General features: G+C 61.0%; 18 protein-coding genes across 28 annotated transcripts; 7 read left to right on the top strand and 11 right to left on the bottom strand.

Annotated features, from left to right (window-relative positions):
- Nucleotides 1-1,715: 1,715 nt before the first annotated feature.
- On the bottom strand, nt 1,716-7,608 carry PSME3 (proteasome activator subunit 3). The gene is made up of 11 exons (XM_058857914.1): nt 7,508-7,608; nt 7,009-7,041; nt 6,649-6,711; nt 6,105-6,209; nt 5,771-5,819; nt 5,071-5,183; nt 4,511-4,579; nt 4,231-4,298; nt 4,024-4,078; nt 3,713-3,799; nt 1,716-3,270 (listed from the first exon to the last, which is right to left on the bottom strand). The coding sequence occupies exons 1-11, from the start codon at nt 7,547-7,549 to the stop codon at nt 3,190-3,192; spliced, it is 765 nt and encodes a 254-aa protein (XP_058713897.1). The 5' UTR covers nt 7,550-7,608; the 3' UTR covers nt 1,716-3,189.
- Nucleotides 7,548-11,818, top strand: BECN1 (beclin 1). Of its 2 annotated transcripts, none has more exons than XM_058857897.1 (11): nt 7,548-7,905; nt 8,022-8,089; nt 8,157-8,215; nt 8,584-8,674; nt 8,930-9,066; nt 9,227-9,421; nt 9,628-9,774; nt 10,252-10,401; nt 10,490-10,550; nt 11,001-11,143; nt 11,431-11,818. In XM_058857897.1, exons 1-11 carry the CDS (start codon nt 7,548-7,550, stop codon nt 11,597-11,599), a joined length of 1,578 nt encoding a protein of 525 aa, XP_058713880.1. In that variant the 3' UTR covers nt 11,600-11,818. The 2 variants fall into 2 exon arrangements, with proteins under 2 accessions (XP_058713880.1, XP_058713881.1); XM_058857898.1 differs by having other exon boundaries at nt 7,624-7,939.
- CNTD1 (cyclin N-terminal domain containing 1) lies at nt 11,735-15,927 on the bottom strand. 3 transcript variants are annotated; one of them, XM_058857910.1, is made up of 7 exons: nt 15,531-15,927; nt 15,369-15,444; nt 14,980-15,190; nt 14,363-14,525; nt 13,781-13,925; nt 13,310-13,406; nt 11,735-12,941 (listed from the first exon to the last, which is right to left on the bottom strand). In XM_058857910.1, exons 1-7 carry the CDS (start codon nt 15,700-15,702, stop codon nt 12,780-12,782), a joined length of 1,026 nt encoding a protein of 341 aa, XP_058713893.1. In that variant the 5' UTR covers nt 15,703-15,927; the 3' UTR covers nt 11,735-12,779. The 3 variants fall into 3 exon arrangements, with proteins under 3 accessions (XP_058713893.1, XP_058713895.1, XP_058713894.1); XM_058857912.1 differs by having other exon boundaries at nt 13,345-13,406; XM_058857911.1 differs by having other exon boundaries at nt 14,980-15,151.
- A 720-nt stretch (nt 15,928-16,647) lies between these two features.
- On the top strand, nt 16,648-17,340 carry LOC131588885 (cytochrome c oxidase assembly factor 3 homolog, mitochondrial). Its single transcript, XM_058857927.1, has 2 exons — nt 16,648-16,905; nt 16,986-17,340. The coding sequence occupies exons 1-2, from the start codon at nt 16,665-16,667 to the stop codon at nt 17,096-17,098; spliced, it is 354 nt and encodes a 117-aa protein (XP_058713910.1). The 5' UTR covers nt 16,648-16,664; the 3' UTR covers nt 17,099-17,340.
- A 135-nt stretch (nt 17,341-17,475) lies between these two features.
- WNK4 (WNK lysine deficient protein kinase 4) lies at nt 17,476-29,491 on the bottom strand. 2 transcript variants are annotated; one of them, XM_058857876.1, is made up of 20 exons: nt 28,895-29,491; nt 23,676-23,848; nt 23,275-23,495; nt 23,037-23,194; nt 22,423-22,511; nt 22,129-22,348; nt 21,722-22,052; nt 21,431-21,561; nt 21,293-21,360; nt 21,062-21,203; nt 20,864-20,980; nt 20,635-20,790; nt 20,300-20,357; nt 20,026-20,160; nt 19,330-19,892; nt 19,011-19,107; nt 18,481-18,907; nt 18,168-18,370; nt 17,965-18,062; nt 17,476-17,887 (listed from the first exon to the last, which is right to left on the bottom strand). In XM_058857876.1, the coding sequence occupies exons 1-20, from the start codon at nt 29,342-29,344 to the stop codon at nt 17,885-17,887; spliced, it is 3,840 nt and encodes a 1,279-aa protein (XP_058713859.1). In that variant the 5' UTR covers nt 29,345-29,491; the 3' UTR covers nt 17,476-17,884. The 2 variants fall into 2 exon arrangements, with proteins under 2 accessions (XP_058713859.1, XP_058713858.1); XM_058857875.1 differs by having other exon boundaries at nt 17,476-17,884.
- A 4,627-nt stretch (nt 29,492-34,118) lies between these two features.
- VPS25 (vacuolar protein sorting 25 homolog) lies at nt 34,119-36,864 on the bottom strand. Its single transcript, XM_058857924.1, has 6 exons — nt 36,736-36,864; nt 36,466-36,611; nt 36,318-36,371; nt 35,843-35,931; nt 35,254-35,329; nt 34,119-34,761 (listed from the first exon to the last, which is right to left on the bottom strand). The coding sequence occupies exons 1-6, from the start codon at nt 36,780-36,782 to the stop codon at nt 34,649-34,651; spliced, it is 525 nt and encodes a 174-aa protein (XP_058713907.1). The 5' UTR covers nt 36,783-36,864; the 3' UTR covers nt 34,119-34,648.
- Nucleotides 36,865-37,190: 326 nt separating this feature from the next.
- Nucleotides 37,191-39,951, bottom strand: RAMP2 (receptor activity modifying protein 2). Its single transcript, XM_058857816.1, has 5 exons — nt 39,683-39,951; nt 39,385-39,535; nt 38,216-38,335; nt 37,724-37,826; nt 37,191-37,593 (listed from the first exon to the last, which is right to left on the bottom strand). Exons 2-5 carry the CDS (start codon nt 39,443-39,445, stop codon nt 37,338-37,340), a joined length of 540 nt encoding a protein of 179 aa, XP_058713799.1. The 5' UTR covers nt 39,446-39,535; nt 39,683-39,951; the 3' UTR covers nt 37,191-37,337.
- Nucleotides 39,952-43,517: 3,566 nt separating this feature from the next.
- On the top strand, nt 43,518-55,885 carry EZH1 (enhancer of zeste 1 polycomb repressive complex 2 subunit). Its single transcript, XM_058857817.1, has 20 exons — nt 43,518-43,584; nt 44,087-44,207; nt 44,556-44,684; nt 44,969-45,088; nt 45,595-45,715; nt 46,395-46,568; nt 47,442-47,544; nt 47,810-47,973; nt 48,745-48,836; nt 49,403-49,577; nt 50,010-50,206; nt 50,626-50,717; nt 51,251-51,291; nt 51,710-51,835; nt 52,345-52,523; nt 53,016-53,111; nt 53,459-53,540; nt 53,672-53,752; nt 54,316-54,400; nt 54,510-55,885. Exons 1-20 carry the CDS (start codon nt 43,574-43,576, stop codon nt 54,568-54,570), a joined length of 2,250 nt encoding a protein of 749 aa, XP_058713800.1. The 5' UTR covers nt 43,518-43,573; the 3' UTR covers nt 54,571-55,885.
- Nucleotides 55,886-56,149: 264 nt separating this feature from the next.
- CNTNAP1 (contactin associated protein 1) lies at nt 56,150-64,700 on the bottom strand. The gene is made up of 24 exons (XM_058857815.1): nt 64,484-64,700; nt 63,325-63,426; nt 62,958-63,151; nt 62,710-62,857; nt 62,324-62,527; nt 62,072-62,256; nt 61,841-61,984; nt 61,247-61,508; nt 61,019-61,168; nt 60,780-60,951; nt 60,597-60,703; nt 60,373-60,492; nt 60,033-60,236; nt 59,797-59,953; nt 59,526-59,653; nt 59,244-59,411; nt 58,949-59,167; nt 58,632-58,871; nt 58,320-58,556; nt 58,017-58,144; nt 57,813-57,906; nt 57,462-57,695; nt 57,292-57,339; nt 56,150-57,210 (listed from the first exon to the last, which is right to left on the bottom strand). Exons 1-24 carry the CDS (start codon nt 64,560-64,562, stop codon nt 57,020-57,022), a joined length of 3,915 nt encoding a protein of 1,304 aa, XP_058713798.1. The 5' UTR covers nt 64,563-64,700; the 3' UTR covers nt 56,150-57,019.
- A 750-nt stretch (nt 64,701-65,450) lies between these two features.
- CCR10 (C-C motif chemokine receptor 10) lies at nt 65,451-68,827 on the top strand. The gene has a single exon (XM_058858012.1). The coding sequence runs from the start codon at nt 67,754-67,756 to the stop codon at nt 68,804-68,806; it is 1,053 nt and encodes a 350-aa protein (XP_058713995.1). The 5' UTR covers nt 65,451-67,753; the 3' UTR covers nt 68,807-68,827.
- Nucleotides 68,828-70,899: 2,072 nt separating this feature from the next.
- On the top strand, nt 70,900-77,916 carry PLEKHH3 (pleckstrin homology, MyTH4 and FERM domain containing H3). 3 transcript variants are annotated; one of them, XM_058858055.1, is made up of 13 exons: nt 70,901-71,168; nt 73,097-73,152; nt 73,809-73,897; nt 74,012-74,206; nt 74,374-74,531; nt 74,690-74,813; nt 75,011-75,308; nt 75,406-75,613; nt 75,844-75,980; nt 76,096-76,216; nt 76,291-76,740; nt 76,813-77,004; nt 77,085-77,916. In XM_058858055.1, exons 1-13 carry the CDS (start codon nt 71,016-71,018, stop codon nt 77,265-77,267), a joined length of 2,364 nt encoding a protein of 787 aa, XP_058714038.1. In that variant the 5' UTR covers nt 70,901-71,015; the 3' UTR covers nt 77,268-77,916. The 3 variants fall into 3 exon arrangements, with proteins under 3 accessions (XP_058714037.1, XP_058714038.1, XP_058714036.1); XM_058858054.1 differs by having other exon boundaries at nt 70,900-71,168; nt 75,844-75,971; nt 76,291-77,004; XM_058858053.1 differs by having other exon boundaries at nt 76,291-77,004.
- An 867-nt stretch (nt 77,917-78,783) lies between these two features.
- On the bottom strand, nt 78,784-85,646 carry TUBG1 (tubulin gamma 1). The gene is made up of 11 exons (XM_058858192.1): nt 85,482-85,646; nt 85,156-85,268; nt 84,517-84,684; nt 84,177-84,245; nt 83,295-83,374; nt 82,592-82,718; nt 81,822-81,908; nt 81,462-81,611; nt 80,103-80,255; nt 79,673-79,834; nt 78,784-79,456 (listed from the first exon to the last, which is right to left on the bottom strand). Exons 1-11 carry the CDS (start codon nt 85,528-85,530, stop codon nt 79,259-79,261), a joined length of 1,356 nt encoding a protein of 451 aa, XP_058714175.1. The 5' UTR covers nt 85,531-85,646; the 3' UTR covers nt 78,784-79,258.
- A 63-nt stretch (nt 85,647-85,709) lies between these two features.
- On the top strand, nt 85,710-93,325 carry RETREG3 (reticulophagy regulator family member 3). The gene is made up of 9 exons (XM_058858193.1): nt 85,710-86,025; nt 86,530-86,636; nt 87,786-87,816; nt 88,875-89,001; nt 89,697-89,781; nt 90,183-90,320; nt 90,780-90,859; nt 91,207-91,339; nt 91,794-93,325. Exons 1-9 carry the CDS (start codon nt 85,832-85,834, stop codon nt 92,225-92,227), a joined length of 1,329 nt encoding a protein of 442 aa, XP_058714176.1. The 5' UTR covers nt 85,710-85,831; the 3' UTR covers nt 92,228-93,325.
- A 133-nt stretch (nt 93,326-93,458) lies between these two features.
- Nucleotides 93,459-95,338, top strand: PSMC3IP (PSMC3 interacting protein). Of its 2 annotated transcripts, XM_058858200.1 has the most exons (8): nt 93,459-93,738; nt 93,819-93,925; nt 93,991-94,080; nt 94,155-94,266; nt 94,350-94,495; nt 94,607-94,660; nt 94,740-94,799; nt 94,870-95,338. In XM_058858200.1, the coding sequence occupies exons 1-8, from the start codon at nt 93,708-93,710 to the stop codon at nt 94,927-94,929; spliced, it is 660 nt and encodes a 219-aa protein (XP_058714183.1). In that variant the 5' UTR covers nt 93,459-93,707; the 3' UTR covers nt 94,930-95,338. The 2 variants fall into 2 exon arrangements, with proteins under 2 accessions (XP_058714183.1, XP_058714182.1); XM_058858199.1 differs by having other exon boundaries at nt 94,740-95,338.
- A 1,203-nt stretch (nt 95,339-96,541) lies between these two features.
- MLX (MAX dimerization protein MLX) lies at nt 96,542-99,227 on the bottom strand. 4 transcript variants are annotated; one of them, XM_058858196.1, is made up of 8 exons: nt 98,886-99,219; nt 98,629-98,665; nt 98,404-98,493; nt 97,871-97,977; nt 97,563-97,662; nt 97,204-97,303; nt 96,793-96,994; nt 96,542-96,680 (listed from the first exon to the last, which is right to left on the bottom strand). In XM_058858196.1, exons 1-8 carry the CDS (start codon nt 99,018-99,020, stop codon nt 96,624-96,626), a joined length of 828 nt encoding a protein of 275 aa, XP_058714179.1. In that variant the 5' UTR covers nt 99,021-99,219; the 3' UTR covers nt 96,542-96,623. The 4 variants fall into 4 exon arrangements, with proteins under 4 accessions (XP_058714179.1, XP_058714181.1, XP_058714178.1 ...); XM_058858198.1 differs by having other exon boundaries at nt 98,976-99,217; XM_058858195.1 differs by lacking the exons at nt 98,404-98,493; nt 98,629-98,665 and adding an exon at nt 98,271-98,403 and having other exon boundaries at nt 98,886-99,227.
- An 11-nt stretch (nt 99,228-99,238) lies between these two features.
- COASY (Coenzyme A synthase) lies at nt 99,239-103,266 on the bottom strand. The gene is made up of 9 exons (XM_058858191.1): nt 102,629-103,266; nt 102,092-102,306; nt 101,815-101,946; nt 101,427-101,616; nt 101,012-101,076; nt 100,166-100,250; nt 99,948-100,045; nt 99,712-99,858; nt 99,239-99,486 (listed from the first exon to the last, which is right to left on the bottom strand). The coding sequence occupies exons 1-9, from the start codon at nt 103,242-103,244 to the stop codon at nt 99,430-99,432; spliced, it is 1,605 nt and encodes a 534-aa protein (XP_058714174.1). The 5' UTR covers nt 103,245-103,266; the 3' UTR covers nt 99,239-99,429.
- Nucleotides 103,267-103,368: 102 nt separating this feature from the next.
- HSD17B1 (hydroxysteroid 17-beta dehydrogenase 1) lies at nt 103,369-105,284 on the bottom strand. Its single transcript, XM_058858194.1, is given in 7 exon segments — nt 103,369-103,670; nt 103,742-103,925; nt 104,026-104,119; nt 104,195-104,374; nt 104,629-104,814; nt 104,817-104,909; nt 104,912-105,284. Coding segments are annotated over 7 exon segments (1,086 nt in total). The 5' UTR covers nt 105,090-105,284; the 3' UTR covers nt 103,369-103,499.
- A 161-nt stretch (nt 105,285-105,445) lies between these two features.
- NAGLU (N-acetyl-alpha-glucosaminidase) lies at nt 105,446-109,518 on the bottom strand. Its single transcript, XM_058858190.1, has 6 exons — nt 108,700-109,518; nt 108,447-108,594; nt 108,173-108,319; nt 107,914-107,999; nt 107,543-107,799; nt 105,446-107,329 (listed from the first exon to the last, which is right to left on the bottom strand). The coding sequence occupies exons 1-6, from the start codon at nt 109,107-109,109 to the stop codon at nt 106,113-106,115; spliced, it is 2,265 nt and encodes a 754-aa protein (XP_058714173.1). The 5' UTR covers nt 109,110-109,518; the 3' UTR covers nt 105,446-106,112.
- Nucleotides 109,519-110,352: the final 834 nt, after the last annotated feature.

Genomic DNA, 110,352 nt, shown 5'->3' with positions numbered 1-110,352 from the left:
ATATTTGCTAAATTGCCCACATTCCCCAAACAAAGCAGGGGAGATGGGACTGCTGGGTTTTTACGCACACAGAAAGGTAGAGGTGGCAAAAAATAGCATCTGAAATTTACTGAAACCCAACCCAGACAGGTTTTAGCTTGGGGAAACTTGGAGACGGCAACAGCGACAGCTGGGGAAAGGGCACAGTAGGAAAACCTCTGCCAACACTCCCAACACCAGCAAGGCTTGAGCAAGCCCCAAACCAGAGCTCAGGCTTTAGAAAGCTCCCAATGCCTCACCTCACTGGGTCAGCTTATGCAAAGCACACCAGTGGAGCCTGCCTGACCCTTCCTCCATTCCAGCTGTGCTGCTGGCAGTGCCTGTGGCTGCTCACAGCTGCTGAGCCATTGTTCTCCTCCCCTGCACTTCCACTGGGATGTCTCAAGGACTGGTGAAGCAGAACCATGAGTGCACGCTATGACTGCTCCCAGACTCACTGGAATCACAGACAACAAACCCTCCCCTGCTCCCACGGATGAACCCCAGCACCTGCCAAGACAATTGTGCTGGATGCTCCATCCTTCCATGGGAGTGCTGGCACTGGACTCCTGGGAATTCAGGTTTTTTGACTGTGGTGAGGAGGAGCCCCTCATGCTGCACCACACCAAGTCCTGCCAGCAAGCCCTTCCTCTGGGCTCTGCTCCAGCTGCCTTGGCCCTGAGATCTGTTTGCAGCTCAGTGCCCCCGCCCTGCACGGGTCAGGCACCTGCAGGGCTTTCCCACACTGCAGGAACTCTCCTGCACAAGCGGCTGCTCCCGTTCCCGGGCAGCCGGAGGTGCCACAGCCGGGAGCCCCGGTCTGCAGGAGCTGCTCCCAGGGCCAGCCTCAAACTCTGCTGAGCAGCAGCATGACCAGGGCAGGCACAACCCCAAACAGGCACCGAGCCCTGGACTGGGGGCTGGCTCAGAGGGGCTGCAGCCCTGCAGCTGGGGGCAGGACGCTCAGGAAAGCCTCAAGTGCCCCTTGAGAGGCCTCTGTGGCCCAGGATGGAGGGAAGGCAGGAAGAGGATGATCCCCAGAAGAGCAGAGGCCACTGGCTGGGGACAGCAGGGTGGCTGGGGACAGCAGGGTGGCTGGGGACAGCAGGGTGGCTGCCTCTCCTTGGGTACCACACACAGGGAGCAGGCAGGAGCAAGAGACTCTGTGCCCCACAGGGACAGCAGGTGCTGCATCCAGGACAGCCCAGAGACACCTGCCTGGCAGAGAAACCCTGGAGCAACTGCAGGCTCAGAGAAACACCATGCAACGTCCCCACATCTGTCTGAACTGGGACAGCCCAAGTCCCACACTGAGCTGAGGTGGGACAGATCCCATCACACCCAAGCCCATGAGCAAAATCATGCCCAATGTGAGGCATACTGAACAGAAACAACCTACACAGCAGACTAGTTTATAACATAGCCAAAAAGAGAAATGAGGAGAATGAAAGTAAGGACCAACTGAATGTGAGGAAGGCAGAACCAGAACTGGACACTAAAACTGCATGGCCTAAGAGCCCAGCATCACACACAGGGGGCTGCCTTGAAAGAATTCCAAGTACCTTATTTTAATTTCTTGACATGGTAAAAGTTTACATACGTTCATCTCGCAACGAAAGCTGAACAAATTAAAAGGAATCAATACAAAGAAACACAAGGGGAAGTGCTGCTCCCAGACAGCAGCTCAACGCAGTTGGTTTGTTACTGAATATTTATTAGCGGGAAGACTAAGAGTTGACTTACTACAAACAACAACAGAAGAGTCTATAGCAAGGGCCAGCAGCCCGCCACACTCTGGGCAAATCCCTGGGAAACCAGCAAGAGACAACATGGCTCTTAGATGTGGAAGCAGAGAAAAAAAAAAAACTGAAAACAAAGTAAAAAAAATAAGGGAAGAGAGTCCATTTCATTTGTCACTGTTGTTACAATGAGATTAACACAACTCTTAAGGCTACTGCACAATAAGAATATACAGGTGTAACAGCGAGACCTGGGAAACAGCGAGGTTCCTGAAACAAATGATTTAATGTTCCCTGATTAGGGGACTTAAGTAGAAATACTATAAATAAGAAAATTTTGAAGCCTGCAGCGTTATGGGCCCACTTGCCACACACAAAAACTGACGCAATACAACCAGTCATTTCCAAAGGGGTTTGTAATGGACCACGAAATGTTCTGGCAGCTTGGAGGAGTCACGAGGCACAGAGTGTGCCCTTTGCAGGGGAAAGACTGCAAGGTCTGCAAGGTACCAGGTGGGTATCAGCCACCCTCACCGTCAAGCACCAGCTGTGGCAGCCAGCCTGCTCTGCCGAGGCACCAGGGAGCACTGCCAGGGACAAGGGGACTCAGTCTGATCACATGCAGAGATATTTTAGGAGTTTAGCATCAGATCTCCAGCCCCTCCCTTCCCTCAGCCCAGGCAAAAGCAACCCATGCTGAAGGGGCAACTGGGACGTATGTGAAAGAACATTGGTTTTAGCCAAGAAAGTGGCTCTAGTCAAATGGCAGAAGCCACCTGAGCTCATGACAGCCAGGACAGCACCAGCTCCAGTTCCAAGCATTTGCCTCATGCTCTGCACTGATCCAGACAGAAGTGGTGAGGCAGAGACCTGTGTGGCAGGCTCTGCTGAGCCAGGAGAGAGCCAGAAAGGGAGTGCAGATGGCTCAGTGGCACCAGAGCACAGCTGCCAAGGGGCAGGGTCCCTGGTCAGTGCAGAGCTGGTGGCAGAGGGGCCTGGCCACAGCCAGCAGTGGGGAGAGAGCTTCCCTGCTGTGGCACTGCTGGGCCTGCCCTCGTGCTGGGCTGTTTGCCCTGTTCCAGAGACCCCAGTGCAGCCACCAGACAAGAGATGGGACAGGACAAGGGCTTGGTCTATAGTGTTGTTCCCACTCATGTAGGAAGCAAGGCATGAAGGAATGTCCCTGCCTGGCTGCAGCAGCCTCTGGGGCATCCAGTGCAGCATGGCCTCTACTACCAGTGACTAGAGGAAGAGGGAGAGCTCCTGAGACCTGAACAAAACCAATCACAAAACTAGGCAAGAATTTCTTTAGAGTTTAACTAAGAATGCAATACTATTTCCAGCCAGTTTCCCATCTCGATAGTCACGTAACAAACCAAGGCAATGACGGTCTTTAGTTGACTGAACAGTTCTCAAGTTCAAACGTTGACACTTAATAGAGGGTCTCAGCATTGCTGCTCCGAGGCCTCTTGATCTTCTCAATGTTTTTAAGGATCATGTCATGCAAAGTGACCTGCAAAAGGGAAGAACAAGACTAAGACAGGAAGCCATCCAGCTTTCACCATAAGCACTGCTTACCACAGCAGCACCACTGCCCTTGCAAGCACACACCTGGTTAAGGTAAGGGCTTCCTTCAGCCAGACCTTACAGAAGCCAGTATATGTAATACCAAAAACATTTATTCAAAAACCCTAGGACTGGCTTGTGCTGTAAGAAGAGCTTAGGATCAGATTCCTACAAAGGGGGCACATATATTTTGGAGTAGGACCCTGTGAACACCGCTGGAAACATCTGCATCTCTAGGAGATGGTGGAGAAGCAACAGTTGGCTCATCTGGCTGAAGCCAAAGCGGGAAGCAGGCAGCAGGAGTGCTCAGGGGGAAAGGAGCAGCAGCAGGATCACAAGGGCCCTCCTGCTGCACGAGGAGCCAGTGTGAGCTCTGTGTTTTCACTTACATATTGATTTCTCAGCTCTGAAATGATGAGGCGCAGACTAATGTACTCCTTCTCGTCGATCTCCGTCACGGTGCGGCGATAATCCTCCTGCCGGGAGCAGACGCGGCTCAGCGGCCGAGCTCAGCCCAGCCTCCCACACTCTGCCCTCCACAGAGGAGCCCCACACCTCCAGCTTGCTGCCCTCAACCCTTGTACGATCCCCCCTCTTCCCTCAGGACCCTCATCTCAGAAAGGACAGTGACAAAGCAGCTCAAAGAGTCCCAGGAAGCAGCAGTGTAACCACGTCAATCTCCATGTCCCCGCTGACTTACCACATGAGGGTACTTGGCTATTTTGGACACCAACTTTGCCCTTGTGATATAGTATCTGGCAGGAAAAGAGAGATTAAAGCTCAGACAAACAGCACCAGGATTATTTTCAGGTCCAAGCTGCCCTGTAACAACAGCTGGGGGACCTTTCCCAAACACACTCCTTTTCCCAGGAGATCCCAGAAAAGAAGTCTCTTCTTGCATCCCTACCTAGAAATCTGGTCCAGGTAAGACGCTGCCTCACTCTCCACAGTCCGAAGCTCAGCAACTGTTTCTTCCTGCAGGGAAGACAAGGAAGCCATTAGCTCCAGCAGGCTGCAGCTGGCTTTCAGGGCTCGGGAAGCACTGTCTCAGCAGCACCACATCAAGCTCAGGCCTGGGTTTTAAAACCTAATCTAACCCCAGGACTGCAGCTGCTGGACACCATGAACTGGAAGATTCAGAGGAATCCCAAAGATACAAGTCCCTGGACCACCAAGCAGTGCCTTACCTGAATAGAAACACCAAAATTGTTCCCATCCTCTATCCTGGGAATGAGAAGCTGCACCCACATTTTGACCTGCAGTGGAGAGATCACGACACTGACCAATGCCAACACCTGCACAATGACTTCTCTCAGGAACGTCAGCAAAAGCCTCCCAGGACCCTGTGTTCGTCACACAGCTCGTGGTAACCTGCTGCAGGTCCCTCATGCACCTATAACACTCCCAAGACCATTTCCCATGGCTGGGATGCCATGAAAGCCAGCACAGGCCCAGCCTCCCATGGGAAGCTCTCCTCACCATGCCACAGGAGCTCTCGTTGGGAGTCTGTGCCTGTGCAAAAGATGGGCAAAGCAAAGCCTCATGAGGCCTGGTGACAGACATCCTTCTCCTTCAGGTGAACAACAGAGCTCCCCAAGGGTTTCACCTGCCTCCCAGCCCCTGTCAGATAGAACAAAGCCCTGCTTTTCCTCATCCACAGCACAGAGGGACCTGCTCCTTTCACAGCTCCACCTCTCCAGGAGTAAAACCACCCTGCTGCCTCCCCTCACTCCAGGCTCACACCCACCGTATTGCACTTCTCAATGAGCAGCCTGATTTCTGGTTTCACTTTCTCAATGATGTCCACCAGCTGCTGGTTGCTCTTCAGCATCCCATTGGGCATCACAAACACTTTGGTACCTGTGGCAGAGACAAAGCCCCAGCGTCAGCGACTCGCAGGGACGGCCACAGCAGGGTCGGACCGAGGGGCCACCTGAGCCTCACTCATCTCCCACCAAGGCCACAAAGGCACTGAGCCAGGCTGTGGCCACCTGTAGGGAAGGGGAAACGGGACAGCAGTGACCACAAGGGAAGGAAAAGAGAAAACACAGAGCAGGATGAGACTGAAGAGCTCGAGGATGCTGAGCACAAAGGGTTTTCCTGGGTGCACACGTACAAGAAGTTTCTGTCTCAGCTTAATCCAAAGCCTGGAATCTTCTTCCAGACAAAGAGAGGAACTGCACAGAGCCACCAGAGTTCAGCTGCCTCTGTCAGCAGGCCAAGATCCAGCAAAGTACTACTTATGTCTATCAGAGACCTACTAATTAGGCTTCTAAGAGCTGGAACCTGACTCCTCCACATCAAAACATCTGTAGGTCAGGCTCTGGCCTGCATGAGCAGCAGCTGCTGTCAGGGCAGGGCAAGTGGGGCTCACAATTTGCATCCCCAAGGCTCAGTGCAGCAGTTCAGGGGACAGGCAGCAACACAAGGAACTCGGGGATTCTTACCCTGAAAGGTCTCTTCGTGGTCTTCCAGCTTCCTCTTTTTCATATTTGGCTAAAATATACAAAATGTTTTACTCACAAACTAGTCGTAAGCTGTAAAAGCGTTGCAAAGGACAAAAAGGAAAGCTTAAGGGCCCTGCCATGTTCCTGGTTTCTAAGCACTCTTCCTCAATGCCCAGGAAGGACTGCAGAGCAGTGTTACCTCCAGCAGACTTTCCAGGCTTGAGAGGTCAATCTCCAAAATCTCTGTTATTAAATAAGAATATCCTACCCCAGCACAGAGCAAACCATGCAGTTTTAACAGAAGCTGGGATCACAGCCAAGAGAGTAACCTTACCCCATCCAGTCCATCGTGGCTGTTGGTGAGAAGAATTGGGTCAGGCACTGGGAGGTTCATGTCCGAATGGATCTGAGTAAGATCATGAATATTCAGGATGGGTTCCTGCAAAACAAAGCAGATTTGTTATTTTATTGTGAACTAATAAATTCTGCCATCCCAAACACAATGAGAAGACAAAAGATTCAGGCATCCCCCTTGTCCAACTGTAAAATTAGGATGAATGACAATAAAAGGTCTGGCAATAGGCTGTGACCCCCCCACCCAGGAGTGCCAGGCCATGGTCAGGGGTGTCACTGTCACCCAGCGCTGCCAGGGACAGCCCACTGTGGAGAAAAAGAAATGTGAGAGATCACACAACACTGCAAAAGGCAGCACCCCTCCAGAGCAAACAGCACTGCAGTGCATGTGAGCACCCAGCTGCTGCCTTGTGTCCCTGCAACGAGGTAAAGTGCACAGAAAAGACCCCTGAGGAGACCTGCCACACCACTTCCAACATGGAGCTGAAAATGGAAAAGGATACAGAGCACAAGGCACACCCTACCTTAAGGAATCCATCGAGTTCTAACAGCTTCTTTGGAAAAAAATTTGCTACGAGGTCTTCAGCCTAAGAAAGAAAAAACAAACAGTGATGTGAAAGGCCACACAGCTCCTGCCAGCAGGTAACAACACCAGGGAAATATCTGTGCGTAAGCAGGAAATGAAGAGAAGGGAAGCTCTTCCTGCTGCCAAAACCAAACAAAGCCCAGGTGAGAAGAGAGCCACGAGGCTCAGGATCCTCACTGCAGTGGGTGAATGATGCCCTGGGTGCTGCTAAGCTTCCAGGGCAGGTTTAACCCACAATGGAGTTTGTCAGAAAGATACGAACAAAACCCCTCTTTCCTGCACGGGCTGTGACACTCACCTCACTCGTGATGCGCTCCCTGAAGGAGTCAACCTAGAGAACGAAACGGGGACAGGTCAGGGTCGCTCTCGAGCAGCGGGGCCCGGGAGGCCGCGCACCGACCCGCCCAGCACGGGAACCGGGAGGAGCCCGCGGACACCGAGCGGGAGCTGCCCGGGGAGCTGCAAACCGCGCAGCTCCCGCCGGGCTGGAAACACCACCGGGCGGCCCCGGGCAGCGGCCGCGCTCTGCCGGGCACGGTGAGCCCGGCCCCGGCCGCATCCCCGCCCGCCTGGGGTGGAGACACCGCGGGCTCCTCGGGGCGGGCGGGCCGCGCTCGGGGGCCAGGGTGGACCGGCCGGGAGGCACCGTGGGGCGGCCCCAAGCCCGCCCCGCCCCGGCGCCAGCAGAGCTCAGCGCGGGCCGGCGGGGCGGAGGCGGCAGCAGAGCCGAGCAGAGCCCAGCAGAGCCCAGCCGGGCCGGGCCGGGCGGGGCGGGCCAAGCAGCGGAGCGGGCGCACCTTGAGCTTCACCTCCGGGTCCACCTTGAGCAGCGAGGCCATGGCGGGTCCGGTCTGGGGGCCGCTCCGCTTCCCCGGGCCCACACCGGAAGTGACCTCACGCCGCGCGCCCGCCAATGCCGCGCGCGCCCGCCGCCCGCGTGACGCTCCCCGCGCGCAGGCGCCGCCGGGTCCTGGCCGCTCAGCGCCGCCCGGGGCGGCCGCACGGAAAATGGCGCGGGCGGCCCGCGCAGCCCTGCCAGGACCGCGCCCCAGCTGCGTCACGTCCGGCGCGCGGCGATGGCGGGGCGCGCGCGGGCGGCGCGATGGAGGGAGCGCGGGCGGGCGGCGGCACCGCGCACGTCAGCTTCGTGTGCCAGCGCTGCTGCCAGCCGCTCAAGCTCGACACCTCCTTCAAGGTCCTTGACCGCCTCACCATCCAGGAGCTCACCGGTACCGCGGCGCGCTGGGCTGGCGGGCCGGGGCAGGGGCCCGGGCCTAGGCCTGGGCCCGGCTGACGCCTTCTCTCCCACAGCCCCCCTGGTGACCGCCGCCCCTGCCAGGCCCGGGGACCTGCACGAAGAGGAGAGCGCTCTGACCGAGGTACGGCGGGGCCGGGCGCGGCGGCGGCTCCCCCGGGCCCTCCGGTAACGATGCTTCTCGCCTCCAGGAAGCCTTTGTGGAGAACCGGCAGGATGGCGTGTCCCGGAGGTTCATCCCGCCAGCCAGGTACTGCACTCCCGGCAGGCCCGGCCCGGCTCCGAGCCTGGCCTCTCCCTCCGGGCAGCTTGAGCCGACGCTGCGGCCGTGCCTGAGAAAGCCTCCCCGTGGAGGGGCTCACACTGAATAGCTCCCGTCACCTCCCAGAGTGTCCCCGGCAGGAGCCCCGGGGCCCCCGGGCTCCCTGTCAGCCTGAACACAAGTGCACGGTCCTTGGGGCACTGCTCCTCTGCTGGGGGTCACCACAAACCTGACAGAGCCCCCAAAATGGGTTGCCCCTGCTCTCCCTTTCCTCTGACCCAGCCCCAGGTTATGGTTGGTGCTGGAGTTGCCTCCCCTCAGCGCCCAGCACTCATCTCAGTAACATTCTCTCCAAGAATGATGTCAACAGAAAGTGCCAACAGTTTCACGCTGATCGGAGAGGCCTCGGATGGTGGCACGATGGAAAACCTCAGCCGGAGACTGAAGGCAAGTGGCCACGAGCTGGTAACTCAGATCCTTGGGAACACAGCATCAGCTCTTCCTGATGCCATCCAAAACTAAACTGCAAAGTTTCCCTTAGCATTTGCCTTCCAGGGGCTTGGTTGGTGAGTAGTTGAGCAGAGATAGATTATTTTAATCAATATTTGACCTGCAAAGAAGACTTTTGCTAGCTGAAGCTGCTGAAAACCAGCAGGCAGCTGCCTGTGGTTTCACCTGCACTAATGTGAGCCCTTCCTCCAGGTCACTGGCGACCTCTTTGACATCATGTCTGGGCAGACGGATGTGGATCACCCCCTGTGTGAGGAGTGCACTGACACTCTGCTGGACCAGCTGGACACACAGCTCAACATCACGGAGAATGAGTGCCAGAACTACAAGTGAGTGATCCAGAAATGACCCAAGACAGAGCTGCTGTAGCTTGAGGCACCATGAGCGTGGAGAGCTCAGGGTTGACAGGAGGTGCAGGGGCTGCCAAGGAACTGACAGTGCAGGGCTTACCAGGATATCTGTGTTGGTAATCCTGTTGCTCTCCTTCAGGAGATGTCTGGAGATACTGGAACAGATGAACGAGGATGATAAAGAGAAGCTGCAGACAGAGCTGAAGGAACTGGCACTGGAGGAAGAGCAGCTGATTCAGGAGCTGGAGGATGTTGAGAAGAACCGCAAGATTGTGGCTGAGGACTTTGAGAGAGTCAGGGCAGAAGCGGAGCGGCTGGAGCAGGAGGAGGCTCAGTGAGTGAACTGCACCTGCAGCTTGTGGCAGGGGTTGGAGGCAACAGATAAATGAAGTTGTAACATGAGAATCTTGTAAATGTGCCCAAATGCCAGTGGCTCGCTCTCTGCAGAAGGAAAGGTGGCGAGACCAAACTGGCCCACAGGGTTGTCACTCTGATGTAGAAGCCAGCACTCAGCACTTCTTGTCTTGCTTTTGCTCAAAGGTATCAGAAGGAATACTGTGAGTTCAAGAGGCAACAGCTGGAGCTGGATGATGAGCTGAAAAGTGTGGACAACCAAATGCGCTATGCCCAGATGCAGTTGGATAAATTAAAGAAAACCAACGTCTTCAATGCAACCTTTCACATCTGGTAATGTAGACACTGGAATATTATATCCATGTTCATGGCATCTGCAGTGTGAGCCTGTTAAGTCACTGCTTTTGACAGGAAAGGTGCAAGCCAGCTCACAGTTAGCTCACAGCAAAGCAGTGAATGCCACTTCCCAGGAGTGGCAGCTGAGTAAGGTGTGCCAGGCTGTGGGACTGGGAAATGACTCCTTCACCAATCCCAGTAACACTTTGGGAACTCCTCTGCCAGCCAGCAGTGACACTGGCATTAGGGTTTACAGAGCAGGCAGTGTAGAGAGGCTGGCTAGGGATTTTTGTTGTGTTTTTATGACAAAAAGAGAACAAGTGTTAGGTATTTACATACATTAGTTAAGAATAGGCACAAACCCTCTGTGTGGCACTGTGTGTGCTGTGCTGTTGGGACATGGCCCCTATTTGGTTATCAGGCCAGGAGCTTTTCCCAGCCTAGCACACTTATTTATAATTCTCCTTATCACAGGCACAGCGGGCAGTTTGGCACAATAAATAACTTCAGGCTTGGCCGTCTCCCCAGCGTTCCTGTGGAATGGAACGAGATCAACGCTGCCTGGGGGCAGACTGTGCTGCTGCTGCATGCCCTGGCCAACAAAATGGGCCTGAAGTTTCAGAGGTATGTGCAGTACCACACACAGTTCATTTGTGACCCCCAGGAAGACAGGCAGACTCAGGGGATTGTGAATTCTGTCTCCTTCTTTCAGATACCGTCTTGTCCCCTTTGGCAACCACTCCTATTTGGAATCCCTTACTGACAAATCCAAGGTAAGAGATCCCATACAAACAATGGGACATTGACCTTGAGTGACAGAGCCCTGGTCACAGTGGGGATGCAAGAAACAAAACTTGGTCTCTGTGAATGTGGAGTCTGGGAAAGCTGACTGCCCCAGCATGGTAACATCTCACTCCACATCCTGTATGAGGCCACTGGTGCTGCCTGCCAGCAGTGTTAAAAGTGTCAGAACTGTTGAATGACACACCTGGCCAGAGGCAGAGGCCTGCTTTGGGGTGATTGGCAGGTAGATGGATTGATTTGGGATTGGTGGAAGTCAGGAATGTAGGCCTGCACATGGTAGCCACAGTCACACTTGCTCTGTGCCACAAGCCATTCCTCAGCATCCCATGACAAATTTAAGCCTCATGTGAGGTTAAAAAGCTGCAGTGACCATATCAAAAACACGTGCTTGGGGTGCCTGATGCAAATCTCTCTTCCAGGAGCTTCCCCTGTACTGCTCTGGAGGCTTGAGGTTCTTCTGGGACAATAAGTTTGATCATGCCATGGTGGCATTCCTGGACTGTGTGCAGCAGTTTAAAGAGGAAGTGGAAAAAGGTGAAACCCGGTTTTGTTTGCCTTACAGGTGAGTGCTGCCACAAAACTCTGAAATTCAGCCCTTTATGCTCCCCCTAGAACTGCTTGCTGTTTCAGTCCTGACTTTCAGAAATCATCTGGAATTCTTTATGATGTGTGTTTGCTAATTTCATTGAAACTTGAAGTCAGCCCCATGGGTGGAGTCCTGAGACTTGCTAAAGTCCTTTTAAAAACAGCACAGCATTCTTGTCAGATTTAAAATTTACTGCTTGATGTCATACTGAGATTAAATGTCTGCAGTAGGAGTGCACTAATTAAAGCTTGTGTGTGATACAGGATGGATGTGGAGAAAGGAAAGATTGAAGACACAGGTGGCAGCGGTGGCTCTTACTCAATTAAAACACAATTTAACTCTGAAGAGCAATGGACAAAAGCACTAAAATTCATGTTAACTAACCTGAAATGGGGCCTTGCCTGGGTCTCATCCCAATTCTATAACAAGTAGCTGTTGTCAGAACTTGGCCTAGCAGCTGTGGAGTGTCTGCATTGTGTTGGAGAAAAGCAAATTAAGATGTCTCTTAATATTAACCAGTACAAAATGTTTACAATACCAAAAATCCACAAGACACTTTAATAAAAATACCATTATTACATGTAGTTTATAGAAAAGCAATATGCAAAGTTGTATCATCGAGCTGAACAGAATAAAACCAACTATTAAATGTATTCTACACTCTTATTTTTGGGGTTTGTGGCCATGCACGTAAATCATTGTCAAATTCAGAACACCCATCAGTTTGATGCTGCTCTGTTACAGCTCATGGAAGGCTGGAAAAGCAGAATGTTACAAACATGGGGAATGATGTGGGAAAACTGCCAGAGCTCTGCCTGGTCATTAAAGAGCACTACAGTTTGAAATAAAGTATTTTCTAAGTCATATTATCACTTCTTTTTGTTACTGAACTTGACAAGTGTATAACAACATTACAGCACTGTCATCCCTCCTGCAGCCTGTTCCTGCACAGGGCTGCAGTGAGGGAACAGTGAAATATTCCACACTCCAGGTGTTTCCAGCCAGCAGTGCCTCCCACAGCACAAAGCTCTGGCACTCAGGACACACAGGCTGGGCACTGCTGTGGTGACAGGCACAGCACTGGCCCCAGTGTCCTCATCACAGCGCTGGTCACTGCTGGCTGTGGGAGGGCAGGAGCAAACAGGCTCCAGGTGCTGGCACAGAGGGGACAATCAGGCAGCTGAGACAGGGGTTTATAAAAGCAGCAAGAGGAGACAGTGCAGCCCCATTTGTAATGCAGGTGTGAGAGCTGGTGCCAGCAATCCCTGTCCCAGCTGAGAACCAGGCATGGCAGCACTTCTCAAACACAACTACTCCGAGAGGTCTCTTTGGTCAAAGGAAAGTTAGATTCAAAACTTAAAAGATGCAGCTCTTACAATAAAGCTTTTAGGGCATTTTTGAACACTGTGGTGCTGTTGGGTCTCTCTCCAGAGCATGGGTGTGATGCCTAGCAGGACGAGCCTTGCTAATTAACACGTGACTGATGGGCTGTTCCAGAATTCAGGTAACCCTGAGCCGTGCTGGGTGCCTGGGCAGTGTCACAGGGGAGGTTCTGTTGTCAGCAGTGTGACAGTTCCTGCTCTGGGCCAGTGACTGGATGGACAGGGTGGTTCTATGTCTGAGGCAGAATTCTGTCCTCAGCAGATTTGGTTCCACAGTTCCTACGGTGCTGCTCAGGTGTGGTGCTGCCCACTATGCGCTTCACCACGGCGTAGGAGAACTCCAGGATACTTTGTGAAGTAATGCCAGTGATGCAGTTTAAATGCTCCACAACCTGGAAAAAAGAAAAGATACAGCACCTAAAGACTGTGAGTTTACAGATTGACAAGAGTGACTGCTCCATGGACACATTTCACAGGGAGTTGTCCCATGAGATGGCTCCTCTGCCTGCCAGTGAAACATTGTCTGTGGGGTTTTGTTCTGGCTGTGAAGCACTGAAGGCAAGGACGCTCACCAGTGCCACGCTGCACACAGAACTGCCCCATGCCCTCAGCTCTGACACAAGCCCACATGCTTCCTGCTAAAAAGACAGGTGTCCCCTCCCTCATGCCACTCCCAGTGCAGCCCCATTTGCTGTGCTGAAACAGATAAACCACCTTGGCATTGTTCCCGTAGAGCCAACGCCTTCAGCAGCGACTGTACCTGATCCCAGTGCCTGAGGCTCAGGATGAACACACCTGTGCTGATGACTCCAACAGCCAGGAGCATGAAATCTTCCTTCACTGTTAAAAACTTGGCTCTGCAGAAGGAAAAGCATGTTCAGGTGTAAAATGCTGTCTCGCAGTTCAAAAGCACCTGCTGCTGCAGTTGCCAATGCCCAGGACATGTTGGCTTGTTCAGGCCAACCAAAGCCCAACACCAGAAGCTGGAACTGACAGTGCAAGGCTGGGTTTTAATCAAGTGAAAAGCTTTCCATGCCTGTGAAGCAGCTGTGGGAAAGCATGTTGCTTTGAACTGGTGTATTCAGAAACGATGAATACCCCTCAAATTAGTTTTTTTTTTAAAACATGCCCCTAAAATGGCATAATGAGAGTTATGCTGCTATTTATTAGCTTTTTTAAGGGTTTTAATTTCAAAGGGTTATTTGAAGTCATTGTCAGGTAAGGCCCTTACATCTGCAGCTCGCTTGGTGTGGAGTTGTCGATGGCAATCTTCAGCAGAGTGTCGTAGATGGTCTCCCTGGTCAGGTAGCAGAAGTCCAGCAGCTGCACACACAGCTGGTGTAAGGGCTTGGCAGGAAGCAAGCAGCCATTGTATCCTGCCAGAGATCACACCATCAGTCCCACATTTTGGGTCACTAAACTGAATTGGGAGTGTTAGGTACTGCAAGGGAGAGAGAATTCTGAGGACAGCTGCCCTGTCTGAATGCCACAGGGTCCCTCGGCCTCAATATAACTTCACTCTGAAATTCAGGCCATCAGACTTGGGCCAAGAAAATGGTAGAAATTATTGTAGAAAATGGCACCAGGTTTGGGGGCCTTAAACTTAATCTTTTACTGAATGAGTCATGACTGGCTGTCCAACAACATTAATCACTTTCTACAAAGGACAAAATTCTCATCTAGAAAGTGAAGCCCTGGACAATCTGAACAGTTCCACGTGCAAAAATCTGTAATATGAGACATTTTGGTTCAGACCAGCAACAGCTCTATGACCCTAATAAAAATCTTCCTTCCCATTCTGTCTGTCTGATACCTAGAACCTCCAGAAGCAATTCCACGTAGGCCAAGGGAGTTGACACATTGATCTGGTAGTGCAGAGTGTTTAAAACAGCAAGCTCCGACTCCAGCAATTCCTGTTTAGTGTAGGAGTATTTTAAGGATTGCAGAAATTTTAAAGCTGTGTCACTGGTCACTCTCTGAAGAGGAAAAAGAGACAAAATGTCTTCTAGGCAATAAGGCTCTTGGTGGGAACAAAGTGATCCATTACCTCTCTCCTCCTGCCAAGCACCAGGGCTGCCACTCACCCGCCTGTCCTTTGAGCTGGCATGGGAAATCCAGCTCTGACCTTTCCTACAGCTTTCCTCGACTCAATAAACCATCCCCAGGCAGGTGTGAACCCCTGTGGACACACAATTTTTGACAACCACAGGCCAAGATTTTCCTGCACTTTTTTTTTTCACCCAGAACTGGGAACATTTCCCAGGAAATTGTTACTGGATGAGCAGCAACCTCCCTGCCCTAAAGGGAATATCGTGTCCTTGGCATTTTATTATCACTACTGTCTTTCAAAGAGGAAATCTATTTTTAAGAGATTAATACACTGCAGATTTAACCACGCTCCTAAAGCAAGGGCAGGCTGAGCAGGCTTACACTGTAGTGCAGAGAGAGTTTGCTGGCGAGCTGAACACACGACACGAGTCGCAGGACAAAGGTGTTGACAATCTGATCCCTGACAGAGCTCCAGCTGCTCTTCTGGCCCTGGCCACGGCCTTTAGCGTTCCCTCTGTCACCACACATCTGTTCTACTTGCTTGATCATAAACCTACAAAACCCATAATTGCTCAGAGAATGGTTCTGTCTGCTGAGAAAAAGGAAGAAAGGAACTAATAATTCGGGTTAAATGAATGAAGAGACAAAGCTCTCAACACCCACATTTGTCACGTGTGGTTTGGGTGAGTGGGACAGAGTGGGACAGGGCACGGGCAGTATAACCCCATCAGAGAATGGGAAATGTGCTCAGTGTTTAGGACTCTTACTACCTTTCAAGTAACTCCACTGCCTGGTACCGTGTTGAGTGGTTCAAGTGCCATTTTTCAGACAAAAGGAATATAAACTCTGCAAAGAGCACAGCACTCATTTCAGTCTCCCGAAGCTCACTGTACAGCTGTCAGCTGCCCCGGGAGCTGCTGCAGCTGTCTCACCTACGATCCGTGTCTCTTTGAAGCACCCAGCCTGCTCTGGCAACTCGCTCAGGTACTGCTCATTCTCCGTGGCCAAGTGGATCAGCGTGTCCTCGATAATTTCAGGAGCAACTCCACTGAACACGGGGCCTGAGTCACGGCGCCGGGGTTCCAATGGCACCGGAGACCCCATTTAACGGCTCCGGGCCGAAGCCGTAATGACAATGATTTCACCGGCCCCACGGGGAGAGAGCAGGACAGGGCTCCGGCACCTCCTCCCGGCAGCGCCGGCTCCCGGCTGCTCCGAGACAGCGCTGGGACGGGACCGGACGGGACGGGACGGAACGGGACCGGACAGCTCCTGGGTGCGGGCGCGCTCGAGGAGGGGCCCGGGGGGTCCGGGGAGGGCCCGGGGAGTTCGGGGAGGGCCCGGGGGTTCGGGCAGGGTCCGGGGGATTTGCGCAGGGCCCGGGGGTTCGGGGGGGGGTTCGGGCAGGGCCCGGGGAGGGCCCGGGGGGTTCGGGGAGGGCCCGGGGGGTTCGGGCAGGGCCCGGGGGTTCGGGGAGGGCCCGGGGGGTTCGGGCAGGGCCCGGGGGGGTTCGGGCAGGGCCCGGGGGTTCGGGGGGGGGTTCGGGCAGGGTCCGGGGGTTCGGGCAGGGCCCGGGGGTTCGGGGGGGATTCGGGCAGGGCCCAGGGGATTTGCGCAGGGCCCGGGGGGGTTCGGGGAGGGCCCGGGGGTTCGGGCAGGGTCCGGGGATTCGGGCAGGGCCCGGGGGGTTCGGGCAGGGCCCGGGGGGTCCGGGCAGGGCCCGGGGGTTCGGGCAGGGCCCGGGGGATTTGCGCAGGGCCCGGGGGTTCGGGGGGGGGGTTCGGGCAGGGCCCGGGGGTTCGGGCAGGGTCCGGGCAGGGCCCGGGGGGGTTCGGGCAGGGCCCGGGGGTTCGGGGGGGGGTTCGGGCAGGGCCCGGGGTTTCGGGCAGGGCCCGGGCCCGGCTCAGGCCCCGCTCCGGGGCAGCGCCTCAGCGCCGTCCCAGTCACGTGACCCCTCTCCTCCAATCAGCAGGCGCCGGTACCGCTACCGGCACGCGCTGGGCCTCAGCCAACCACTCGACGCCGCGCGCCGCTCGGGCCCTCCGATTGGCCGGCGCCCCCGCCGGATGTTGCGTCATACGGCCGCGCGGAGCCGGCGGGGGAAGATGGCGGCGCCGGGGCAGCCGGGGGAGGCGGCGGCGTTCGCGCGGCGCATCGACCCGGCCCGGGAGCCGGGGCTCAGCCCCGAGCAGCGCCGCCTCATGGCGCAGGTGGAGTACGCCCAGCGCCAGCGCGTCCTGCAGCGCCGGCTCCGCAGCCGCAACGTGCTGCTGGCGCTCGGCATCGGCGCGGTGACATTCGGCATCTGTATCCTCCGGGACCGGGGCACGGTGGGGCCGGGGGGCTCCGGGGCCGCGCCCGCAGCTTTTCCTTAACTCCCCCCGCAGACGGTTACACCTTCTACTCGGTGTCGCAGGAGAAGTTTCTGGACGAGCTGGAGCAGGAGGCGGAGGCGGCGCGGGCCCGGGCCCGGGCGCGGGCCGAGGGCGCCGCAAGCTGAGCGGGGAGCGCCCGGCCCGGCCCGGCCCGTGACCGAGCTCCGCCCTCGGCAGACAGCACGGGCCTCGAGGAAGATGCGTCTGAGTGGTTCGGGCCTGCCCCGTGCTCTGCTTTGGGCAGGAGAAGGCGGCGGGGGCTCCCCGCAGGCAGGGCAGCCCCGCGGGCAGAGCCGTGCCCATGGGAAGGACAGGGGCGTTCGGGTGCCACCGCTCCTCACAATAAATCCTCTCACTGGACACCGTGTCAGCGCCCACTGTCACACATCTCTCGGGCTGAGGATCCCGCCCTGCTGAGGGGGAGGTTTCTGTTTTGTTCTTTATTGTCACACAGCGAGGCGAGCAGCCGCGCGTCCTGCCCGACAGACACACACACACACAGTTTGTATTCAATCCGTGTTTATGAAAACTCTTTCCCAACACCAGTTCATAACAAAGGGCTCCTGGTGCTGCGGCAGGCGGGGCCGCGGGGAGCTGAAGCCGATCCGCAGGGTGGGAGGGCTCTGCTGCAGGGCTGAGCTGCAGGCAGGGCTGCGACAGGCAGGGCGGGCTCAGCTCCCTACAGCCACCAAGGATGGATGGAGACACCTCGCACGTGTCCAGCGAAAGGGCTGGGGACAGGGGCAGACACCTGTGGGACAGCTCTGCACCAGGCCAAGCCCGCGGCGTCCCTGCTGCTGCGGGCTCCAGCCGGGGGGAGTCCGGGCTCCGGGAGCCGCGGGGGCTCTGCCCGCCCCGGGGCAGCAGGCACTTGGATGAGGTAGTTCATGGCATCACTCTTGGCCAGCCGGCTACTGGGGAGAGAAGCAGCCGTGAGCGGAGCGCCGCGGGACCGGCCGGGAGCGCCGTGGGCTCCGCTCCTGTCCCTTACCATGCGCCCCAGGTCGTCGGCGAAGGTGACGCCCTTGCTGAGGCGCTGCTCCTGCGAGCCCGTGCTGCTGCCGCTCAGCGAGTTACGGCGCATGATGCCTGCGGGGACAGCGGCCCTGAGTGAGGCCAGCCCAGCCCGGGGGTCCCTGTCCTGCAGCCCCCGCCCAGCCCGGCTGCCCGGGATGGGGGGAGCGGGGCCGGCACCTGCGGGCTGCGCCAGCTCCAGGCGCTGCAGGCTGTTCCGACGGGAGGGGTTAAAGCTGCCCTTGGAGAGGCGGCGCTGGCGGCTGGACAGCATCGCAGCGGGCGAGACGATGCCCAGCGGCGGCTGCTTCCCCATCCGCAGGTACAGCTCCTCGATCTCCTTCTTCTGGGCGCTCTGCAGCTGCTGCACCTCAGCCAGGTGCCTGCGGAGAACACAGGGCTTGGCAGCGGGGCCTCGGGGAAGGGACAGGGAGCTCCCACCCCGCCTGGGTGGGAAGATCTGTTGCCTCCCAGCTGCGGACCCCCTGCTCACTTCTGGCGCAGGTTCTGCAGCTCCTCCCAGATCTCCTCGTCCTCACTCTCAGTGTCATCGCTGCTCACGTAGGACAAGCTGCGAGAGTAGCTCAGCCACACCTGGCTCAGCATGGCCTGCGGCACATTTTCTGTGCTCTCTTCCCCAGGGCCCTCCCCTGGGTCGCTCCCCACTGGCACCGCAGGCACCGTGCCCCCCTCGGCTGACGCCTCCTCAGCCTTGGGGTCTCTCTCCGCCGCCTCCAGAGGCACATCCGAGTCGCTGCTTGAACTGTGGCTTGTGTCGGGCGCCGTGGGCGGCGGGGAGCCGCTCGCTGCCGGCTCCGTGCCGTGCTGCTCCCCGTCACTGCTGCCCAGCCCCGGAGAGGTCACAGCCAGGTCCTTGGCTGGTACCACCTGGAACCGGCCCAGGACCTGGGGCTTGGCTTCTGCTGGGGACAGGGGCGGCTGGTGGGGTTCAGGGCACACGGGCTGGCCGGGGCGTTGCAGAGCCCTGGCACAGGGCACAGCCTTGGTGCTGCCCCCCTTTACCTTCATTGATGGGTGAGAGCTGGGCCTTGGGCACGCTGGGCGCTGGTGCCTCTGAGATGATCAGAGAGTGGCTGGGCTTGGGGGCACCGGGCAGCACCTGTGGGCACCTGGATACCATCAGCAGCCCCACCCCAGGTCCCGCCACATCTCCTGTCCTCCCCTCTGTGCCCTGGGATCCGCCGCCCACTCAGCCCTCCCTGCACCCCAGTGGCTCCACAAGCCACGAGGCTCCATCCCATCCCAGTGCAGCATCTGCAGCAGCCACCCAGCCTTCCTGACACTGAGCAGCCCTGGACAGCCCCTGGACACCCACACTCACCGTGCTGCCCTCTGGACTCCCAGCTGTGGATGTGCTCAGCAGCTGCAGAGGGCTCCCCACGGCCTCGCTGCCTGTGGGGCACATTGGGGCTGGTGCTAAGGGGAGGGAGGATATGGGCACCCCAGCAGTGGGGACATCAGCTCGCACTGACTCCAGGATCCCACTGCCAGGTGGGACTGGCTTGTCTGTGCTGGTGGGGTCGGGGTAGACGAAGCGTGGGGCACTCAGGACAAGACTCTGTGGCCGTGGCAGCAGCTGTGGGTAGAGGTGCCCACCTGAGCTGGCAATGGAGGAGACAGTGTGGGCCACGGTCATCACTGCCAGGGAGAAGACATTGGCCAGGGACAAGAGGGGGGCAGTGGGGGACAAGGGTGTGCTGGTCACAGGGGGGCTCAGGGGACTGCTGGGCTCACAGGGAACGGGGGATGTGGGGAGAAGCTGGGGGGACAGGAGGGCTTGGGGCAGGGCTGGGGGGACAGGCCCCCCTGGGATCCTCTGGGGAGTCAGTGTTGGTGTCAGTGCTGGTGAAGACGTGAGCCATGAGGGAGTCATCGAGGCTGAGCCTGCAGGGACAGAATCATCAGGAGCAGCCCCTCAGGGCCCTGCCTTACCCCTGGCCAGCAGCTGGAGCCTGGAGCCAGCGAGCAGCTGGCAGCCCCAGAGCAATGGACATGCCTGTCCTGCCAGCACTGGTACCTGTGGGGGACCGGAGTGGCACCGGGGCTGCCGGCGGCTCCACAGGACTGGCCAGGTTGGTCTCTGACGGGGAGCGGCTCAGCAATGGCAGGACGGGGGACTGGACAGAGAGGCTGGGACTGGTGCAGCTCAGGTCTGTGACACAGGGGTGACAGCCAGGCTCAGCCAGGGCAGGACATGTCCTTTGAGACCCTCTGGGCTTGGCTGAGGCCATCGCCTGCCCTGCACGGGGCTTGGGGAGAGGGGAAGGGCCTGCACAGGGGCACTGACGTACCACTGAGTGAGGATGAGGAGGAGATGGAGCGAGAGAGCCCCTGCAGCTGCAGGTCCACCTGTGAGAAGGATGAGCTGAGCCCAGCACTGGGGCAGAGGCCCCAGCCAGGCTGTGCCAAGCCCCCGCTGGGCCCCACCCTGTGGGGACAGGAGCTGGAGACTCTTCTGGGCTGGGAAGCACCTTGACTTGTCACAGGAGCGGGCAAGTGACCACAGGAGGATCCTGCACCCCAGCCCTCCCCCCTGGACTCCCTGGGGCCAGGCAGCATCCCAAGCCATGCTCAGCAGCAGCAGCAGCAGCTTCCCCAGCGCTGGCAGGGCCAGGCTGGCACTCACGGGACTGCCCACAGCACTCTCAGCCTCGGGGCCCTTGGGCAGCTCGGTGCCGCTGCGCCCGTCCTTGCGGAGCAGGGTCTCCACACGGTGGATGATGTCCCGGATGCGGTTGATGAAGCTGTCCCGCTCTGACTTGAGGATGAATTCGTTGTGGACCTGAGGGTGGAGGGGCCGGTCAGCACCCAGCCCAGCCAGGCAGACCCCACCTTCACCCTCACCCTGCTCTCACCATGGCGGCTGCAATTTCCTCCGGGTTGTCCCCATCCAGGTCGAACTTGAAGGTCACCATCTTGTTGTTGTAGGTCTGCAGCTGGCACTCCACCACTCGGTCACTCTTGTCGGAGATCTGTGGGTGGCAGGGCTGGCTCAGCTTGGGAGAACCTGCCTGGCACCTGCCCGGCTCCTGCCCAGCCCCTGTGGCACTCACGTTGGTGATGCGCAGCCTGGACCGGGCTCGGCGCCGCAGCAGCTTCCCCGAGGCTCGCTTGGGCGGCAGCTTGGCGCTCTGCTCGCTGGCCGAGAGCCCCTCACAGCCATCACTCATGCCCGACGCCACATCTGAGGTGTAGCTGCAGGAAACCCCAGCTCTGGAGCATCAGCATGGCCATTCCCAAGTAGCACACTCCCTGCCCAGCCCCTGCCTGACCCCCAGCCTCACCTGTCCACCGAGGAGGAGAAGCCGCTGGCGGGTGGCAGATGCTCAGTGGGCAGCTGCACGGCGATGCTCTGCAGGGAGAGGATGGGGTGAGCCGGTGCTGCAGCTGCCCCGAGCCCCCACCCGTGGGGCCGTGCTCACCGTGGGGAAGCAGCGCACGGGCCGGGTGGGCGGTGGGCTGGTGGGGTCCACTGCAGCAAAGCTGCGATGGGCCAGGTCTGGGGAGTCCAGGAAGCCAGAGGAGCTCAGGTACCCATCCGTCTCACAGTCGGCTGCGGAGGAGTGCTGGCATGAACCGAAGCCGGTCCCTTCCCTGGCTGGGCAGCTGGGAAAGGGCTGTGGTGCTGGGAGAAGCTGACAAAGCCCCTCACCCACCTCCCACCCCAGGTCCCCCCCTGCCCACCCGGCCGTTGCCCCTTGGTGCCTACGCACAGGTGGCCGAGGAGTAGCTGGTGTGCCGGTAGGTAAAGTGCTGGTGCTGGTCAGCTTCAGGCTCCTCAGGCTCCAGGGGGAAGGTGCTGCTGAAGGCAGAGTCCCCAGAGCCAGGGGTGGCCAGGGCAGGCGTGGGGGCACCAGGTGACAGCGGGGACTTGAGCTCCTCCAGCAGCCGCAGGACACCTGGCGGCTGCTCTGGCTCCGCGGGCGATGGCGCGTCCTGAGCGCGCTTCAGCTTCTCCCGCTTGCGCTTGATGGCGACCACACGGTCCCGCACGGCCTTGGCCACCAGCTTGTAGTCGGCCTCACAGACAAAGCCCAGGACCACCTGCACAGGAGGGAGCTCGTCACTTCAGGGTGTAGGGACCCCGCAGCACCCAGGGCTCCCCCATCTCCGTACCCACCATCTCCTGAGCCACCTCCTCTGCCACATCCTTGTAGAGCTCAAAGAGGAACTCGATGGCGTTGTTGTCCTTGTACTTGCCGTGCAGCTTCTTTGTGTCATCCATGCGCAGCCAGAGCTTGAGCCCAGACTTGACCCCATCATCCTCCTCAGCCAGCTCCACATGCACCCCTGTGTCCTCCTGGAAGAAGGAATGCTCCAGCAGGTCCTGGATGGTGTACCTGCAGAGAGCACAGTTCAGCACGGCCTCGGGGCCAGGGGGGACCCTGCCACCCCAGCCCCGCTCTGCTCCCACCTCTCGTTCTTGTCCATGCGGATGCAGCCCTCAATGATCTCCTTCAGCTCGGGCACCTTCACCTTGTAGAAGCTGCTGGGCTTCAGGCCCTGGGGGTAATGAGAGTGAGCACCTCCTGTGCCAACCCTCCACAGCACGGGGCTCCTGGGGCCAGGGAACAACCAGCCCAGGAACAACCAGGGAACAACTCTGCAGCAGTTCCTGTGGCCAGGCCACGTGTGTCTGCATGGGCCAGGATGCCCCAGGGCTCTGAGTTTCCATCCCAACAGGCAGGAGCCGGCTGTGACCGGTCAGGGCAGTTGCAGTGCCCCAGGCCAGGGTGACTGAGCAGACTGCTCCCGTTCCACCCCATTAACGCGCTGGCAGTGGCTGGTGCAGGGCCAGGGATGTGGGATCTGGCCTAGCCATGGCCCCACCGCCACCACCCACAGCTCCAGGGCCTGGCAGAGCAACCCCTCACTGCCCAGACTAACTTCAGCCACTCACACAACCTGCACAGTGACACATTTTGACAGCAGCAAGGCCTGACAGCTCCAGCTGACCATCCCATCACCTTGCCCTGCTTCCCGTGGGATCAGCCAGCAGCATCACCCGCAGCTGGGGCCGCGCCTCACCGAGGTGACCTTGCGGTAGATCTGGGCGGCGTTCTGGCACTCAGAGTAGGGGTACTCCGAGGTGGCCATCTCCAGCATGCACATCCCAAAGGCGTAGACATCCACAGCCTCGTCGTACTTCTCCTCGTACATCTCCGGCGCCATGAACTCGGGGGTGCCTGGAGGCAGCAGTGCAGCTCAGGACCCCGGGGATGCCCATCCCCTGCAGCCCCCACAGCTCCCACCAGCCCAGCCCCACCTATGACACTCTTGGCAAAGGAGGCTCGCTTGAGTGTGGCCAGGCCCAGGTCCCCGATCTTGACTGAGCCCGTGGGGCCCGTGATGAAGATGTTGTCACACTTGAGGTCGCGGTGGATGATGGGGGGTGAGCGAGTGTGCAGGAAATGCAGACCCTTGAGGATCTGCCGGCTCCAGCGCTGCAGCACCTTCAGCTTCATCTCTTTAAAGCGCTTCAAATACCTGCCGGGGACCACCAGGGCTCAGACCTGCGGGGCTCGGACTCGTGCCCCAGCCTTGGCTCCAGCCCACCCTCCTCCCATTGCCGTGCCAAGCCCGCCCAGACTCAGATGAACACACAGGGCAAGCGACAAAGAGCATTTTAGCAGGGACCCTGTTCCCTCCCCCGCACGCCCCAATCACGTTTTCAGGGTGCCGGACGTCATGAGTTCTGTGACCAGCACGATGCAGATCTGGCCTTTGATAGTTGACTTCCAGGAGTCGTAGAAGCGGACGATGTTGGGATGCTGCAGCCCCTTCAGCATCTCCACCTCCTCACTGAACCGCTGCCGTTCCGTCTTTGACAGCTTCCGTGTCTGTGGGAGCCAGGGGGGTGTGAGGAGGGCACGTGGGGTCCTGCCCAGCACAGGGGGGTCCCCTGGCTACAAAAGACCCTCACGTCCCCATCCCCACTCCCGACATACAAGGCAGAGGAGGCTTCTGTGGTCCCAGCACGGAGCCCGGGTCAGACCTGCTGTCCCCCAGCACAGTGGCACACACATGGCCGGGGCCACCCTGGACCGTGGTCCCCCACCAGCCCACCGCTCTGGGAGGCTGCAGGACAGAGGGGGCACCGAGGAATCCACACAGTTCTCACTGCCCCATGCTGGGGCCACATGTCCCCATTCCCCTCGCTCAGCCCCCAGCTGGAGCCCACCACGCTGCCTCAGGACAGGAGCCCACGGGGGCTCTGCAGAAGCCGCTGCCATCCTGCCCTGTGCAGACCCGATGGCCGTGGCTCTTCTGCCCCCACTGGGGCACCATCAGCACTGGGCTCTGCTGGCTGAGTGCTGGGCCAGCCTCAATGAGGCCTTTGTTGGGGAAAGCAGGCGGGGGAGGCTCCAGCCCAGGTTTTTCCATGTTCCTCCTGCTCGAGTTAATTAAAGTGGAAACACAAGCCGAGGGTGCTGACTGCAGCTGGGGCAGGGGCCAGCGGAGGGGCGGCCCCCTCATCCTGCAGGGACACAGCCCCAGGGTGCGGGAAGAGGGGAGCTGGCTGGCCAGAGCTAGAGGAGCCAGGTCCAGCCCCAAGCACGGCAGCTGCGAGAGATCAGCCCTGGGCAGGGGCAGGAGCAGTGACAACTCCACCACAGCCTGGGGTCCTGCAGAGCTCAGCTGCTGCAGAGCCTGGGGGCCTCCAAGCTGGGACCCCTGCCCAGCCCACATTCAGAGGCCAAGGAAACTGGAGCTGCCACAAAGCTCCCACCACCAGTGCTGCCAGAGCTGTGCTCGGCCTCTTGGCCAGTGGCCACCATCCATCAACCCCGTCAGCTTTCGTAATATTTTCATTGCATCACAGGCGGCCCCATGCCTTGGCTGGAGCTGCTCCATAATCCCCCCACATTTAATACATGCTCGGGGACAGCTCAGCCCAGACGAGAACCTGAGCCTGCTGCAGCGGCATGAATGGGACCTTTCATATGGAAGGAGGAAAACAGCACTCGAACCCCTGCACAGGCAGCAGCACACAGCGGCTTCCCCGCCCAGTGCCACCGCCACCATCACCCCTCCAGCCCCCTCCTCCCCACCAAGAGGTGTCCAGAGGCTTCACTGCACCCCACAAACCTGCAAGGGCATGAGGAAGCTGACACGGGCTGTGAACTGGTGGGGAGTCATGAGCGGCCACTGCTCTCCCAGCTCAGCGAGAGTGGAGAGCAGTTGTGCCATGGCCAGTTCCAGGCAGAGTCCCAGCACAAGGCCACCTCTCCCAGAGTGGCTGGAGTAAGGTCTGGGGGAGCCAAGCATGTCCCCCAAGCCTGTGCCAGGGCTGCTGGGCTCACTTGGCATCGCTCCTTCCACATGACCAAAGTGGCAGCAGCTCCTGCTCCTGTGCGTGCCGATCCTCTCCCTGTTGAGTGTGGGCATCAAAGCCCAGCCTGGCTGGAGGAACAGTGGGAAGGGCAGGGCAGACAGGGCTGCCAGCACAGACATGGCACACAGCATGGGCACACCATGTCCTCTCCTAACAGCACCCGCACAGGGTGGAGGAGCACGCCGGGGATGGTGGCATGGGGACCATGAGGAGCTGGGTGGCAATGGTCCAGCCCATCCTGTGAGCCAGGAGCTGGCTGCTGAGGAGCCCAGCACAGCCAACACCAGGAGCTGAGGCCAGAGCAGGAGTCGGGAGGGTGGGACGGAGTGGCCGAGGGAGGCTGTTGCCTCTGCGGCAGGAGGCTGTCCCCAGCTTGGCAGCGCTGGTGCTCAGTGCTCTGCAGCGCTCACAGGGCTCTGCCATCCTGTCCTGCTCCTGCAGCCCTCCAGGGCCCTGGCTCTGCACTGCCACTTCTACTCTGGAGGGGTCATTCAGAGCAACACCGTGCTGGGGCACAGAGCCAGCACTGGAAAGTGCCCGGCGCTCTGGCCCCAGCCGTGTCCACAGGCACAGGGAGGTCCTGGGCACCCGAGAGGAGCCATCTCTGTGTCAGCAGTGGGTGCCAGCACCTCACTGCCCTCCCTGTGGCTCTGTCCTGCCGAGCAGGAGCTTGTGCTCACAGCCATGTGAGTGCACACACAAGGTGCTCTGCAGCCCCAGGGCTGCTGGCTAAGGTTACCTGCCCAACCTGGGCGCCAGAGCCAGGGGAGGCACGGCACTGCCTGCTGCCCTGAATGCTCTTGCCCACCAGGGAACCCCAAGGGGTTCCACAGGAAAATCGTACAGTCAGGTATTTACAGCCCGACCCCACTCTGGGCCTCTGGTTTCCTCCCTGCTTCCTCTTTCCCCACCGCCCGCAGCACCTACGACAGAAATAGTGCCAGGCTAAAGCTGGAAAGCACAAACAGTGGGGCTGTGGAGCTGGGAGGGAGGCACAGACAGACGCTGCGTTCAGGAGAGGGGATGGGGATGGGCAGGTCCCCAGAGGGGGCTCACAGGAAGACAGAAGACAGGCAAAACCAGCCTCACCAGGCTCTGGGCAGGGAAGGACAGGACAAGGACAGTAGGGACAGCTAGGTTTGGGATTGGGATCCATCACAGCAGCTGAACCAGGTTCTCTGGTGCAGAACAGGGCAGGCCTGAGGTTAAGTATTCATTTGGAATTGAAAGGCAATAGAAGGAGAATTGTGAAGTGCACAGGACAAAGCTATTTTTAAAATAGCAGAACCACAACCATTTTTATTTGTGGTTCCAAATCCCGTATTTGTGTCACAGTGTCCAATTCTTTGCATGATTGCTGAAAAAAACAAACTTCTAAATGTCTGCATCTGTGCTCTTAGCCCTTGTGGGACACGGATTTGGATACAAGAGACACTGGATAAAGAGCAGTCAGTGGAATGGAGCCAAACACAGGGTGGGGAGGGGAGAGGGCTGGGGCAGGGGGGTTGCAGGACAGGCATGGGGTGGGAGCAGGGACCTGGCTGCACTCCCGTGGGAGGGTGAAGGCTGAGAGGGATCGGGTCTGCCAGGTCTTCAAACACCATGGGATGCCCACAGGAGGGTCCCTGGCAGGAGCTCAGCCTGGACCCCAGCCTCTCCACAACCACCCCAGGGGACAAGTGAGTGGCTTCTGCCACTCCTGCCTGGCTGGCTCACACCACCAGCAACGGGGCCAGCATGTGCCTGCTGGACTGGGACATGGAAACATTTTGCTTCCCAATTCCTTTTTTCCCTCCTGAGACGGTGTGGGCTCATCCCCTCCAGCACTGCCTGCACACAGGCACAGGGAAGAGCAGGGTGCAGGGAATGAGACATGCTGCCAGCCCTGCTGGGTGCCAGGCCCTAGGGCAGGGGAGATGAGGCACAGCTGTGACATGGGGCTGAGACCCACAGGGAGGGACACGAAGCCACCTGAATGGGAAGCACTGGGGACAGCTGACTCATCCAGAGGAGGTCCTGAGCTCACCAAGCAGCTGTTCCAGTGAGTGGTTGCCACCTGAAGGGACTCAAGAGAGCTCAGGAGCATTTGGACAGAGCTGTGGGGCTTTGTGAAAGCAGGAGAACTGAGCTGGCTCTGAACTGAGCTCTCAACAACTGAAGCAATTGTGTAACCCAGTGGGGTGGGGGGCAAATCTTCACCTTCCTCACTCAGAGGCCATAGTCAGCCCCTCTGGAAACCACCTGCCAGTCTCTCAGGATCTCTTCTTGCTCTGCTGGGCTGCAGCCACCCCAAGGACCCAGCCCAGGCAGCTACCTGCAACTGCACTGAGCTTTTAGGAACAAGACAACAAACTCGCAAGACACGTTTTTCTGTGTCAACAAGGACTTGGACCTTCCCACCACAGCAGCCATCCCAGGGTTAGGAGCCTGTGGGAGACTTTGGACCTCACCAAAGCCCCTCCCCAGGGGCTCCAAGAATAAAAGGTAGTCCCACAGCACAGATCTCCCTGGGCACCTCCATGGACGAGATCAGGCTCATCAAAAGCACTTGAGTGGGCAAAGGCATTGTGGAAGCAACACTATCACCACTGCTCTCAGCATCCTGCTGTCAGGCTGCACGACAGCCAAGGAGATGGAGGAGTGTGGCAGCAGAGAGGAGACGGGGGCGCTCCTCAGAGACCTGGAAGCACAGGTCCAGCTGCAGGCTGAGAGCCCCTGGCAGCATCACGGAAACCACACGCAGGTGACCACGTACACCACTTCAGCCAAGGTCAAGCAGGCAGAGAGCACCAAGGTCGTGCTGTACCCTGCTCCCAGCACACAGCCAGCCCCAGCTCGCTGCAGGCACATGCCCCAGAGCGCACCAAGGGCTCTTGGAGCAAACTGTGGAGGCAGTTCCAGTGCGAGCACAGGCAGGCATGCAGAGAGGGCACTGCTGCCCTCGCTGTCCTCCTGGAGGGAAAGCTGCGAGCTGGTAGCATCAGAAAGGCAGTGGGATGCTCTGCCCCAAATCCACCTGTAAAGTGCCAGAGCAGGGACTGGCATCAAGAACATGGGCACCCTGGCACACTCCATAGAGCAGGCAGCAAGAAAGCAAATGGAAAACAGCACGTGATGAGCAGGAGGGCCAGGAACGGCGGCACTAAGCAGGAGTCTGGATCCGGGCCAGCAGACCCACGAGGCACCGAGGCACTGGCAGTGATGGGCACAGTGCAAGGCAGCGAGGGGAGCCCGCACCCACCTGCAGGTCCCTGCCCTGCCCTTCTGCTGTGGCCCGACTGCAGCGGGGCACCACAGTCACTGGCAGAAGCGGAGGCTCCAGGGTGCCTGCCCTCACCGGCACAGGCTCCAGCCCGGGGAGGTGCCCCGTGGGTCCCGCACAGCACCCAGACAGACAGAAGTGGGCAGCAAGGTCAGGGCCGGGGAGGGCTGCACACGCCAGGGAAACTGGACAGAAGAGGGTCCAGGAGCCTCTCTGGAGCCCCTTGCCCCGGGGCAGGGATCTGCGGGTGCGGGCAGGCAGGGGCGGAGGCGCTGGCAGGGGCCGTACCTGCAGCTCGCACCAGGCCACCTCCACGGTGGTCTCCGTGTCCAGCCCCTTGTAGACGGTCTTGAAGGAGCCGCGGCCGATCTCGATGTCGAACTTGAGGAACCGGCCGTCGGGGGAGGTGGCGACCGCCCGCGTCTCCACCTCCTCGCTCTCCGTCTCCTCGGGTTCCCGGAGCTCCACAGCGGCCGCCGGCGGCGGCGACCCCCCGCGGGCTCCGTCCGGTGCCGGGTACCCCAGCAGCTCCAGCTCGGCCGAGCTCCGCCGGTTGAAGCGGGAGGAAGCACGTCGGGAATCGCGCCCCGAGGGCCGCCGGCTGCGGCTACGGTGAGGGGTCCGTCCGGTGAGCCCTGGACCCGGCTCCGGCTCCGGCTGCGGCGCGGAGCCGCTGTCCGCCCGCTCCGCCTCGGGGTGGGACATGGCTCCGGCAGCGGCGGGCTCGGCCGCCAGCATCGGCTCCAGCCCGCTCGGAGCGGCCGCTCCCGTGCAGCTCCGTACCCGTTGCCTCCGCCACCCCGCAACCGGGAGCGACCGCCGAGACCCGGTCCGGCACCGGCCCCGGCACCGCCGCCACCGCCCCGCCCGGCGGCACCGCCCCCGCCCCGCCCGGGCCCGCCCCCGTGCGACCGCCGCCCCCCGCCCGCGCTGCGCCACCGGCCCCGCACCGGGCCGGGGCACCGGGACCGCACCGACACCGCACCGGGCCGGGGCACCGGGACCGCACCGACACAGCACCGGCCCCGCACCGGGCAGGGGCACGGCACCGACACCGCACCGGCCCCGCACCGGGCCGGGGCACCGGAACCGACACCGCACCGGCACCACGCCGACACCGCACCGGGCAGGGGCACCGACACCCACCGGGCAGCGACCCCGGCCCCGGGACGCTGCAGCTGCAGACAAGGGCTGCGAGCAGCGGGCGAGCTCCCGACCAGCCCGGGACGCCGGGATGTCCCCTCCCAGCCGGGGGTCAGCGCCTGGCGCCCACCCGGAGCCGCTCCTTGCCGTCCCTTCCCCGCAGGACAGCCCCTTCCTTGCCGCCGCCCCCGCGGGGCTCCGGGGCTGCTGTGACTAACGCAGCCGGAGCAGGGACAGAGGAACGTCCCTGCTTTAAACATTTCCTCGGAGTTTCTGACTCGGGTCCCGGAGCAGCGTGTCCTGGAGCAGCCGAGTCCCACTGCCGGGACGCGAGTTCCCCCTCACGCTGCCCCAGTGCTCGGGTTCACTACGGTCCGAAATCCTGAAATTAGGGTCACGCAAATAGGAAGAGTCGAAGGTGTGTGTCAGCCCCGCGGGAGCCAACAGCCGGACAAGAGCGTGTTGTCTCTCCAGGCTGAAGGAGAAGGTTGTTCTGCCGGTGAGGCTGTTTACACAAAACACAAAGCAATTGAGGCCACCGCTAATTTCTTTTCCCTGAGGTCAGATTGTTTCTACTCAACGATACCGGAAACATTAAGGAGTGGATCGACAAGGGAACACAGTCACGGTCTCCTAAACGCCAGCCTGGCACCCGCAGGGTGACTGGGGCTGTTGACCTGCAGCTGTGGCCACGTCCCGCACGGCTGCTCCCCACAAATCCCTGCTGGCAACAGGGAGGGACAAGCATTTAATGAAACGCTCCTGTCCAACCTGTGTCAAACTGCTGGTCTCTGCTTTGCTACCTCCACCCGACCCAGCTCCTCCTGCCCAAAGCTTCCTCTCCAGCAGCAGAGGAGCCAGGTCCCTCCTTCCCAACCAGGAGTTTGGCCGATGGAGTACTGCCGAGAGCTGCTCAAGCAGTCATGGCTGGTGAGCAGGGAGCAGCAGGCACATCCCACTCAGCTCTGCACTGCTTGGAGCATGTGAGGGGCACGGTCCCAGGTGAGCAAGCAGTGCTGGCAGAACACCACGTCCAGCACCAGCCCCTGCAGAGCTCTGCCTGCCCATGGCCACCCGAGCCAAAAGGCCAAGGCTGGCACAGGTGCAGTGCTTGCACTGGCCCTGCCATGGGTGACCCTTGGGTTGTGAGATGCAACATGGTTTGACTCTGTTAATCAACGCTCTTTGTTCAGGTGAGCCTTGCCCAGAACCTGCCCGCTCCTCAGCATTGCCACAAAGGGGGAATGCTGCCCAAGGCCCTGTAGGTTGACTCTGTGGCTGCCCCCATACAGGGGTCCCTACCAGGGCTCATGCACTGCCCAGGCTCAGGAACGCAGCCCAGGCTGGCAGGGAGCCCCAGGTATCCAACAAGAGACACAGCCAGGTAGGGATCTCAGCTTGGTTCCTGGCAGGCTCATGTCTCCTTATCAAGGGTTTCCATCGTGAAATGAGATGCCTTGGAAAATCCCAGAGGAGCAGGGGAGTATCCCAGTCCAGTGAGGCCCCTGCAGACAGGAGAGGAAATTAGGGGTGAAGTTTGCTGTAGCTGCTGCCCTCCCACACCTCCCTTGTGAGTGGTCTGAGAAATTCCCTAAATGATCCCACAAATGCCACTCCACAGCAGAACTTGGCAGGGGGGAGGCAGCTCAGGCAGGGGAACAGGTCCTCTCCCGACCTGGCCAGGAACACCAATCTACAGCCAGCTTGGCCTGAAACCAGAAGGCTCCTGTTCCACAATCAGGCGCCCACTGCAGCTCCCCAGCACTATCAGGGTGACATTTCTGGGCTGCAGGTGCCAGTGCCTGCCTTCGCTTTGAGGAACCGCCACAATCAGAGAACATAACCCATTTCTCGCCTGCATTTGGCTGCCAGAAAGAGTACAGAGGACTGTGCAATCACTCTCCTCAGAATTAGATCATGAATCAAAGCCCTGCTCAGCTCCAGGCTCCACCAAGCCCTGCCAGGAATTGTCTGTTCTGATCCCAGAGCTTGGGGCAGGATCACAGAGGGGCCAGGGTGGGTCTGGATGAAGGGGATGCACTGCTGGGGCTGCACAGCACAGGGTGCCTGTCCCAGGAGTGCTCCAGAGACACCCAGGGCTTGTTTTACTGTTGGCTTCACCACCCATGAAACCTTCTGTGTCTCTCACCCTAACTCACAGGAGTTCAGGGAGGTGGAGATGGCACCCAAACCTCAGCTGTGGCTGCAACCCTGGGCAGATCACTGCAGAGGATTTCCTCAGCCTGGAGGCACAGATGGGACCTGCCTGCACGTTCATCCCAACATATCAAGTTATCAAACTGAAACAGTTCTTGCTCCTGAGCAGCTGCACTAAAATAAAACCTCTCTTGGAATCTTTCCTCCTTGACCAGTGGGATCCGAGTGTGCCCAGCCTGATAGTGCCTTATCTTGGCCCCAGCCCCTCTGAGCTCTGCCTCGCCCTGGCCAGCGAGCCCTAATCACCACGGCCAGACGTGGCAAGGGCCTCTGAGGGGCCACAGGAGGAGTGGGTTGTGCCAGCTGCTCCCCCCACCCAAAACCACCCTGAGCCACCTCCTCCAGCGAGCCCCTCCCCAGGGCTGTGTGGCTGGGCTGGACAGCACCTCCACAGAGGGACATCTGCTCCCTCCAGGGCGGCAGCACCAGCCAGCAGCAGCTGCTCTGCTCCCAGGACTCATGGCACAGCCTCAGCAGTGACATCTCAGCCTCAGCAGTGACACCTCTCTGCAGCAGCACTGCCCAGCCCAGGGAAGCTGGTCCCACAGGGTCCCCACAGGTACAGCTGGATGTGGCCTCTGGTAACCAGCCCAGAGGGTGTGGAAAAGGAATTTTACACAATGTCCACTCTGCAGAGGGGACGTACTCTTCCTCCTCCTCCTTCTCCCCCCCCTCACTGAGTAAGCAACTAAATAGGAAGCTGAAAAAGAGAAGGGAATTGCTGCCAGGAGTGCCTTGGAATGAAAAGCTGGTTTTAGGCTTATCTAATGTCACATCAGCCATTTCCTAAGAAGGGAGCAAATTTAATTAAGAACACAGACTCCCTCAAGGACAGCCAGGTTACATACGGCACTCCTAGCCTGGAACACGGTGCTGGGAGGTCGGCATCGTGCACACAGACAGCAAGAACAGACACTCCAGGCCGGCTGCTGAAGGCTCATTGTTTGGGATCAAATGCAGACACCTTCAGGCACAGCACCCTGGCTCTCTGCAGGGGAACAGGAGCAGCAGGGCAGGCAGAGCAACCACAGAGGGAAGGGAAAATGCAGGTGGCATGGGGAGGAAAGCTGAGGCAGATCTTGGACATGGAAACAAACCCAGGGCAGACACTGGGAGCACATAAATCCTACACACAGACTTTGGTGGCTGCAGACATAGAGGGATGATCCCTGATCAAGCAGAGACTGTGCCAGCTGTGGGGACAGATGCACTGCAGAGCTCGTGGGACATGCCATGGCACAGCCTTTGAGCTGGCTTTGCTCAGCACTGTCAGTGCACAGCAGGACCATGACAGAGCTTGTAGGGATGGTGGTCCTCAGAAAAGAGCCCACACTAGCCCATTGTGCCAGTGACTCATCAGAAGCACTGCTGTGCCTGGCATGGAGAGGAAGCCTGGGCTCCAGCACAGTTCCAGAGCAATGTGCCCACACCAGGGCAGCACATCCCATCGAGTTCAGGTCAATGGGCTCCTGCTACAAAACAAATTTTTACATTTCACAGCCCCTAGACTCCAGCATCTCGCTGCCATCAGCTGTCAGGAGCAGGTGAGCCAGTGCTGGGCTGTCCCCGAGGGCAGGGAACGCCAGACAGGGGCAGACAGTGGCAGCCTGTGGGGTGCAAGTGTCATCTGCTCTGCTGGACCCCCAGACTGACCACACTGACCTGACCTGAGGTCACTCCAGCACTGCTCCCAAGCTCTGCCAGTGCCATGCACACAACAATCAGGGCAAGGTGATCCTGTCCCAGCACAGCCATCTGCTTCCCCAGGACTGACAGGGTCAGCAACTGCACCTGGGCCACGGTTTCTGACAAGGTGAGGACTTTGTTATCAGCACTGAGAGCCTAAAGCTGAGTCATCCCTCTCCCAGCCACAGTGGTACAGAGCTTACCCATCACCTCTGCACAAGCCCAGGGGCTTCCAGCAGGCTGCACATGCAAATTTAAAGTAAATGTTATCCTGAGGAGGGCAGTGAGTGTCCCCACAGGCCACAACTCTGTCAAGTGGAAAAATGCACTTGTGCTGCTGCTTCCCACCCTGGAACCACTGCATTTCCCTGGGGCAGCGAGGAAATATGACTGAAGGGCAGAAATGTGGTACACTGCTCAGTTTTGCTTCTGATGGAAAAATAAAGAGAGATGAAAATAGCCAGGCTGCTCTATAAATACATCTCATTTTAATCACCTGAAATTAGTTCCCTGGCTTCCCCCAGCCTGCTTGGCAGCAAGTGCATTTCCTTATGCCACTGAGGGCTTCCACAGTGTGGCAATAATGGCCAGTCCCCAGCTCCTGCCTCGCCCCTGGCACTGCAGCAGGACTGCAGGACCCAGGCTCGTGGCTGGCAGGGATACAGGGGGGCCTTTGAGGCCAAGCTTGACCAGCCAGCTGGGACTGCTTCGAGGCCATCACAGGAACAGGGACCAGCAGCAGTCCAGTTTCACTTCTGGGTGGTCCCTCCCAGAACTGCCTAGAGCAGCTTTAGCCTCTCAAGCACATCAACAGGGAGAACAGACAGACAGAGGACCTCAGGATAATCCTAAGTCTTTGGAAGGGCTCGCAGACTCATCTTGACCCAAGAAATCCCAAGATGCAGCTACTTGCAGTCACAGTTTGAAGCCAGGCCCAGAGAGCAATGCTTGGCTGCGAGAGCTGAGACTGCAGTGGGCAAGGGGAGGAGACTCCTGTCAGAAGAACTTGACGCCTCGGCCGTCATCCAGCGTGATAATCTCAGCCTTGTGCTCCTGCTGCAAGGCTTGCAGGGCTCGGAGCAGTGTAGCCTCATCCAAGCCGTGAAACTCTAGGGAAGGACAACAGGAAAAAAAATAACATCAGGAAACAAACAGGCTTGTGAAGTCCAGAGACTGGGGGCAGTGATGCTGAGGGCTCTGAAGAGCACCGGAACACTACAGCAAATCCAGAGTCACGGCTACACTGACAAGCTCATCTCGACATCTCTGCTTTGGGAACAGAGCCTAAAGGTCAACAGACAGCAGTGATGAGTCACAGCAGCCTGGAATGCAAAGCAGGAGCTTGTCTTGAAAACAAAACACCCCTTACCACGCCAGATAAAATGATAGGCACTGGGGAAAATGCAATTACAGAGGGGGATGTTCCTGCAAAGTGATAAAAGCCTTTGGAGCAGCACGTGTCAATGGTAGGAAAGGGTGACTTTGCATCTGAAATTTCAAAATATTTAATCCACAAAACTTTAGTCTGACAGTCAACTGTCTCCATGCCCCAATCCAGTGTGCTCTGAAAACCTGCTCCAGAACATGAGCCCCAACTTTACCTTCATTCTCTGTATCATCTCCACTGACCAGTTCGTACAGTGTGAACACAGAGTTGGTCAGGCCATTCTTTGACACCTGGAAACACAAAAGCAATATAGCAGATTTCATCCGTGTGGCTGAACATCCTTGCCCGGTCTCTCACACATCCTGGAGCGTGTAACACAGAGCGTGATAAACGTGATAAACTTGATAAACAGGAGCACCCTGGACACACGCTGGGGCAGAGGAGTCAGGAGGTGCAGGCTGAGGGAATGAAGACAGTTCCTTTCCTGCTGTTTTGCTCTTCCTGCCTGTGTGTTTCACAGTGAGGACCTGGGACATACAGAGGGCAGGCAGTGACGCTGCCCTGCCCTCAGCACGGGACAGCCAACGGAACCGAGGGTGGACAACACCACCCACCGCTCACACTGTGGCTCACAGCAAGTGACAAACTGCTAACAAGTCCTCCCCTCTCTGCAACAGAGAGAAGTGCAAGGAGAAAGGTAAAAGCAGTGAGGAAGCAAGCAGTGGTCTTTTCCAAATGGCAACCAGGACGCCCCATCCTCATGGACACAGCCTGCTCTGGGTGTGTGGTCCCTGTGCTCTCACCCATTGATAGATGAGCTTTCCCCATTCTTCTGGTCTCTTCCACATGATCAGGAAGCTGGTTTTGTTTTTATCTAACCATTCCAGGTTCCCTAGAAACAACAGGGAACAGGGATTTAAGCAGAGCACAAGTCAGAAACAAGGACATGCAGATTTCAGGACACATGCAAACACTGCACCCAGAGGCAGCCTCGCGGACCAGCCCCTGCCCTACAGTCCACGCCGACTTCCTAAACATTGCCGTGTCTACAGACAGTGATTTCTCTGTCGAGCCCTCTCTTTCCCACCCAGCTAAACCCGCCTGCAAAGGCAGGGCCGTGTCCTGGAGAGCCGCGAGCAGGCCCGGCCCGAGCAGCTGATCCAGAGCCGGGGACGGGCAAGCCCCGGCCCCGGAGCTGCCCTGGGGCTGCTGCCCTCCCTGCCCTGCGCTCCGCGGGGAGCAGGGACGGACGGACGGACGGACGGACGAGGCACCCACCGTTCTTGCGGAGCTCCTCCAGCACCACCTGGATGGATTCCAGCGGCAGCTTCCCTGGGCGCGGGTTAAGGAAGCGTGGACGGAGGTGTGGGGCAGGGGCTCGGGGGCCGCGGGCGGTGGGGCCGCGGGCAGCGGGCCCAAAGGATACGCTGGAGGCGGTGGTTGGCGAAGAGCGGAATGTCCTGAGCCTCCCGCACCGTCATGGCGGGCAGCCGGTGCTGCTGGCTGTAGGCGAGCGCCAGCGCGCACCAGGCCGCCAGCTGCTTCTGCCGCGTCTCGCCATTGGGCTGCAGCCTGTGGGGTCGGGTCAGCACGGCGGCGGAGGGGCACCGGCACCGGCACCGGCACCCCCGGCCCGCGCCCGCGGCGCCCGAGCTCCCCGCCCCGTCCCACCCCCCCCGGCCCCGGCTGTGCTCACGTGAAGAAGGGCGGGAAGCTGTACTGCCAGGGCCACGCGAAGCTCATCGCCGCCACTGCCGCCGCCGCCACCGGAACCGCCGCCGCCGCTTTCCGCCCCGCCCCGCCCCGCTTCCGGCCCCACGCGGGCCCCGCCCCCGCCAGCAGGACACGCCCCCATGGGGGCACGCCCCGAGAGACCACACCCTCAAGAGACCACGCCCCCGGAGAACACGCCCCCATAGACCACGCCCCTCGGGAAGACCATGCCCCCCGAGTGATCACGCCCCTCGTGTAGCCCCGCCCCTCGGGCCGGCCCCGGTTCTGGTGGCCGGTGGTGGTCCCGGTGTCCCGCCGGTTGTGTTCCCTACGGCAAAAAGCTGCCGGCAGGCCCGTGCTAGGAGGGCGCTGGCGGTGGGAGGTGGCCGGGGCGGGGGCCGTGGAGGGATCAAGCGGCCGAAGAACCAGCGCCAGGCGTGGAGGGAGAAACGTTTAATCCCGGGCCGCAGGGTGGGGAAGGCGCAGGAGGAACCGGCCGCCTCAGCAGCGCGGGTTGGTAGCCCCGAGAGCCCACCGGGCGGTTCGGGTGGTCGGGCAGCCCCACAGTGGGACGGGAGGGCAGCTCTAGGCCTGCGCCTTGCCGTCCTTGCTGCGCCAGATGACCAGGGTGACAAGGAAGGGGATGAGGCAGATGGGTGCGATGATCATGGCCAGGAGCACATCTTCGGGCGGGTCGAAGTACACTGGATGCTCCAGGGTGCAGTTGTGGAAGTAGAGGTAATGGCTCTGGAAGATGTACTGCTCGGCCAGGGCGTTGGGGTAGCTGTAGTTCAGGTGCTCGGCCCAGTCCTCCAGGCAGGCCCGCAGCTCGCTGTAGGGCCTGGGAACAGAGCGGGGACACGGGCAGGGGATGGGATACCAGAGGCACAGAGCCCAGACCAGCACTGCCCTTCTGGACTGCCCAGCCCCTGCACCCTGCTATGACAGGGGAAGGTCCTGCTGCCCCGTACCTGCTGATGACTTTCCACTCGCACATCTCTGATGTCGTCACATTGCTCATCAGCTCGACGAAGTAATTCCAGCACTGCTGTGTGAGGTCGATGTAATTCCCCACTGTGAGGAAAAGTGCTGAGCACAGGCAGCATGCCTCTGCCCACAGTGCATCCCTGCCTGACCCTGCTGCCAGGTGACACCTGGCATCTGGAGCCATGCCCAGGCCACTGGGAGAGACGTCAGCACAGTGAGGGATGGATCCCACAGCAGTCCTGGGATGCTGCGTGGAGCCTGCAGCAGCCCAGGGCAATGCCAGGGGCACAGAGAGAGGACAGGCTGCTGGCTGCCCCCACTGTGGGCAGTGGCAGGGAGAGCTTCATGGCATGTGCCAGCTATTTTTGGGATGGCTAAGGGAAAGGAGGGGTCATTCTGTGGCACAGGGCTAGCCCTGGCCAGGTCACCATTTGTCCTACAGTGCTGCCTGGCCTTCACTGAACCCCAACACTCACCCATAAGCTGGGCTGTCCTGTTGGACATGGCCATGGGTGGGCTTGTCCCAGCATCCTGGCTGAAGCTCGTTGTTGTTGTTGTCACGGAGTCCGTCTGATAAAGGCCAGCCCCCAGGAGCACTGCAGAGGGAGGGACACAGGGTGAGACGGAACATAGGGTCTGGGGGGGGTAAGAGTGCTGACAGGGCTCCAGCTGACGAGAGCTGCCCTGGCTGGGTCTACAGGAAATAACTGCTTTTGGGTGTCCCTCAAGGGACACTGGAGCCAGCAGGTGGGGCACAGGGAGCCAGAGCCTGGCACATGCCAGGGCTAGGGTGTCCAGCTCCCCATATGGGCAGGGACTGTGGGGAGGGGCTAGCCAGGCTGCAGGCAGCTATCCAAAGGTTTGGAGGGGCTGTTTAGGGGCTACAAACCCTGAGCCACGGTCACAGCATGGGGGTAGACTGGGACCCCCACCCATGGGGAGCCAGCGTGGTGCTGCGTTGCAGTCGGACAGGGCTGGGCAGGAAGAGGAAGCACTGGCCACAGCACAGTGCTGGAGAGAACTGCTGGAGTGTCCCTCCGCCTGCCATCAGTCCCACACCCAGCACAGCCTGCCAAGGGCGTGGGGCATGTCTCGCCTGGCCCACGGGAGCCCCATGGCTCAAGAAAACTCCCTGATCAATCTTCTGCCCTTGGCTGTGGGCCTGAAGTGTGGGGCACTGATGCTGGCTCTGTGCTGAATTGCCAGAGTGGGCCCGGCTTGGTCTCCTTGCGGGGAGCTCTGGCACAGCTGGACACTGGCCACGGGGTGCTCCTGGGCTGGTACACTGGCTGTGGTAAGGGCAGCCCACCCTGTCCTGATCCCTGTCCCTGATGGCCCCATCCAGCCCCGCTACGGGTGCTACAGCTCCTGTCCCAGCCCTTTGCAGGGGCTCTCTGCCGGATCGTGGATGAGGGTGGTGGGAGCCGCCCCTCAGCACCTGGTGCTCACCTGCCACTGCCCCCCGGCCATGCTAGCGCTGTCTGCCCCAGCTAACCTCGGCGCTGACAGGCTGGTCCCATCTTGGGGTGGGGCGATGGGGCGGGCTGCGTCAGGACCCTGGCCCCAGGCCCCACGAGTGGGAGGGCGGCCACGTGCGGGGTGGTTGGGGCTGCGGAGCCCCCGGCGCCGCGCCCCTCGCACTTACCCCAGAGCAGCAGCAGCCCTCGGGAGACGCGGCCGGAGCTCATGTGCGCGCGCGGTGCCATCCTGCCAAAGCCTGCCGGCTAACGACCGGGACAAGGATTTCAATGGAAATAACAGGAAGCAACTCCTTTCCTCTGACAGGGGCAGTTTGACTACAGGAGACGTGTGAAAAATGAGATTGCTCAGTGCTGCTCTGAAGCGGCTCTCCCGGCGGGACCCTGCGTTGTCCCCGTGCGGTGCCGGCCCCCGCGGGCATCGCTCCCGCACCCCGGCACCCACGACACCCGCGCCTCACCCACCGGCCTGGAGGATCCAGTCCCTGCACAGCACGTCCAGCGTTACGAGGCCGCGATTTGTTTACTTGTGTATTTCTCTTTAATCCTGTCTGGGCTGGGTTGTGAAATCCCTCGTCTCCTGCGTGGAGGGCAGGCAGCCCAGCAGCGGGGGGAGTGGACGGGAAAGCATAATGTCCCCGGACGGGCGCTGCCGCCCGGGAATGGGGGCGGCAGGGGGACCCACGGCCCCAAAACCGCAGCTTCTGGTTCACCCGGGCCCCACAGGAGCCACTGCCGGGGCAGCCCCAGTTCCTGCCCGTGGCCAAGGAGGGAAGGGTGATGACACAACCTACCCCCAGGCACGAGGCCGAGGAGGTGGGGAGAGGGCAGACACTTGGCCGACCCTGGCAGTCCTTGGCTCCACTGCCTTCCTCCTGCACTGACCAGCCTGGCGCCTGCTTGACTCTGCCAGAGCCCCCCTTCCTGGAGCAGTTCCCGTCCAGGGGCCCATGTCGCCCGAGGTTGTCACCGAGGGTGACTTCAGCCCGCGGCTCTGGGGCATTCCTACACGGGACCTTTCACACCTGGCCGGGGCAGAGCGCAGCCCAAAGCCTCCCCTTTAGCAGCCGCCTGCAGGCACGCAGAGCAGGGACTGGACTGCAGTGAAGAGCAGCTCGAAGGGACCCTCCCTGCTGTGGATCGCGCTGGGCTTCAGCTCCCCAGCAAAGGTCCTGGCAGAGCTGTCTGATGCTTCCCGGGCTGCAGCAGCCACCTTCTGCGGGCCAGTGGCCACATCTGGAAGTCATCCCCAGCACTCCAGTGGCTGCAGGGCTGGAGCCCCCGGTGACTCCTTCTGGTGGAGCCGGCGGAGCCTCCAGCCGGGTGGCAGGAGCCACTGCCAGGGAGACACCCAATGATCTCAGCGCGGCCCCAGGGCTGGGACGGCCGCCCCCCTCCTGGGCCATCCGGAGGGGATGGGCAGGGACAGGACGGTGGCTGCCTGCCAAGGGCCTGGGCTCCCCACCCAGACTGGCATCCCCGGAGTTCCCTGCCAGCCCCCACTTGGGGTGTGGAGGAAGGGGACCAGCCAGTGCAGGGTCAGTTGCCTGAGACTCTACTCCCAGTGTTCCCCCCAGGCAGATGGAGGCATCTGGAGCCCAGTGCTCAGCCTCCCCTCGTGCCATGGGACCCACTCCAACCCCAGGGAATCCCAAACTCCCCATCTCTGCTCTGTCACTCTCACCCTCAGTCCTCTCCTCTGACTCATTAGTTGCCAGGATTGGGAGGGAAGGAGGCTGTCACTGGCCCCTCAAAGACCTGGGGGGCACCCAGGAGATGGGCACCTTCTCCCTGGGATTTGAACCCCTTTCTGGGCTCTGCCAAGTGTGAGGGCAGCTGCAAGGGGCACCAGGCATTGAGTGTGGACCTGCCGGAAGGTGTCGAGGATGGCCCCAGGCCAGGGCAGGAGAGCAGCTGGGTGCCATTGGGAGCTCGCTGTAGGTGCTGTGGAGGGGACAGCATGAGGCCAGCCAGCAGGGCAGGGGACACATCCCTGCGATGGTCCTGCTCTGAGTGTGCCTGCAGCACTGCTGGTGGATGGGGAGGACAGCCAGGATGGCAGTAGGGCAGCTCTGCTCACCATCCTCATCCAGTAGTCACCTGGAAGGACAGACTGTGCCATTGGTGGTAGGACCTGTTGGACCATGTGAGGTCCAAGGGGTGCTGGACATTGCCCTGCCAGTGGTAGAGCCCCCCACTACTACTGCTGCAGAAGCCAGGGATGGAGCCACATGGGACATGGCACCAGGGTATTACCTTCATCCTTGAGATCCCCACGCTCAGTGTTCCCGTGCCCTGCAGCAAGGAGACACAGGATGCCACGGCTGCACAGCCAGGATCAGCCCCAGTGCCCAGTTGGTGGTCCCAGTACATCAGAGACCCCTTCTCCTCCTGCCAGGCCAAGCTGAGCACAGCAGAGGTGAAAGGGCTAAGGGAGCACGGGCCTCCTGGCTCTGCCTTGGCCTTTGCAGGCTGGAAGAGTTTATAAACCAACACTAGCCCTGGGGGCAGAGAAGTGTATGGCAAACCCTGCTCAGAGATCCTCCAAAAGAAGGCCAGGAGGGGCCAGGTGAGCCGTCCCCCAGCACAGCTGCACTGGGACAGAGGAGAGAAATGGGTCAGGGGATCTCGGTGGGGACTCGCTGTCTGCTAGACACTGTGCCCACCCCGCTGGGGCCTCCGTGCAGCACCCCCAGCTGCCTCTGCCGCACCCGCGGGAGCAGAGACAGGACCATGCAGAAGAGCACCTGTAGGCCAGGGAGCATCCTCATCCTCCGGACAGCGGGATCCCTGAGCCCCGGCTGGGGCTCCCCGGGCATCAATCCCGGACCCCGGCCCGTCCCAGCACTGTCTGCCCGCTCCCAAATCAACGCCCGGGAAGGTCGGGGGACGCCGGGCCCCCGCCCCACCTGACTCAGCGGAGCTCCCAGATGCGGGCGGCATGCAGGGCTGCGGGAGCGGGCCGGCCCTGCTCGTCCCCCGCAGTCACCCTGCCGGAGCCGCGGGGAAGGGGTGCCCCGGGGCAGCCGGCACTCCGCACCGACTACGGACGGCCGGGGCCCCGCCGGGGCAGGAGCCAGCTCCCTCCGCTCCCCAGCGCCGGGGCCCCCGGGGCAGGAAAGCTGCCGCCAGCAGCCGCTTCCTGCCCGGCGCCGCCACAGGGAGGCCCGGCGGTGGGGCCAGAGGGACCCGGCACCACCGGGACATCTCGTCGGGGAGCGCGGCCACGCCGGGCAAGGCTGTCCCGGGGCCCGGAGGGCGGTGGAACCGGCCGGGAACGGCGCTGTCCCAGCAAGCGCTTCCCGCGGGACCAGGCCGGGCCCGCAACAGGGGCCGGGGCCGGGAGGGCCCGGGAACACCGAGAATGGGCGGGCACGGCAGCGAGCAGCTGCGCTTAACCCGTTCCCTGCAGCCGATCGGGGTGTCCTCCAGGCTAGAACGGGTCCGCTCCACCGGGGCGGGGCAGGCCATGCGCCCCAGCCCCAACTGCACCGGCGGCGGCGACACGGGCGGGGCCTGGGGATGTGAGGGGCGGGGGCCTGAGGCGGGCCCGGGGCGGGGACCGGAGCGGGGAACGGAGCCTGAGGCGGGCCGGGGCGGGGACCGGGGTGGGGACCGGAGCCTGAGGCGGGCCGGGGCGAGGAGCGGGGCGGGGACCGGGGCCTGAGGCGGGCCGGGGCGGGGACCGGGGCGGGGATCGGAGCCTGAGGCGGGCCGGGGTGGAGACCGGGGCGGGGAGCGGAGCCTGAGGCGGGTCAGGGCGGGGAGCGGGGCGGGGAGCGGGGCGGGGAGCGGGGCGGGGAGCGGGGCGGGGAGCGGGGCGGGGAGCGGGGCGGGGAGCGGGGCGGGGAGCGGAGCCTGAGGCGGGGAGCGGGGCGGGGAGCGGAGCCTGAGGCGGGGAGCGGGCGGGGAGCGGGGCGGGGAGCGGAGCCTGAGGCGGGGAGCGGAGCCTGAGGCGGGGAGAGGGGCGGGGAGCGGAGCCTGAGGCGGGGAGCGGGGCGGGGAGCGGAGCCTGAGGCGGGGAGCGGGGCGGGGAGCGGAGCCTGAGGCGGGGAGCGGGCGGGGAGCGGGGCGGGGAGCGGAGCCTGAGGCGGGGAGCGGGGCGGGGCGGAGCGGGGAGCGGGGCGGGGAGCGGAGCCTGAGGCGGGGAGCGGGGCGGGGAGCGGGGCCTGAGGCGGGGAGCGGGGCGGGGAGCGGAGCCTGAGGCGGGGAGCGGGGCGGGGAGCGGGGCGGGGAGCGGAGCCTGAGGCGGGGAGCGGGGCGGGGAGCGGGGCGGGGCGGGGAGCCTGAGGCGGGGAGCGGGGCGGGCCGGCGCGCGCGCAGTGTGGCGGGGGCGCGCGGCCTCCCCCTGTCGCGATGGCCGAGCAGTGAGTGCGGGCGGGGCCGGGGGGTCCCGGGGGCAGCGGGTCCCCGTGGTACCGGGGGCAGGGAGTTGCCGGGCTCGGACCCGCTCCCCCGGCCCGGCGGCGCCGCCGGCCTCGGTTCTCTCCGGGTCCGGTTCTCGGGCGCGGGGAGCGCTCGGGCCCGGCCGGAGCGGCAGGAAGGGCGGCTGGAGCGGACCCGCGGCTCCCCGGAGCCGTGTCCCGGGGGAGGGCGGGGACCCCGGCACCCCCCGGGCTCACGTGCTGCCCCGGGGGACAGGAGCGAGCGGTTCTGGTCATCAGAACCTCGCTGCTGTCCCGGGCCTGTCCGTGCGCTTCGGCTGTGGCTGTTCCGCAGTCAGGAGCGCTGCAGAGCGACGCCGTTATTTTGCTCGGTTTAAGTCTATGATGCATAGAGTGTTTTTTCCGTTCACGGGGGTGTTTTTCTAATATCACTTGTTTCGGGGTTGAGTTCTCCATTATTAATATTCTTTCTGTACTGTTTCAGAAAAATGGAAATTACCACTCCTCCGACATCCAAGTGTATCATGTACTGGAAAAGGAAAGTAAAGTCCGAGTACATGCGTCTGCGGCAGCTCAAGAGGTTCCAGGCGAACATGGGAGCAAAGGTACAGCCACAGCAAGGACTGGGCTGAGATGCCCCAAAAAGGCTTCATTTCAGCTCATAGTGTCTGAGTGGTGCCAGAGGGTGTCAGCAAGGTGAATTGCTAAGTTGTGCTTGACTTGCAAGCTGGATCAACAGGAAGAGATGCCACTTGTCCTCTTGCTCTGTCTTGAGCCATGTGAGCAGCAGCTGTCACACACATGAGGCCATTGAACAAACACTGGTGTAACTGCAGCAAGAGAGCTCATTTCCAGTTGGTTTTTACAGGATCTCCCTGCTGAACCCTTTCAGTGCTGTGGGAGTTCTCAGTGGGTTTCCTTAAAAGTCTGAGAGCTCCTTTCTCTCCTTTCAGGCTCTCTTTGTGGCCAACTTTGCAAAGGTTCATGAAAAGACTCAAATCCTTAATGAAGACTGGAAGAAGCTTCGAGTGCAGCCGGTGCAGCTGATGAAGCCAGTCAGTGGACACCCATTCCTGAAACAGGTGTGCAGAGGAAAAGGGGGAGCAACAGCAAGTGGGGACTGGAACCAGGACTCTGTGGGGATGTGGATGAGTTTTAGTCTGTGTTGTCCTAGGTCAGTGTCAGGCCATGCCTCACACTTCTGGAATGCAGAAATGGACAAAAAGTACCCCCAAGGCTTTTTCCTGTGATGGAGTCCACAGAGTGGATGTGGGGCTTCTGTGTTTGTTCTGAATTCAGTTTTCCTCAGGCTATGGCAGCCTCCCAGGGTGGTTCCTCACTGACCTTCTCTGTACTTGTATTCCAGTGCACTGTTGAGAGCATTTTCCCAGGATTTTCAAGCCAGACACTGTACATGAGGACTCTGAACACAGTGGCACTGGTGCCCATCATGTACTCCTGGTCCCCTCTTCAGCAGAATTTCATGGTACGTGGGAAGTGCAGGGTCTCAGTGAGGTCAGTGTCTGACTGTTGCACAGTTTCCCAACTGTGGTTCTTCGTCCCACTTGTTTCAGGCAACATCTGCTTGAGAGATGATGGAAAGTGATGCTTTAGTTGCTTGTTTTGTAGAGTCCCACAAGCCAGCCTTGTATTCACTCTACATAGCTATTCTCCTTTACACCTGACTTCTTGACAGAGTCACCATTGTTTCATAGGATTCGAGGAGTAAATATATTTTTGGGGGGATTTTGTTTGTTTGTGTTTTTTCCTAATATTTTTATTTCCCTTTGTAGGAAGAGTTTTATTTCTTTGGCAGGTCCTTTCGTTTCTTTCTGGGTTACAGTGCGATAGCACTGATGTGTCAGTGATGAGACATCTGAGCCTTTGCTCTGCAAAGGTCTGGCAGGTCTGAGGGACCAGAAAAGCCTTGGGCACAGCCCCATTGGGGTCAGCAAACACTGCTTTTCTGAGTTGTGTTTGTTCTCTCTTCAGGTGGAGGATGAAACAGTTCTGTGCAATATCCCTTACATGGGCGACGAGGTGAAGGAGGAAGATGAAACTTTCATTGAAGAGCTTATTAATAACTATGATGGGAAAGTTCATGGAGAGGAAGGTAACCTGGGAGCAGCCAGCTCTGTCCACTCCAGGCCAGGTTGGATGGGGCTTGGAGCAACCTGGTCTAGTGGCCTGTCCATGGCAGGGGTGGAAAAAGATGAGCTTTAAGATCCCCTCCAACCCAAACCTTCCTATGGTTCTGTGATTCAGTTTCTTGAAAATAACATATCCAAGTAGTTTGGGAGTCAAAAGGTGGCAGCAGCAACCAGCTTTTCTGTGGGAGTTCTCAGAGCAGGGAAACAGGATGGTGCTTGTTGTCCCTTGGAAGGGCACATTCCTGCCTTTCAATATCTCACTCCGTTTTAATGCCTGGAGTTCTCTGGAGCCAGTCCTTCTGTGTACAGGGATTCACAGGTGTCCTCTGGGATGCTGAAAATGTGCTAGAGAGGAGTAGCTCAGCAACCCTGTTCTGCTTGTTGCCATAGCCAAGAGTTTAATCAATGAAAAGCGCTGCCTGCCCCATCATAAAATTGCTCAGCGGGGAGGAAAACAGGGAAAACTGGTGTGGCCTGTCCCCATATTGCTGAAAACTGTACACCACTACTGACTCTAGGGTTAAAATCCCATCTCCCCAAAAAAACAGAAAGGCTCTGGTGGGTTGCAAAGCACATTGGATTGTGGTTTGCCATGGCAAGAAATGAGAAAGGTGGTGGCACTCCCACTTGTGTGTATTTCAGAAATGATCTCAGGGTCAGTCCTCATCAGTGATGCTGTGTTCCTGGAGCTAGTGAATGCTCTGAATCAGTACTCAGATGAGGAAGAGGAAGGACACAATGATTCTGAGGTGAAACAGGAGGATGGAAAAGAGGAGCTTCCAGTGACAAGGAAAAGAAAGCGAACTGCAGTGGAAGGTGGGTTTGGCCCCCCGAGAAGTGGGGATTATGATGGTTGTGTTTCTGTCCTGCCCGGCCTGAGCACTGGGCACTGCTCTCCTGCCATCACTGGGTTGCTATTGAGTTGCCAAGAGTAGTTCCAGCTTGATAAGTTCTGTAGCAGAAGGGAAATGGTCTGTTCTCACTGTCTTCTGTGGACAGGAGAAGAAATCACCATCTCAAAGTGTGGTGAAAAGTAATTCATATGAGTCATCTGAAAACCCACTTCCTGGTGAGATTAGCAGAGCTGGGTGTTATCTGAGAGGCTGCGGGATGTTTTCAAGGGCTTGTCTGGCAAGCACCTGTCAGGGAGGTGTGGGTGGGTCTGTTTCTGTGGGAGGCAGGGAGATGGACATTTTCAAATCCCTTCCCGACCTGCTTTCCATGTATTGGTCTTCCTCTTCCCTCTCCTGTGCCACCTGGAGTTCTTGTTGCCTAGAGGAAGTTCTGGTTTGTGGGATTTTCAAGTGTCCTCGATGACCTTCTGAATGCTGCTGGGTAATTTTGTCGTTGTCCCTGATCTGTAGTGATGCTGGTGGCATAAACACCAACACTTTCCTGGATATAGAAAAGCACTGTCTGCAAGTTCTGCCCTGGCAGAAATAAATAGTAATAGTGCTTAGGAAAAGATGGTGCTTCCATCAGTACATTGTGCTGCACTGAAAGTGGCCTAGGCACTGCTTCTGAAAATACCTCAGCCTGGTTGCAGGACACAAGGTTTATCTGTTTTGCATTGGATTACATTTCTGTCTTAAAATACAATCCTGAGCATCTCTGGAATTGCTCTGTGCAAGAAGGAAAGACCCATCCACATCAGCTTGACTGAAGAATTGTGTCTCCTCTTCTTTGTAGGTAGCAAGAAGTGTTCCAAGAAGAGGTTCCCCAATGACATGATATTCACTGCTATTTCTTCCATGTTTCCTGAGTATGGCTTCCCAGAGGATATGAAAGAAAGGTAGAAAACCCCTGCACTGGTTGTCTATTCCCTTTTTCAGGAATAGTTGAGATCTTTGTTTCAGAGGCCTGCACTGTGGGCTGGCTGGGCCACAAAGCTCAGTGCCTGCAGGCTGTGTGGGCAGAGTATGTTTTGAGAGTTAAAAACTGCAGTTTGTCCTGCAGGTAGCTGGGCCAGAGCCCGATGGACCCGGATGGTGATGCAGGCATGTAAAGCTGTCACAAATGGGGAAAGCACATCCCTGGGTGTTTGTGTTTGTCAACAGGTACCGGGAGCTCACGGAGGTGTCAGACCCCAACGTGCTGCCACCGCAGTGCACTCCCAACATCGACGGGCCGTGCGCCAAGTCGGTGCAGCGGGAGCAGTCCCTGCACTCCTTCCACACCCTCTTCTGCCGCCGCTGCTTCAAATACGACTGCTTTCTGCATCGTAAGTGCCATCTCAGCCGGACGCTTCCCTAGAGCCCTTTCTCCTCAGTTTTCCTCTGCACACCTTGCTTAGTCCGTGCTGGAGTCTCTGGAGGGTGGTGCCTCATGAGTTTGCAGTGGGGCCTTAGGAGCTGACAGGTGCCCAGAAGCATTTTGTACAGATGGCTCCGCTCTTTGCTCCCACGGATGGCAGACCGACGTGCGTGGCCGTCCCCTCTCCACGCTCAGCACGCCGCGTCCGAGCTCCCGCCAGTTTGTGCAGTAGTCCTGCCGCCACCAGACTTTGCTCTTGCTTTGCAGAAGCTCGTCAGTGAAAGGCATGAATGTTTCACTGCCAAAGTCTGGACATGCCCCTGTGTTTTGTTGCCTCCCTGGAACTTACAGCTTCGTCTTAGTCATGTTCCTGCAGTTGGTCCTGCCAAAGCCTTTTGGATACTGATTAGCTGCTGGACCTGCTGTTCTCCAGGTCTAAGGGCTTCTTTGGGAAGTCACAGGACTTTTTCCAGTGAATTATTTATTAAAATATATAATATTAATATGACGTGGTCTTTTTGTTTCAGTGTGAAAGCTGATCCTTCTCCTTTGGCCTCTCCTTCCCAAGCTGCCTGGTCCCCGTTGTGGGTTGGAGCAGGGTTACCCTGCGGGTCTGGTCGCCTCAGGCCCTGCTGTCAGGGGAACCCTCAGGAACACAGGCTTCTGCTTCCTGTCCCTTGCAGAGTGGGAGGAGACTCTTGGAGAATGCTAATAGTAAAGATAACTGTTACTTTTTCAGCTTTTCATGCTACTCCTAATGTGTACAAACGAAAGAATAGAGAGACCAAGATTGAGCCAGATCCTTGCGGCGCAGACTGTTTCCTCTGGCTGGTATGTTTCTGTGTCACTGCTTTAGAAAGCATGAGAGAAGTGCCCTGGCCAGCTCTGCTCTGCAGAGCTCTGTGGATCTTTTTCACAACTTGGATGATTTTTTCAGAATTAATTCTGGTCCTTGTTGGATTCAGAGGAGCATGAATGCAAATGCAGACCTTACCAGATGCCTATTATAGCAGATCTCCAACAAAGACTAATTCCAGAGCTGGCAGATGGGAAATTGTGTGACAGGTGATTTCTCTGGATTCAGTGCAGTGTTAGAGAAATTAAGCCCATGTTAAAAAGGAGCAGAGCGAGAAGCCAGGAGGATCCAGAGGAGTTGGCTGGGGGTTCAGGGCCAGGGAGCCTCTGCTGATGGGCAGTGATGACACAGGGAACAAAGTGGGAACCTGCAACACAAGCAGCTGGCAGGGTTTGGCACTTGCTGAAGGGACCACATGTGGCCAGCCTCATCCACCTGCTCTTAGTGGTGGCAGGACAGGGCTTGTCCCAGGGCCTGTGGAAAAGCCTTCCTGTATTCCCTGGTCATCTGCCACCTCTCTTGTCTTCTGCTCTGCTTGCAGGAAGGAGCCAAGGAGTTTGCTGCACTGCACAACCCCCGATCCAAGTGCTCAGGCCGTCGCCGCCGGCGGCACCACGTGGTGGGCGCATCCTGCTCCAACACCCCGGCTGTCACTGAGACCAGGGAGGGCGACAGCGACCGGGACACAGGCAACGAGTGGGCCTCTAGCTCCTCGGGTATGGTGCCAGTCCTGAGACAACCCACTCCTCTCTGTGTGGGCAGTGAGGGCAGGCAGCTCCTCGCAGCTGGAGTTCTCCCAGGCTCCCCTCTGCTTCCTGCACAGCTGGAGAATTTGGAGCTAGCAGTCAGTGTTCCCAACAAACCTGAGGGACACCAGCCCTGCCCTTGCTGCTGTGGGATTCACTGGGAAGGGATTCCCAGGAAGGAGGAATGTTGCTAGGCAAAGCAAGAGCTTTGCTGGGACCTGCAAAGCCCAGAGCAAGCCCTTGGCTCCTGAGCACTGTGCCTAGCCAGAAGCAGAAGTGTGGAGCTGAGACGGCAGCACAGGGTTGCAGGGCACTATGGGGGGACCACTTCACCCCAAAATCACGATGGCCAAGTGCCTTCTTCCAAGGTGTGTTTGGTTTAACATCTGCCTTTCCTGCCAGAGGCCAACTCTCGCTGCCAGACCCCGACTAAGCAGAAGCTGAGCCCGGCCTCTTCCCAGCTGTTTGCGGTGGAGACACCGCAGGAGCCCGTGGAGTGGACAGGAGCTGAGGAGTCACTCTTCCGTGTCTTCCATGGCACCTACTTCAACAACTTCTGCTCAATCGCCAGGCTGCTGGGGACAAAGACCTGCAAGCAGGTGGGTGCCCAGAGCAGGCAATGCAGCAGCAAGAGAGGGGCCAGGGCCAGAGCCACTGCCTGTTGGTTTAATTTCTCTGCCACAAACCTCCCTGAGGAAGGTGCCACATCAGTGCTTTTGGAGTTCACGGTGTTACTCTGCAGCAGTGCTGTTGGCAGACTGAGCCCTGTGTGTATTGTGGGTTCCCTCCCATGTGCAGTGTCACAGCCAGGTGTACAAGCACTGGTTTTCCAGGCAGGAGGAGGCAGTGTGCCACAGGCAGGAAAATGGGGCAGAGCTGCTGCTCTCTGGGCCCATGCCTGCGGGCCTTGCTGTGCTTACTCACATTGTCCTTGTGCTTTTGATAAAACAACTTAAATGCACTGAACTTGTTTCTTCTTTTTGCTTGTGTTCTTCTTTTTGCTTGTGTTCTTTGGTAGGTCTTCCAGTTTGCAGTGAAGGAATCACTTATAACGAAACTGCCAACAAATGAGTTAATGAATCCATCCCAGAAGAAGAAAAGGAAGCACAGGCAAGTGTTGGACAAGCTTGTTTTGTTCTTAAAATGCAACCAGATCCGCTGCTTTTTGTGCCAACGCATTCCTGGTAATCCCCATCTGGCTCCCATCTGTGCGCACGTCCTGCTGTCACATGGGGCTGCTGGTGCTGCTGCTGCTGGGCGCTGGCCCTGGCCCAGCTCCAGGGCTGCTGCTCTGGCTGGGGGCTCAGTGGCCCTGCAGCCCCAGGCTCAGCTCGAGGATAGGGCTGCTGGTCCTGGTGCCACTTCCCTCACAGCAGCCTCAGCCTCATATCCCTGACTTGTAACCCACTTTGTGTGTTGATCCCAATGTGTCCAGTATTATTTTGGCTCTGGTGTTTGGCTTAAAGAGCTTCTGCTGCAGCTGCATCACTCTCATCTCTCTCCACTTTATGGTGGCTGTTGATCATTAATGCATGAATCTGCCAGGCCCATCTCTGCTGTGCTGGCTGCTGGTGCTGAGCAGCGCTGGCCGGCTCTCCCTGATGGCAAATGCATCCCCTCAACCTTCTCTGCTCCTTTTGCAGGCTGTGGGCTGCACACTGCAGGAAGATCCAGCTGAAGAAAGGTAGCGTTGGCTGTGGCTGTGTCCTGGGAGGTTTGTGAGGGTTGAGTTCTCCAGCTCTGACTGCCGCAGTGGGATGGCCATGTCTCACTCGCCAGCCTGGCAGGTCCAGCAGCCTGGAGGGGGGTGCCTGCCCCTGGCCAGGCTCCTTGGGGTGCTGGGGGCATCATGGCTGTCCCAGTATCCACTGCATGTGCAGCAGGGTTTGCTGCAGCCAGGGGAGGCTGAGGGCTGGTGTGCAGCCCTGCTGTGGACTGGGCTGTGGTCGGTGAGCACAGCCATGTGTGCCTGTGGGAGCTGAGTGCTGCCAGCCTCCCTGCCCAGTGCAGGCAGATGGGCAGCTTGCACCTTCTTGGCTCCAGAGCCCTGCCATTACTGCAACATGCAGCTTCCAATCTTGGCATTTCTCTTCTTGTTCCAGATAATTCACCAACCCAGGTGTACAACTACCAGCCCTGTGACCACCCCGAGCATCCCTGTGACAGCTCCTGCCCTTGCATCATGACTCAGAATTTCTGTGAGAAGTTCTGCCAGTGCAACCCTGACTGTAAGAAGAGGTCAAGGACTATTGGGCAGGAAGGCAGCCAGCTCTCCTGGCACAGAGCACAGGGAGGGTGCATAGCTGGGGCTTGCTACTTTATTCCTGCACTCACTGCTCTGCCCATCCACAGCAGTTCTGTTAGCAGCCTGCTAAAGTCCAAAAGGAAATGGTTCTATGCTGCCATGCAGCTGTTGGTAGCTGAGAGACACTCCTGTTAGTGCTCATCCCTGTGTCTGTATTCTGTGGGTGCTGCTGCTGGTCTCCTGTGAGCAGGATGTGCCTCAGGCAGTTCGGGTGGGCAGTTGGGTCACTGCTCTGCCATGTTTGTTTTTCCTGTCTGGGCTTCCATTCCCAGCTCTGCAATGGAGAAAACAGCCAGACTTTATTCTGTCCCTGCCCAGAGCCTGCCAGGGCAAGATCTGGCTGAGGAGGAGCAGTTGGGGAAGAGACCCTGCATGGTCCCTCTGTTCTCTGCCAAACTTCACACTGCAAACCCATGGTCTGTGTTGCTACAGGTCAGAACCGCTTCCCAGGCTGCCGCTGTAAGACCCAGTGCAACACCAAGCAGTGTCCCTGCTACCTGGCTGTGCGGGAGTGTGACCCAGACCTCTGCCTCACCTGTGGCGCTTCAGAGCACTGGGATTGCAAGGTGGTCTCCTGCAAGAACTGCAGCATCCAGCGAGGCCTCAAAAAGGTATTGACAGCAGGGGCTGCCTCAGGGCAGAGCTGACACACATCTGCTGCTGCTGTTGTTGGGGGGGGAGCAATTTCCCTGCAGCTGCTGGAGTGCCAGAGTCTGGAAAAGAAGCTGCTCTGCCCTGGGCCTCTGTAGCACTTACTCTGGCGTAGGAATTGTGGATTTGAAAATCAGGAGATGGGAGTTACGTGAGGAATGGTGAGAGCAAGGGAGTGTATAAAGTGACTCTAGAGAAAGATTTAGTCTTGAATTCTGCTGGTCAGAGCAAGGAATTGCACATTAAAAAAAAAGGGAAATTCAGAGAAAGTTGCAGATTAGTGTATGTCAGGTCCTGTGCAGCTTCATGTAATGGTGTAAGTCTGTGTGGAGCTGTGTGTCACTATAACAAGGAGATGCTGGATGGACACTGGCTCCCCTCTGCCCCCATGATCTGTTTGCTGTGGTGCTGTATCTGCCAGCTGTGCTCATTTCCTTTCATTTTGGTTCCAGCATTTGTTGCTGGCCCCATCAGACGTGGCTGGCTGGGGGACTTTCATCAAGGAGGCTGTGCAGAAGAATGAGTTCATCTCTGAGTACTGCGGGGAGGTCAGTGCTGCTGGCCAGGCACACGGGGACTGCGTGTGGTGGGAGAGCTTCCTTTGACTGTGGGGCCAGCTGCCTTCCCTGCCTTGGCTGTGCCCATGGGCTCTCTCTGACCAGGCCTGGAGATGGAGCCTTGTGCTAGCTGGGGACATGTTTCAGTACCTCTCCCTCCACTGTGGAGGGGCCTGTTGTGTGTGTGCTGCTGCCTGAGAGCCCTGCTCTGGCCTCTGCCCCATCCCTGGGAACCCTGACAAGTTCCTGCCCATGAGGTGGGAGGGAGAGCAGGAGGCAGGCGAGCACTTGGCTCAGCCCTCAGCTGCTGAGTCTCTCAAGGTGATCTCCCTCCACAGCTCATTTCACAGGATGAGGCTGACAGGCGAGGAAAGGTCTACGACAAGTACATGTCCAGCTTCCTCTTCAACCTCAACAATGGTAACTTCCTGAGATTGCCAGGGGTGGAGAGGCCAGGGCTGCTGGCCAGGTGGGCAGGCTCAGCCCACCTCTTCCCTGGGTGACAGGCCTGGCTTTACACCATGGTTTCTTTTTTTTTTCTTTTTAAATAGATTTTGTTGTTGACGCTACTCGCAAAGGAAATAAAATCCGCTTTGCCAACCACTCGGTGAACCCCAATTGCTACGCGAAAGGTGAGGTCCCCCTGCCCAGCTGGGCCAGGCAGGCCATGGTGCTGCAAGAGCTCCAGCCCAAGCTGGGGCTACACATCTGATGTTGTATCTCTGATGTTGTATATCTCTGGTGTATCTCTGATGTTGTGTATCTCTGGTGTATCTCTGATGTTGTATATCTCTGTCTATCTCTGATGTTGTGTATCTCTGATGTTGTGTATCTCTGGTGTATCTGTGATGTTATGTATCTCTGGTGTATCTCTGATGTTGTACATCTCTGATGTTGTGTATCTCTAGTGTATCTCTGATGTTGTGTATCTCTGGTGTATCTCTGATGCTGTATATCTCTGGTGTATCTCTGGTGTATCTCTGATGTTGTATATCTCTGGTGTATCTCTGATGTTGTATATCTCTGATGTTGTGTATCTCTAGTGTATCTCTGATGTTGTGTATCTCTGGTGTATCTCTGATGTTGTATATCTCTGGTGTATCTCTGGTGTATCTCTGATGTTGTATATCTCTGGTGTATCTCTGATGTTGTGTATCTCTGGTGTATCTCTGATGTTGTGTACCTCTGGTTGCAGTTGTGATGGTGAACGGAGACCACCGGATTGGTATCTTTGCCAAGAGAGCCATCCAGGCAGGAGAGGAGCTCTTCTTTGACTACAGGTACCTTGGCCAGTGGGGACCTTGGGCTGCAGGGTTGACCCCACCCTCTGGGCAGGTTTGTGGGGAGTGTGGGAGGTCATTGCTGCAGCCACGACTTCCTGTCCTGTAGGTACAGCCAGGCAGATGCCCTGAAGTATGTCGGCATAGAGAGGGAGACGGACATCATCTGAGCTCCGGGGTGGTTCTGGCACACCTTGCTGCTGCACCTTGTAAGCAATGCCATGTTTGCTTCACGCTGACATGACTGCTGCTGTTCCTGCTGCTGTGTGTGTCACAAGTGCTACTTTCCATCCAGACACCAGAGAGACTCGGGGCAGGCGTATAAGCAGCCCCTGGGCCATGGCTGTCCCAGGGTGGTATCCCCTCTGCCCCAGCTGGCTGGGAAACGGGAACTGCCCGGCTGTGGCTGGAGTGGCACCAAGGGATGCCGGGGGATGGGAGAGCAGCACTATGCAACATGATACTTTGAGTAGGGGTGCCACTGAGCTGGGTAGAGGATGATGTTACAGTCACTGCCTGTTCTGACCCAGGGGCAGCTTCTCAGAAACTTTCCTTGGGCTTTGTGACCCCCTGGCCCTGGGAATAAAGGGGAAATATTCTCTGGCAGGGTGAGGTTTAGCCTTGGCACCCCATGCAAAAAGGAAAGAAAAAAGCACTTTAAACTAATCCTCTGCTGGTGACTGGGCCCTGTATTTTGTGGTGGAGGGATTGCAGGCATCCCAGGTGTCCTGCATCCATCAGTACCTTTGCTGGGATGTTGCTCCAGGCCTGGGACGGGGCAGGCTGGATGGGGCCTGGGGTGACCTGAAGGTTGAGGCTGTCCCCTGAGAGCCACATATGCCACCAGCCTCCTGCCTGGCCTGGTGCTGGGTGCTGGGCTGTGTTCCCCATGTCCAGGGCTGGGTTCCCAGGATGACACGGGGAGCCTGGCTGAGCCCTGACCTGGCTCCAAGGCCCCAGCCTGCTCCCAGCTGTTTAGTCCAGGAACACACAGAGGTGTGGGTTTGCTTGGGAGCCAAGCCCTCCCTGGCCCAGCCCTCACCGTGCTTTCCCAGTCCCCTGCCATGGCAGGCCAGGCTGTCTGTTTGTCCTTCCCGTTGTCCATGATGGGTCCCTGGAGCTTGGAGGTGTTTAGGTCTGTCTGGAGCAGTGCTTGTATCCCAGCACCTGCCTGAGCCTTGCTCCCTGCCACCTCCATCCGCCCAGCTCCTGCCAGCCCTGCTCTTGCCTAAGCGTCTTCTGCCACTTCGGCCATATCTGCACTATGCCAGGCTTGTGTCTGTGGTTTGTTGACGGTGAATAATGATAATAATAATGCACTTTAAATAACATGGCTTGTAGCCTTTGTCATAATAAAGTGGTAGCAAAGACCCTTCCCTGCTTGCTGGCCTCTGTTACCCTGAGCCTGTCCCCAAACTGTCCCCTGCCTGCTGGGCTCAGCCCAGCTGTCCCCGATGTGGCTCCCAGGGTCCAGGGGGAATCACGAGTGCCCCGGTGCTGCCAGCTGCCTGAATCACACTGGCTCAGGGTGGGAAGGGGGCAGAGGTGCGTGAGGGGGAGAGCAGGACATGATGTGTGTGTGCAGCAGCAGCTGCGCTGCCTCTAGCCCTGGCTCACTACACCCTGCATCTCACTCCGGGACCAGGAATTGCTGTTGTCAGTGTGGTGCCTCCCTTGGTGCAGGCTGAGCCTGGGTGGGAGGAGAGGATCTGCCCAGGCTGCCAAGGTGAAGGCTGGGGAGTGTCAAACGCCATCATTCTGCCTTTATTTGATTATCTTCACATCTCATTCAAAGGAACAGACTTTTTAAAAATAAAGTGCCCAGTGGAGCCAGGCCTTTGGGTAGATAAATGCATATCTGTAACATTGTCTTACCACAACACAACAAGTGAACAGGAGCTTTCCCTGGGCTGGAGGTAATCAGCAGGACTGGCACTTCATACAGAGAAGTAGCAAACTACAGACCACGTACCACGACACGCGGGACGTCACGCCCGCGGGAGCTTCCGTTTGGTTTTTTATACAAACCGATAGAATAAAAAAACCGGAGTGTAGTAGAATATCCAGCAACAAAAATGGTAGAAAGGATCTGTACCTGATCTTATGAAAGCAGCATCTCAGCAAGGTGCGGTGGCGGCATGCGCGGCGCCGGTGTGGAGTATTGCTTGGCAGCCCGGCGGTGCGGGGCCGGTGCTCGTGGCTCTGCGTGGCGCTGGCGAAGCGAGCAAAGCAGCGGGTCATCTACGCGGGCAGCACTAACGGGCGGCAGCAGCCGGGTGCCCCCGGCCAGAGGGAGGGTGGGCGCCAGGCCTGGGGCTCCCCGACAGAGGCCAGGCAGGATTTGGCAGCTGTAGAGGCAGCAGCCTGCCTCTGGCGTGGGGGCTGTCGGCGTGTCCGGGGCGAGCGAGGCCGGGGCTCGGCGGATCGTGGCCGCACTCCGGGGGCCGGTCGGTGGCGGCCGTGGGGAGGAGGTGGCGCTCGGTCCGGTCCGGTCCGGTCAGTCTGAAGGCGGGTGTTGGCAGTTCAGGTGTGCTCGGCCTTTTGGTCCCGCGATGCTCGCTCATTCCCGGGCGGCTCCCGGGGCTGCGGGGCTGTGAGCCCATCCCACCCCCAGCCCCGCTAGTCCCCTCTCGGCTCCTCCAGGATCTGGGGCAGGTTCTGTTCCTTGCGTGCCGACGGCGCTTTGGTGGCGCTGCCGTAATCCTGGATGGCCTTGGGCTCGTTGGTGTGGTAAGAGCCCTTGTAGCGGTGGTGGTAGAAGTAGAGCAGCACCAGCAGCCCTGCCATCAGCAGGAGCAGGAAGATCACGACTGCAGGGAAGAGACAGCAGTGAGGGACTGGGGAGGGGCCGCAGGGCAGTGCCAGTGTGGAATAGCAGAGGCTTCACTTACACCCAATGATGATCCCAATCCAGCCATCGTCGTGCACGTGGGGGAACTCTGCAGAGACAGAGTCAGCAGCTGAGCCCAGGCTGCAGCAAGGTCTCACACTGGAGCTTCCCTTCTGCAGCTGGTGCTTGATGAGGGCTCCATCCCCACCAGGGTCCCACCACAGCACCCACCTGTGGCCATGTACCAGGGGTCCATCTCAGGAGGGATCAGGATGGTGCTGAGGGGGAGCATTGAGGCACAGCTCGACTCCACCAGTTCCCCCCGGATGCTGTAGGGCCGCAGAGGACTGGTGGGGTAGAAGATGGCTTTGAGCGGCACGAGGGTGTTGAATTTCACCCCTGAGAGGCAGCCTGAGAAGCCAGGTGTGTTGTAGCGCTGGATCTCGGGGTCAATCACGCCAGTCTCTGTGGGGCCACAGAAGGAGATTACCCATCCCTCTCAGAGGGCAAGGGCCATGCTGTGCAGAGGAGACCCTGGAGACCCCAGCATGGGACCCCATCTGAGGGCAGGACCCAGCTCACCCATCACACGACCCAGGTAGAGGTTTTTGGGTGAGTCCAGCTTGCTGTCCACAAAGAGGGAAAACTGCTGCTCCATTATGGGGAGATAGTCCACCTGGGAGGTAAATGCATAGCATCAGTGCCCACAGAGCCACCCTGCCCATGGCTCCTCCCAGCCTGACCTGAAGCCCCCAGTCCCCACTGGGAGGATGCCCCAGCCCGAACCTGGGTGTAGAGTGTGCGGTGCAGGCGGGTGATGTTGACACGGTGGGGCCGCCCGTCTGTCACTGGCTTGTTGGTGAGGGTGAAGACATAGGGGCTGGTGCCCAGCTGGTAGCGCAGCTGTAGGCTCCCTGTGAGCAGCACAGGCTGTCAGCAGGGCTGGACCTCTCAGTGGGCACCTCCAGCCCATCTATAGGGTTGGAAAGTGGCATCCAGAGAGAGGAGCATCCTATGCAGCCTCAGCACCAGATAAGGGTCCCCGTGCAGGCTCTGGGTGAGACCCAGGGGAGAGGGCCCTGCCCTCACCATCATCCTTGATGAGCACGGCCATATAGTCCTTGACGAAAGTGCTGACGTAGAGCAGCACGGCGGGTGCTGAGGTGGTGCTGAAGCTGAAGCTGACCTCCTCGCTGGTGAGGTTGTAGCCAGGCAGGGGCTGCCAGGGGCTGCTCACAATGCTGGCGAACTCGCGGGCGGCGTACAGCGACATGGGCAGGATGTTGTACCGCACCCAGGTGCCCTCCTCGAAGTAGCCACCGATGTCTGTGGGAGAGCCTCCGGGGTGAGGGGAGCGCCGGCTCCTCGGTCCCTCCCACCCCGCGGAGCACAGCCACTCACCGTGGTTGCAGAAGGGCCCGCTGAAGGCGGAGATGCTGCAGTTGCAGGTGTAGTGGCTGTAGCGCTCGACGCAGAGCCCGCTGTTCTGGCAGGGCACCGGCGGGTCCTGGCAGTAGCCGGTGCAGTTGACCCGCACGCCCTCCGTCTCGTTGGCTTTGCCCTCCAGGTTGAGCGTCACCCCGTTCATCCGCAGTGCCCGCAGGCACCCCAGGAATGGGCGCATCTTGTGCTCTGCTGCGCCTGCAGCGGGGCCAAGACTGAGTGCCCTGTGGCACGTGGGGACCCAGGGGTGCAGGGGCATGGCCAGGGGCTCTCACCGACGTAGAGGGGCCTGTCAAATTCCAGGCGGACGAAGCTCTGTGGGGGGAATGGCCGCACCACCCAGGGCAGCTTGTCCACCCGCAGCCGCGCCAGCTTGACGTTGAGCTCAGCCTTCACCTGGTGCCACTCATCGTCGTTCCAGGGTACCACCGACCGCACCGTCAGGTTCTCGTCCCCATTCCCGATGTCAAATATAAATGCCACGTCCCTAGTGGCTGCAAGAACATGATGCTGAGAAGAGGCCCCAGTCCTTCTGCCCCCAACAGCCCTGCACCCTCTGCCCCCCCGTACTGTTGAGCTCAATGCGGATGTAGTTTCGGTAGCCTGGGTTCTCCAGGAAGACTCCAGACTGGGCAGTGGTCTTGAAGTAGAAGGAGATGTCAAGGCTGTGGTTGGCCTGGAAGGTGGGGAAGATCAGGGCTGCACCCCTGTTGAAGGAGACGGTGTTCCAGGTGTTGCCTGCGGGGAACAGGAGGGGCAGTGAGGGATGGGCAGGGTCCCTCCATGTGGGACACCACAGGCAGGTGTAGGCACTCTGCAGGCAGGGGATGTTCTGTGGGGCCGGTCACTTACGGTCTCCATAGCACCGTAGGGGCCCCAGAACGAACTGGGCTTCAGAGCCAGTGCGGTTGGTGTCTCCAACTACGACTTGGGTGACGGGCAGGTGGTCCACAAAGGTCAGCAGACCCTTGTCTGTCCTCCTGCAAATGTGAGCACATCAGAGGGGCCATGAGGTGTTTCTGTCCCTTCTCCAGCCCACAGCCCTGTTACCCCCATCTGAGTGCCCCAGAGTCTGTGCCCCCCATGGCTGCAGCCTCCACCCCACAGCTCCTGTTCCCCTCACCAGATGGCATGGTCAGCATCACAGTTGCAGAAGTACTGGGGGTCAGCACAGTTCTTGTCCAGCCCGCAGGCGCAGCGCTGGATGCCCGGCCGCGAGCCCCCCCAGTAGTAGTGCCGCTCATCGTTCCGACCCATCCAGAAGCTGAAGGGCAGCCCGGCTGCAGGCACAGAGGAGGGTCAGGACACGGTTCTATGTCATGGCCCTGCAGCACAGCCCCCCTTTCTCCTGGCGCTCACAGGGGGTGTTGAGCAGGCGGGAGTTGTAGCAGTGGAGCTCAATGCGCTGCTCGCAGTACTCAGAGGCATTGGCCAGGGCTGAGACCTCGGCCCAGGAGGCGTTCCAGTACTCCACAGCCCCCAGGTAGGGCTGGTCCACGCTGGAGCCCGTCACCCGCGTCGCGTAGTGACGGTTGTGCCGGATGATGGTCCACGCTCGGTCCTCTGCAGTGAAAGGGGAGCTTTAGGACTTGACCCCTAGGACACCCCTGCTCCCTGTATCCTGTTCCAGCTCCTTACACAGGTAAGGACTGGTTCCCAGGAGCACCAGAGGTCCCCTCTGCCCTCCTGCTACCCCCACCTCGGATGTCACAGTACACCGTGAAGGGCTTGAGTGGCCCGCTGCCATCTGGGTCAATGGTGTAGTTGCCTGAGGTCTTCCCGCTGACCCGGTAAGCATCACAAGTTTCCTTGTAAAGGGCTGGAAGAGAAGAATGGGGTGGAAGTCAGTCAAGGGAGGCACCAGGCAGGAGTAGGGGCTGCAGGTGCCCCTGTTTTCCCTGACTCATGAGGCTCCAGACTCACATTTGTGGCAGGTCTCCCCCTTGTACCCCGTCAGGTCGCAGATGCACATGAAGTCATCCCAGGATTGGATACAGCGGCTGTCATGCTCACACAGGTTTGGGGTGCACCTGAGGGCACAGAGGGCTCCTGTCACAGCCCCCCAGTGCCCCCCCTCCCAGGCAGCACCCTTGTCCCGGTCCATACCTGTCCGTGATCCCACAGACGTTGAAGAACACGTTGTGGTACTGTGCCAGCCGGTGCTGTGCCAGCAGCTCCACGTCCACGGGCTGCATGTCTACGTTCAGCATCTGCAGGCAGCCGTGGAAAGCCGTCTGGTTTGACCGGCAGCCAGTGACTGAGGCCGGCTTGGGGCAGCCTGCAAGACAGATCGGGGTGAGCAGCCCTCAGGCACCGACTGTCCCGGACCCCACCCTGCTGCCCACCTCCGAAGAAGTACTGGCTGCCAGTGCGCAGCTGGAAGGGGTGCGCCACCCGAAACTCGGCACCATCATCATCGTCAATGGTCACCACAGCTGAGCCATCCCGGGCCACCAGGTGCACCGAGTGCCAGAAGCCATCGTTCAGGCGATGCCCTGTGTGGAGAGGAAGGTGCGTGGTGACGCTTCACTGCCAGACTGACCCTCCAGCCCCATGCTGGCTCCCCAGCCCACCTGCAGCAAACTCCAGCTTCTTCTTGCCGGGCTGGGCGATGGAGACGTTGACCTGCCCCTCACTCAGCACCATCTCGAGGGAGCCCAGGCGGTCAGCGAAGCCGGTGTAGAGCAGGAGGCCAACGGTGTCCCAGGAGCGGAAGCGGAAGCTGACGGCCAGGCGGTTCCTCCGGGGGATCCCCGGCACCCGCACGTAGTTGTTGATGCCAGCAAAGGTGATGGGGGTGGTCAGCTGGTCCTGGCAGTAGTGGCCCACGTTGCCCTGGGAGTGACCATGGGAGGGGTGAGGAAGGGAATGTTCCCATAGAGGGGAGGCCCTCTCACCCCCGCAGTCCTGGCCTCAATCGTGCCCAATTGATCCCAATGCCTGGCAGAGCCAGGCGGGCGCCCCAGGCCAGGGACAACCTTGCACGGTCAATCTGGCACCGCTTGGCTGAGCACAGCCGCTGCCCGGCCCCGCGTCACCCCGCAGCGGGCAGGGAGCCTCGCCCCAGGGAAGGGGTTACCCCACAGTGGGGCTAAGGACACCCAGGAAAGGGGTCTCCCACTGCAAGGAGAGGACTCCCATAGAAGGGGCCACCCCCCAGGCTGGACCTCAAAGCGAATGTTGGGCCGCCGGTGCCGGGCCAGCTCGGCGATGTTGACCCCGTTGAACATGATGTTCTCCACACAGCCCCGGAAGTTTTGCCGGTAGGTGAGGTGCTGCTTGTCGTGGTCAATCACCCCTCCAAAGAATACCTGGGAGGCAGAGGGAGGGTGTCAGCCTCTCTCTCTGGAGGACACCACAGATCAACATCCTGGCAACCCCCGGCCCAGTGCACCCACCTCAGTTTCGAGGTCAAGCTGGTCGAAGGTGCCACGGCAGCGGAAGCGCTTGACCTCTCCATCCAGGGTCAGGTTGACGTAGTGGCCGAGACGCTCAATGTGCAATGAGTGCCAGTGCTGGTCATCCAGGAGGCTGCCCACCGCCACCGTTGTGTGGCCCTCACTGGCGTGCAGTGGGCTGCTGCCTGGGGAGGACCAGCATCAGCTGGTGGCCCCCTGGCCCCACGCCCCTGGTCCCTGGCCCCAGCTCACCTAAGCTGATGTGCAGGAGGAGCTGGGCCTGCTTGAGCTCCACTGTGATGTAGTCTCCCTGTGAGCCCTCCCCGTGCATCAGCACCCCGTCCTGCTCCAGTGTCTTGAAGTTGAAGGAGATGTCATCCTCGAAGGTACTGACCCTCTTGGCTCGGAAGCGGTAGGAGATGGCATCGTCCCCATCAAAGTAGAGCACATGGGACCCTGGGGAGAGCAGAGCAGCCCCACCCATGTCACTGCCTGCAGCAGCAGGTGCCCTGGCATGGGCAACACACCCTCTGTCATGGCTCTGTTTGGGCACAACCCCCTCTGAGAGAGTTTTCCAGGTGTGCCAGAGCCAGGATCCCACCACGCAGGGCTGCTGGAGCCCCTGGCCAGGTACTCACGGTAGGGGCAGCCATAGAGGCCCAGGCGCAGTCCAATCTTCCCACGCGGGTTCCAGGCCACCGGAATGATGCGAATGTATCGTGCAAGGATGGGGTAATGCAGGTCATGCCGCACCACCCCACTCTCATTCACGTTCCCAAAGAATGTCTGGGAATGAAGGCTCACTGTCAACACCTTGCTCCAGGCCAGGGGTCTCTATTCCCCTCAGAGGGCCCCCTCCCACGGGGTAGCCCGGGCTCCCCCCTACCCAGTTGCTGCCCTGCTGGAAGAAGGGTTTCCAGCTCGTAGGGTGGTCTCCATAGAGCACAATGTAGCGTGTGAGCCAGTCATAGGTGTTGAAGGTTCCCTGCGTGGCCACTGCGTTGATCCGGTGCTTTTGCATCAGGTCGATCTGGAGCCAGGGCTGCTTGTCCCGGGGGTCGGGGGACCAGCCGCTGGTGCCTGCGGGGGGAGAGCTCAGCGGCTCGGCTCCTGACTGAGAGGGAGCTGCTTGCTCGGCCCCACCGCAGCACCTGACGGGACCCCTCAGCCCCACGAGAGGCAAAACCTGGCAAGGGACACCCCCTGCCCACCCCCCCTGCCCCGCCCGCATCCCAGTTCCGCAGGGGACTCACTGTGCAGACGGGCGAAGCTGGCCGAGTAGAAGATGTTGTATCTGGAGGAGGCACCGATGGAGTAGGAGTAAAGGGGAGCAACGAGCTCATCATAGCAGGGTCCTGAGGGGAGAATGGAGTTGGGAGCGGCCTCGGAGCACTGAGCTGGGCAGTGTCCCTGTGGGAGCTCCCCAGCCCTGCGGACCCTGAGGGCTCTGGGGACTCCGGCGGAGCGGCGGGCCCGCTTTGCTCTCCCCTCCCACTGCAGCGGAGCTGACACACCTCTGCGGGCCCCGGCACCAGCCGCCTCCGCACTGACGTGGGCGACGGGACCCCCCGTTCTGCCCCGCCCCGGCGGGGAACGATCCCTCGTGGGATCCCGGGGGATCCCGTGCAAGCCCTCGCGGCACCGGCAAAAGACCCTCCGAGGGGCCGGGGTCCCGAACCTCTTTGAGGGTCCCCTACCGGGTCGGACGGAGCCCGGGGAGTCCAGGAGCATCCCGAGCTCTCAGTGTAGGAACCGTGCTGCATCAAGCCCCAGTCCACCGCCCCCCGACTCTACCATACCCTGTACCACCGCCCCCCGCCTCGATGCCCCTTCCCCCCGGCCCCGAGGAAGGGGCCCTGGGCGCCGGCTCAGGGGGATGCGGGGAGCTGCCCGGTGCGACCGGAGCCTCGCCGATTCCCGTTCCCGAGCGGCTGCCCCAGCCCCGGTATGGGCTCGGGCCCGGTGCAGCCCCGCGGCGGGGCCAGCCCGGCGGGTGGCGGAGCTGGCCGAGGTTCTGGCGGAGCCCGGCCGGTCCCGCGGGGCGGCCCCGCTCTTCTCGGCATTCCGGGGCTTTCCGGATCCTCGGGGTGTCCCGGTTGCCCGGTTGTCCCGGGTCCCCAGAGGCTGCGGCCGGGCGCGGGGCCGCCGCCGGCGGGGGGGTTGCGGCGGGGCCGCCCCGGGCGGGGCGCGGTCGGGGGGAGAGCCCGGACGGCCGTGTCCGGCGGTGACCTTGGGAACGATGCGAACAGGGGCAGCGGAGGACACCGAGCGATGCCAGGGGATGCCCGGGGAAGAAGGGGGGATGCCCGAGAGAACGGAGGATGCGGGAACCGCTCGAGGATGCGGGGACGGGGCGGCGGGCGCGGTCCCGCAGTGCGGAGCGGCCGCTCCCGGGACTGCGGCCCCACTTACGTGCGAGGCAGCCGGGACTGGGGCGCAGGAAGCCGGCGCAGGCGGCGAGCAGGAGCCCGAGGAGGCGGCGGGCGCCCATGCTGAGCGCCCCGAGCGCCCTCGGCGCCGCCGCTCCCGGTGCTGCAGCCGCGCGGCGGAGCGGGGCCGGCGGCTCCGCCCACGGGGCGGGGGGGAAGCCGGACCGGGCCGGACCGGGCGCGGCGCAGAGCCCCGGCCACCCCCGCCGCACCCGCCGCCGCGCCCCCGGGAGATGCTCCGCCCGGGAGCCCGATTTCCCCGCTCCTCGGCACCGGAGCTGCCCGCCGCCCCGGGCTGCACCGGGACACGGCTCCTGTGGTGGGGTACGGGGGCACGGTGAGGCTGTCCAGGAGCTCCTCGGGCACCCCCGGTCGGTGCCTAGGCGGTGCCTGGTCCTCGGCGCACCCCGAGCCTCCCCGTCCCTGCCCCTCTGCAGCCCCCCCGCAGCAGATGTGCTGGCGGCGGGTTGTAATCAAGCCCTGGATTAAGGCCTGCAGGTCTCGGGGTCGCTGCTCTCTCCAGTGGTGCAGAAGAAGGGATTTAGTTTGTATCTGCTCTCAACCACCCCCAGACGTCCACAGAGGGGTTGGGGGGGCTGGCGCCTGCCTGCCCTACATACACCTACAGACCCGCCGTGCTCCGTGTCCCCTGGCCCCGCAGGAGCGGGAGACCTGCTTTCCCAGGGCCCTCGAGCAGTCCCGAAGGACGGGGATGCCCCAGCAGCTGCTGGATCCAGGCTGGCTCCAGGTGTGGAGCAGGAGCAGTGCCAGGCAGTGCCCGGTGGCTCTGGACCTGGCAGGATGGGCCAGCCCGGGCTGCCCCGGGCAGGGCAGCACAGCCAGCTGCGGGCAGCCGGTGCTGAGCCTCCTCCCTGCCCAGGCAGAGCCCAGACCACGGCTGGGGAGTGAGAGAGAATAGAAAGCCGCAGGTGCAGCAGAGATGTGGGACACCTGGCAGTGCACCAGGATTTCTGCTACCAGGAGCTGGAACCATATGCTGAGGACATTGGCACCTGCCCTCCTGTCCCCCAGACCCTGGCAGTGCCTGCAGGTCCATCCCCAGGAGAAGCACAGCCCACCTGGCCTTATCCTGACATCCTGGGGGGCTGCCTGCCCTGGCCACAGCCCCACGTCCTGACCCTGTGCTGGGTCAGATCTGTGACAGCCCCAACAGGGACATGTAGAATGGCTGTAGGGCCAGCGTTGGCCCAGGACCTTCCTCCTCACCTTCCCCCAAGATGCAGGGGGCAGGAAAGCACCCACAGAGCCAGCACAGGGCTGAGATCTGCAGTTAGCATCCCTGCACTGCAGAAAGGGGAAGAGAAAGTCCAGCAAAGAGCCCTGGGGACCCTCTGGAGGCTGGGAGCACCTGTTTTCATCCAGGGTGAAGCAGCTCCACAGCCCCACAGCGAGCATCCAGGATCCTGTCTGGAGGCAGCAGGAGGGCCGAGGGCACAGTGGAGATAAGCCACGGCAAAGACAGCTGTAGCTGGGAGAAAGGGGGATTGAGGGATTATGGCCAGGAGCCCATCTAAGCTAGGGATCAATTTTCTCCCCCCCAGGGAGAGGAAAGTGGGGCCTCTACCCCACAGGAACTAATCTGCTTTTTAATGAGGAACTGGGAATTTTGTTGTCAACAACCAGCAACACGCATGCCTGGTGCTGCAGGGATGCATCGCCAGGTTGGGACCCCTGGGTGAGTGCTATGCCCTGCATCAGCAGCCACCCCAGCTTCTGGAAACACCGTGTTTACCATCAGGAAAAGATGATCCTAGACCAGGCAGGGCTCTGCCGATCCTGCTGGAGGATCATCCTGCCTGTCCCCAGCTCAGCGCCAGCCAACAACAGCCCCCACTCCATTCATTGGCTCCATTCCCTCTGTCCTGCAGGACCCAACAGTAGCCCTGGGGTGGGCTGGGGGTTCCTGCTTGTGCTGGATGCCCTTGGGCAGACCCTGCTCCCCTGGCTGGGTGCTCCTGGGTTTGACCTGCACACCCACATGACAGAGACTGAGCAGAGCTGCTATTTCTGTCCTGAGCATGCAGATGTAAAAGACGCACCAAGTTAAAGGTTCAGGACTGGCTCCAAAGTGGGGTCACACCTGCCACCTTGCCTTCCTCCCCAGGGCTGGGCCTGTGTTCTGCTCCGTTCTCGGTATCGAGAGCAGCACGTGGTCAAACCACAGGTTACAGAGTGCTGAGACACCAAGAGCTTCAGACCCACCGGCCAGGGGAAAGGCTCTGCTGTGCAATGACGGAGCAGGTGAGGGGGCAGCAGGGTGAGGGGCTTGCTTGGGAGCCAGGCAGAATTCCCTCCATCACTGGCTTTCCTTAGTTTTTTTTTAGGTAGTTTTCTTGTGAGCCCTGTGGGTTTAGACTGAAAGGCAAAACCCTGGGGAATCAGGGCAGTGCCTGGTGCTCCAGGCCCCTGGGGCTAGAGGAGCTGCTGGAGAGTCAACCTGCCCTGGCACTGGCTTCTGATCCCACCTGTGGCCTCAGAGCAATTGAGGGGCTGAAGCTCAGCTTCCTGGGCTCGCTGATGGGCTGACAGGGGCCAGAGTGAAATTGCTGTTGTGAGGTTACTGTGAGTCAGAGTGTCAGATCCTGATCTCCAGGTAAGTGGGGTCCCAGTGGAGACACCAGTGCCAGGCTGCAGCACTGCCCTGCTGCCCCAGAGCAGGGCTGAGCAGCTGGGAGGTGGGAGCACTGTGCTCAGCTGCCTGCAACCTGTGTGAGGCAGGAGCTCCCTATCTGGGAGCAGGACCAGGCAGTGCAAGGCTGTGCCCACACTGGGGTCTCCAGGGTGGTGCATGGGGGCTTTGGGCACCTGGGGATGCTGGTGTGGATCCCCAAGACTCAATAGCCCAGGACATCTAGGGCCATAGGCTGGGTGCTGAGCCCCAGAGCGGCTCCCCAGGTGCAGGGTTAGTTCATGGGACAGTGCTGTGCTCGGGATGCCATGGCTGGGGTCATGTCCCTCTGCCAGCTCTGCACTGCAGACGGCTGCTGGGGAAGCGTGGTCACTCCTGCAATGACTGAGCACGCTGCTGCGGGGTGAGAGACGGAAACAAACTCCGCGCGTGGGGCCAGGGACCGGGGGCTGCGGCACACCCGGGCTCCCGGTGGTAAGGCTGGGTGGAGAAGGGCTGCCTTGGGTGTGGTTCTGCACCCCGTGGCCGGGCCACGACTGCCGAGCCCTCCTCACTCAGCCTCCCTGTGCACAGGTAACTTCCAGCCCCGTCTCAACAGAGCTGATGGCCACCACCGACTTCTACCCCTGGGAGGAGGGGTACTCGGGCGAGTCCGGCAGTTTGCCTGAGCTCTGTGAGAAGCAGGCAGTACAGGGCTTCGCCCGCACCTTCCAGCCTGCCGTGTACCTGCTGCTCTCACTGCTGGGCACAGTGGGGAACGGGCTGGTGCTGCTCACACACACCCGCTACCGCCAGGTACACAGTGTCACCGATGTCTGCCTCCTGCACCTCGCTCTGTCTGACCTCCTGCTGCTCCTGACGCTGCCCTTCGCCATCACCGACACGCTGCAGGGCTGGTCCCCAGGCACAGCCGCCTGCAAGGCGCTGCAGGGTCTCTACGCCCTCAACTTCTACAGCGGCTTCTTCTTCCTCACCTGCATCAGCGTGGATCGCTATGTGGCCATTGTGCGGGTGCCGGCTGCCTGCCGCCTGCGCCCACGAGCTCGCCGCCACGGCTGGCTGACGGCAGGGCTGGCGTGGCTGCTGGCCCTGCTGCTAGCCCTGCCCCAGTTCATCTACAGCCAGGCAGAGCAGCACCAGGATCTCCGGCTCTGTCGTGTCGTCTTCCCCCGTGGAGTCTCACGGGCAGCCCGGGGAGCCACCAACCTGGTGCAGGTGGTGCTCGGCTTCCTGGTGCCGTTCCTGGTGATGGCGAGCTGCTACGCGGCCGTGGCACGGACGCTGCTGGCGGCCCGCGGAGCCCAGCCCCACCGGGCGCTGCGAGTGCTGCTGGCCCTCGTGCTGGTGTTCGTGGCCCTGCAGCTGCCCCACAGCCTGATGGTGCTGCTGGACGCGGCCGAGCTGCTGGCCAGCTGGGAGATGAGCTGCGCCCAGAGCCGCCGCAAGGACCTGGCGCTGCTGGTCACTGGAGGGCTGGCGTACCTGCGCTGCTGCCTCAACCCCCTGCTCTACGCCTTCCTCGGCCAGCGCTTCCGCCGGGAGCTGTGGCTGCTCGCCAGCGACGCCGGCTGTGTGGGGTCCCTCGACCCGCGCTGCTCCGGCTGCCCCAGTCCCCGGCGGCGGACATCGCTCTCCACCTGCCTGGACGTGGTGTAGGAGCAGAGCGGGGTTCGGTCCCTCCGCGACTGCCCGGGGACAGCCCCGTCCTGCACGGACCTGCCCCGGGGAGCAGCTGGGCACGGGCAGCACCGGACAATCCGCACGGCACCGGCACACGCCTGGGCAGAGGGAAGAGCAGCCCCGCAGCGCCTGCATGCCCTGCCAGTGCCTCCACTGCCCGGCGACACGCCGGGCTGCGCTCTCCGCAATGTCGCGCGTGTTTCGGGGCCACCTCGCAATGTCGCGCGTGTTTCGGGGCCACCTCGCAATGTCGCGCGTGTTTCGGGGCCACCCCGCAATGTCGCGGGTGTCGCGGGCCATGCGATGTTTCACATGTTCTGGGGGTCCGGGCGGTGCCGGTGAGCCGGGTCGGTGGGTGCAGCACTGGGGCCAGGCAGGCAGCTGGTTCCCACTCTCACAATAAACCCCGAACGAGTCCCGGTGTGCGAGCGCAGTCTCCGTGGGGGCCGACGCTGTCCTGGGTGGGTTTTGTGGGGCCGGGGGCGGCTCCTTGGCCACCGTCACTGGCGGGCGATGCCTGCAGGAGGCAGCAGAAGCTCGCGTTTCCTGGCCGCCCTCTGCTCGTCCCCGCCGCTGCAGGGACAGGGAGCCCCCGGACAGGGGACAGCAGATTCCCCCCCGGATAAACCGTCCTTGGGTCCTGCATCCCAGGGCGGGGTCAGAGGGACGTTTGTCTCCCCTCCTTACTCCCCCCACCAGCTCCTCTGCCACGGCACATCCCGGCCCGGGGGCTCTCCAGCACCTGGGCGCTGCGCTGGGGCTGGCCCGGCCCGGCCACGTGGCGACCAACACATGACCATGGGCTAGGACACGGCGACCAACACATGACCACGGGCTGGCACATGGTGCCGGGCCGTGTCGCACTCACCAGGCCAGAGCCGGGAGCAGGACTGGGCTTGGCTGGGGTGCAGCTGCTCATGGAGCCTCCCAGCAGAGCTGGGCATGCAGAGAAGCACCTCCCGGTCCTGCCGGGGCTGGAGGTTCTTCCTGCTCACCCCCTGCTCTGTTTGGGATTAGCCCAGGGCTCGAGTGGAAGAAGCCATTCCAGAAGCTTCACCTTCTGCTGGGCCAGAAACAGGTTACTGCTGACTCAGCAGCCTCAGAGGCCAGCTGATGTTCTTCTGTGTCCCACAGCCTCGGTGGGACCAAGAGCCAGATTCGGGCAGCTCTTGGCCAGACAGCACAGCTGCCCCTGCTGCCCTCCCAGCCTGTGGGCTCGGGTGGTCCTGCTCCAGTCCTCCGCTGCCCCCATAGCTGGTGGGCTCTGCTCGATGCCCGTGACTGCCCTGGCTGCACAGCCGGCCCCACACCAGGGGCTCAGCCCCAAGCAGAATCCAGAGCAGGCTGCGTGGGAGGGGAGCTGGCAGCCAGAGCTTCCTGCCTGCGCATCCCAGCACCCAAGCTCACAGGGACGGCGGTGACCCAACAGCTGCAGCAAAGCCAGAGCCTTAACTCCTGGGGCTTCGGGAGTGGGGCCAGGGCCTGAACGCTGCCACGGCACCCATGGTTTGAAGGTGCCGTAGACCCTCTGCCACTGGGCAGAACCTGCGGCTGAGCTGCGCCACAGTTCTGGCACCGGGTGTGACCCCACCATGAACGCCTTCAACCAGCTCCTCTGTGGAAAGGCGCTACGAGGGCCTGTAGGACAAGCCTGTCTGGGCACGGTGCCCTCCTGCCCACGGTGCCCTCCTGCCCGAGCACAGAGCCCACGGCGCTGCCCGCCGGCACAACCTTGGCACCGCAGCGGGCTGAGTCGCCATGCTGGGACGGGCGCCAGTGTTGCGGCACTCAGGAGCCAGGGCAGCGCCTGATGCGGGTGCCGCGGGGCAGGGCAGGGGCCCGTGCCCGGGGCCGGTGCCCACACCGGCTGCAGGCGGTGCTCAGTGACGGTGCCCCGTCAGGAGCCGAGGGCAGCCGGTGCACCCCGCCGGCGGTGGCTCCGGCAGCACCGGCCCCACGGCGGCCCGGCCCGCGCTGCCCCCGCCCCGCAGCTGACGCAGCGGCGGCCCCGCCGCCCCGGGCAGCAGCTCCGCCCCGGGCCGCGCTCGGCGATTGGCGGCGCCCGGTGACGCGCGGCCCGGCCCGCCCGGGGCGGCGGCGGGGCCGGCGGCCGGTGCGCGGGGCGGGCGGGCGGCGGGCCGGTCCCGTCGCGTCCCGGTGCCGTCCCGTCGGTGTCGGCGGGGCGATGCCGTTCCCGGGCGGGCTGTGGTGGCTGCTGTGCTGTCGACGGGGCTTCACGCTGCTGCGGCGGGACTACGGCGAGGCGGAGCGGGAGGCGGACGGCGAGGCCGAAGAGGAGGAGGAGGCGTCCTTCGAGCTCCGCGCCCAGGGAGACCAGGTGGGGCCGGCACCGGCTCTGGGACGGCCGGAGGGACGAGCACAGCCGGGGTGGTCCCGGTGGGTGCGGGGTGGGTCGTTCCGGCGGGTGCGGTGCCGTAGCCCGGTGAAGGCTCCGGGCGGGCGCGGCGGTCTCGGGCCCGCGGGGCAGGGCCGCCCGTCATGGGAGCCGCTGCCGGCCGGGTGCTGGCCGGTGCTCCTGCCCGCTTCGGCCTCGCTGTCCGCTCCTCAGGACGGGGGGGCTCCCGTGCCAGACCCGCGCCAGACCCGCGGCGGCCCGGTGCCCCGGAGTGCCCCGCCGGAGCGGGCCGGGGCTGTCCCGGGAGCACGTGCCGGGCGCGGAGAGCGGGCCTGGATCTCCCCTCTCCGGCTGCTTCCTCTCTGGAGGGAAACGGAGCGGCGGAAACCGGTGCTTCCTCCGGCCGGGCTGCGTGTGCGGCGGCTGATAGCGCGGGGTGCGGGGGCAGCCCCGGCTCCCGGGGGCTCCCGTCTGTCCCGGCCGTCTCCTGCACCGAGGGCCGTGGGGCCGAGTCCCAGCCCGGACTCGAGGGGTGCAGGGCATGGTGTCCGCCTGGTCCCGCTTGCTGTGGCCCCTCTCTGCTGTCCACTGAAGGGGCTGCAGCACCGTCCTGGCTGTGCAGGGCTGGGGGAAACCCTGCGCTGTCGGTCCCCTAGCAGCAGGTCCCCTTTCCCAGTAGTGCCAGCACCGTGGGACAGTGGGAAGTGGGGGCAGTGACAGGGCTGGAGCTGGGCCCTCTGGGAACTGGTGGCAGTGCCAAGGGCACAACGATGTCAGGAACCGTCTTTGGGCTTCCCACATCCCCTGAGCCGCACTGGCTCCGGGCTGGCGTGGGCGAGTGGTGACGCCAGCTCCCCCGAGAGCCCTTTGCTGTGGCCAGGGGGTCCTTGGAAAGCCACAGCGTCGACCGCCCCTTCGTGGGAGCGTGGGAGCAGCTACCCTGGCCCTGCCGCCGCAGCTTCTCTCCTGTTTATTTATATCCCTGAGAAGGAGCCGGCTGCCACTGCTGCCTCCTCTGGACTGCCCGCGAGAATCTAGGCACTGCCTCGCTGCCTGCAGCCCTGAGGAGTGCGTGAGGCCCTCCCCAGCCTCGGCACTGGGACAGTGTCTGGAGGTGCTGGCCCTGTGCACAGCTGCCATCATTCTGTGACAGGTGCCCTTAATGCCACAGGTCAGTGGTGTCTGGCCCTGCCCCACAGCACGACCATACCTGCGGCGGCTCCCCCCTCCCTGTCACTATTTTTAGTGTATGTCTCTTTTCCTCGGTGTTGCGTGCTCTGGCCTGTCGTGCCTCTAGCTGCCCTGTTGTGCTGCAGCTGGCAGGAGCTCCCGTGCATCTCCCAGGACAGCATTGCTGGTGCATCCATGTCCCCGCACCCCTCTCTGCTGGGCACCCTGCCCGAGCCGGTGCCTGCCTGTGCCTGGGCTCTGCCTCGTGTCCCAGCGTGTGTGCCAGGGCTGTCACGTGCGTGGCACTGTCCATGTCAAGTTGTGTTGCGTGAGGAGGAACTGCCCCTGTCCTGCTGCAGGGCCAGGGACTTCCCAGTGCTGCGTCCCACCGCCGCGGGCAGGAAGTCAGCGGCCCCATTACAATGGGACTTTGTGCCGTAAGCGTATTACTCAGCACTGACCTTGTGCAATTCTGCACGGTATTCAGCCAGCCGGGTCAGCTGAGGACACACGGCCAGCGCGCCCGCCGGCTGCCCCCGCAGCCGGGGTGTCCCAGCTGCAGCCCTGCTTCTTGCCGTGGCCTTGTGGGTGCCGGGGCTCCTCTGCCCCATGGCAGCAGGGTGTGAGCCCGTCTCTCTGGGCCCAGAGCTGGGTTGATAAGGAGGCATGCAGTCATGGTGGGAGATGGCCAGGGGTGCCAGGTAATGACCATGGGGCTGAGATGTCTCCTTCTTCCCCAGGGATCCCTGGAGGTGAGCCTGAGCCAGCCCACCCGTAGCAGCAGCGGCTCGGAGCGGTGAGTGATCCCCTGCTGCATTGTGTCCCTTGTGTGGTGCTGCAGGAGCTGAGGGACTGGCATGTTGTGGGAGGTTGTCCTGGTGCTGGCATGTGCTGAACCATCCTGCCCACAGAGCTAGCACCAGGCTGTGCTGCTCTGTCAGGTAGAGCAGGGAGTGGCAGAGCCGGGACTGCCGTGCTTGTCCCCATCCCTGGCACATCCTCAGGCATGTCTCCATCCCCCTGCTGTGCCGGATAGCTTAACTGCCACAGGCTTAGCTGATGGGGCTGTGCATGACTCTTCTGTGCCAGGGGGTTCTGCCAGGCTGTGCCCATCAGCAGAGGCTGTGCCCTGGGGTGGTCGGTGCTGAGGAAGACGGGCAGCCGGGGCACAGGGGCCTGCTCGCTCCCTGTACTCGCAGTACTGACACTGCTGCCAACATTCCTTCCTGGTTGTTCATTTTCCGAATTCCTTGGCAGGGCCAAGACTGCAAACAGCTTATTTTTAGCCGGGGTCATTTGCACCCAATGACTCTGCCGTGTTCCCACCGCAGGGCTGTGGGGTGCCCAGAGCCCCTTGGGACCCAGCTCATCCCAGTCCCCAGGCCAGCTCCCTGCTCAGGGGCTCTGGGAGACCCCCACGGGTACCTGAGCTCAGCCCCATGTTGTCCTCAGGTCCCTGCTTGTTGCAGAGGAGATGCGCAGCCTCATTGTGGAGAAAGGCCCAGGGCCAGTGGAGGATGACCCTGATGCTCTCGTTAAAGGTGGGATTGTGCCCCAGCTGCCCCAGAGGGATGGTCAGACCTGTGCAGACCCTTCCCTGTGCTGAGAAGCCGGTGGGGTGGACATCAGCGAGGGCTGAGGGTTCCCTTTCCCAGGCTGGCTGCAGCGGGAGATGCGGGGCTGCATGAAGACCCCCTGGATCCGTCCTCGGAAGTACTGGTTCGTGCTGACCCCTGATTCCCTGGACTACTACAGCAGCAACGAGAAGGGGGCCAGGAGGCTGGGCTCCCTGGTGCTCACCAGCCTCTGCTCCGTGCTCTGGCCAGACAAGCAGCTCTACAAGGAGACAGGTGAGGTGCCCCTTGGCTGGGCTGTGTCTTCCCAGCCCCTTGCGCCCTGTGTTACCCTCCCAGTCCCGAGGGCCTCTTTTGCCCAGAGGAGGAGCTGTGCTGAGCCCTGGGGTGCTGAGCCAGCCTGGCTGTGGCTTGCTGTGAGTGAGTGGGTCTGTCCCTTGCAGGCTACTGGAGCGTGACGGTGTTTGGCAGGAAGCATTGCTACCGCCTGTACACGGAGCACCTCAACGAGGCCGTGCGCTGGGTGTGCGCCGTGCAGAAGGTCATTGACAGCAAAGCGCCTGTCCAGACGCCCACCCAGCTGCTCATGCGTGATGTGGAGGTCAGCCCGTGGTGCTGGGCTGCCCGTGCCCACAGCTGTAGGCAACGCTGGGATGGATGTTTGGGGCTTTGCGTGCCCCAGGGTGGTGGTGGGGGTCTGTGCCAGGCACTGGGCCAGGTGACCCCTCTGCAGCTGCTGCTATTGCTTTGCCCCCCCAGGAGCACAGAGACAGCCCCGAGGTTCTGGAGCAGATCTATCGCTGCAATCCCATCCTGCGCTACACCAGTGGCCCCCTCTACGCTCCCCTGCTGCCCTTCCCCTACGGCAGCCTGGACCAAAATGGTGAGGGGCAGGCGGGGGGCACAGAGTTGGGTCCTACGCTCTAGGCTGGCAGCAATGACGGCTGGGCTGGACGCTGTGCAGGGTGGGTGGGCACTGGGCTGGGGCCTGGCTGGCCCTGGGTGTGAGGACAGTGCCCAGCTGCTGGCCGGGGTGCTGGGGATGACCATGGGGCTGTTAACCCTCATCCCGTCCCGCAGCCCCTGGCCCCCGCAGCTACACCACGCTGCGCGACGAGGCTGTGAAGCTCTTCAACTCGCTGCAGCAGCTGGAGTCAGAGCGGGACCCAGTGCCGCTGATGCAGGGTGTCCTGCAGACCTGCCTGGACCTGCCGCCGCTGGTGGATGAGATCTACTGCCAGCTGGTGAAGCAGACTACGGAGCCGCCGGCGCCGGGCGGGCAGGGCGACCTGCACTACTGGCAGCTCCTCACCTGCATGAGCTGCACCTTCCTGCCCTCCCCGCCTGTCCTGCGCTTCCTGCGCTTCCACCTGGACAGGTGAGTGCCAGGGGTGCCAGCTGTCACCAGGGAGCGCGCCAGGTGCTGGGCACCCCTCAGATCAGTGCCACCCTGATCCTTCTGGCATTTCTTGCAGGACAGAGATCCGTTTCCCTGCCTCAGAGATGGCCAAGTACTCCTGTTTCATCCGGGAAGCGTTGGGAAAGACGAAGGGGAGGGAGTGCGTGCCCTCTCTGGAGGAGATCCTGGTGCTGATGCAGCGGCAAGAGATGATCTGCACAGTGCACTGCCCTGGGGCACCCTCCTGCAGCGTGGCCATCAGTTCCCACACCACGGCTGAGGAGGTGAGGGGTTACGGCTGTGCCAGGCAGGGGGCTGGGGACATCTTGGTGCACAGGGTTGGGTGGGCAGTGTGCCACAGCAGATGAGCAGGGTCTCTCCCAGCTGAGCCAGGGTGGAGAGGGGCCAGGGGCTGTCTGCCTTTGCCCACCATGACCTGTCTGTGTCCCTTTGCAGCCCTGAGTGCCGTGGCCAGGAACACGTGGTCACCATCGGTTGCCTTTGTCTCGCCCAGGTGGCCCAGGAACTTGTGTCACGCCTGGGGCTGTCCCAGAGCCCCAACCTCTTTGCGCTCTACGAGCAGTCCCGGCGACGGGAGCAGCCAGTGGGCAGTGCCACACTGCTGGCTGATGTCCTCACCAGGTTTGAAAAGTAAATGTCGTGTTCTGCTGCCTGTGGAGGAGAGGGGCTGGGGGGCCACGGGTGGGAGGGGACAGACCATATGGGGCACGTCCACAAGCTGATGGAGCCAATCCTGTCGCTGCAGCCTGGCTGGAGAGGACCGGGAGCAGGACCCACCATGCCGGCTCTGCTTCAAGCACTACGGTTTCCTGGACACGGACAATGTCCCACGGGACAGCCTGGAGTTTGCCCTCCTCTTTGAGCAGGTGAGTGGCACACTGGGGTGGCTGTGCCGTGCCATGCCGTGGCGGCGGTGCCGGCTCACCCCGCTCTCTCGCAGGCGCACGAGATGGTGCTGCGGGGCTACGTGCCCACATCCGAGGAGACGCTGCAGACGCTGGCGGCCCTGCGCCTGCAGAGTCTCAACAGCGACTTCTCCACCCACGCGCCCTTCCCGCGCCTGGAGGAGCTCTTCCCACCCCACGTGCTGCATGCCCGCTTGCCGCCCCCTCCCCACCGGCCCCCCACCAAGTGCCGGGGGGCCCGGCTGCGCGCGGGGCTGCTGGCCGGCGGGCTCTGGGGTCAAGCGCTGGCCAAGCAACGGGCGGAGCGGGACCAGCGCCTGCGGGGCCGTCTGCGTGAGGAGGGGGCCAGCACCATGGCTGCCATTGTGGAGAAGTGGAAGCTGCTGCAGGGCATGGGCCGGCCCGAGGCCATGGCTGCCTACATGGCCTTGGTGCGGGAGTGGCCTGGCTTTGGCTCCACACTCTTCGATGTCGACCTGCACGCGGTGAGGCCCCGGCTGGGTGTGGTACAGGGGCAGCCTTGGCAGTGGGCAACCCTGACACCCCTCTCCCTGCAGAGCCCAGTGGGCTCTGGGCCCCAGCGCCTGTGGCTGGGCATCGGGGCCAAGGCCGTCTCGCTCTACAAGCCGGGAGAGCCCGAGCCCTTGGACAGCTTCTGCTACGGCCGCATCTCCTCCTTCGGCGCCTCTGACAGCAGCACCTTCCGCCTCTCCGTGGAGGATCGAGACCTGCTCTTTGAGACCTCCCAGGTAAGGGGCTGCCATCCCTCCACCCTCCCCTCTCCCCAAGGCTGCCCCAGACTGACCCCCTGTGCCCCCTCTACCTGCAGGTGGATGAGATTGCCCAGCTTCTCAACACGTACCTCGCCTCTGCGGGTGCCCAGCGGCTGCCCCGGCCCCAGGAGCCTCGCACCAGTCGCCCCACCTCGGAGCCCACTGTGCTGCCCCAGGGGCTCTGCCCTGCAGCCGGGCCCTGGCAGCACCGGCCCCCAGTGGGTTCCTCCCACAGCTAGCCCAGCAGCTGATGTGGCCACGCAGGTGCTCCAATGGCCGGCGTGGGAGGGCAGCCAAGCCTGGCAGCGAGTGGCAGGTCTGTGCTGGCCCCCAGCTGCTCCAGAGAGCAGGGGGCCAGGGGGTGGTGCTCCCCCCACTGCCATTGCCTTTCTGGCTATTCCTTAATTTATTCTGAGACGCCTGCGTGCCCCACGTCTCCCAGCACTTTCCCTGGTGGGCAGCGGGGCCGCCCCGCTGCGGTTCCCCTCACTGCCCCCAGGCCTGTCCCCATCCCCTATACCCTGGTGCCTTTGCCTGCAGCACTTGTGTTGCCTGGCCACTCTGCTCGTGCCCCGGGGGCTTTGCCCAGAGCAGAGGGTACCAGGCAGTAGTGCTGTGCCATCATCTGTCTGTCCGTCCTCTGGACCCACCCCTTCGGGAAAGCTGCGGGCGGCTTTTGGCCAAGCTGCCCCGGGGACCCGCGGGCTCCTGCATGAGTGGCTGGGCTCTGAGGTGGCCCTGTGGCCAGGTTTATGTCACAGGGGTGGCTGGTGGAGTGGCAGCTGGTACGGCTGGGGCTCAGCCCCTCAGTATTGCCTCTGTAGAGTTTGTTGGTTCTGTCTTGGGATGGGGGGGTTGGTTGGTTGTTTTTCTAAATAAATGCACAAAGGAAAGGCTGGGCCTCCTGTCCTGGAGCGTGGGCTGACAGCGGGAGGCTGGGACAGTCGGATCCCTGGGGCAGCCAGGGCAGCAGGGCCTGGGACAGGCAGCGGGGAGGAGCAGCACAGCGTGTCCTTGGGGGCAGGGACTGCTGTCCCTCTGGTCACTGCCAGGCGACCTCTGGCATTTCACCAAGAGCACAGGCAGCTCCAGCTCCCCGGCAGCCCCTGGCACTGGCTGCCCCGGCGGGGGGAACTGCCCCAGACACGGGCGCCGCTGCCAAAGAGGGCGTGGGAGCTCCTGCTGCCACGGTGGCTGTATTTTTGGTCGCCTGCTCTGTGCCCTGAAGGCTAAGAGGAAGATGCTAATTTTCACCGTGAGTTACCTGGGCTTGGGATGGCGCTGGCACTGCCCCTTGTCCCCAGCTTACAGCCCAACTCCCACAGGTCAGAACTAGAGCTGCTGTGTCCATATTCCCTGACACTGTATGGCCTCAAGCCCTTGTCCCCTGCCTCAGATCCTGAGTGGTGAGAGCACCCCCAGGCCCTCACGGCCCACCCCTGCACAGGGCCTCACTCCTGCAGAAGATCCATGTGGGTGCTGTGTGCTCTGCGGGCAGGGCGGTGCCGGTCCCAGCCCTGGTCAGCCGTGCTGGCAGGTCCTGCCAGTATTTCTGGCTCTGCTGCAGCAGTTGCCCAGTGCTGCCTGGGCCCCGTGGCACTGCCCGCTGGGGCAGAGCTGGCCCTGCACACCCCAGGACGTGCTGATGAGCAGTGGCCATGGTGCTCCTGTGCCATGGGGCCAGCCAGACAAGGCCCTGGTCTCTGCATCTGGCTTCCCTGCCTGGCTGTTCAATCTGGAGTCATGCAGGCAGCATCAGTGCAGGAACGGCCTTTATTAAAGCAAAATAACCTACAAAAATATAGATACAGCCCGTGCCCCAGGCCTGATCTGGCCAAGAAGGAACAAGGCTCCTGCCCAGGGCAAGGACTAGCTCAGCCACACGGAGCCTTTGGCCACGGGGGTTGTGTGCACCCAACTCAGGGGGCCAGGCCTGTTCCCAGCCCCAGGGTCACTCTCCTCCTCCTTACAGCAAGTTTTGCTCCCACAGGCAGAGGTTCCCTCCCAGCAGAGCGCGCAGCTGCCCCAGTCCTGTCCTGGGCCAGGGCACACGGTGGGGCGGGGGCTGTCCCCCGCTGAGGAGCTGCAGGCTCCCCACAGAGGGTCTTCCACAGAGGGCTCAGCCGCGCCAGGCAGCGCTGAGGGGTGAGAAACGTGGGCACGGCCGAGACGAGCCCTGCCGGCGTGCGTGGGGGTGGCCATGGAACCTTCCCGTCTCCCGGCATGGCACTCACTGTTCCTGCGTGCCCCAGGAGATGTAGTCGGGGCGTGTGGCTGCGTGATACTCATCGATCAGCTGCTGCACGATCTCCCGGGAGTTGTCCAGCTCGTCGAAGTTGTCCTTGAAGATGTCCTCCTTGCGGAACTGCTCCAGGAAGGCCTCTCGCTTGCGCAGTTTGTCGTACTGCCGGCACGTCCGCTCAAACAGCTGGAGAGCGGCGCAGGGTCAGGGGGGCCGCAGCTCCCCAGGGACCCTTCCCAAGAGAAGGGCACCTCGGCCAGCAGGACTGAGGAGAGGACCCTGCACCAGACCTGAGCCCTGCTGGGAGCCACCCACCCCGTCCCTGGCTTTGTGACAGGCCCAGAGTGAAGAGACACGAGGTCTGGGGCTGCAGGGCCCGGCGTGGTGAGGAAAGGCACTCACCGAGGAGATGTTGGTGTGGTTTGCCATCATGAGCCCACTGACACGGTGAGCGGACGGCAGGTAAGGGGACTTGCGGGACAAAGCCACCTGGATGCTGGCAGGGCCCCAGGGGATGAAGTTGGCCAACTTCCTCTCCCGGATCCGCTGCAGACTCTTGTGAACCTGGTGGGATGAGAACAGCAAGGGGCACCAAGTTGAGGGACAAACAGCTTGGCTGCAGCAGACCCAGGAGCTGCAAGAGACACAGCCATGGGAAGGTGGATTTCAGCATGACTGCAGCCTTTCCATGAGGCCAAAGCCCAAACAGGAGCAATCTGAAGCCAGCTTTCAGGCACTCAGTCTCACCCCAGGATCCCTGCACAGACAGTGACCATGCTCTTCCCTGGGCCACACCATGGCCATCAGTACCTGAACAGCCAGAGGAACTCACCTGTGTAGGATCCACCTCTCCCTGGATGATGTTGAGGATGGCGATGTAGCAGTGGTTGGTCTGCCTATCTCGCCCTGTGGACACCATCACGTTTTTAGGCTGCAGCAGCCTTCTCATCACATCCAGGACTGTGGTTTTCCTCACGCTGGCCACCTGCACAGGCCAGCCAGGGGTCAGAGGGAGTAGGTGTGCTGCTCCTGCCCTCCTGCTGCCTGCTACACACACACACAGGAGCAGGGGGCAGCTAGACAGAGATGCCCTCACCCTGAGGATAGAGTCACATGCAAAGCCACATGCAAGACAAGAGAAATCCCAGCACCACACAACAGGCACAGCCAGGCCAAGAAACAGAGTGTCAGTAAAGGCTCCAGCTTGGGAGCTGTCTGATCCCCACCCTGCAGCACAGCAGGGGCTGGGGGTGAAGCTCAGCTGAGAACAGAGGGTCAGGGACCTGTTTTATGTTGTTATTGTCAAACATGAGTCTTGTCCCACTGCCAGGCAGGGAGCAATGGGGGTTCAACAGGAAAGGACTTGTTCCCCACTCCATGCCCTCCCTGCCTTGCCCAGCTCTGAGCCATGGGCAGCCTGGCCACTGCCCTCCCTGAGTGCTGTTGGGGCTTTGCCCAGCTGCTACTGGCCAGGGGGGTCACAGCCAGGGCCAGCACCCAGATTGCCCCCAGCAGGGACAGCTGGCTGAGGTGGCAGCCCCCTCCTGCACTGGTTGAGCCATTGGCTGAGCCCTGCCCGCACTCCTCGCTCGGAGGACAGATCACACACTGATACCCTTTTCAGAGCCAGCAGTTTTTCAGATTTGCTTCTCTGAGAAACATCCTGAGGAAATGCACAGAGGGAGAGGAGAAGAGCAGCTGTTAGTTCCTTCCGGATCGCGGTGGGCCAGTGCAGGTGAGCACCTCCCAAAACAGAACTGCCCCACTGGCACCAGGGGGCTGGGGAACACCAGTTAGGGACAAGCCAAAGGCTGACACCTGTAGCCCACCATCAGTGACAATGAGCATTAGGGTTTGGATCCAAATTGTCGAAGCCAATGGCTCACGGGAGTGGCAGAACCACTCTCCTGGCCTGGCTCTCATCACTGCTAAGGGTGGCTTTTGCCACTCCTGACCATGATGATCTTGACAGCTGCCCTGATGCATGCAGCAGGTAGCCTGGCACAAGCACAGCTCCCTGCTCATGTCTGATTCATTGCACATGCAGCAGTCACATGGTGTGAGCACGTGGGCTGGGATTTGGGACGTGCAGTGACAGCTCACACCGAGACGGGGCTGAGAGATGCTGCGAGGTGAGTGTGGCAGCTTCTCTGCCCTTGGGGATGGGAAGGAGAGCCTGGGGCTGCCTTACCGACTGGTCAGTGGTGAGTGGCGTGTACCCCGTCATGAGGAAGTGCAGCCGGGGCGTGGGGATCAGCGAGGCGATCAGCCCGATGAGGTCGTTGTTCATGTACCCGGGATACCTGAGCGTGGTGGTGCTGGCAGACATGATGGTGGAGACCTAGGGGAGAGGACAGGGTCAGCAGAGGGTCACAGAGCATGTCAAACCTGCCTCAGACATGCCAAGGGAAGCTGGGGTGCCTGGAGGGGCACAGGACCCTCACAGCTCCAGGCTGCCCACCCCTGAGCCCAGCTCATGAAGCAGGTTCAGACTAAACTGAACACAGCAGGGAAACCCCACGCTGGCTTCTCCTGAGGGACACGTCCTCACCAGCTGGTTGATCTGTGAGAATGACGGGTTCTGAATGTGCAGCCGGTCTGTCGCGATCCGATTCAAGGCTGTGTTGTCCAGAACCACCTGCAAGAGAAACCTGGCTCTGTGAAGGGCCCCTGAGGCAGCTGAGGAAGGGCAGCCCTGGCCATGTGTCCCAGGGCACTGGTGGTCCAGCACAGGGCCTGAGTGGAGCCATCTGTACAGACACTTGAAACCACAAGCTGACTCATCTGTGGCACGTAACTGACACCGTCAATGGAACCTCTTCTCTCCCTCCTGGCTGTGCTCCCCATGCTCTCCCAAAGAGCTCTGCCCCTGGGTCAGCACTGCAGCAGTGTCAGCTGCAGCAGCTCCAGTGCAACTGCTCCTCCACTGCCACATGCAGGGTGCAGCTGCAGGGGACCCGGCTGAAGGTGCAGGCTGAAGGCGCTGCCTGGCTGGGGACATTGTGGGTGCTGCAAATGACACAGGTGCTGCATTCAGGCAGGGGCTGCAGCACAGCTCCACAGAGGAAGCACAGCTAGTCCTCACTGCCTTGGGAAGACCCACCAAGGCAGAAATGCCAGGCAGCTCTGCAGGGGTTAGCACCAGTGAGGGTCCTGGGGGCCACATCTGCTTGGCCCTTCTGTTTGGGGTGCACTCATTGCTGCACCTGGGGATCGCAGGCACACGGTGCTGTCACTGTGCTGGCCCCAGGATGGGCCCCAGATCTGAGCTGTGGGGACAAGGACGACTCCTCAGGGCTGGCTGCACCATGGGCCTCTTACCACACAGTCAGCATTCTGGGTCAGCCTCTTCAGTGTCAGCAGAGAGTTGTATGGCTGGACTACAACATCGCTCATCTCATCCTGGTTTGGGAACACCGAGTAGGTCTCCACCAGTTTCTTTGGATACCTAGTGAGAAGTGCAGCATCTCAAGGGTTAACAGCATCAAGCACTCTTCCCTCCCACAAGCTGCCTTAGCAGTCTCCAGGGCTCAGGACAGGGTGAGTCACCAAAGCTGCAGCCAGAGTGGCTCCCAGGGAGGGAGAGAATGTGTCCCAGCAATGCCTACCCCAGCAGCACAAGGCTGCCAGAGGAGCTACAGGGAGGCTGAGCCATCCACAGGCTGATTAAGCAGCTGCTCACAAGTCTTTTCAAGAGGATGCAAGCTGAAACAGGCCAGGATGGCAACTCACAGCCTTCAGCCAGCGCCTCCCACCCTCCCCTGCACTGTCAGGGTGTCCACAGGCAGCTGCCTGATAAGAACATCTGAGGGAAGGCAGAGCTTGGACAGAAGGAGTCCAGTTTCAGAGCCTCTGAAGTCCCCAGGCGTATCAGGAGCCAGCCTTCTGCAGGCAGCGTGCCAGGGATTGCACAAGGCAGTGTTTGGGTGGGGGTGGTGGCTCTGAGTCAGCGCTCCCGCTCCAGGCAGGCTGCCCAGGCTGGGCCAGGCACTGCGGTGTGGGAAGGGGACAGGGCTGTGCTCACCTGTCATTCAGTCTCTCCAGGAGGTACGAGCCCAGCCCAGAGCCTGTTCCACCAGCGATGGAGTGGCAAAGCACAAATCCCTGGAAGGAAGCAGAGGGCAGGTGCTGAAGGTGAAGCTCAGCCCCAGAGCAGACAGACAATGTGTCACCCTCACTACCTCCAGCAGAGACCTGCCAGACAGGGCCAGAGCTCCTCGTGGCTGCTGGGAGCACGGATGCAGCAGAGACTGACCCCAGCAGCAGCCACAGCTCCTCAGGCCACTCCTGCCCACACCGTGGGATCTGCATCTCTGCACACCCCGCAAAGTGCAACAGCTGCTCAGGAGCTCAGGATTCCTCCCACCCAGAACAGGACTGGAATAGCTCCAGTGTCACCTCTAGGGTCCAGTCAGTCACAGGAAATGGAGCTGCACGTTCTCAGCCCTTTCCTGGGTCCTTCACAGCCCTCCCTCCCTCCCTCTAGAATGACTGAGGTCAAGCTCTCACTGCCTGACTCCAGCTCAGCTCCCACAACAGGCACTTGAATCTTGTGCCAGCTTGTTCTGGTGATGCTCTCCCTTCCTTTCCCTGCTGCCATGTCACAGCCTGACAGGAGCACCCAGCAGCCCTGTCTGCACACAGGGTATGGGTTCACACAGACAGTGTAAAGAAAAATGCTCCACAAGTGAAGAGTGAAAGAACTTCTGGGGCAGGCTGGCAGGTGGAGTGGGGATGGACAGACCTCCTGTCCCTAGATCCCCTCTCTACATGTCCTGTGCTCAGTCCCAGAAGGTCACTGAGCAAGTCTGTGCCCATTGGAGTACTGAGCTCAACCTTACAAAGAGCAACCAAGCTGGGAAAACACCAGGCAGGGCCACTGGATCCAAATCCCTTGTTTACTTACTTCCAAACTGTCACTCCCATCAGCCTCTCTGTCTATTATGTCAAAAATATCTTCATGGATCTTTTCTCCCTGCAAGAGAGATCAGGACTGGTTTTGTTCCTTTCCCACAGAACATGGAGAAGAGCTGCTCAAGCTTGGTGTGAAGTCAAGTCAGACTGGCAGTGTGGTCCTGTTCCCAGGGTACCACAGGGCTCAGGAACACAGTCCCAGAGACATCAGTCCCTGCCAGTGACGAGTTGTTCTTCAGAAACTGGGACTGAGCTGACATGAGGGAGCCAGGACAAAGCCCCAGAGCTGAAGAGCTGCCCTGTGTCTCACCCAGCAGCACTAGAGCTGGTACCTGCGAGAAGCCACTGGCCCAGTTGTTCCCAGCTCCCCCTCCATGCTCGGACAGGTAGATGTTTTCTGGGTTGTAAAGGTTGGCGTAAGGGGAGTTGAGGATGGAGTGGATGACACGGGGCTCCAGGTCCAGCAGCACAGCCCGGGGGATGTAGTGCTCATCATCTGCCTACAACGGGAGCAAGAGGATCTTGACGCTGCTGCAGCTCGGTGCCACTTCCACTGCCAGAGCAGGAGCTACCCCCTGGCTGCAGGTGAGCCCCACATGGCCAGGCCTGGCCAGAGGGAGAGAGAGAGGCTGGTCCTGTGCAGCTTATCCTCACTGCAGCATCCCTGTGCCCCAGAGCCCTCCCAGCGCGGGAGGGGGAACTCTCCGTGCTTACATAAGACACTATCTATGGCACCACAGCCTTGTGCCTCTGCTCCGCCTCCACAGCGCTCCGCTAACACACCGGCAGCGCAGGCGGGAGCCCGGAGCGGGCTGTGAGCAGGAGCCGGGGCTCAGCCGCCGCTCCCCCCGGCACGGTCCGTGTGCCCGCAGGGGCTGTGGAGCGGCTGCACGGGCACACAGAGCCCCGCGGCACCGCCGGGGCACAGCACACTTCGGTGTGCCCGCTCCACGGCCCGGGGCTGCCGGTACCTGGTAAAAGAAGACGTCCTTGCGGTCGGTGCCCTCGGTGGCGAACTCTTCCACGATGCCCTCGGGGCTGATGCCGTGCTCGGCGCAGAGCTGCTTCCAGAACTCGAACCCGACTGCGGGGAGGCGCGGTCAGACGGGCCGGGCAGCGGGACCGGGACCGGGGCCGGGGCAGGGGAAGGGCCCGGAGCGCCCCGGTCCGCAGGCCCCGCCCCATTCGCTTCAAGCCCCGCCCCGTCCCGCCAGGCCCGCTAGCTGCCCCCCCCGCAGCATCCCGACCCCGCCCGGTGCGCGCTCTCCCGGGCCCGCCACGGCCGTGGCGCGCTCACTCTGGTTGCCGCACTGGCCCAGCTGCAGGGTGATGATCTCCCGCGGCATCGCGGCCGAGGCTCCGCTCCGCGCTCCGCTCCGCGCCCCGCCCGGCTCCGGTACCGCCGCGTCTCCCGCCGGCGCCAACGGCAGCGCGCGTGCGCAGTGCTCGCTTCCGGGGCAGCACCGCGCACCTCCGCCCCCGGCGGGGCCCCGGTAACGCGCGTGCGGCCCGCCAGGGGGCGCGGCCCGCGCCTGCGCAAGATGGCGGCGCACAGGAGGGAGCTGCAGCCTGTGGCTGGGGGCCGCCATGCCTGCGGCGGGCGCGCGCGCGCGGCGGGCGGGCGGATGTTGACGCCGTGAGGGAGCGATGGCGGCGGCGGCAGCGGCGGGGCCCGGGCCCGGGCCCGGCGAGCGGCAGCGGCGTGTGCAGGCGCTGAGCGCTGAGCTGCGCTGCCGCCTCGGGCCCTACGAGCCGCTGCTGGGCGCCGTGCAGGCCGCGCTGGTGTGGGAGCGGCCGGGCCGCAGCGCGCTGTGCTGGGCGGCGGTGCACGGCCTGTTCTGGTGAGCGGCGGGGCTGGGACCGGCACCGGCACCGAGACCGGGACCGGGCCGCGCAGGGCGGGCGGCGCGCTCCGCCGAGCCCCCATCGCCGGGGCTGCGGGGGTCGGGGAGCCTGCGGGAGCTGCCCCCGGGGAGGAACGGTCCGTAAGGAGCCGCGGGTTTGCTCCGTGTCCCGTTCCGGACAGGAGGGACCGGGGAGCGCTGGGTCCGCTGCCGTCCCCGTGCTGTCCTTGTCCCTGACAGCAACAAAGTGCCTGGGAAAACTCAGCCTGCTGTGGCAGGGGAGGGAGGGCAGCTTGCCTGGGACAGGAGCTGTACAGCAGGGAGAACTGACACGAGCAGACCAGGGTCACCTGGCAGCTGCTTCCAGAGCACGCTGTGTGGTCACTGAATAGCAGGTGCTGAGTTTTCCCTCTGAGTGACTGATTTTAGGTTGATTTGTGTTACCCTTTTGTGTCTCACAAAGATCTGGCCAGTACCAACTCATTGGTTTCTTCCCCACAGGTTCTTTGCTCTGACTTCCCTTCGTTTGCTGTTTCTGACTGCATTGTCCCTCATGGTAGTAGTGTGTCTAGACCAGTGGAAGCACAAAATCTGGCCAGAAATTGGTGGTAAGTTACATTTTGAGCTCATAGCAGCAAACAAGCCCCATTTCCAGCCCCACAAGTACAGGCTCTGCACTGTCTGCAGTTACATTGTTAAAACCTGGGCCTTTTGCTTTAAGGGTCTAGAAGCTGGCAAGAGTACTGCAGGTACACTCTTTCTGGAGCTGGAATATTCTAACCTGTGTAAACAAAAGTTCTTTCTGTGCTTGTGACACTGGTATTTGTCTTGTCATCCTGAACCACAGGGTGTACGTGACCTAGTGCAGGCTTGAGACAGTGATTCACTTTCTGAGCATTCAGTACCAGAGTGAGAAATTGAAGTATATGTGGAACTCGTCTGGATTCCTGCTCAGAATCCATAATAACCCAGTTTAGGATGAAGACAAGTCGCAGCCTTCCTGTTGATCAGAGATTTCTTTGGGAGAAGAGGCATCTGAACAGCTGTTAATGAAGTTAGTTTTCAGCTTTCAGTAACCAAAGCAGTTGTATCCCTCCTTTGTGACATTAATACACTGATGAACAACCCCATTCTGAGCAGCTCGGGGTCCCTTGGCTTTTGCATGGACAGGTTAGTTTGCAGGAGTGTGAGGGCCTGCATGTTCCCAGAGCTGGTTCCCTGACTAACCAGCAAGTTCAGCTCCCAGCTTCCTGCTTCAATCTGTGTTCTCTCTAGTTCCTGGGAAGACATTAAAGCTTTCCTTGGTTTCAAAGCTTGGCTCAGGCTCCTTCTTAGAAGCCAGCGTCTGTCCAACTCCCTCATCCCTCTGATTTGATCTCTCAGGGTGGCTGGTACATCTCTTTCAAGTCCCAGCCTGGGTGGGAAAGTATCAAAAGCCTTAAATGCCTGATGCCTCCAGTCTGCAGGCTGTTCCTCCTCCCCAGCTGGTGTGTGCAGGGAGTTGGGGAGAGGGAACTGGGCAGCCTCTAGTGTCCAGCAAACACTGAGGAGCAACAGGGAGGCTCTTGCAGTCCTGTACTGTCACACGTACACGCTCAAGATGTGTTATGGACTGATGCATCTCCATCCTGTAATTACAGTTAATGTCTTTTCCAGGTGTTTCCCAGCTCATTAAAGCTTTACTCAAATCCCAAGAGCTAAGCATTCCCATGGCAAATTCCTTGCAACTAATGTAGTGTCTGTTCTTAATATTTTAGTGGCGAGACCTGATGAATTAGACAATGAGAGGTAGGAAACTAATTGACTCCTCTGCTGTGATACTTTGTTGTGATACTGTGTTGTTACCTGCACATGCTTGGGATGTTGGCTCCTGGGGACAAGGGAGGAGGGAGCTGGGAGCTGCTCAGTGGAGGACAGATGGAGACCCAGGTGCAGTCAGGTGGTCGTGAGAAGTTTTTGACTTGCCCAAGCCATTTTATTATACTTTGCCTTCATACCAGCCTCCAGATACGCTTGCTTGCTGAAGTTAGAGGTGCTGCCTTAGAAGCAATTCCTCTTGTGTAGGCCTCCAGTAGCAGGAAAACTGCATTTCTGTGGGAATTAATGAAGTCTTCTGAGACTTGATAGGGAACATTTAACAGGCTTGTTCCAGCAGTTGTTTCTGCATAGTTATGATCTGACTGCAGCATTAATAATGGGTTGAGAAATGCTGAGGTGTTGCCTCACTGCTCACACCTGCCTCTCTGGGCACACCTTCCTGCCGCCACTGCCAGGCTGTGCTGGATGTCAGTTCCTGATTAAATCATCTGAGCTGGTGCCAAAGGACAATTGTCTTTATTCATTTTTTTGTAAGAGGCCCAAGCACAAAAGGAATTGCTCTTTCTAACCTTCAGGTCCTCGTGACTAGCAGTTAGGCAGCACTAACAAAACTGACCAATTCAAGGCCTCCAGAGTAACTGAGAACATGAAGTGAGGTGCAAGGCTGCTTCTAGACCTCATGCTGAACACTTGGAGGCTGCAGTTGACCAGAGAAACACAGAAAAAGTAAATGGATTCACTTGATTTGCCTCTGCACTGTGCACTCCCTCCAGTAGCATGGAAACTGGTCCAGGCCATTGACTGAAATTCCTGCTCCTCAGTGCTGTGGGAACTCTAGGATGCTGCTAGAGGGGCTGTAGATAAACTGCTTTGGGCAGGGCACTGCTTGGAGGGCAAGTGACCCTCATCTCTAGAGCTCTGTGCTGGGTGGGAAAGAAGGAAGCATTGGGACAAGTATTTGTAACAAGGGTCTTCAACCCTGACACTGATACAGCAATATCTGTTCCCAAATTCTGCCCTCACTGCAGCTGGGGATACGTCCACCCTCGGCTGCTCGGAGTGCCAGAGCTCTGTCATCATTTGGCTGAAGGATGGGTGACTGGGACCAACTTTTTAAGTAATCTCTTCATTTTCAAGAGGCAAAGTCCTGGCAAGGTGAGAATGTACAGTCTTCAGAAATAACCTGTTTGGTGTGGAGCCTCTACTGACCACGGGGATCCTCCTGTGCTGGCATTCAGCACTGGCTGAACACATTCCTGGATGGGAGGTTGCCATGGGAGGTCTCCCACAACACCATGCCTATTAGGTGGTGGGGAAAAATGGAAAGCACAGGCAGAATAATCAAGTTGTGGAGGAGGGAGGAGAAAGTGAATGTCACTGTGTGGATTGCACCACTGAAGTGAGAGCGTGGCCGCTCCTTCTGTAGGTTTCTGGCTTTTCAAGTGTCTGTCAAACTTGTCTCCTCACTGGGTTTTAACAGTTTGAGAAAGTGTGTCAAGCTTTTTCTTTCTTCTTTTTTTGAGTTTATGGAAAGAGAAACCTGTAGCACGGTGATACTGTCCTTGTTCTCTTCACCTTGAAGAGCTCTCTAGTTCAGCCTCTTCCTTGCTGTTGGTGTCCCTGCTTTGGGAATCTCCTCTTGCCCTGAGGCAGGAGGCCTCAGCAGCTGTGGCTCTGAGGGCAGACAGCCCTGTGTCTGTGCCCGTGCTGGAGCAGGTGGTTGAACATTGTGAAGGCTTCACCCTTTTTGGAACAATAACTTGACCTAGAATTTGCAGAGGCTGAGATGGTCAAGAAGTGAGTGAACCTACTGCTTAACCCTGGAAACTCACTGTCTCTCATGTCTTCAGTTTTGCCTTCTAGTGTGTGGAGTGTTCACTTTCCTGGCTGTCCTGGGCCAGTATATCCCTGGGCTCTTGCTCTCGTACTTGCTGTGTAAGTAAATCTCTGTGCCAATACAGACTTATATGTGAAAAGAGATGAGTGGGTGCTGAATGTCCAAGAAATGGGGCTCAGAGGGAAAGCTTGTGTGACTGGCTTTAAAACTGAAAACAGTACATTCTGCCAGGAATGTTCTTGACCAGGATTCAAAGTCTGGTCTGGAGAGAACATGTTTGAGTGCTTAGTAACTACAGATCTGAGCACTAACAGGTTGGCCTCTCAATTTTGTCAGATTGGCAGAGGTGATGGCACCTGTTGTAACAGGCTCCCACAGCACCGCCCTCAGTGCTCAGATCTGCCATGCTCTGTGTGCTGTGCTGCATCACGAAACGGGCAGGATGTTTGCCAGGCAGCACCCTGAACAACCTCCTAACCCTCATTCCTGCTCACTGCAGTGCTCTTCATCCTGCTGTGGCCCCTGGCCGTGTACCACCGGCTGGGGCAGCGCGTGTACCTGCGGCTGGAGCCCCTGCTGCAGCGGCTGGACTTCAGCGTCCAGGGATACATGGTAGCGAGGCGGCGTGAGAGGCAGAGTGAGTTCTGGGCCGTTTCTGGCCCCAGGGTTTTGCACCTTGATCTTTGATACCTGAAACGGGCTGTGAACAGAGGCTCCGGCCCTGGTGGGCGGTAGAGGCTGCACGTCTGGGATGGGAAATTCTTGGAACTGCCTTGGGAAGAGAGAGACGCAGTTCCGCCTCTGCAGCCATCTCCTAGGAAGCAGCTGCTGTGGGCTTTTCACAGCACTGAGCTGCTCCAGTTCTTGGCTGCCAGAACTGTGTGTTCTCTATTCTGGAAAAAGGAGGAAAGGCTCTGTGCGAGGGAGTTCTAAACATGTTCATCTCAGCAAAAACCTGCTACAGCCGCAGTCAGAAGTTATCATGGCTCTGCTGTGGAACAGAACTCTGCTCTGTTATGTGCAGTTTGGGGTTTTCTGGTCCTGCACAGAGCCTTGCCCCAGCAGCAGTAACAGCTTTGTGTCTGGTTTCTAACAGTGCGTGGCCGGGCTCTTGGTCAGGAAGCCACGGACGATGGGAGTGACAGCGAAGAGGAGCTGGCTGCATTCTGCCCCAAGGTAACAGAGCCTCTGGGAGAGAGAAGAGCTCAGCTGGAAAAAACAAACTGGGGACATGCAGCATCTGGCTTTGTGTCAGCACAGTATAGCTGAGAGTGATGGGAGAGCAGATGAGGACACTGTCCTTTCAGATAGGTCTTTCCCATCTGTTGAACTAAAGAATGTCCAGAGCTGCTTGTAGCAGCTGCAGTCTCCTAAACTGTGCAGTAAATGTGAATGAGTCTCAGGTACCAGTCTCCCATGAGGGCCAGGTTTAGCTGGAGGCCACTCCATCATCTGTTTTGTCTTGAGGCATGGGGATAACCTTTCTAGCGCTGATGTTTTCAATTTTATCTTCTATTTCAAAGCTGGATGACTCCGTGGTCGCCAAGGAACTGACCATCTCTGACTCAGAGCATTCAGATGCTGAGGTTTCCTATACAGAAAATGGGATATTTAACCTTTCAAGGGGCCAGACACCCCTGACAGAGGGATCAGAAGGTGAGAGGAAACAGCTTCTGAAAGGTGTGGAACGCCAAGCAGACGCCAGTGTGATGGGTCAGAGGGAGGATGTGTTACCTCCCATCATTGAAGTCTGGGTGTTTGATGTCAGCCTTGCTGCTGGAAATGAGCTGCAGCTGCCTGTTTTATTCAGAACTGAAGCTTCCTCCTTCACTCTTGTGCTGGAGTGGAGTGAGGGCAGCAGCTCTGCAAAGGTAGATCCAGCTCCACCAGTCTGGCTGTGGGTGCTGCTGCTCCCCTCTAGCAGGTGGCTGCTTCAGCACTGGTGAGTGAGCTGGGATCTGAAGAGCTGAGATGGGGGCAGGGAGACGTTGAGGAGAGTGTGATCTGTGAGCTCCCAACAGTCCATCCAGGGGAGGTGCTGGCCCAGCTCCTGCCTGGGCCTGTGGGTGCTGGTGAGCACTGGCAATTAATGCACTTTCTCCTCTTCCAGACCTGGATGGTCACAGTGACCCAGAAGAATCTTTTGCCAGGGATCTCCCTGACTTCCCTTCCATAAACCCAGAAGTAACTGGCATAGATGATGAAGATGACACCAGCATTGGGATCCCGAGCCTGGCGTACCGCTCACAAGGGACAGAGGATCTGCAGCTCCCATATGAGCAGGAGGAATTTGGCACACTGCCATCGGTGCAGAATCTCACCAACAACATTGCTGGCTTTGTCACCAGGGGCATGATCCAGCTGGCACTGTCAGGAGCCCCTCAGCCAGGCTCCTCACGCAGCACCAACCCCCAGAGAGGGGCAAAGACTCACCTCAGAGCCGCCAGTTTGGACTTGGACACTGACGCTGAAGGGGATGACTTTGAAATGCTGGATCAGTCGGAGCTGAATCAGCTGGATCCCACTGGCTCCCGAGGCCAGTAAATCATCCTGTCACTTCCCTCTGGTTTTCTGTTGCGCATCATGGAGGGAATCCTAGGAGGAAAAGCCTTGCACAGTTCTCTCAATTGTCTCCTGTGAGTCTGAGTGATGTGACAGCCAGTCCTGGCTGGGTACACAGTGTGACTTGTGACTCTGTAGCCCCGCTTGGATTTTAAAATAAAGGACACTGGCAATCTGTAGAGAAGAGGCGTTGATGGGATAGCTCCACAATCACCTTGCACTGTCTGACAGGATGCTGCCTGCTCAAAACTTTCTCTAAGACAATAAATCTGGTGTCTGCAGCTCTCAAGTTCAGTGGGACTGACAGTATCACCAGGAACAACTGTGCACTGAGTTCTGGCACTGATGTGTAACCAGGGGAACAGGACAGAGCTCCTCAGACACGGTGTCTGGGACTCAATGCTGTTCTGTCACAGACAGCTGTTCCCTGCTCCTAATATGTGCACAAATCCAAGTCTTCTCTCTCAGCAATATCCAGCTCCAGGTGGAACCAAGCCCCTTGCTCCATTGTGGATGTTGTGCAGCCGCAGTGTTTTCCTTGCACTGGTTGCTCCCTCGGCTCCAGCTCCTCCTGATGCTGTTTTGTAAGAGCTCAATGGCAATAAGACACCTGTTGTGACCACCAGACCACCTGCAAGAACATCCACGTGTAGCCCCTGCTCTTGTGTTGCTTTTCTGAACTAACAGCCTTTGTTAACAGCCAACTAACACTTTGCTAGAAACCCTTGTGCTGCTCCAGTGCGTTCCCGTGGGCAGGGCCGAGGCTGCGCGTCCCGCAGCAGTTTTCCTGGAAGAAGGAGGAAGTGGAGCAGGGCTGACAGGGTGGAGGTGTGTCCCCTGGGCCCTTGCTGCCTCCAGCCTTGTGCAGGCAGAGCCGGCAGTGGGAACCGGACAGGGACAGCAGCCCGGACCACCAGTGACTGAGGAGATCGCGCCTGCCGCGGTCCTGTGAACAAACCAGCAGACCCCAGGGAGAGCCACCCCCCTCTGCCTGCCGAGTGCCCCCATTACTTTTCCTAAGCCATAGACCCGGTTCTGATCACGTTTGTGCAGCCAAGAACGTACCTCGTCAGGGACCCCGTTACCGGCTGCTCTTTGTCTGACTCTGCCCATCGGGGGCGGGGGGCGGCCTCAGCCGGGGAGGGGAGCTGGGTAACGGGTTCCGTACGGGCTGGAGCCCCTTCCCCTGGCCGAGTCCGGTGCGGAGGTGGGAGGGCGAGGGGGCTGCGCTTCTCGCGGGGAGCGCCGGTTCCGGTGGGTGAGTGCGTGCCCGGAGCCGCTGCCGCCGCGGGCTGTGCGCGGGGCCGTTCCTGCGGGGCTGGCCGGTACCGGGCGGTGTTACCCTGCCCATCACCGTGCGCCTCCGCCCTCGCCGCCATTGGCGGGCAGCAGCCGGCGCGCCGGAAGTGCGTGAGCGGCGCCAACCGGGAACGGAGCGGGGCTGGAGGCCCGGGGCGGCGGGATGAGCAAAGGGCGCGAGGCCGCGGCGGGCGGTGAGTGCGGGGCTGGCGGGGGAGCACCGGGCGGCCTCCGCCGTGCCGGGAGGCCGCGGTGACCGGGGCTGGTCCCGCAGGAGGCGCCGCCGCTGTCCTGCTGCGGTACCTGCGGGAGCAGAACCGGCCGTACAGCGCCCAGGATGCCTTCGGGAACCTGCAGCAGGAGCACGGGCTGGGCAAGGCGGTGAGCAGGGCAGGGCCGGGCTGGGGCGGGGCGGGCCCGGGCCCGGCTGACGCCGAGTCCCGCAGGCCGTGGTGAAGGCGCTGGAGCAGCTGGCGCAGCAGGGCCGCGTACGCGAGAAGGCCTACGGGAAGCAGAAGATTTACTTCGCTGACCAGGTGAGCCCCGGCCGCTGCCGCCGCCGCCCGCTGGCCCCGCTGGCCCCGCAGCCCTGAGCCGCCGCTCCCCGCAGGAGCAGCTCCCGGCCGCCAGCGATGCGGAGCTCCGCGGGCTGGACGGGGAGATCGCCACACGCTCCGCACAGCTGCAGGCGCTGCAGCAGAGCTGCCGGCACATGGAGGCGGGTGAGTGTGCCCGGCCGGGCAGCCCCGAGGGCACGGGCAGCTCTGCCCTGCTGCCCGGCCCGTGATCGGTGCCACCTTCCCAGAGCTGAAGGACCTGAACAGCTCCATGACAACCCCTGAGATCGCCAGGGAGATCGAGGCGCTGAGGAAGGACTGTGCCAGTTGCACGGAGAAACTGGAGAGGATTAAGTCTGCTACCAACCACGTAACTCCAGAGGAAAAAGAGAAGGTGAACAGCTGCTGTGTCTGGATCCAGGATCCAGCAGTTCCCTTGCAGGCAGTGCTTGCCCGGGGCTCCTGCCAGCCCCTCGGGGTGTTTGTGACCCGCTGCTGTTGGCAGGTGTGCCGGGAGCAGCAGCTGTACCGCCGGGAGTGGCGCCGGAGGAAGCGCATGGTACCGGCTGGGTGCAGGTGGGCACGGAGGGCCCTACTGGGACTGCTGCCCACAGCCCTCACGAGCCCTGTCTCGCCAGGCCACAGAGCTGCTGGATGCCATCCTGGAGGGGTATCCCAAGAGCAAGAAGCAATTCTTTGTAAGTACCGAGGCTGGGCTGTGCCCACGGCTGCTGAGCCAGACCCTGAGCCTGTTCTCCTGCCACGCAGGAGGAGGTTGGGATAGAGACGGATGAGGACCACGGTGTCGTGCTGCCAGCGACTGTGTGAGGTGCTGGGGGAGCCTTTGTTCTGGAGAGAAGCTGCTATGGAGCTGCCTCTGAAACTTGGCTGTTGGGTTCTTCTTTTTCTCGTTTTGCAGGACTGGGGCTTGTCCTGTGTATTTATTTGTTTTTGTTTTAAAATGTTTTGCAGTTGGAAGGGTGGTGGGTGGGAGGAACTTAGCACTGGCCCTCTCCCTTGCAGTGGAATGTCGTTTTTTCGTGCCCCTAGTAAATGGAGCTGCCTGGCTGAGGTTTGATGTGACTGAGGGGACCTGTGGGGGCACTGGTGCTGTATCTCTGGTGTTCTGGTAAGGAAAAGGAGCTGTCTGGGCTGCAGAGCTCTCTATGTGTTCTAGCTGCTGAGTGGTCATATGAGAGTATGATCCATTAAACAGCAGGATTTTGGTTCAGCTGCACATCCCTGTGCTGTTTGTCTCTTCAGAGGGTCTCAGGGCAGGGTTTAGGCTCTGAGGAGTGGGGAGGGCAGGAGCCAGGAGAGGGTGACCTGAGCCACAGGGGCTGGAATGGGCTTAGGGAAACTACCAGCTCTAGAGCAGAACTCCAGGAACTCAACATCAGAAAAACCATTAAAACATTCAGCGAAATTTATTTAATTACTTTTCACAATAGAAAAATACATCACTTTCATGTGTGAGGTCTGTAAAATTCCACATCCTCTTTCCAAGGCAGGAGGCAGTGCTCCCTCCTCAGTGCTGGAAAAACTTCCTGAAATAAACATTCCCTGGATGTGCCCCTGGAGCAGGAGCACAAACATGGTTCTGGAGAGCCCTGCTGCTGGCAGCACCCTGGTCCCATCACTGGACAGTGACCAGCCCTCACCTGGGCAGAGCTGTGACCCAAACTGGGCGTGGGACAGGGTCAAACATGTCGCTGATAGCAGCTGCTCCTACAGCTGGCACAGGCAGTGCTTTGAGACCATTTCAAAATTTACAATAATAAAAATTAAATTGAGGCTGGTCATGGATGTGTGTGTATAGAAGTTCTGAGGAGCAGCAAGTGCAGAACCTTCCTGTGCAATACAGCCACAGTTTCTGAAAAGGAGAGGTGTTCCAGCACTTGCAGGAACTTCCTGTGTTCCTTCCCAGGGACTCATGGCTGCAGCAGTGCTTGGGGTTCATCAAGGCCTTAGTATATATTGCCAGGGCCACAGCTCTTGACAGGTTCATCCTGCTGCCAGCACTGCCAGGCTCCTCCAAAACACAACAGCTGACTCAAAACAGCTGATTCAGAGGGGCAGGGGACAGCCCAGTGGGTCGGGGAAAAGCAATTCTTACTGCTGTACCAGAAACCCGTCATTTTTAGTCCCCGGTTGTCACAATTCCCCACCCTGGGGACAGCAGGGCTGTCACACCTGAGGGCACAGGATGGAGCTGCTCTGGGATCAGCTCTGCAAGGAGTCAGTGGCACAGGCAACCCTGTAGCACTGCCTGAGCCAGAGACTCTGCTCCCCACCTTCTGTTCCTCACCACCTTTCCCTCCCCTCCTGCCCAGTCCCTACAAAGATTTGGTGGCACTGAGTGGAGCAGCAGTGTTTGCACGACCACTTCAGAAGGAATACAATAAATAATTCAGAGAACCTTAAAAACAGCCACAAGGGAGAGGACCCAGGGTGGTGCCTGGCACCCAGGCCTCTGGGCAGAAGTGCCCCATCCCCACAGGCACAGAAGTGGCACGGGAGGCTCAGTAGAGCTGGCTCTTCACCTTGTGCAGGACCCCGATGACAACGTCCCGCAGCGTCTGTGGCAGAGAGAGGACATGGTCAGCTGGTCTGTGGAGGGACAGCCAGCCCTGTGCCACTGTCTCTGCCCCCTTGGCCATGGCACCAGCCCCTCTGCAGCCCTGCATTCACCTGGGGCTTGCAGTGCTCCTCAATCCAGCTGAAGACACACGCTGAGAGCTCCTGAAAACTCGTTACAGAGACTGAGGCGTTGAAGGACTGGAACAGGGAGTCCATGATGCCTTGGAAAACATTGAACTTCACCTCATCAGAGATCTGGTTCTTCCCCTCGTTTGGGTTGTCCTGATGAGCTTTCACAATCTGCTCGTAGTTCCTGAAACAAGCACGGCACACCAAGGGCAGCAGTGAGGCCTCCACTCATGACTCCCAGCTCCTGCTTCCAGCTCTGAATTCCCACACCCAGCTCCTGGTTCCAAGCTCCAGGCCTGTCCCCAGATGGAGAACCACAGCAGAACCCTGCAAGGATTCTTGCAAGGAAACAACGGGAAGTAGACAGCAGGACCCCAACAGCTCTTCCCTTACACTTTCATGATCTTCAAGGCCATCACATCTTTCCTGAGGGTAGAAACTTCCTCCTCCTGTTTTTTCTTTTCCTTGTGCAGGAACTGGATGTAGTCAATAGCTGAGCATGAAAACACAGAGGGAGGATTTGGGAGCACACACGGGCCCCTGAGATCCCCTGGGGAGGTGTCTGAGCCAGGGCACCATCAGCTCCCACTGACCCAGTTCCCCTGGGGAAGGTGAGTGCAGGAGAGCAGCACCCAAGCTTAGAGCCTCATCACACCAGAAGGTTCTAAGGTGCTGAACTTTGTCCTGCACACCTCTAGGGCGGAGCTTTGGGGGTTGATAGCACCTCCTTCCCTCCTGCCCTTGGGACTCACTTTTCTGGAGCACGATGGCCTTGCTCAGCTTCTGTGAGCTGATGGAGAAATCCTGCTGCTCACAGGTGGGGACAATGGCCTGCAGGTCATTGTAGCCTTTCTGCAGGGAAGTAAAGCCACAGAGTGTGGGCTCACCCTGTGAGGCCAGGTCCACACCCAGCTCCCACAGCACAGCCCGTCAGAGCCAGGGCAGCTCCAGCACACACACACATGCAGGGAGGGCACATCCAGCAGCAAAACAGAGGAGTGCTGGAAGAGAGGGGTGCTGGAGCAGGCTGGCAGCAGCGAACTGCTGCCTTGTGCCTCACCTTGATGGCATCTCGGCGCTTCTGCTCGGCCTGGGTGTGTGCCCGGCGGCGCTGGTCCTTGTAGGACTCCTTGCAGGGCTCCTGGTGGTAGTCACTGTCCTCATCATCTGTGGGGACAGACTGTGGCTGGGGGTGGGGAGACAGGCACCAGGAGGGGCACAAGACAGCTCAAGGGACCACTACAGCTGCAGCCAGGCCCAGCATAGCCCCCACCCCATTCAGCTACAGCAGGCTGGGCCAAAGAAAAGCCTTCCAAGGAGCCCTGGCAACCCTTTCCCCTCTCCTCAGGGAGCTGGGCAGGAGGGTGGCAGCTCCCTTGGGAAGGTGTCAAAACCAGAGTGATCCTCGACTCCAAACCCTGCTGGAAATCACAGAACCCTGATGTTGTTGTTTCCACCACCTTCCTCTTCCTCTTCCTGCTCAGGATAGGAATCCTGCCCAGCCACGCTCAGCCCCTCGGTGCAGGGCAGACCTGGAGCCCCGCCGGATTCCCGAGCGAGCAGAGACACGCGGTCACGGAGGGCAAACCCCACCTGTGTTGGGGACAGAAGAGGCACTGGTGGAGCCGATGCTGTTGGCCCGGGACACTATGCTGCCTTTCCGGGCATTTTCCATGAAGAGTGCTGCAAGAAGAGCGTCCCGGGGTCAGTGCCCAGCGCGGGGTGTGACCGGGCGCAGGGACGTGAGGGGCGTCCCCGGGCAGCCGCTGCCACCCACGAACGGGGCTGGGGCGGGCCGGGCACCGCCCGGGCACCTACCGGAGTCCAGGCCATTGTCGCCGTAGGCCGCGTCCACCTGCGCGGGGCGGGCGGGCGGAGGAGACACGTCAGTGGGGCTTGGGTGGCGACCGCGGCCCGCGCCCCGGAGCCCCCCCCCGCCCCCAGGAGCTCGGCCGGCCCGAGGAGCACCCGCCAGCCCCGAGCTGCGGCTCCGCCGGGGCCTTCACCCACCGCCCCTCGCCCAGACACTGACCCGCGTGCGCTCCCCGCCCCCGTACCCCCAGCCCGGCGCTCACCCTGCCCGGACGCCATGAGCCGCGTCCCGGCGTGCCGCCCTGCGCCCCCGCGGCACCCGGCGGCCCGGCCCGACCCGATCCCGGCCCCACCTTCCCCCACGCGTCCTCGGCCGCGGCGCCCGGCGGCTCCGCCATCTTCCGCCCGCCCGGTCATGTGACCGCCGCCAGGCGGCGCCCGCGCGCACCCCCGGAGCGGCCCCGCGCGTGACGTCATGGGCGCGACGTCGCCGCCGCGCGCCCGCGGTACCGCGGGTACCGTCCGGACACCGGGAGTCCCGCACCGAGCCCCGGGGAACGACACCGGGGGCCCTGCGGAGCGGGCGAGGGGACGGGACCGGCGCACGGACACGCACTGCAGGAGCAGCCTCTTTACTGTCACTCAGCGGGGCTCAGCCTCAGGTCCCCCTCACCGGGGGACCGCAGGACGCCCCGGACCCTCGCCGAAGCTGAACGGGGCCGGTGGTGTCGGTGCCACGCTGCTCCGTCCGCTGGCTCATGGTGGTCAGTGGTGGCAGGACCTTCGCGGGGCTGTCGGGCCGGTCCCTCACGGGCCGGGCTCCGGGCTCAGGCGCTGCTGCAGCAGGTCCCAGGCCTTGTGCACCTGCCACAGATCCGCGGTGACACCTCAGAGCCCGCGGGTGAGGTGGCAGGAGCCTCACACCAGTCCCACAGCTCTTCCTTCCCGGCTGAATTTACACCCCCAGATCCACCCCTCGTGGCAGCCTGGATGGTGAGCAGCGCACGCAGGCACAGCAGGCATTGAGCCCTCCAGTTCCTGCCACAATCACCCAGAACGGCCCCGGTGCTGCAGCAGCCCCAGGCTCACCTGCTGGCGGGTGATGTCCGGCTCCCAGAGGGTGCAGAGCACCACCTGTGACTGCTCCACCCGCTGCCTGTTGCTCATCTGGCTCTGCAGCCGGCGGCGAGCAGCCTCCTCGGTCAGCCCATCCCTGGCCACAATGCGCCTCACGGCCTGGCAGGGACACAGGGGACACTCGTGTGCTCGGGGGGAGGCTGAGGATCAGCCCCAGCAGCAAGGGAGGGGTCCAGGGCAGGCCCTACCTCCTCCTCCGGGATGATGGCTGTCCACACCTCGTGGACCATGTCCTGCCAGCCGGCCTCCAGCAGCACAGCAGCGTCCAGCACACACACGGCCTTCCCTATGGACCAAGGGCATTCCTCAGTGCCTGGCCGTGGATGGCACCAGCCTGGGCTCAGTCCCACCTTCCTGCAGTGCAGACACTTCACTGCTGAGCTGAGGCTGCCACAGAGCCGCTTACCTTGAGCATCAGCCTCTCTGACTCTCTCCTTTGCCATCTGGGCTATTTGGGGCCACACAATGTCTGTCAGGCTCTTCAGCCGCTCCTAGAAAGGACCACGGTGGGATTTGAGATTCAGTCCCTTGCTCTCAGAACCCCTGTGCAGCCAGCCAGAACAGGGAGGGTGTAAGCAGTCAGGGGACACTCAGGAAGGACTGAAGCTGGGGAGGTGGGTCCAGCCCATGGCCAAGCACTAGGAATGAAAGCTTTCACACTGGCCAGAGGCTCCCTTTCCTGCTGCCAGGGTGCTTTTCCCTGTTATTTTTCTTGTCCTGCCATTAGGGCCCTGCTATTAGCAGAGATCTCAGTCTCCGCTGTGAGGGGTGCTTTACTCCACAGCACAGCAGTCCCCCTGTGCAGCAGGTCCCACAAGAGACATGTCCATCCAGGGAACCTCTTGAGCTGCCTCCACCTTGACCTGGGGCAGCAGCAGAGCAACAGGCTGAGCATCTGGAAAGGCCACTGAGCCCCCAAGGAACAGAGACCACTGGCTGTGTGTGCCAGGGCTGTTGCTCTGAGCTGGGTGAAGGAAAAGCATGGTATAGAGGAGATGGGAATGGCAATGGGGATGGGGATGGGAACAGGGAGGCAGCAGCAGCAGCTGCAGGGCAAGAGCAGTGTATCCAGCACAGCTGCTGATTCAGCTGCAGAGATGTGATCTGTCCCACTCTGTCCCCATGCCACTGCCAAGAAACACAGCCAGGAAGGTGTCATCATCTCAAAGGGCTTAAAACTAAGAACCCTTGGTGCAAGAGGAGAACGGCCCCCACTCACAGCATTAAGTATTTACAATAAACTTGCTTTTACCTGGTTTCCAAACACTTTGGCTCCAAGGACTTTCCTGTTAATCGTTCCATCTTTGTTCAGGATCTCTGCAAGGCAGAAGCAAGACAGGTTTGGGAAGGACAACTCCCATCCCTGTGGCAAGCCTGGGCTGGGGAAAGGGCTTTGGCATAAGGCTCTCAACAGCCCACAGAAAAGGGCTGTAACACCTAACACGGCAGCTCTTCACCTGATTCCTGAAAAGGACAGGGAAAAGCTTTTTCCAGGAAAACAGCAGCCTTGGTTCATCGTTCCCCAGCAGCAGCTCTGACACGGGACACACAACACTTGGGGAGCCCAAAACTCATGGGGTGGGAGAGGGGCACAGGCCGGGGCTCTCTGGGTTGCTGGGACACCCCTCCCTGCCCTTCCTCCTCCCTGCAGCCTCCAGCGACTCTACCTGCCCCAAAGGCCGCCACCACTGGCTCGTAGGCCGGGCCACCAGGGACATAGACGGCGTGGCCCAGCTTGTCAGCGTCGATGACGAACGCGCCCAGCTGCCCCAGGAGTCTGGCGATGGAGGTTTTCCCACTCCCAGTTCCCCCAGTCAGGCCAATCACGTACGGGCGCAACGGCAGAGCTGGGTCTTGCTAAGGGAAAGAGGAGAGCCATGGCAGCAGACCGGGCTTGGCTATGGAAGGATCCTGACACCCTGGCCTGGAGATGGCCATGAAAGGCCCTGGCCTGCAGAGAAGCAGGCAGCCTTTCCAAACTCTTCAGCTCCTGAGACTCCCACCCCTCCTCCCAGGCACTCCCATTGCAGCTGTGGCTCTGCAGGGCCCCCTCACCCGTGGGGGCTGCAGCAGCGTCCCCAGCAGCCTCTGCCGGAGGCTGGAGGAGCTGATCTTCTCCTCCTCGTTCTGACTGTGGTCGGGGTCCTTCATCAACTGGATTTCATGGAGAGCCAGCTCAGTGAGCCCCTGATGAGAGAAGGGAGCCCTGAGGGCCCTTAGCCATGAGGATGCAGCAGAGGGAAGGGGTGAATCGAGACCAAATTTGCCCCCAGGGTAAATCACCAGGGTGAGAGGGTAGGCAGGGCCCACCGGGCTCCAGTGTGGGAATTACATTTTCAAGTCTCTTCCTGTTGACAGCCTCCCCTCCCCGGCGGGTCTCCTCGCTGACCACCAGGCACTGCAGCTCGGAGTCTGTGACTGAGGGGCCAAAGGGGTCGGCCAGAGGCACGATGTCGTAGCACAGTGAGGGCTTCACGTCCTCCAAGAACTCGCGCAGCTTCGCCGCCCGCAGCTCGTACGGCTCGATCAGCTCCGGCAGGACTTTGTCTGCCGGGTGCCAGGAGGGCGGAGAAGAACAAGAGTGACAGAAATGACCAAGACCAAGAGATGGGAGAAAACAACCGGCTGGGACTTTGAACGCTTCCTCCCCCTCCCCTTGCCCCGGCTGTCCCTGTACACCTTGCTGGCTGTGGGCAGGACACCAGGTCCCCACTGGGTCCCCACTGACGCTCTGCCTGGCTGGCACCACCTTGGGTGGGTGACTGCCAGGACTTCACTTGTCACTGGGCCCTCAGACCACTGCCCTGCCCCGGGGAGCACCGGGCTCACCCCTGGTCCCCGCGCAGTGCCACGGCCGCCCCGGACTCACGGCGGAGCAGGTCTCCGTCGGCCACCCCGGCCAGGAGCCGCCGCCGGGCCAGGAGGCAGCAGGCGCTGAGCAGGAGCCGGTGGGCGCCGTGCAGCCGGTCGAAGGTGCCGCCAACCGCCACGTCCAAGAATTCGGGGAACGTCGCGTTAAGATCCTGCTCGGGGTCCCCCTCGGGGTCGCCCCCGAAGTCCCCCGCGGTGTCCTCGCCCAGCAGCAGCGCGGGCAGGCTCGGCGGGCAGCCGTACACAGCCGCGGCCAGGCGCTGCAGCCCGAGCTGCACCGGCTCCGGCGGCCCCGGCGCCTCGGCAGCGGCCGCCAGGAGGACGCGGGGCTGCCGTGCCAGGCGGCGGCCGGGCCCGAGCAGGACCCGCAGGTCCAGCCCCCGCCGCGCCGCCGCCGCCCCGTACAGCGCGGCCAGAGCCCGCAGCAGCGCGGGGCCCGCGGGCGGAGCGGCGGGGCCGGCGGCGGGGCCGGCCAGCCGCAGCCCCGGCTGCAGGTGCACGTACAGCGGCCCCGCCACCAGCCCCGCCGCCGCCGCCACCAGCCCCGCCGCCCGCCGGGGCAGCGCGGGCAGCGGCGCCGTCAGCACCAGCAGCCCCGAGGCGAAGGGCGGCATCGCCCCGCCGGAAGCGCCGCCGACCGGAACGGGGACGGGAACGGGAGCGGAACGGCACCGCCTCCCGGGCAGCCCCGCCCGCGGGGGGAGGAGACCGGCAGCCCCGGCCGCAGGGAGGAACGAGCCCCGCGGCGTGAGCAGGGACGGAGGCAGAGCCGTGCGGCTGCAAAGGGCTTTATTGGGGACGCGGCGGGACCGAGCAGGCGGGCCCGGCTCCGGGCTGGGGGTTCGCACGGCGGCGGTGCCGGTGTGGGCTCAGGGCCGGTCCCCGGCGGGCTCGCTGCCGCCGAACACGAAGTCGTGCATGGCGCGGACGTACGCGGAGCCGTCGGGGCTGCTCAGCCGCAGGCGCCAGAGCGGGGCGAGGAGCTGGGTGCTGGCGCAGCGGAGCGGTGGGCAGGGGCTGCCGATGGCCTCCAGGAACACCTGGCACCGCAGACGGGTCAGAGCCCTGCCTGGCACGGCCCCACGGCCACCCCCGCCCCGCGGCCACTGACCGGCAGGACCTCCTCCACCTCCTGGGCCGTGTCGCGGAAGATGCTCTGGCAGTGCCACAGGTACCGGCGGTACAGCCCCTGTGTCTCGGCGTCCAGGCCCCGCATCTCGCTGCCCTCAGGGTCGGGGCGCTGCAGGTTGGCCAGGAAGCTGGTGTGGACGGGCCCGCACTCCACCAGCGTCAGGCTGCGGGAGGGAGCGCATGAGCTGCCACCGCACCCCCGCCCTGGCATTCCCCCCATCCTGCTGGGCAGGACCCAGCCCCCCTGGCACCACCGGCACTCACTGGATGTTGAAGGGGCGCAGGACGATGGCCAGACTCTCGCACAGCCCCTCCACTGCAAACTTGCTGGCACAGTACACAGCATTGAAGGGCAGCCCTGGGGCAAAGCCACACCCTGAGCACCGGAGCGCTTCCCCACGGCTCCCTGTGCCACAGGGTGCTGGGGTCCCACCTTGCAGCCCCCCGATGCTGCTGGAGACAATGATCCGCCCGGCCCTGCGGCTCTTCATGGCAGGCAGGAATGCCTGGATGGTGCGGACAGCCCCAAAGAGGTTCACATCGAAGAGAGTTTTCATGGCCTGGTCAGAGCAGGTCTCCAGCGGTCCCATCAGTCCCACCCCTGCATTGCAGACTGCCAGGCACGGTGCAGTCAGACAGTGGCTGTGCACACCACCGGGTGCCACAAGGCAGAAATGGGGGGGCCTTTCCCAGCTGATGGGCCCTTGGCACCCCCAAATCCATCCACTGCACCTCCGCCCCGCTAAACACATCCTGTCCCAGCCCTAGGACTGCCTGCACCTCCCATGATTCGGCATCTGCTGCCGGTGCCCTGGGTAGGGCTGTGACCCCAGAGAGGTCCCCTCAGCACCCCAGGAAGAGCCTTACCCAGCACATCCAGTCCCTGCACCCGCTGTGCAGCAGCTGCCAGCGAGCCTGGATCAGTGACATCAAGCTGCAGCACCTCCAGCGTGTCGGGGCAGCTGCCCCCCAGGCGCTCCAGCAGCCGCTCACCCTTGGCCAGGTCGCGCATGGTGGCATAAACTGAGAGGAGAGAGTGTGGCCATGGGCAGTGGTGCCACCAAGCCGCATGGCCAGCACCAACCCCAGCCCACCCCCAGGCTGTTTCTGGCTGTTTCTCCTTGGTGAGGCCCTGCCTGGCCCAGCCCTGAGACCACCCGTGGCTGCTGGACCCCCGGGGCAGCGTCCACCCCTTTACCTTTGAAGCGGCGAGTGGCGTCGGCTGCCAGGCGTGCAGCCAGCCCCAGGCCGATGCCTGAGGAGCAGCCTGTGATCAGCACCGTGGTTCTCTCCATGGCTGGCAGCTCTGGCCAGTGGGGCCACGCCATTTAAGAGGGCTGGGAAGGGGTCCCCCCGCCCCACACCATCGTGTTGTGTCTGCTGCCTTATCTCAAGGCCCCTCCACCCACCTCCCTGTGCATGCCTGGGGCTCACTGTGCCTTGATCCTCGTGCAGGTGCTGTGATAAAGGCTCCACCGAGCCAGGACCTCCCTGCTGGAGGAGGCTGTGGGGCACACGGGGAGCCACAGCCCCAGGGTTCTGCCCCAGCTGTACTTTGCTGTGCCAGGCACCCCAGCTGCCAGGACACGTCTGGCAGGGTGCTGTTCCTGCTCTGCAGGCTCAGGGCTGAGCTGCTCCTCTGCCCCCATGTTCCACACGCTCCTGTGCTAGCAAAAGCAGTTGGACACACATGGGAGAAAAGTCTGTATTTGCTCCATGGCTGGGCTCTGCCCAAGCCCCAGCTGTGGAAAAGGCCTCAAAATCTCCATCCTGAGGAACGCAGCCCCAGCAACACTGCAGGCAATGCTGCAAAGTCCTTCCTGACACAAAAGGCACCAAATGTGGGCAGGGCCATGCAGTGCCATGTCCCCACAGGCACTGGGGTCCAATGCTGCCCACTGCCCACTGCCCACTGCCACCTCCCTGTCTGCTTCTCCCCCATCACTGCCCCTGCTAGCCAGCCAAGGCCCCACAGCAGGGACACATCTGTCCTGTTCCTCTGCAGTGTCCCACCAAGCTTCCAGGTGAGAGCACTGGGGCAGCCCAGCTTTCCTGGGAGCAGGCTCAGGGCAGCTAGGCAGAGCTGGGCACAAAGCATGGTGTGGGATGGGACCCTGGGGCACAGCCTGTCCCCCCATCCATCCACCTGCCAGCCCCTTGTCCATGTGCCAGCCCTTCTTGGGGCACATCCTGCCCATGCAGGCCAAGGGGTGGATCCAGGCTGGCTAAAGGCCACCAGGGCTCTGTGCCCTTCTTCCAGTACAGCCAGGACACAGCCATCAGGCCAGGAGCCCAGAGCGGGGAGGGTGCAGGGGCTCTGTCCACCCTCTCTGGGGGGTGAGGCTCCAAAGTCACGCAGGCCCAGCCAAGCTGCGCCGCAGGGCGCTGGGGTAGTATTTGAGGAACAGCTTCCTGGAGATCTCCATCGTATCCCCAGCTGGCACAGCTGGGTAGCGCTTCTTGTTGTAGATGAAGCCTCTCTCCACTTGGAAGACAGCCTGGTTGAACTGATCCTGGTGGAAGGGGCGGCCCGAGTTGAGGCTCTCCACCAGCACAGAGACGAAGAGGCTCCAGCGCACAGTGTAGTAGTCCAGCACCAGCCCCCCCAGCTGCTTGTTGGCGTAGTCCAGAATGTTCCCGCTGGGCCCCCAGAGCGTCACCTGGTTGCGGGCATTCAGCTCATACTGCTCAGCCTCCCGGTCACTGGTGGCCATGGCACGGGCGCTCTCCAGCCAGCGGCCGAGGAGGAAGAGGCTGTGGCTGGACAGGAGGCTGTCCAGCTCTGGCAGCAGGTCGTACACCAGCACGCCACCGGCCGTCAGCAGCTCCGGCAGCGCGTGGCTCTGGAAGGCCTGGCGGATGCTCAGGTAGTGGTCACTGACCAGCTGCTGGGCCGCCTGCCGCGTCACGTCCACCAGGTCGTACAGGAAGGTGGGGCTGGAGCCCAGCTCGGCGCCGGCGCTCAGCAGCAGGCGCCAGGCTTCGTACACGTCGCTGGCGTTGTACCAGAGCTCCGTGTCCATGTGCAGCGAGGGCCGGCGCACCAAGGGGCTGCGGTTGTGGTTGACGCACACACCGGTGCAGTTATAGACGCTGCGGAGGAGCAGGCGCCAGGCGCCGGCTGCGGCAGCGTTTGGGGCGCCGTAGCGGCGCTCGGCGTAGCGGGTCACCCAGCTGGGCAGGTCGAGGGGCTCCTGACGCCAGCCCAGCTCGTTCATCAGCTCGTACACCATGTCGTTCTGCTCAATGCCCTCGGGCACCAGCCCCGTGCCCACCATGGTGGAGTTGGGGAAGCGCCGAGCGGCGAAGGGGCCGTGGTTGATGGCCTCCACGGTGCCAAAGAGGCCGTGGTTGCCCCCGAAGTTGTGCAACATGCACCAGATGAAGGGCTGCCCATAGAAGGACTCTGTCCACTGGTAGACGGGCTTGGACTCAGCGAAGAGGTCGAGAACAATCATCCTGCCGAGGGGCACTCCATGCAGCAGGGCTCGTACCTGTGCTGGCTGCCAGAAGTCAGGCTGGTGCTGGAAGAGCCAGCCCTGCATCAGCCACAGAGCCTTGGGGTCAGCTGGGGACAGAAAAGCACTGAGTGAGATCCTCTCCAGACAGGGCCCACAGGTGTCTCATGAGGCTCTGGGGTCACCTACCACCCCTCAAGGGGGTTTTGGGGGCTCTGGCACCAGTGGGTTCTGTGCTTGCATGGGGCCCACAGCCATCTCCCCCAACCCCTGCTATCCCACCTGGAGCCCTGTGGCCAGGCCAGCACCACACACTGACCCACCTCCCGTCATCGAACTGAAAACAGCATTGCTGACTCTTGAGAGATAGGCAGGGTCAGAAGACAGCGGGGTCATCTCGTTGAAGGTGTCTGCACTGTAGACGTGGTCTGTGCCAAACTCCTTGATCAACTCCTTCAGGAAGAGGGTCCCGATCACCTGGAACATGGGGTCCTCCGGGTCCAGCAGGTAGATGCATGAGTAGGTGCAGTCAAAGTGGCTCCAGCGCCCCAGGCGAGTGGCATTCACACGTGGGAAGACCCTGCACCGGGGGGCAGAGATGGGGATCAGGAGAACAGGACGGGACCACTGTGCCCATACAGGGACAGGGCAGCCTCCCAGGGAACTGAGCCCCCGGGGCAGGGACTGCACCTACCGAAGGATCCCCTGCGGCACGTGGCCCGCGAAGGCCGGCAGCACCGTGGTCATCCCCAGCGAGCGCATCCGCTCCACGATCCGGTACTGGGAGAGAGAAGGAGGGAGGGAGCAGAAGGAGAGAAGCCCCCACCTTCCCACGAGGGGACCCCGGGCGCTGCTGCAGCTCGAGGTGGGGCAGGGGGATCCCCGAGGCTCCCTGAGGGCAGCCTCGGCCAGGATGACCAAGGGGTGACAGGGGTTTGCCCCGTCCCCGGTACCTGCAGGTAGAGCTGTTTGAGGTGCCAGGTGGGCGGCAGGGGCCCGGCCCAGCGGCGGATGTTGCCCATCCTGTTCCAGGCCAGGAACGCGGGGCCCGTGAAGTACTTGTCGATCTCCGTCTGGTTCAGCCCCAGGTTGCGGTAAACCTGCGCCGGGCGCCGGGGGTCAGTCGGTCCCACGGCTCCCGGTTCCAGAGGTCCCGCCACCGCCATCCTGTTGGTTCCGGTTCCGACGCCTTCCCGGTCCCCGCCGCCCCTCGTCCCCGGTCCTCACCCGCTGCCAGACCGCCTCTTGCCCCGCGAAAGCCGGTGCCAGGTTAATGCCGCTCAGCGCCATCCAGTCGATCTCCCGCTCCCAGCGCGCCCAGTCCCACCAGGCGAAGGAGTAGCTCTGGGTGCAGACGTTCTGGTAGTAGCGGTACCTGCGGGACGGCGGAGGCTGCGCCCGGGCCCCCCGGGCCCCCGTTACATAACAGCGCCTTGTCCCGCGCTAACGAGGCGTGAGCCCGGCCCCGCGTCCCCGTTACCTGCCGGGGGCGGCGGCGCGGATCTCGGCCCGCAGCCGCGGCAGCGGGTCCGGCAGGCGGAGCTGCGCTCCGGACCAGGACAGGTGGCAGCCGCAGAAGTCTCGCAGGTAGCGATAGAGGCCGGCGGCCGCCGCCACGCCGCTGGAGCCCGTCACGGCCACGGCCACGGCAGCGCCGGGAGGCGACCACAGCCGGTAAATGTCGGGCCCGCCAGCCGCCAGCGCCGGGTCCACCGACAGCGCCACGGCGGCGGCCCGCGGGCCGAGCAGGCGCCGCGCCAGCGCCCGCACCGCCTCCTCCTGCCGCGCGTCCCCCGCTCCAGCCGCCGTCACCGCCAGCAGCAGCAGAAACGGCAGCGCCAGCCCCGGGCCCGGCTCAGGTCCCGGTTCCGGGCCCCGCCGCACCGCCATCGCCGCTGCCTCCCCTGCCCCGCCTCTCCCGGTACCGGCCCGCCCGCCGCCGGCCCCGCCTCTCCCGGCCCCGCGGCGCTGGGCGGTCCCGGCCGGGGGCGGGCCCGATCTGTCACCGACCTGCCCCGAGCGGAGCGGGGCCGGTGCCGCGGGCGGGTCTCGACCCCCGGAGCAGGGATGTCCCGGGGCTGGGGACAGGCGCTCCTTGACCCCCGGGGCCGCTGCGGCTCCTTCCCCGCCCGCTCCGGGTGCCCGAGCAGGGACCGGGTGTGCAGCTCCTGCCCGGGGCAGCGGGACCCCCGGGGCTCTGGGCTATTTCCAGTCTCGCGTTTTATTCCCGTCACAGCTCCGCACCACCGGGGCAACCGGGCCGTGGCGGCGCCGCCCATCCATCAGCCCGGGGGCTCCCGGGACTGACCGGGACCCGCTCCGGCCGGCCGGGGGCGCTGCGAGACCGGGCAGCGCCGGTGCCCCGCACCCGGCAGTGCCCCGGCAGCACCGGGAGCGGCCCCGCCGAGGGGAACCGGGGAGGGCTCCGGCTGCCCGGGTCTCTGTCAGCTGCAGCACGAATTCGTAGACACTTCCAGGCCAGAACCCGGTTGCGGGGCGGCCCGGAGGAGGGACGGGGGAACTCGGAGCTCCCCGAGCACCCCCAGTACAGCCCATGGGAGGCTGGGGTCTCCTGCCAGCACCAGGGCTGTGCCTGTGACCCCAGAGCCGTGGAAATGTGTGGAAATGTTGCGGTTGCACGAGAGAATGGTGAAAGAGAGAACATTCCCCCGGCCCGCTGGTACCTACAGCTGCAGAAAAAGCATCCCCCGCACCTGCGGGAAGCCGGTTCCTTGTCCAAGAGGAGGAGCCGCAGTTCAGCGGCTTCTCGCCCTCCTGGAGAGACCAGGAGATGGGAAACACAGCAACATGAGCAACACAATCGCCAAAACCCTGCAGAACCCTCCCTTCCGCTGCTCCCACACATGTGGAAATACCCTGTCCGGCAGGAAGGGCCTGAGTAAACACAGCCATGCAGGGAGAGTGGGGGTCCCTGGAGCTGGGGACAGCAGCAGGGCACAGCCTGGGCAGGCAGCACGTGTTGCCTCACTCCCCATGGAAGGGTACCCACAGCACAGGCTTTAACAAGGAACTTTTCCCCCTGCACAACTCCTCCTTCCACCCAGTTACAGGGTCTATCAGGGTGGGCAGGAGGCCCCAGGATAAACGGCCCTGGCCCAGCCTTGGCTCAGGA

Source organism: Poecile atricapillus, chromosome 27 (assembly GCF_030490865.1).
Source record: "Poecile atricapillus isolate bPoeAtr1 chromosome 27, bPoeAtr1.hap1, whole genome shotgun sequence".
Classification (NCBI taxonomy): domain Eukaryota; kingdom Metazoa; phylum Chordata; class Aves; order Passeriformes; family Paridae; genus Poecile; species Poecile atricapillus.
Note: the sequence above shows the minus strand (reverse complement) of the source record. Positions and strands in the feature narration are given on the sequence as shown.

What these genes read in the sequence shown, in the direction of transcription:
- PSMC3IP (XM_058858199.1), top strand. Translation starts at nt 93,708, where the DNA reads ATGAGCAAAGGGCGCGAGGCCGCGGCGGGCG. An exon ending in GCGCGAGGCCGCGGCGGGCG is followed by an intron (nt 93,739 to 93,818) that starts GTGAGTGCGGGG and finishes CTGGTCCCGCAG; the next exon opens with GAGGCGCCGCCGCTGTCCTG. An exon ending in CTGCCGGCACATGGAGGCGG is followed by an intron (nt 94,267 to 94,349) that starts GTGAGTGTGCCC and finishes CCACCTTCCCAG; the next exon opens with AGCTGAAGGACCTGAACAGC.
- PLEKHH3 (XM_058858053.1), top strand. Translation starts at nt 71,016, where the DNA reads ATGCCGTTCCCGGGCGGGCTGTGGTGGCTGCTGTGCTGTCGACGGGGC. An exon ending in CTGCGCTTCCACCTGGACAG is followed by an intron (nt 75,309 to 75,405) that starts GTGAGTGCCAGG and finishes CATTTCTTGCAG; the next exon opens with GACAGAGATCCGTTTCCCTG. An exon ending in CCCACACCACGGCTGAGGAG is followed by an intron (nt 75,614 to 75,843) that starts GTGAGGGGTTAC and finishes TGTCTCGCCCAG; the next exon opens with GTGGCCCAGGAACTTGTGTC.
- LOC131588885 (XM_058857927.1), top strand. Translation starts at nt 16,665, where the DNA reads ATGTTGCGTCATACGGCCGCGCGGAGCCGGCGGGGGAAGATGGCGGCG. An exon ending in CGCGGTGACATTCGGCATCT is followed by an intron (nt 16,906 to 16,985) that starts GTATCCTCCGGG and finishes CTCCCCCCGCAG; the next exon opens with ACGGTTACACCTTCTACTCG.
- CNTD1 (XM_058857910.1), bottom strand. Translation starts at nt 15,702, where the DNA reads ATGGGGTCTCCGGTGCCATTGGAACCCCGGCGCCGTGACTCAGGCCCC. An exon ending in ATTGCTTCTGGAGGTTCTAG is followed by an intron (nt 13,926 to 14,362) that starts GTATCAGACAGA and finishes GATCTCTGGCAG; the next exon opens with GATACAATGGCTGCTTGCTT. An exon ending in GCCTCAGGCACTGGGATCAG is followed by an intron (nt 12,942 to 13,309) that starts GTACAGTCGCTG and finishes TCTTTTTTCCAG; the next exon opens with GTTGTGGAGCATTTAAACTG.
- CNTNAP1 (XM_058857815.1), bottom strand. Translation starts at nt 64,562, where the DNA reads ATGGGCGCCCGCCGCCTCCTCGGGCTCCTGCTCGCCGCCTGCGCCGGC. An exon ending in CAGTCCCGGCTGCCTCGCAC is followed by an intron (nt 63,427 to 64,483) that starts GTAAGTGGGGCC and finishes TTCTCCCCTCAG; the next exon opens with GACCCTGCTATGATGAGCTC. An exon ending in CCTCCTGCACATCAGCTTAG is followed by an intron (nt 62,257 to 62,323) that starts GTGAGCTGGGGC and finishes GGTCCTCCCCAG; the next exon opens with GCAGCAGCCCACTGCACGCC.
- COASY (XM_058858191.1), bottom strand. Translation starts at nt 103,244, where the DNA reads ATGCCGCCCTTCGCCTCGGGGCTGCTGGTGCTGACGGCGCCGCTGCCC. An exon ending in CGCTGCTGCAGCCCCCACGG is followed by an intron (nt 101,617 to 101,814) that starts GTGAGGGGGCCC and finishes TCTTTCCCTTAG; the next exon opens with CAAGACCCAGCTCTGCCGTT. An exon ending in CAGAGAGGCTGATGCTCAAG is followed by an intron (nt 100,046 to 100,165) that starts GTAAGCGGCTCT and finishes CTTGGTCCATAG; the next exon opens with GGAAGGCCGTGTGTGTGCTG.
- VPS25 (XM_058857924.1), bottom strand. Translation starts at nt 36,782, where the DNA reads ATGAGCTTCGCGTGGCCCTGGCAGTACAGCTTCCCGCCCTTCTTCAC. An exon ending in AGCTTCCCGCCCTTCTTCAC is followed by an intron (nt 36,612 to 36,735) that starts GTGAGCACAGCC and finishes CCGACCCCACAG; the next exon opens with GCTGCAGCCCAATGGCGAGA. An exon ending in GAAAGCTCATCTATCAATGG is followed by an intron (nt 35,330 to 35,842) that starts GTGAGAGCACAG and finishes TTGTGTTTCCAG; the next exon opens with GTGTCAAAGAATGGCCTGAC.
- TUBG1 (XM_058858192.1), bottom strand. Translation starts at nt 85,530, where the DNA reads ATGCCGCGGGAGATCATCACCCTGCAGCTGGGCCAGTGCGGCAACCAG. An exon ending in CACTCACCACTGACCAGTCG is followed by an intron (nt 80,256 to 81,461) that starts GTAAGGCAGCCC and finishes TGGCCTGTGCAG; the next exon opens with GTGGCCAGCGTGAGGAAAAC. An exon ending in GAGAGGTGGATCCTACACAG is followed by an intron (nt 79,835 to 80,102) that starts GTGAGTTCCTCT and finishes TCATCCCACCAG; the next exon opens with GTTCACAAGAGTCTGCAGCG.
- CCR10 (XM_058858012.1), top strand. Translation starts at nt 67,754, where the DNA reads ATGGCCACCACCGACTTCTACCCCTGGGAGGAGGGGTACTCGGGCGAG.
- RAMP2 (XM_058857816.1), bottom strand. Translation starts at nt 39,445, where the DNA reads ATGGCACCGCGCGCGCACATGAGCTCCGGCCGCGTCTCCCGAGGGCTG. An exon ending in AGGGCTGCTGCTGCTCTGGG is followed by an intron (nt 38,336 to 39,384) that starts GTAAGTGCGAGG and finishes CTCCCTCTGCAG; the next exon opens with TGCTCCTGGGGGCTGGCCTT. An exon ending in GAGTGGAAAGTCATCAGCAG is followed by an intron (nt 37,594 to 37,723) that starts GTACGGGGCAGC and finishes CTCTGTTCCCAG; the next exon opens with GCCCTACAGCGAGCTGCGGG.
- EZH1 (XM_058857817.1), top strand. An exon ending in GAAAGTTCATGGAGAGGAAG is followed by an intron (nt 45,716 to 46,394) that starts GTAACCTGGGAG and finishes TGTGTATTTCAG; the next exon opens with AAATGATCTCAGGGTCAGTC. An exon ending in CCCCAATTGCTACGCGAAAG is followed by an intron (nt 53,753 to 54,315) that starts GTGAGGTCCCCC and finishes CTCTGGTTGCAG; the next exon opens with TTGTGATGGTGAACGGAGAC.
- PSME3 (XM_058857914.1), bottom strand. Translation starts at nt 7,549, where the DNA reads ATGGCCTCGCTGCTCAAGGTGGACCCGGAGGTGAAGCTCAAG. An exon ending in TCATTGAGAAGTGCAATACG is followed by an intron (nt 4,580 to 5,070) that starts GTGGGTGTGAGC and finishes TCTCCACTGCAG; the next exon opens with GTCAAAATGTGGGTGCAGCT. An exon ending in TACCTGGACCAGATTTCTAG is followed by an intron (nt 4,079 to 4,230) that starts GTAGGGATGCAA and finishes TTTTCCTGCCAG; the next exon opens with ATACTATATCACAAGGGCAA.
- MLX (XM_058858195.1), bottom strand. Translation starts at nt 99,020, where the DNA reads ATGGCGGAGCCGCCGGGCGCCGCGGCCGAGGACGCGTGGGGGAAGGTG. An exon ending in GCTCATGGCGTCCGGGCAGG is followed by an intron (nt 98,404 to 98,885) that starts GTGAGCGCCGGG and finishes TCCCCAACACAG; the next exon opens with GTGGGGTTTGCCCTCCGTGA. An exon ending in GCAGGAAGAGGAAGAGGAAG is followed by an intron (nt 97,978 to 98,270) that starts GTGGTGGAAACA and finishes CTGTCCCCACAG; the next exon opens with ATGATGAGGACAGTGACTAC.
- BECN1 (XM_058857897.1), top strand. Translation starts at nt 7,548, where the DNA reads ATGGCGGGTCCGGTCTGGGGGCCGCTCCGCTTCCCCGGGCCCACACCG. An exon ending in AGGAGAGCGCTCTGACCGAG is followed by an intron (nt 8,090 to 8,156) that starts GTACGGCGGGGC and finishes TCTCGCCTCCAG; the next exon opens with GAAGCCTTTGTGGAGAACCG. An exon ending in ATGGGCCTGAAGTTTCAGAG is followed by an intron (nt 10,402 to 10,489) that starts GTATGTGCAGTA and finishes TCCTTCTTTCAG; the next exon opens with ATACCGTCTTGTCCCCTTTG.
- WNK4 (XM_058857875.1), bottom strand. Translation starts at nt 29,344, where the DNA reads ATGCTGGCGGCCGAGCCCGCCGCTGCCGGAGCCATGTCCCACCCCGAG. An exon ending in CTTTGCCAAGAGTGTCATAG is followed by an intron (nt 23,195 to 23,274) that starts GTGGGGCTGGGC and finishes TGCTGCCTCCAG; the next exon opens with GCACCCCCGAGTTCATGGCG. An exon ending in CTCCTCATCCTCACTCAGTG is followed by an intron (nt 20,161 to 20,299) that starts GTACGTCAGTGC and finishes CCTGTGTCACAG; the next exon opens with ACCTGAGCTGCACCAGTCCC.
- RETREG3 (XM_058858193.1), top strand. Translation starts at nt 85,832, where the DNA reads ATGGCGGCGGCGGCAGCGGCGGGGCCCGGGCCCGGGCCCGGCGAGCGG. An exon ending in GAGGCGGCGTGAGAGGCAGA is followed by an intron (nt 90,321 to 90,779) that starts GTGAGTTCTGGG and finishes GGTTTCTAACAG; the next exon opens with TGCGTGGCCGGGCTCTTGGT. An exon ending in CCTGACAGAGGGATCAGAAG is followed by an intron (nt 91,340 to 91,793) that starts GTGAGAGGAAAC and finishes CTCCTCTTCCAG; the next exon opens with ACCTGGATGGTCACAGTGAC.
- NAGLU (XM_058858190.1), bottom strand. Translation starts at nt 109,109, where the DNA reads ATGGCGGTGCGGCGGGGCCCGGAACCGGGACCTGAGCCGGGCCCGGGG. An exon ending in AAGAGGCGGTCTGGCAGCGG is followed by an intron (nt 108,320 to 108,446) that starts GTGAGGACCGGG and finishes CGCCCGGCGCAG; the next exon opens with GTTTACCGCAACCTGGGGCT. An exon ending in GTGCCGCAGGGGATCCTTCG is followed by an intron (nt 107,800 to 107,913) that starts GTAGGTGCAGTC and finishes CCCCCGGTGCAG; the next exon opens with GGTCTTCCCACGTGTGAATG.